The sequence below is a fragment of the Hyla sarda genome, chromosome 13 (genome assembly GCF_029499605.1).
Source record: "Hyla sarda isolate aHylSar1 chromosome 13, aHylSar1.hap1, whole genome shotgun sequence".
NCBI classification, from domain to species: domain Eukaryota; kingdom Metazoa; phylum Chordata; class Amphibia; order Anura; family Hylidae; genus Hyla; species Hyla sarda.
Genome location: NC_079201.1, coordinates 15384807 through 15499806, shown reverse-complemented (window position 1 = coordinate 15499806; position 115000 = coordinate 15384807). Strand labels below are relative to the sequence as shown.

At 43.9% G+C, this 115000-nt stretch overlaps 1 protein-coding gene across 3 annotated transcripts; it reads right to left on the bottom strand.

Moving 5' to 3' along the window:
- Positions 1-15554: 15554 nt before the first annotated feature.
- On the bottom strand, positions 15555-105400 carry TGM2 (transglutaminase 2). Of its 3 annotated transcripts, XR_008849510.1 has the most exons (14): positions 105277-105400; positions 67760-67939; positions 57320-57562; positions 55549-55667; positions 46140-46268; positions 45347-45524; positions 45123-45258; positions 43882-43985; positions 40612-40851; positions 38053-38337; positions 20819-20979; positions 18025-18161; positions 15969-16282; positions 15555-15858 (listed from the first exon to the last, which is right to left on the bottom strand). XR_008849510.1 is itself a non-coding variant. In XM_056549839.1 (13 exons), the coding sequence occupies exons 1-13, from the start codon at positions 105302-105304 to the stop codon at positions 16126-16128; spliced, it is 2097 nt and encodes a 698-aa protein (XP_056405814.1). In that variant the 5' UTR covers positions 105305-105400; the 3' UTR covers positions 15930-16125. The 3 variants fall into 3 exon arrangements, 2 of the variants coding, with proteins under 2 accessions (XP_056405814.1, XP_056405815.1); XM_056549839.1 differs by lacking the exon at positions 15555-15858 and having other exon boundaries at positions 15930-16282; XM_056549840.1 differs by lacking the exons at positions 15555-15858; positions 105277-105400 and adding an exon at positions 96863-96991 and having other exon boundaries at positions 15930-16282.
- Positions 105401-115000: the final 9600 nt, after the last annotated feature.

The window sequence follows — 115000 nt, the reverse complement described above, 5'->3', positions numbered from 1 at the left end:
TAAAAAAAAAAAAAAACTTTACATTTGAATATTGGTGATACAGTACTAAGCTTTAACCACAACCTAAATGTTTTCGTAAAGATTTTCCCTTTCATATGTTATGTATAGTATTTAGAGTGCAAACCACATAAAAAAAAACTTAAGCCCCTATAGTATATTCCCAGGATTTGAACCAGGGTCTCCAGCATCTGAGTTCGGGTACCTGTCTCTTTACCCCCTGAGCTAGCACTTGGTCTGAGAAGGAAGTGGAGATGTCTCATGTCATTGAAAAGATGGAAGAGAATAGGATGCGATGACTCTTCAGTAACTTGACTGATGACTCTGAGAAGTATAACCCAAAGCTTCTAGTTCTGCCTGTAGGTCAATGCAATGTTGTAAACATAATGGCCGACATTTATCCTTGTAGGTGTAAGTGAAGCATTTATCATTGTAGGTGTAAGTGAAGCATTTATCATTGTAGGTGTAAGTGAAGAATTTATCATTGTAGGTGTAAGTGAAGCATTTATCATTGTAGGTGTAAGTGAAGCATTTATTATTGTAGGTGTAAGTGAAGCGTTTATTATTGTAGGTGTAAGTGAAGCATTTATCATTGTAAGTGAAGCATTTTTCTACACCTTTTTTGTGTGCTGGTAATGTGTAGGAATGCCAAATTTCTTAAATGGTCACAGAGCATTTGATAAATTTTGTGCAGGTCACATTTTCTGAAATTTCTTTCTTCACGTACACCAAAAAGCTAAGTCTCGGCTGGTGTAGTTTTTGAGACTTTTTAGTGGCTTTGTGCCTTTTTTGCACCTTTTCACAAAAAGGCACAGTTCATAAAACCCTTCCATGTTGTGTATTTCCAAAATCAGCGGATTGCAACTCAAAATCAGCAGAAATGTCTAAACCAAAAGGCACAAATAAACCCTGCTTGTGCCTTTTTTGTGCCTTTTCCAGACACAGAAAACAGTCCAAAGACAATGATAAATGTTGACCTATATGTGGGTGACCAGGGTTCTAATCCTATTCTCTTCTTTATTTTGACCACAACCTTGCAAATCGGTATCTTTTACCTCAATAATGACATTAAGAAACCTTTACTTACTTACTTTACTTACCTTCCTTCCTTCCTTCCTTCCTTCCTTCCTTCCTTCCTTCCATCCATCCATCCATCCATCCATCCATCCATCCATCCATCCATCCATCCATCCATCCATCCATCCATCCATCCATCCATCCATCCATCCATCCATCCATCCATCCATCCATCCATCCATCCATCCATCCATCCATCCATCCATCCATCCATCCGCACAAGCTCTGGCTGAGGGGATAAAGTGCCAGGGAGAACAGTATAATAGATGCTGGTAGACCCTGGTTCACATACTAGTGCTGGCTCTTAGGTGATAATCTAAGTGCTATATATAAATATAAACCAGCTGTCTAGTGGGCAAAATCCACCATTTTTGTTATGAGATTCAAGTGATAAAGTGACCTTAGAGGATACCTCAGCGTTATTATACAGACCATATACCATAGTGATCTTCAGGGCTTGAATATATGGCTCTTGAGGATCGAATCTAAATGTCATGTTCACCAAAATGTGTATCTCTGCAGAAGGTGGCGGAAAACTGTACTGCCTGACATATTGGAGACCCAGGTTCAACTCTCCCAAGGTCACTTAACCACTTGAATCTCAGCTGTAGGAAAGGATTCAAACTAACTTAAAATGCTGTAAATATATTACTAAGATTAATAATGACCTGATTTTTACAAAGCATTGCCTTACTAGGGAAGTGTCATTATCGAGATGAAAGAGAGTGATTCACAAGGTCGAAAATATGATCCACCCCCGACCACTTTATTTGTCTACTCTTAGGACATTTATATCTACTTTTGTATTTTGAGAAGTATCACATGGTGTCCAGTTCTGGCTGTAGGTCAGTGGTATGAGTCCCTGTATGTTTACATGGGTGACCAGGGTTCTAATCCCACTCTCCCATTTGTTCCTAGTAATCCATTTATTTAGACCTTGTTTCCATCTCGATAATGACACTGAGAAACCTTCACATGTATCTCAGAGCAAGAGTTGGCTCAGAGGGTAAAGAGCCAGGAGAACCAGAGGACACAGTTGAGAGGCTGGAGTCCCTGGTTCAAGTCCTGGCTATATGCTATAGAAGATCAAGGTCCTTCTTGTGTTCAGGGCCATACTATACATAAATTAATGATTTGCCTAAGTGTTCACACTTAGACAAAATTTTGAAAACCTCTCACCCCCTAGTCCACATGCTTACTAAATATCCACTAATTTACTATAGCTGCACTACATGTACCCTTAGAAGGCTTCCATCCTCAGCTCAGAGAATTTCCTTTTGCTCTGAGAGGACTTGAACCTTGGTCTCCACCATGAGAGACACAGCAGCTATCCCTCTAAGCCACCATACTGCTCAGTAACACTCCAAACATTTTGGTAAACATGACATTTAGCTTACAGTCTCACGAGCCATACATTCCAGTCCTGAAGAAGAATACATTATATAGACAGCTAAAGGGCGGCATGATAGCTCAGTGGGTATGTGCTCTGCCTCTCATGCAGGAGACCAGAGTTCAATTCTCCTAGTGCTTGTGCTCTGGCTATAGGAAGGCCTATGGCCATTTGAATCTCTGCATACATCATATGTTGAAGATTCTTTATACAGTACTAATTTAAAAACAAGCTGATTGTTTTCTTAAAGCAATGCATTCTCTTATGTATAGAACATAACAGAGTCCAGCCCAGGATTTGAACCAGGGTCTCCAGCATCTAAGCTGGGTCTACCCAGCGCTTTACCCCCTCAGCCATCACTTGCTCAGACAAGTAAGTGAGCGTTTCTTAATGTCATCATCAACATGTGATGACTCAAATAAAATGACTGATGACACTGAGAAGTATCATCCAAGGCTTCCAGTTCTGCCTGTAGGCAATGCAATGATTGAATACCTTAGATGTGGGAGTCCAGGGTTCTAATCCTGCTCTCCTTTAGTTATTTATTTTGACCACAACCTTGGAAATCATTCTCTTCTACCTTTGATAATGACAGTAAGAAACAGATGCTTCATCACTCAGAGCAGGAGCTGGCTGAGGGGGTAAAGTGCCAGGGATAACTGGATAATAGATGCTGGTAGACCCTGGTTCACATCCCAGTGCTGGCTCTGTGGAATAGGAGTGCGATGTCCCTATTATGTGGGACTCCAATTACTATACATAAACCAGCTGTCTAGTGGGGGCAGCTGGTTATAACAAAATATACAATTTTTCACTCCCTTTGAATTTTCAGCTGTAGGGCTTATTCTACAGCTGAGATTCAAGTGATAAGGTGACCTTAGAGGATTTGAACCTGGGTCTCCAGCATTAGAGGCAGAGCAGATATCCCCTGAACTATCATGCTGCCCATTAATAGAACAGACAATTTGGTAAACAAGACATTTAGAATTATCCTCATGGACCACACTTCCCAGACCTGAGGATGACCTATAATGTTGGCGAAGAGGTGGATCAACTCAGCCCATGATGTTTTATGTTCCAACATTTAAGACTTTACAAAAACATCTTTTTGATATTTATGTAGCATCAGGCAACCAGGGCTGAGAGACACATGAGGAAATGTCTTTCCTAAAATCGATTGATAGTGTAAGCAATTTTAGAAAAGGGATTAACCTGGAACTCTAATCTTTGGAGATTTGAACCCAGGTCTCAGGCATGATAGGCAGAGAAAACATCCTTTGAGCTATCATGCTGCCTGTTACCAGGTCTGTACATTTTGGCAAACATGACATGAACAGTTTCCCTAGAACATTTATGTTTACAAAAATGTAGAGATGTTACTAGGGACTCCAGGATTTGATCCAGAGGCTCCAACATATCAGCCAGGCTTCCTGGCTCTTTACCCCTGAGCCAAATCCTGCTCTAACAAACATAAAGGCTTCTAATGTTCTTATCCAGACAGAGAACAGATTGTTATTTAAATAAATTCTTCACAAAGCAGGATTTAAATCCTTGAAACATACAGTAATATATACAGAGTTAGGTGACCTTATAGTTTATCTATAGGCAGAATGCAAGTGTTATAAGACTCGAACTCAGGTCTCCAGCATGAACAACAAAACAGCCAACCACTGAGCTATCATGCTGCCTATTAATTGCCCCTCTAGGGAAGTCACATTCAGGGCTGGCACATGTTTCCTGAAGATCTAATCTAAATGTCATGTTCACCAAAATGTATAGTGTGTAAATGTGCAGCATTTCATGATGATCAGCCTCAGCTGTAGTGGGTGGGAAAAAACAGAACACACCTTTAGAACTGTAGTGGAGGGGGGGCCCCTGTATTGTGAAACTTCCAAAACTTCCATTAGTGGTGGGTTTCAGTGGCGCTTACCAGGAGTAGACACATCAAGTAGGTAAGAGAAGGATTTATTTAAAATGCAACGCATTTCACCGCGCTTGCGCGGCTTCATCAGGCGTGGTGGCCTGATGAAGCCGCGCAAGCGCAGTGAAATGTGTTGCATTTCACATAAATCCTTCTCTTACCTACTTGATGTGTCTACTCCTGGTCAGTGCCGCTGAAATCCACCACTAATGGAAGTTTTCCTTTTGGTACCGTTCACCTGGCTGGAAAGGCTGCAGACTGGGCCCCGCACTCATTCACGTTGACCATTGTTTTGTGTGAGTTCACACAGCCGCCTTCGGTATGGGTTAATCCAACATTCATTCTCTGGACCCCATACCGGTGGTTTTACACTATGGAGTGCCCTTTCTTTACTGTATTGTGAAAGGCTTTAAAGGGGTTATCCACCATAAGGTGATGTTAGTGCTTACCTGACAATAATGGACATACTTCGGAAGGATCAGTGCTTGTCTTGGGACAAAATGGCTGGGTTGCGAGTCCACCACAACGCTGCTGCTTTCTTTTCGAGAACTGGATATTTTCTGTTGGAGCCCCCCCCCCCCCTCCAACTACAAGTCCCAGGATCCCTTGTTTGTAAGTGTGAGGTCATTTTTCTCCCTCTCACACATCAGCCACCCCACCCACTGCAGTTAAGCTGCAGCCCTGTGGAAAATGATCTCCCACGCAGTGGTCTCTCCACCAATTGAAGCACTGTCATGCTCCCTTTCAACACGCACTTGAACCTAAGATGACACTCATTTTGTATACTGCTAAAAATGAACATTGAGGCAAAGATCACATAAGAATTGTGAGACCACCATCACACACAGGTACAGACTCTATATTATGAACTACACTAACTTTACATCCCCTGTAGCACAGTCAAATAAATAAAAAATACCCCTTTAATAAAAATTATTTATTAATTATTATTATTATTATTATTATTAAAAATAATTTCAGCTGTCATGGAAACCGATCGTACCCCCACATATATGTTCCGGGGGTGCTGATTGAGATTGTCTTCTAAGTGCCGTGAACGCTATTGATCATAGCACTTAAGGGGATCTGTCACTGCCTGTGAGTGCATGTCTGGTTCTAACACATAGCAGCTTTCCTCCAGGAACAGCACCACACCTGTCCTCAGGTTGTTTGTGGTATTGCAGCTCACTTCTATTGAAGTGTGTGGAGCTGAGTTGTAATACCACACACAACCTGAGGACAGGTGTGGTGCTGTTCTTGGGAAGAAAGCTACTGTGTTTTTTTCGAAATCCTGCCATGCCCCTTTTATCCAAAATTTAGCGGAGATGATTTACGATTATTTATAACCTCTCTGTGACATCCCATCCTAGAGAGTTTGTTCTCAGACATTCGCCTTTCATTAGATGTCACTTGGGCCGGTGCCTGGAAAATCTTTTGTTTTTTTCAATACCCATAATGCACAGAACAGCTGAGAAACAGGATAAGGCCGAGGACAGATTATAAAAAAAAAAACTAAAAGGAACTGGATCTTCATCCGCTTCCATTGATGTGAACAGGGGCGAACGGGGACGTGTGTCCAGCTGATAAGATGACGCACAAGAACTATGTGAGAAGCATTAGGGCGCGTCAAGTACAAAAATAGAAAAGTGGTGTCTGTTGTGTCCTTCTTCCTCACCAAAACATTCTCCAGTTTTTTTGAATACATTATAATTCCCATACTCTGAATGGGCAAACACACAGACAGCTCCAGATCACCCCATAGGGCCTGTCCACATAAAGAAAAGACATTAAAACGTGGCAAGTAAGGGTGTACTTCACCTGACACGCGTCACTTCCTTGTCCTGCAATGTCTTGCTTGAAAAATCTTGGGAGTTTCCACAAGTAATTGCAGGACAGGAAGTGACGCGTTTCCAGTGACGTAAACCCTTACTCGTACTATGGATATGTCACCTGAAATGCATCACTTCCTGTCCTGCAGTGCCTTTCAGGTTAAGTACGCCCTTACTCGTATGACCAGCACTTCACCTGAAATGCATCACTTCCCGTCCTGCAATGTCTTGTCAAAACACCAAAGATTTTTTATGCAAGGCATTGCAGGGCAGGAAGTGTCACGTTTCAGGTGAAGTAAACCCTTAGTCGTCACTTCCTGTCCAGTAATGTCTTGGCTAAATTCCAAAGATTTTCATGCAAGACATTGCAGGACAGGGAGTGACACGTTTAGTTGAAGTAGACCCTTACTCGTACAACCAGTACTTCACCTGAAACGCATCGCCTCCTGTCCTGCAATGTCTTGTCAAAACTGAAAAAAAAAATTGTTTTATGCAAGATATTGCAGGACAAGAAGGGATGACTTTAAGGTAAAGTACACCCTTACTCATATGATGGGTATTTAATATAAAAAGGCATCCTTTCTTGTCCAACAATGTTTTGTCAAAACTCCTAAGCTTTTTTCATGCAAGACATTGCAGGACATGAAGTGACGCATTTCAGGTGAAGTACAGTCACTTCCTCTCCTGCAATGTCTTGGCAAAACTGCTAAGTTTTTTTCATGCAAGACATTGCAGGACAGCTAACGCGTTTCCAGTGAAGTAAACCCTTACTCGTACCATGGGTACTTTACCTGAAATGCGTCACTTCCTGTCCTGCAATGTCTTGTTGAAATGCGATGAAATTAGATTTTTCATGCAAGACATTGCAAGACAGGAAGTGACACATTTCAGGTGAAGTACACCCTTACTCGTATGATGAGTGCTTCACCTAAAGCGCGTCCTTTCCTGTCCTACAATGTTTTGTCGAAACTCCAAAGATTTCATTCAAGACATTGCAGGAGAGATAATAACGAGTTTCCAGTTAAGTACACCCTTATGTGTATTACTGGTACTTTCCCTGAAACGCGTCACTTCCCATCCTGCAATGTATTGTCAAAACGGCAAAGATTCTTAATTCAAAACATTGCAGGACAGGAAGTGTCGCTTTTCAGGTAAAGTACACCCTTACTCGTACAACGGTTAGTTACTTTAAAACGCATCCTTTCCTGCCCTGCAATGTTTTGTTGAAACTCCAAAGTTTTTTCATGCAAAACATTGCAGGGCAGGAAGTGACACATTTCAGGCGAAGTACTTGTACGACAGATTCTGGGCCTGAAATGCGTCACTTCCCACCCTGCAATGTCTTGTCGAAACGCCAAAGATTTTTCATGCAAAACATTGCAGATCAGGAAGTGATACGTTTCAGGTAACATACACCCTTACTCGTACTAAAACGCGTCCTTTCCTGTCCTGTAATGTTTTGCCAAAACTCCATAGATTTTTCATGTAAGACAATGCAGGACAGGAAGTGACATGTTCCAGGTGAAGTACACCCTTACTTGTACAACAGGCTCTTTGCCTGAAATGCGTCACTTCTTGTCCTCCAATGGCTTGTTGACAGCATTACACCCAATGAAGAAAGAAGACATTCCAGAAAAAATTACCTGAAACGTGTCATTTCCTGTCCTGCAATGTTTTGCCGATTTTTCATGGAAGACATTACAGGACAGGAAGTGACACGTTTCAGGTGACGTATAGCAACTTACCGCGCTGGAATTTCTTCTTTCTTCAAATTGCTCTTATATAGTATTTCACCGTAACCGGCCGAAAGACCTTGACCTGTTTGACTGGTTACCCTGCTGGTCACTCATCATAAAAAATGCTTCCTAGGGGGCATCCTGCTTTTTGCTTTTCTTAGGAAAATCCCCCACAAGAATCTCGGTTCCTGGGCCAAAAATAACTCAGCTGTGTCCGTTCATAAATATATATATATATATATATATATATATATATATATATATATATTTTATATTAACTTATTTATTTATTTATTTATTTATTTACTTTAAATAAAAAATAAAACAGAGAAAACTTAAAAATTAAGTAAATAAATAAATTAGTTAATTATATATATATATATATTTAGTTTTTATTACGGTAACTTATTTATTTATTTACTTTATTTTTATGTTTTTTTGTTTTCTTTTATTTACTTATTTATTTATTTATTTTTATTTATTTCTTTTTGTTTCTTAATTTTTTATGTTTGTTTGTGTGTTTTGTTCATTTAGTTTATGCTTTTATTTATTTATTTATTTATTTTGTAAAGCAAAACCAGATGTGGATCTGAAACACTCAAAAATAAATACTAAAACAAAGTAAATCATTTTTCGGTGCCTTCCATACCATTTAACAGGGATATCCAGGATTGGGGAAAAAAAACATTGCTTTTCTATAGAGCGGTGTTTCCCAACCAGGGTGCCTCCAGCAGTTGCAAAACTACAACTCCCAGCATGGCCGGACAGCCGTTGGCTGTCCGGGCATGCTGGGAGTTGTAGTTTTGCAACAGCTGGAGGCACCCTGGTCGGTAATCACTGCTCTACAGAAAAAGCAATGTATCCACTACACGCAGATGTGCCTGGAAAATTCCGAGTTCATTGTTTACGCCGAACAAACCTCTTAAGATGAATTACCGCCCTAATAAAATTGTTTGCATTTTTAACCACACTGCGGGCGCCTAGATTATAACTCAGCCTGTCATTTGAAGCGTCACGGCTCGCGTTGCTTGTGAGTTTCCCCAAATTATCCCCATTTCTCATAAGGCAGACTCGAACCACTTTTTTATTTTTTTATTTATTTATTTATTTTTTAAAGCAGCGAAATTACACTTTTGAGCACCGACGTGCTTCTCGTAATCATCCGCGTTCATCAGGGAGGAATAATTAATCATATTCACTGTAAGATATGGAAATGGGAAGCGTAAGCGCACAGGGCACCTACAGAACCAATTTTTAGGCTTCTATTTAAGATGCTGCAGAATTTAGATACCAGGGGGAGTTGGTTTTTCAACAGCGGATTTTAGCAGGGCATGTTTCATTTTGCTTTACGTTTTTTCCGGTTGGTGAAACACGTCGGAGGTGTGGTGGGTAACCGGGTTAGGGACTCCTGTATACTAATTTTACCCAAGTTATGTTAAAAAATTTTTTTTATGGCACTGGGCACTTTCCTATACTTGGGAATAAGTTTAGTAACTATTTCTACATTAGGGTAGGGTCCCTGGAGTGTGCCTCCTGCTGTGTCCGTGAGTCCTGCTTTGAGCAGGCACACAGTGACCCTCAGCTTGCGCACGCATGCGCAGTGCACTCACAGACACTGCGCTAGCTCCCTCTGCTCCCTGAGCTAGGCCGAGAGCGGCTGCGTTGTGTGTGAGTCTAAATGGACTGTGCAAAGCAGACAGAACCTTTAACCCCTGACTAAATAATAGGTGTAAAGTATATCTCATTTTAGAAAATATCGAACTTGCTAAGAATGTAAAGTCTGTGCCAAAAAAATCATCCAAATATGTTATTACAGGTTCACCCAACGCCATCATTTCTCTTTTTGGGTGGGACTAACCTTTAGTTGACTGGATCCATTGTCTCACTGACTCATCTCTATCCTGTTTTCACAGGAAAAGTCTCGTCCTTATTATTTATAAACTTTGTAGAATATACAGAACATTGTGAATTAAATATGTACAGAGTAAATGGGGTTTGTGCCCAAAAAATAATACCTTGCCTCTAATAACCCTTCAGCCACCGTTTAAAACTAAGTATTGGTTGGAATTTATTTTAGATTTTTCCTATGCTTACAGTAATTTGTCGCAATTGGTTTATAAAAATACTAAATTATGATCTCAAATAGAGGAGATGTGCTAAATAATAGTGATGTCCAAACTGCACCCCTCCAGATGTGGCAACATCTGGAGGGGGGGGGGGGAGCAGTTTGGAGACCATTGTGACTATTGCAGAATTTTGGGGGATATCCAAATTAGAATTAGAAAAGCAAAACTGCTTTCTCCAAAAAAAACAGCGCCACTTTAGTCCTCAGGTTGTGTGTGGTATTGCTTAGTTCCATTGAAGTGAACAGAGCAGAGTTTTGATGGGGGTCTAAAACTATGTATGGGGTCAGTATAGAGGCCTACAACTATATATGGGGGCCTACAAGTATATATGGGGCAGAATGGTAGCCTATAACTATATATGGGACAGTATTGGGGCCCACAACTATATATGAGGGCAGTATGGGGGCCTACAAGTATATATGGGGTAGTATGGGGGCCTACAAGTATATATGGGGTAGTATGGGGGCCTACAAGTATATATGGGGTAGTATGGGGGCCTACAAGTATATATGGGGTAGTATGGGGGCCTACAAGTATATAAGGGGCAGAATGGTGGCCTCCAACTATATATGGGACAGTCTTGGGGCCTACATCTATATATGGGGGCAGTATGGGAGCCTACAACTATATATGGGGCAGTATGGGAGCCTACAACTATATATGGGGCAGTATGGGGGCCTACAAGTATATATGGGACAGTATTGGGGCCTAAAACTATATATGGGGCAGTATGGGGGCCTACAAGTATATATGGGGCAGTAAAAGGGCCAACAACTACACTGCTCAAAAAACTAAAGTGAACCCTGCGATAACACATCCTAGATCTGAATGATTGAACCAATCGTATAAAATACTTTCGTCTTTACATAGTTGAATGTTCTGACAACAAAATCACACAAAAATTATCAATGGAAATCCAATGTATGAACCCATGGAGGTCTGGATATGGAGTCACACTCAAAATCACAGTGGAAAACCCCACTACAGGCTGATCCAACTTTATGTAATGTCCTTAATACAAGTCACAATGAGGCTCAGTAGTGTGTGTGGCCTCCACGTGCCCGTATGACCTCCCTACAACACCTGGACATGCTCCTGATGAGGTGGAGGATGGTCTCCTGAGGGATGTCCTCCCAGACCTGGACTAAAGCATCTACCAACTCCTGGACAGTCTGTGGTGGATGGAGCGGGACGTCCCAGATGTGCTCAATCGGATTCAGGGGAACGGGCGGCCAGTCCATAGCATCAATGTCTTCCTCTTGTAGGAACTGCTGACACACTCCAGCCACATGAGGTCTAGCATTGTCTTGTATTAGGAGGGACCTAGGGCCAACCGCACCATCATATGGTCTCACAAGGGCTCTGAGGATCTCATCTCGGTACCTAATGGCAGTCAGGCTACCTCTGGCAAGCACATGAAGGGCTGTGCGGCCCCCAAAGAAATGCCACCCCACACCATAACTGACCCACTGCCAAACCGGTCATGCTGGAGGATGTTGCAGGCAGCAGAAGGTTCTCCACGGCGTCCCCAGACTCTGTCACGTCTGTCACATGTGCTCAGTGTGAACCTGCTTTCAGCTGTGAAGAGTACAGGGCACCAGTGGCAAATATACCAATCTTGGTGTTCTCTGGCAAATGCCAAACGTCCTGCACGGTGTTGGGCTGTAAACACAACCCCCACCTGTGGACATCGGGCCCTCATACCACCCTCATGGAGTCTGTTTCTGACCGTTTGAGTGGACACATGCACATTTGTGGCCTGCTGGAGGTCATTTTGCAGGGCTCTGGCAGTGCTCCTCCTTGCACAAAGGTGGAGGTAGCGGTCCTGCTGCTGGTTTGTTGCCCTCCTACAGCCTCCTCCACGTCTCCTGATGTACTGGCCTGTCTCCTGGTAGCGCCTCCATGCTCTGGACACTACGCTGACAGACACGGCAAACCTTCTTGCCACAGCTCACATTGATGTGCCATCCTGGATGAGCTGCACTACCTGAGCCACTTGTGTGGGTTGTATACTCCGCCTCATGCTACCACTAGAGTGAAAGCACCGCCAGCATTCAAAAGTGACCAAAACATCAGCCAGGAAACATAGGAACTGAGAAGTGGTCTGTGGTCACCCCCTGCAGAACCACTCCTTTATTGGGGGTGTCTTGCTAGTTGCCTATAATTTCCACCTGTTGTCTGTTCCATGTGAAATTGATTGTCAATCAGTGTTCTTCCTGAGTGGACAGTGGGATTTCACACAAGTGTCAGTGACTTGGAGTTACATTGTGTTGTTCCCTTTTATTTTTTTTGAGCAGTGTATATATGGGGGCAGTATAGGGGCCCACAACTATTTAAGTGGGCAGTTTGGGGGCCTACATCTATATATGGGGGCAGAACAGGGGCCTACAACTATAAATGAGGGCAGTTTGGGGACTACAACTATTTAAGGGGGCAGTATAGCGCCCTACAACTATAAATGAGGGCAGTTTGGGGGCCTATATCTATATATAGGGGCAGTATAGCGCCCTACAACTATAAATGAGGGCAGTTTGGGGGCCTACATCTATATATGGGGGCAGTATAGCGCCCTACAACTATAAATGAGGGCAGTTTGGGGGCCTACATTTATATATGGGGGCAGTATAGCGCCCTACAACTATAAATGAGGGCAGTTTGGGGGCCTACATCTATATATGGGGGCAGTATAGCGCCCTACAACTATAAATGAGGGCAGTTTGGGGCCTACAACTATTTAAGGGGGCCGTATAGCGCCCTACAACTATAAATGAGGGCAGTTTGGGGGCCTACATCTATATATGGGGGCAGTATAGCGCCCTACAACTATAAATGAGGGCAGTTTGGGGGCCTACATCTATATATGGGGCAGTATAGCGCCCTACAACTATAAATGAGGGCAGTTTGGGGGCCTACATCTATATATGGGGGCAGAACAGGGGCCTACAACTATAAATGAGGGCAGTTTGGGGGCCTACATCTATATATGGGGGCAGAACAGGGGCCTACAATTATAAATGAGGGCAGTTTGGGGGCCTACATCTATATATGGGGGCAGAACAGGGGCCTACAACTATAAATGAGGGCAGTTTGGGGCCTACAACTATTTAAGGGGGCAGTATAGCGCCCTACAACTATAAATGAGGGCAGTTTGGGGGCCTACATCTATAGATGGGGGCAGAACAGGGGCCTACAACTATAAATGAGGGCAGTTTGGGGACTACAACTATTTAAGGGGGCAGTATAGCGCCCTACAACTATAAATGAGGGCAGTTTGGGGGCCTACATCTATATATAGGGGCAGTATAGCGCCCTACAACTATAAATGAGGGCAGTTTGGGGGCCTACATCTATATATGGGGGCAGAACAGGGGCCTACAATTATAAATGAGGGCAGTTTGGGGGCCTACATCTATATATGGGGGTAGAACAGGGGCCTACAACTATAAATGAGGGCAGTTTGGGGGCCTTCATCTATATATGGGGGCAGAACAGGGGCCTACAACTATAAATGAGGGCAGTTTGGGGCCTACAACTATTTAAGGGGGCAGTATAGCGCCCTACAACTATAAATGAGGGCAGTTTGGGGGCCTACATCTATATATAGGGGCAGTATAGCGCCCTACAACTATAAATGAGGGCAGTTTGGGGGCCTACATCTATATATGGGGGCAGAACAGGGGCCTACAACTATAAATGAGGGCAGTTTGGGGCCTACATCTATATATGGGGGCAGAACAGGGGCCTACTACTATAAATGAGGGCAGTTTGGGGCCTACAACTATTTAAGGGGGCAGTATAGCGCCCTACAACTATAAATGAGGGCAGTTTGGGGGCCTACATCTATATATGGGGGCAGAACAGGGGCCTACAACTATAAATGAGGGCAGTTTGGGGCCTACAACTATTTAAGGGGGCAGTATAGCGCCCTACAACTATAAATGAGGGCAGTTTGGGGGCCTACATCTATAGATGGGGGCAGAACAGGGGCCTACAACTATAAATGAGGGCAGTTTGGGGACTACAACTATTTAAGGGGGCAGTATAGCGCCCTACAACTATAAATGAGGGCAGTTTGGGGGCCTACATCTATAGATGGGGGCAGAACAGGGGCCTACAACTATAAATGAGGGCAGTTTGGGGACTACAACTATTTAAGGGGGCAGTATAGCGCCCTACAACTATAAATGAGGGCAGTTTGGGGGCCTACATCTATATATGGGGGCAGAACAGGGGCCTACAACTATAAATGAGGGCAGTTTGGGGCCTACATCTATATATGGGGCAGAACAGGGGCCTACAACTATAAATGAGGGCAGTTTGTGGCCTACATCTATATATGGGGGCAGAACAGGGGCCTACAACTATAAATGAGGGCAGTTTGGGGCCTACAACTATTTAAGGGGGCCGTATAGCGCCCTACAACTATAAATGAGGGCAGTTTGGGGGCCTACAGACTACCCCTTCATTGCAAAAGCAGCTGCACACCATCCATCATCTCTCGCGGTTCCATCAGACGTGACATTACTGATGAGCGTGGAAATGTTGGTGAAGATTTGGGGATTTATTCTGGAGACACATGAAGGTACGGCTACGTTTTTACCGCACGCTCGTGTTTTACGGGAGCCAAGCCTTCTGGTAGAAAGCAATCCAAGTGGGCCGCACTCCAGACCTGGCTCCTGTTCTACCACACGTCTTCCAAAGGAACGCAATTCGTGAAGTAAATAAAGAGATACCCCAGCTAGAAGAGTAACGGAAAGGTCGGGATCAGTCCAAACAAGACATGGCGCAGACTCGCGTTACATTTCTGTATAAATGGGCTTTTTTTAATGTTTGGATACATCGTGTTATTTACAGCATCGTAGTAACAAATCCATACGTAGCATAGCCCTCCGTCCTGTATAAGTCAGAATAGTCATCCAGCTGGTAAGCAAGTTACATAGAGGGGCAGGACATTGCATTGCCTTAAAGGGGTACTCCGGTGAAAAACTTTTTTTTTTTTTTTTTTGTTTTTAAATCAACTGGTGCCAGAAAGTTAAACAGATTTGTAAATTACTTCTATAAAAAAAATCTTAATCCTTCCTGTACTTATTAGCTGCTGAATACTACAGCGGAAATTCTTTTCTTTTTGAAACACAGAGCTCTGTGCTGACATCACGACCACAGTGCTCTCTGCTGACATCTCTGTCCATTTTAGGAACTGTCCAGAGTGAAAGGAAATCCCCATAGAAAACATATGCTGTTCTGGACAGTTCCTAAAATGGACAGAGATGTCAGCAGAGAGCACTGTGCTCGTGATGTCAGCAGAGAGCTCTGTGTTCCAAAAAGAAAAGAATTTCTGCTGTAGTATTCAACAGCTAATAAGCACAGGAAGGATTAAGATTTTTTAATAGAAGTAATTTACAAATCTGTTTAACTTTCTGGCACCAGCTGATTTGTATTTGATTTTTCCACGGGAGTACCCCTTTAAAATACTTAAAAATCCTGGTTATGGGGGAGGGGGGCAAATACTTTATAATACACAGTGCTTGGAGTGCTTACTTGTAAATATGGCTTCTCACATTATAGGACTGGTATGTAACATTTGCTGAAGGTGACTATGAGGTGGTCCTCAAACTGTGGACCTGCAGATGTTGCTAAACTACAACTTCCAGCACGCACGGACAGCCGTTGGCTGTTTTGCAACATCTGGAGGTCCACAGTATGAAGACCACTTCCTTAGGGCTTAGGCTTTGTCCACACTACCGTTGGGATCCCCTATTGCAGTGGTCTCCAACCTGCGGACCTCCAGATGTTGCAAAACTACAACTCCCAGCATGCCCGGACAGCCGTTGGCTGTCCGGGCATGCTGGGAGTTGTAGTTTTGCAACATCTGGAGGTCCGCAGGTTGGAGACCACTGCCCTATCGGGAATCCCACCAGATTTGACAGGAAGAAAAAAAACAAAGCGATATTCTTCCAATCAAAACGCAGTTTTCCATGCCGGACCCCCATTATGGGTCAGTAGGTGTCCGCTGGGCACAGATGGTGGCCGTCGGTCAATGGGCCGTGGTTCACTTTGGGAGGGGAGCTATGATGATGTTCTTGTAACCTTTCACCCCCGTCAGGTGGTCGCTCTCGAAGTCAACCACGAGTTTGCGCAGTCCCGATAGCTGAGGCACGAGGTCCACTCGGACTTTGGCATCTTGCCCCGGTTCTATGGGGCTTTCTCTGTAACCGGATAAACACGGAATTGTTACCAGACATAGTAACGTTTCATAGACATTAAAAAGCAGTGACTAGGATTAGGCTATGTTCACACACTGCGGCCCAGATTTAGGAAGAGAACGTTTATACAAGGTTTTGCGCACCCGTTGGGATGACAACGTAAACTGTTAGAGGACCCCATTGATTTATATGGCGGAATTGAGTCACTTTATCAAAACCTGTGCGAAGGAAACATAGCCCTGTTGCCCATAGGAACCAATCAGATTGCTTCTTTCACTATTGAAAAGGCCTGTGAAAAATGAAAGAAGCCATCTGATTGGTTGCTATGGGCAACTGGTCAACTTTTCCTCTGGACAGGTTTTGATAAATCTACCCCCTTAGTGACTTAGATTGGGCCTTACGTGCTATTTGACTCTGCCTAAAACAGTGCATAGGTACCAAACATAGCCCCATACGTGACTATGTTCGGCCATAGAAATAAATGGGGTCCGCTGCTCCCGGTAACAGCATATCCCGTTTTCGGCAGGATTCGGCTAATGGGTGCGCTAATGTAGTGCGAACCTTCCCTAAGATGGTCTGGTTTTCAAAATCACTCTATAATGGGGTCTTAGAGGGAGATTCGTCAAAACCTGTATAGTGTTCGTGGACCCCATTGATTTATATGGCCGAATTGAGAGGGGAGATTTATCAAAACCTGTCCAGAGGAAAAGTAGCTGAGTTGCCCATAGCAACCAATCAGATCGCTGCTTTCATTTTTGAAAAGGCCTCTGAAAAATGAAAGAAGCGATCTGACTGGTTGCTATGGGCAACTGGTTAACTTTGCCTCAGCACAGGCCTTGGTAACCCCCCTATAGTCTCTCATCTCACTAGATTTATTATCTGGCTGAACGTGCGCCAAAGTTCACCAACGGGAAAACAGACCAAGTTAAGAGATGGCTAGAAAAGTGCATACACCTTGGGGGGAGATTTATCAAAACCCGTGTAGAGGAAAAGTTGGGTCAGATCGCTGCTTTCATTTTTAATAAGGCCTCTGAAGAATGAAAGGAGCCATCTGATTGGTTGCTATGGGTGACTGCGCCATTCTTTGTCTACACGGGTTTTAATAAATCTCCCCCCTATGAGGGCAGAACCTTAAAGAGTTGTGTAAATAGGTGCAAAATTAAAGGGGTACTCCAGCCCTAAGACATCTTATCCGCTATCCAAAGGATAGGGGATAAGATGTCTGACCGCGGGGGTCCCGCCGCTGGGTACCCCCGCAATCTTGTGTTCAGCACCCACCTCGGGTTGCTGCACACCGCTCTGCCAGCTCAGAATCTGGGGCTGGGGCATCGTGACGTCATGACTCCGCCCCCGCTATGCAAGTCTATGGGGGCACGGGGGGTGGCATGACGGCCATCACACTACATCCCATAGACTTGAATAGCGGGGGCGGGCCGTAACGTCACGTCACACGGGGGCGGAGTCGTGACGTACGATACACCGGCCCCGTGGTCGTCAGATTATGAGCTGGCAGCGCGGCGTGCAGCTCCCCGAGGTGGGTGCTGAATGCAAGATTCTGGGGGTCCCCAGCGGCGGGACCCCCGCGGTCAGACATCTTATCCCCTATCCATTTTTTTTTTTTTTGTTTCTTGTGTTTTTACTATTTTAAGTATGGTCCCCATGCTTAAAATACTACAAACACTACAAGAAACTCTGTTTTTACTGAAGCCGCTCTTTACCCCATCCGACCGGATTTGGCCACTTACAGTTCCTTGACCACAGGTTGGTCGGTCAGGCCGGCTCCCTCCAGGGTGAAGCTACATCCCGACAGCGGCTCCGATAGAGGATTCTTCACGGAGATCTCTGCCACCAGCTTTTTCTGTTGCTTGGGTTCTCCCAGTACCTGCCAAAAACAAGGGAAGCGCCTATTAATAGAAGTACTCCAACCAGGGCTGGTGCAAGCATTTTTGCCACCCTAGGCAAAAGCTAATTTTTCCTGCCCCCTTAACTCCGCCCATTGGCACGGCCTTTGACACACCCCACATTACTACTGGGGTGACACACTGTAACAAACCTCCTCCTCATGTTGCTGGCTGAGCGAGTGGTTCGGATGCTGGTTATCTAACTTTCTTGTGACAGGTAGAGCGGTGCCCCCCACAAAGGGGGCGCTCTAGGCAGCTGCCTATTTTGCCTATAGGCAGAGCCGACTCCAACTTTACCCAGATAATGCAAAGTATGAATTAAAGTAGTTGTATGATGTTAGAAAAACAGCACTGCTGTCCATAAGGCTTGAAAGTTTGTGAACCCTCTAGAATTTTCGGCATTTCTGCGTAAATTTAGCCCAAAAAGACTTTAGATTTTCACACAATACCTATAGGTAAAAAAGAAAAGTTGAACAACTCTTCCATGGCCAGGTAGGAGCAGATGACTAAACCTTTGTCCAGCGGCAATTCTAGTTATAAACGGAAGGTTTCGCAACGGAGTCAACCAAGATGAGCATGTGTATCCTTGGCGCACAGCTCTACATAGAACATTTAAACCAGTGGTCTGAAACTGTGGCCCTCCAGATGTTGCAAAACTTCAACTCCCAGCATGCCCGGACAGCCGTTGGCTGTCCGGGCATGCTGGGAGTTGAAGTTTTGCAACATCTGGAGGGCCACAGTTTCAGACCACTGGTATAAACTGAAGGCTTTTGCTGTATACAGTGAGGTTGCTGATGGACTGTTTAAAGTAGTACATATATATGTATATATATCTATATCTATATGTATATCTATCTATATATCTATCTATATCTCTTTCTATCTATATCTCTATCTATCTATCGGCTCCAAAGCCACCACACTTCCTGGATATGTTCCCTGTAAACCACCCAACCACCCTGCCTGATATATATGGCTCCTGTTGTCTTTTCTGCCTGTGTCATATACTTTGCCATCCTTCCATCCCCTTGCCTGCATCTCCCAGCAATCATTGCAGCTTTGCTCTTCTGTCCAGCTCACTCTCTGGGAGCAGCCCCCACCCTCCTTCTCGGAGTATTAGAGAGAGGTTCAGTGTCTGATTGGCTAAGGCTGCACACACCTCCCAGTTCTCAGCACTAAAGAGAGTATGACTCATCAGTGCAGTGCATACACCTCTGTGTCTCTCAGGAGGGTGGGGGCTGCTTTCAGAGAGGGATTTGGACAGAGACAGCGTGGATGGCTGGATGATGTCATTCCCTCACTTCATATATGTAAGAGACAACCAAAGAGGAGAAACTGCTCTATATATCTAATAGACAATTAAATATGTTGATGAGAGGGAAAGGATGGGCTATGGGTTTGGTTCCCCGGAGTACCCCTATAAGTAAGGGTCAGATATAAGACACTCGACATAAAGGAATGATGTAAGGCTCAGAAAACTAGAGGGATCTGTCAGGTTCAATCAACAGAACATCTGAACCTCCTCACAGTTCAGTCCCGGAGGAGCATTAGCGCAGCTTCCTACACCATAATATACACAGAAATACGTTCACTATAAGAACAGCCTGAACTTATCCTCCTGGGGATCCGATTACCCAGAACTCCCCACCCTGAGAAAAGTAAAAAAAAACAAATGTAACCTTTTGACACCAATTTTTGAGATACTTCTTGGAGGATTCTGTACGTCAAAGTGATGACGTGAGGGCAACAGCCGAGCTCCACTGCTACGAAAATTAGGGGGGGGGGGGGGGGGCTGCCCGTCACATCTGCGCTAAGGGATAGAATGGAGGAAAAATATGATTCCAACCATTTAACCTTTAAAGGGGTACTCCGCTACTCAGTGTTTGGAGCAAACTTTTCTGAACGCTGGAGTCGGCGCCGGGAGCTTGTGATGTAATAGCCCCGCCCACTCAATGCAAGTCTAGTCTTGAATATCTTTGGAACTTGTTTGGGGCTGCTTATCCACCTTCTGGACTATCCTGCGTTGACACCTTATACCAATTTTTCTTTTCCGTCCACACCCAGGGAGATTAGCTACAGTGCCATGGGTTGCAAACTTCTTGATTATGTTGCGCACTGTGGATTGCTCAGTGTGGCACACACAGACACACAATGCAAAGACTAAGTGAACTTCTCTCCTTTTTATCTGCTTCAGAAGTGATTTTTATATTGCCCACACCTGTTACTTGCCCCAGGTGAGTTTAAAGGAGCATCACATGCTGGAAACAATCTTATTTATTTACAATTTTGAAAGGGTGCCAATAATTTTGTCCAGCCCATTTTTGGAGTTTGGTGACATTATGTCCAATTTGCTTTTTTTCCTCTCTTTTTTGGTTTAGTTCCAATACACACAAAGGGAATAACCATGTGTATAGCAAAACATGTATTACTGCAATCCTTTCCTGTGAGAAATACTTCATTTTCTTCAAAAATTTTAGGGGTGCCAACATTTACGGCCATGACTGTATATATATATATTTGACACCAAGCGTGAACGCCAGTTTTATTGGCACAAAAATCTGGTGCATTTGGCATCGTAAATCTGCTGCAATGTATAAACCGGCAATCGCACGTACACTGTTATTTCAGCCCGACTCACCCGCACTTTGATGTCGGGGTTCTTCACATTAATGTCTCTTATAGCAAGGAGAACGTCCTTCGTAGAATTGTCAGTGAGAAGAGCCACCACTTTGATCATGTTGTCCTGGGTCAGGGTGCTGCCATACTTCTCGTAGAGAACCCTCAGAGGGACAGACTTCTCTGCAGAAACAGCAAAGGAACAGGATTATAGCAACAGTCAGTGATACAATGTAACTATTAGGAATACACATGATTAAACTCCATTATGTATGAACTTCTGCACTGTTCCACGTCATCCAGAACATTGCTTAGGTCTTAAAGGGGTACTCCGCCCCTAGACATCTTATCCCCTATCCAAAGGATAGGGGATAAGATGTCAGATCGCCGGGTTTCCCGCTGCTGGGGACCCCCGGAGATCGCCGCTGTGGCACCCCGCTGTCATTACTGCACAGAGCGAGTTTGCTCTGTGCGTAATGACAGGCGATACAGGGGACGGAGCAGCGTGACATCATGGCTCCGCCCCTCGTGACATCATGGTCCGCCCCCTTAATGCAAGTCTATGGCAGGGGCGTGACGACCGCCATGCCCCCTCCCATAGACTCGTATTGAGAGGGTGGGCCGTGACATCACAAGGGGCGGAGCCGTGACGTAATGATGCTCCGGCCCCTGTATTGCCCGCCATTACGTGCAGAGCGAACTCGCCCTGGGCAGTAATGATAGCGGGGTGCCACAGCGGCGATTCCGAGGGTCCCCAGCAGCGGGACCCCGGCGATCTGACATCTTATCCCCTATCCTTTGGATAGGGGATAAGATGTCTAGGGGCGAAGTACCCCTTTAAAGGGGTACTCGGCAGCTTGGAGCGGAGTGGCAGGGTCTTGAAGTTACAACCACGCCCATCATGACATCACACCACGCCCCCTCAATGCAAGTCTATGGGAGGGGGCGCGGCAGCCACCACGCCCCCTCCCATAAACTTGCATTGAGGGGGCGTGGCGTGACGTCACCCGCACCCAGCTTCTAAACGAACGTCAGGTGCTGCACAGAGATTGCGGGTCCCAGCGGCTGGACCGCCGCGATCAGACATCTTATCCCCTATCCTTTGGATAGGGGATAAGATGTCTTGGGGGCAGAGTACCCCTTTAAAGAAGTACCTTTCATCAAACCATATTTTCTAAACTAACTCAGATTATATTCCCTAACTACTCCTAACACCCCTCCTGCCTTTAAAAACATTTTCAGAGCTTTAAAAAGCTGTGTATCATATCTTTTCCCCTTGCTCACATTGTACGAGCTCCTGGCAGGAGAAAATGGGCGTTCCCCAGCAGGCATGACATCACTGAAGCCCGGCCCATGCCCAGCACGCACTTCCTGAGTTTGGTCTCCTGCCAGGCGGGGAGGAGACCAAACTAATTGTTTGACTTGCGCAGGGAACAGAACAGAGCCACCGAGTGGCCGTTTTTTCAAACGCATTAAAAACATATAAAAGGTTGAGAATTTTAACAGCAAATAAATAGCAAAGTGTCTTCTAATTACATAAGGAACAATATATTAAAAGTTTAGTTCGACGTCAGGTACTCTTTGAAAGATCAGAAGCTCGGGCCTCTCCAAGCATCACGTAACCCAATGGATCTCTCGCTGTTCACATCAATGCTCTATCCAGAATTTTCTTTCTTCTTTTGTTCCAGACAAAACACAGTAAAGACCCATTTCAGCGTAAATGCCAAAAATGAGATCATAACTAGAAAAGATCCAAGTTAAAGGGTTATTCCAGGAAAAAACTTTTTTTTTTTTACATATGAACTGGCTCCAGAAAGTTAAACAGATTTGTAAATTACTTCTATTAAAAAATATTAATCCTTTCAGTACTTATGAGCTGCTGAAGTTGAGTTGTTCTTTTCTGTCTGAGTGCTCTCTGATGACACCTGTCTCGGGAACTGTCCAGAGTAGAAGCAAATCCCCATAGCAAACCTCTTCTACTCTGTGCAGTTCCCGAGACAAGCAGAGGTGTCAGCAGAGAGAACTTTGGTCAGACAGAAAAGAACAACTCAACTTCAGCAGCTGATAATTATTGGAAGGATTAAGATTTTTTAATAAAAGTAATTTACAAATCTGTTTAACTTTCTGGAGCCAGTTGATATTAAAAAAAATAAATGTTTTTTCCTGGAATACCCCTTTAACCGCGAGTCTGAAAACAATAGAAAATAAACCCCCCTCCCCTGAATGATGTTGGCGGATAATCATACATGAGATAATAGGGTTCACTCTTCTGTGGATTTACAATCAATAGGGACGCAGCCTTGCGAAACATTTCCAGGCGGAATGTCAGATAATACAAGTACACGACCTATTTATTAATATCGCGGCGGATGTAATGCGACAATGAGGAATGAGGAGAGTCAAAAAGCACAATGGAAAAGTCAACACGAAGGACGAGAAGGTAAAGGATTAACAGAGATCTGGTATAAAGCAGTGATGGGCGGTGATTCCTGGTGAATTAGGCATCAGGCTTCTACTGAGGAGTCATTCATATATATGGGAAAATAGCTATATACACCTAATATCAAAAGAAGAATAATGAAAGCTGACTAGAAGTGGTCGGCTCGGTCAACATTTGGTAGAACCTGTCTTGATCCTGATGAAGCTAATTTTGCCGCCCCTTGACCCTGATCTTTGACACATCTCACCTAACTACTGGGGTGACACACTGTAACAAACCTACTCCTCATGTAATCTCCTTACTACTGGGGTGACACACTGTAACAAACCTCCTCCTCATGTAATCTCCTTACTACTGGGCTGACACACTGTAACAAACCTCCTCCTCATGTACACCTTAATACTGGGGTGACACACTGTAACAAACCTCCTCCTCATGTAATCTCCTTACTACTGGGGTGACACACTGTAACAAACCTCCTCCTCATGTAATCACCTTACTACTGGGGTGACCCACTGTAACAAACCCCCTCCTCATGTAATCTCCTTACTACTGGGGTGACACACTGTAACAAACCTCCTCCTCATCTAATCACCTTACTACTGGGCTGACACACTGTAACAAACCTCCTCCTCATGTAATCACCTTACTACTGGGGTGACACACTGTAACAAACCTCCTCCTCATGTAATCTCCTTACTACTGGGGTGACACACTTTAACCAACCTCCTCCTCATGTAATCACCTTACTACTGGGGTGACCCACTGTAACAAACCCCCTCCTCATGTAATCTCCTTACTACTGGGGTGACACACTGTAACAAACCTCCTCCTCATCTAATCACCTTACTACTGGGGTGACACACTGTAACAGACCTCCTCCTCATGTAATCACCTTACTACTGCGGTGACACACTGTAACAAACCTCCTCCTCCTCATGTAATCTCCTTACTACTGGGGTGACACACTGTAACAAACCTCCTCCTCATGTAATCTCCTTACTACTGGGGTGACACACTGTAACAAACCTCCTCCTCATGTAATCTCCTTACTACTGGGGTGACACACTGTAACAAACCTCCTCCTCATGTAATCTCCTTACTACTGGGGTGACACACTGTAACAGACCTCCTCCTCATGTAATCTTCTTACTACTGGGGTGACACACTGTAACAAACCTCCTCCTCATTTAATCTCCTTACTACTGGGGAGACACACTGTAACAAACCTCCTCCTCCTCATGTAATCTCCTTACTACTGGGGTGACACACTGTAACAAACCTCCTCCTCATGTAATCTCCTTACTACTGGGGTGACACACTGTAACAAACCTCCTCCTCATGTAATCTCCTTACTACTGGGGTGACACTGTAACAAAGCTCCTCCTCATGTAATCTTCTTACTACTGGGGTGACACACTGTAACAAACCTCCTCCTCATTTAATCTCCTTACTACTGGGGAGACACACTGTAACAAACCTCCTCCTCATGTAATCTCCTTACTACTGGGGTGACACACTGTAACAAACCTCCTCCTCATGTAATCTCCTTACTGTTTGGGTGACACACTGTAACAAACCTCCTCCTCATGTAATCTCCTTACTACTGGGGTGATACACTGTAACAAACCTCCTCCTCATGTAGTCTCCTTACTACTGGGGTGACACACTGTAACAAACCTCCTCCTCATGTAATCTCCTTACTACTGGGGTGACACACTGTAACAAACCTCCTCCTCATCTAATCTCCTTACTACTGGGGTGACACGCTGTTACAAACATACAAATGCTGTAAGAATCCGCACACAAGCCCCATCGACTGTCAGTAGTGCCATCATTGACCTCTATAACCCGAGTGGTGGCGGAGGGGCGGAGACAGAGTTGTGATGTCATGAGGCAGAGGATCATGCCTGTCTGACTCTGAGGTGCATGTTGCCGATGAAAGCAGTACTCCTCCGTTATCCGTAACTTGGCGTCGGAGTCATTATTGACTAGCCCAGAATCCAGCAGTATATCGGGTGGTATCGAGGATAAACCACGCCCTGGCGTCACGAATACAATGTTAGTGCCATCTGCCCCTAGGGTAACAACATCTGCCCTCATCACACCCCATTACCACATGTTGATACCCTCAGGTAGTTGTATGCTTATATACAGGGGTCAACTCCTGGGAACAAAAGTGAGGGAACTCACCCAAGATTTCCACTCAAGAGCTGGTCCTGCTAATGGGAATGGTGATCCTGTTGTGCAAAAGGTGCAGGAACTCAGTTCCCACCCGTTCCTGCAGGACTTGAGCCCTGCTTATATACCCAAGACCCAAAACTTTAACTTGGACAGCACAACCAGGGTGCCTCCTGCTGTTGGAAAACTACAACTCCCAGCAACTCCCACAGCAGCCAACAGTCATCCTCCATACAGAAGAGGAAAAAACCCCTGTTGAGGAAACCTCTAGCGCAGTGTTATCCAACCAGAGTGCCTCCAGCTGTTGCAAAACTACAACTCGGACAGCACAACCAGAGTGCCTCCTGCTGTTGCAAAACTACAACTCCCAGCATGCCCGGACAGCCAACAGTCATCCTCCATGCAGAAGAGGAAAAAACCACTGTGGAGGAAACCTCTAGGGCACCGTTATCCAACCAGGGTGCCTCCAGCTGTTGCAAAACTACAATTTCCCTCATCCTCCATACAGAAGAGGAAAAAACCTCTGTGGAGGAAACCTCTAGGGCACTGTTATCCAACCAGGGTGCCTCCAGCTGTTGCAAAACTACAACTCCCAGCATGCCCGCACAGCCTTCGGCTGTCCGGGCATGCTGGGAGTTGTAGTTTTGCAACAGCTGGAGGCACACCGGAATACTATCCCATAGTATATCCTGAAATTCATTCTCTAATAACCAACTACTTTGCATATGTTTGCGGCGTTGGGAGTCCTGGGGCCCAAAATACATTTACAATATGTGCGATCTGCATTGATTTTCAATTACAGTTAAATGGGAAAATCCAAGGTGGAATGATATATAGAAATAGCAATAGACTGTATAGAGACGCCCAGGGGCACATTCCTATGAAGTCTCCTCAGTCCGTTAGCTTTTTGGCACAGATCTCCCGGGTTGCGCGCCAAAACTGGGACCGGATCCAGAAAAAGATTTTTACAGTATACATATAGTCTATTTAGGATGGCGGCATACTGTACTGTACTGTACTTAGAACAACATCACTACGAGGTGTGACAGCTCCGAGTGTCAAGTGATGGAAAAGAATTGAATGGAAGAATCAGGGCCAAAAAAGATGACAAATTGTATTAGGAATAGAGGACAACAATTCATGGGGAGGTCGTTGTGGTTTGATAAATTGGGGCCCAAACCAAGTCTTCCTACAGTGCCCCCCAGTCTCATATCTTGCACGGATGAGGTTGGGATAGGAAGACGGGATAGAAGAAAGGGCTACGAGGACAGGATATAAGGGTTGAGATATGAGGATGGGATAGGAGGACGGGATATGAGGACGGGATAGGAGGACGGGATAGGAGGACGGGATAGGAGGACGGGATAGGAGGACGGGATATGAGGACGGGATATGAGGACGGGATATGAGGACGGGATATGAGGACGGGATATGAGGACAGGATATGAGGACGGGATAGGAGGACGGGATAGGAGGACGGGATAGGAGGACGGGATAGGAGGACGGGATAGGACGACGGGATAGGAGGACGGGATAGGAGGACGGGATAGAGAGACAGAAAATGAGGACGGGATTAGAGGATGAAATAAAAAAACGAGATATGAGGATGGGATATGAAGACGGGATAGGAAGACAGGATATGAGGACTGGATATGAGGTCAGGATATGAGGATGTGATATGAGGTTGGGTTTTGAGGAAGGGATATAAAGGTTTGGAACATGAGGGCGGGACATGAGGTGGGGAAAGGAAGATGGGATATGAGGACGGGATAAGAGATTGGGATATGAGGTCAGGATATGAGGAAGAGATATGAGTTCGGGATATGAAGACAAGATATAAGTACAAGATATAAGGGTTGAGATATGAGGCAAGTTTAAGAGGACGAGATATGAGGACGGGATAGGAAGACAGGATATGAGGATGGGATAAGAGGACAAGATAAGAGGATGGGATAAGAGGATGGGATATGAGGATGGGATAAGAGGACGAGATATGAGGATGGGATATGAAGACGGGATAGGAAGACAGGATATGAGGTCAGGATATGATGTCGGGATATGAGGATGGGATATGAGGACAAGATAAGAGGATGGGATAAGAGGACGGGATATGAGGATGGGATAAGAGGACGAGATATGAGGATGGGATATGAAGACGGGATAGGAAGACAGGATATGAGGTCAGGATATGATGTCGGGATATGAGGATGGGATATGAGGACAAGATATGAGGATGGGATAAGAGGACAAGATAAGAGGATGGGATAAGAGGACGGGATATGAGGACGGGATATGAGGACGAGATATGAGGATGGGATATGAGGACGAGATATGAGGATGGGATATGAAGACGGGATAGGAAGACAGGATATGAGGTCAGGATATGATGTCGGGATATGAGTATGGGATAAGATAAGAGGATGGGATAAGAGGATGGGATAAGAGGATGGGATAAGAGGACGGGATATTAGGTCGGGTATTGAGAACGGGAAAGGAAGATTGGGATATGAGGACGGGATAGGAGATTGGGATATGAGGTCAGGATATGAGAACGGGATATAAGGAAGAGATATGAGGTCAGGATATGAAGACAAGATTGAGGACAAGATATAAGGGTTGTGATATGAGGCAGGGATAAGAGGACGGGATATGAAGACAAGATATGAGTATGGGATATGAGGTCGGGATATGATGAAGGGATAGGAGGACGGGTTTTGAGGACAGGATATAAGGGTTGGGACACACGGAGGGGATATGAGGTCGGGATAGAAAGACCAGAGATTAGGTCAGGATATGAGGACGGGATATGAGGATGGGATATGAGGACATGAGCATCGTTGTTGCTTTTCCTCTCCCACAAGGTTAAGGTAGGAAAAACTGGGCAATGCTGGGTCCTCTGCTAGTTTATTATACCTTCTATTATTATATTATTATACACTCACTCCCCAGTAGCAGCCTCTTTGTTTGCAGTAGAAAGTTTAGATGTATATCTGACAATCTTTCTAGAAAATTATCCACCAAAACATTCCTTTTGTCTCTGTTGTGTTGTGTTATAGGAACATTCTGGTGCGGAACATTTGCGGCAAAAACCAAACGGTGATTAGTCGCGGTACCGCTAATAAGTCACAATGTTCAAACACAGCCTTACTTTAAAGGGGTACTCCACTGCTCAGTGTTCGGAAGTAGATGTTCCGAACACTGTTTTCGCACCTCGTGACATCAAGACCACCCCTCCTCAATGCAAGTCAATGGGAGGGGGCGTGACGTCAGTCACGCCTCCTTCCATAGACTTGCATTGAGGGGGCATGGTCGTGATGTCACAAGGGGCATGGCCGACCCCCGCAGCACAAAAACAGCATTCGGAACATTTATTCCGAACGCTGGCCAATGGAGTACCCCTTTAAGAATTAGGCAATATTAACAAATCACTGCATGCTGGGAGTTGTAGTTTTGCAACAGCTGGAGGACCGCAGGTTGGATACCACACCCGTAGCACCTTCTGCAGGGTGTATAAGTTTGAAATGTCTGCCCTCCAAAACTTTATTTTTGTCCTTGGCATAGAAGTGCATTTTACAGCGTTGCCGGTTGGTGGTTTTACTGAAATAAGTCTTGGAAATTGTAGAAGGCGCACTGGGAATGGAAAGACCCTCTAAGAATTATAATGTCAGGAATAATGAGTCCAGATTTACAAGCATAGAAACAATTACTGTGACCGTCCGGCTGCAGGGCCTATAATCTCATATTCAGTATGATAGCTGATCAGCCCTGACATTTATTTCTTTATGACAATCTTGGTAGTGACGAGAAACTCTGCTGTGACTTAAGTGGAAGCCATAGTGATGGAAGTTCATGTGTCTTCAGGCCATTGTTTCCCCACATGGATATAGGGGGTTAAGTAGACTGGAGCTATTCAAGCTCCCCCTACAACCATGGAAATGCCAGATTAATGATGTGTTGGACAACTGGGTCACAAAATCTTCAAAGGTCTTTAATGTCCACCATCATTTTGGGTTATTTAAGTTGCTTCATTGGAATAGAACACTCATCTAAAGATCAGGACTGTTGGTGGCCTTCAGGACTGGGTTGGGGTCTCTATACCACTCATATAAAGATCTGGACTGTTGGTGGCCTTGAGGACTGGGTTGGGGACCTCTGCTCTATACCCCTCATATAAAGATCTGGACTGTTGGTGGTCTTGAGGACTGGGTTGGGGACCTCTGCTCTATACCACTCATATAAAGATCTGGACTGTTGGTGGTTTTGAGGACTGGGTTGGGGACCTCTGCTCTATACCACTTATATAAAGATCTGGACTGTTGGTGGTCTTGAGGACTGGGTTGTGGACCTCTGTTCTATACCACTCATATAAAGATCTGGACTGTTGGTGACCTTGAGGACTGGGTTGGGGACCTCTGCTCTATACCACTCATATAAAGATCTGGACTGTTGGTGGTCTTGAGGACTGGGTTGGGGACCTCTGTTCTATACCACTCATATAAAGATCTGGACTGTTGGTGGTCTTGAGGACTGGGTTGGGGACCTCTGCTCTATACCCCTCATATAAAGATCTGGACTGTTGGTGGTCTTGAGGACTGGGTTGGGGACCTCTGCTCTATACCCCTCATATAAAGATCTGGACTGTTGGTACCCTTGAGGACTGGGTTGGGGACCTCTGCTCTATACCACTCATATAAAGATCTGGACTGTTGGTGGCCTTGAGGACTGGGTTGGGGACCTCTGCTCTATACCCCTCATATAAAGATCTGGACTGTTGGTATCCTTGAGGACTGGGTTGGGGACCTCTGCTCTATACCACTCATATAAAGATCTGGACTGTTGGTGGTCTTGAGGACTGGGTTGGGGATCTCTGCTATATACCACTCATATAAAGATCTGGACTGTTGGTGGTCTTGAGGACTGGGTTGGGAACCTCTGCTCTATACCCCTCATATAAAGATCTGGACTGTTGGTATCCTTGAGGACTGGGTTGGGGACCTCTGCTCTATACCACTCATATAAAGATCTGGACTGTTGGTGGCCTTGAGGACTGGGTTGAGGACCTCTGCTCTATACCACTCATATAAAGATCTGGACTGTTGGTGGTCTTGAGGACTGGGTTAGGGACCTCTGCTCTATACCACTCATATAAAGATCTGGACTGTTGTTGGTCTTGAGGACTGGGTTGGGGACCTCTGCTCTATACTACTCATATAAATATCTGGACTGTTGGTGGTCTTGAGGACTGGGTTGAGGACCTCTGCTCTATACCACTCATGTAAAGATCTGGACTGTTGGTGGCCTTGAGGACTGGGTTGGGGACCTCTGCTCTATACCACTCATATAAAGATCTGGACTGTTGGTTGCCTTGAGGACTGGGTTGAGGACCTCTGCTCTATACCACTCATATAAAGATCTGGACTGTTGGTGACCTTGAGGACTGGGTAGGGGACCTCTGCTCTATACCACTCATATAAAGATCTGGACTGTTGGTGGTCTTGAGGACTGGGTTGAGGACCTCTGCTCTATACCACTCATATAAAGATCTGGACTGTTGGTGACCTTGAGGACTGGGTTGAGGACCTCTGCTCTATACCACTCATATAAAGATCTGGACTGTTGGTGGTCTTGAGGACTGGGTTGGGGACCTCTGCTTTATACCACTCATATAAAGATCTGGACTGTTGGTGGCCTTGAGGACTGGGTTGGGGACCTCTGCTCTATACCACTCATAGAAAGATCTGGACTGTTGGTGTCCTTGAGGACTGGGTAGGGGACCTCTGCTCTATACCACTCATATAAAGATCTGGACTGTTGGTGGCCTTGAGGACTGGGTAGGGGACATCTGTGTTTACCAACCAGGGTGCCTCCAGCTGTAGGAAAACTACAACTCCCAGCTTGTCCAGAAAGCCAATGAGGTGCTAACATTTAATTACAGGTCACTGAGCCTATGAGGCAGTGGTCTCTAAATGGTGAAACTCCAGTTGTGCAAAATTACAACTCCCAACATGCACAGCCAGCCAACAGGATGACATTACAAGTCCCTGAGCCTATATAGCAGTTGTCTCCAAACAGTTGACCTCCAGCTGTTGCAAAACTACAACTCCCAGCATGCCCGGACAGCCAACGGCTGTCCGGGCATGCTGGGAGTTGTAGTTTTGTAACAGCTGGAGGTCCATCGTTTGGAGACCTAGGCTATATAGTGATCCAGGGAGGAAGGTCAGTTTGCATGCTCCACAACCAATAACATTGTGCTATGTCTAAAATATACACAGTCACTATACAGAGAACGCAGCCCTTCGCCAGTCCGTGCGGACCCTCTATAGGACCCCCATCGATTGCTCCATTACAATCCATCGGTCACTTCTCCTTCCCAGCCTCCCGGTATCACTCTATATAATTCAGCACAACCGCAGTAAAAGCTTATTATCGATTTATCGACGCCGCAACGCAGGAGAAATACAATGTCCCCGCAGCACTTACACTTACACCACATGAAACGCCAATATGTGACATTAATATATTTTAGAGGCTCTGCCGAGCCATAGGGCTGTAAAAAACTATTTATAACCGGGACTATAACCGGCTTAGCTCTTATTTTGGATTACTTCTGGGGGGAAAAAGATATTTAAAAGTACAGATTTTTTTTAATGTATTATTATTATTATTTTATTATGTTATTATCATCATATTATTATTATTATTATATAACTATTATTATATCATTATTATTTTTTATTATATTATCATTATAATATTATATAACTATTATAATTTTATTATATTATTATCATATTATTATTATTATATAACTATTATATCATTATTATAATTTTTTTTATTATATTATCATCATCATATTATTATACAACTATTATTATTACAAAGTCCAAGTGTCAGGCACAGCTCACTCGTACGCCCTTCCTGCGTCTCGGACGAGACTGAACAACAACTCATGTAACGATATGAAAAATAAAGAGATGTCCAGCGCAGGTTCCAAGCAATGCGAAATTATTTATTCAGCAGTAACACAACATGATGACAGGTAGGTGACGCGTTTCAGCCACAATCTGCGGCCTTAGTCATGACTAAGGCCGCAGATTGTGGCTGAAACGCGTCACCTACCTGTCATCATGTTGTGTTACTGCTGAATAAATAATTTCGCATTGCTTGGAACCTGCGCTGGACATCTCTTTATTTTTCATAACTATTATTATTATATCATTATTATTATTTTATTATATTATTGTATCATTATTATATCATTATTATTATCATTATTATATCATTATTATTATTATTTTATTATCATCATCATCATATTATTATTATATAACTATTATTATATCATTATCATTATTTTATTATCATCATCATCATATTATTATTATTATTATATAACTATTAAAATATCATTATTATTATTTTTTATTATATTATCATTATAATATTATTATTATATAACTATAATTTTTTTATTATACTATCATCATCAATTATACGTATAACTATTATTACTATATCATTATTATTCTTTTATTATATTATTATATCAGTATTACCGTATATACTCGAGTATAAGCCGACCCGAGTATAAGCCGAGACCCCTAATTTCAACCCAAAATCCCAGGAAAAGTTATTGACTCGAGTATAAGCCTAGGGTGGGAAATACCTCATCCCCCCCTGTCATCATCCAGACCCGTCATTAACATCCTCATCATCATCCCCTTGTCATCATCCCACACATCCCCCCTTCATCATCCCCTTATCATCCCACACATCCCCCCTTCATCATCCCCTTGTCATCATCCCACACATCCCCCCTTCATCATCCCCTTGTCATCATCCCACACATCCCCCCTTCATCATCCCCTTATCATCCCACACATCCCCCCTTCATCATCCCCTTGTCATCATCCCACACATCCCCCCTTCATCATCCCCTTATCATCCCGCACATCCCCCCTTCATCATCCCCTTATCATCCCACACATCCCCCCTTCATCATCCCCTTGTCATCATCCCACACATCCCCCCTTCATCATCCCCTTATCATCCCGCACATCCCCCCTTCATCATCCCCTTATCATCCCACACATCCCCCCTTCATCATCCCCTTATCATCCCACACCCCCCCCTTCATCATCCCCACCCCCCTTCATCATCCCCACACCCCCCCTTCATCATCCTCTTCTCATCATTTGCCCTCAGTGGTCTTCAACCTGCGGACCTCCAGAGGTTTCAAAACTACAACTCCCAGCAAGCCCGGGCAGCCATCGGCTGTCCGGGCTTGCTGGGAGTTGTAGTTTTGAAAGCTCCGGAGGTCCGCAGGTTGAAGACCACTGCGGCCTTCAACATCATCCAGCCCCCTCTCACCCCCTTTAGTTCTGAGTACTCACCTCCGCTCGGCGCTGGTCCGGTCCAGCAGGGCTGTCCGGAGAGGAGGTGGTCCGGTGGGGAGGTGGTCCGGGCTGCTATCTTCACCGGGGGCGCCTCTTCTCCGCGCTTCCGGCCCGGAATAGAGGCGTTGCCTTGACAATGACGCAGGAGTACGTTGGCAATGAACGCACCTCTGCGTCGTTGTCACGGCAACGTGACTATTCTGAGGCCGGGCCCGAAGCGCTTAGAAGAGGCCTCCCCGGTGAAGATAGCAGCCCGGAACCAGTATCCCACCGGACCACCTCCTCACCGGACAGTCCTGCAGGACCGGACCAGCGCCGAGCGGAGGTGAGTACTGTACAGAACTAAAGGGGGTGAGAGGGGGCTGGATGATGTTGAAGGCCGCAGTGGTCTTCAACCTGCGGACCTCCGGAGGTTTCAAAACTACAACTCCCAGCAAGCCCGGACAGCCGATGGCTGCCCTGGCTTGCTGGGAGTTGTAGTTTTGAAACCTCTGGAGGTCCGCAGGTTGAAGACCACTGCGGGTGGGGGAGTTCACTCGAGTATAAGCCGAGGGGGGTGTTTTCAGCACGAAAAATCGTGCTGAAAAACTCGGCCTATACTCGAGTATATACGGTATATAATTATTATTATTTTTATTATTATCATCATCATCATATTATTATTATTATCTATTATTATTATATCATTATTATAATTTTTTATTATTATCATCATCATAATATTATTATTATATAACTATTATTATTTTATTATATTATTATTATCATATTATTATATAACTATTATAATTATATAATTATTATTTTTTTATTATATTATCATCATCATATTATTATTAAATAACTATTATTATATCATTATTATTTTATTATATTATTATATCATCATTATTATTATTATTATTTTATTACCATATTACTATTATATAACTATTATATTATTATTTTATTATATTATTATCATCATATTATTATTAACTGTTATTATTAAATTATTATTATTTAACTATTATTATTAAAACATTATTATTATTCTTTTTTTTTTTTTTTTTTAACTATTTCCATCTTATTCCAGATCTGCACAAACCTTCATGGCTTAGATGACCATAGATATTCATGGCCGAGCTTTTCCAGCTTGGATACTGGGATGTGTTAAAATGTCAAAGTTGCCTGAAGGCTTAAAGGGGTATTCCAGGAAAAAACTTTTTTTATATATATTAACTGGCTCCAGAAAGTTAAACAGATTTGTAAATTTCTTCTATAAATTTTTTTTAATCCTTTCAGTACTTATGAGCTTCTGAAGTTAAGGTTGTTCTTTTCTGTCTAAGTGCTCTCTGATGACACGTGTCTCGGGAACCGCCCAGTTTAGAAGAGGTTTGCTATGGGGATTTGCTTCTAAACTGGGCGTTTCCCGAGACAGGTGTCATCAGAGAGGATTTAGACAGAAAAGAACAACCTTAACTTCAGAAGCTCATAAGTACTGAAAGGATTAAGATTTTTTAATAGAAGTAATTTACAAATCTGTTTAACTTTCTGGAGCCAGTTGATATATGTAAAAACTTTTTTCCTGGAATACCTCTTTAACAGCTTGAATCATCTTGTCCCCATAGATGGCGACTATCTAACCATCTTGTATTGAGACAAATAAAAACTTTTAGATTTGGTTACTACATTCTGGCTGTATTTGGGACAGAAAGCAGGATTTTGTTTGGAGAGCAAACTGGAAAATGGCAGCATTTGTTTACTAGGGGCCCCCAAGGAGGGCCCCCTAATACCAAAAGCAATCTGACAGTGTTGAGAAGTATTTCCAAGCCAAAGTGTCTCCAGCTGTGGCAAAAGTACAACGGCCAGCATGCACGGACAACCAAAGGGCTGTCTGTCTCCTCCAGAGGATCTGCACTGTCCAAAAGAGGTAAACGAAGGCTTCCATCTCATCTCAGCAGTCTCCTGGACTGTTGGTGGGCCTTGAGGACTGGGTTAGGGACCTCTGTTGTATGGTGTTCCTCATAGATACCACAAGTGTTCCAAGGAAGAACAACTAGTGAACTCCTAGCAAGGACACGGGTGTCCAGGACTCATAGATGCGCCAAGACGTATGGGATAAATCTTGGTGCCTGGTGGGCCTTGAGGACTGGGTTGGGGACTTCTGTGATACAGGACTTCCAGAGAGAGGGACATTCTTGGCAACCATTCTCTAGTCTGGCCAATATGGGAGGATCCTGGACATGGGAACCCCCGGTATTAGGGAAGAGCGAGTTATGAGAGTATATAAGATGCCGAATAGATATCATTTTAGTCCTCGTATAGAGAACATTTCTTTTCTGAAATTCTGACCATATTAGGTGAACAGAAGGAGTCTGTGAACACTGTGCAGACCTCATCTGACCAACACCCCTGGTGTAAAGACGATGGATAAATAATTTCGGTTGGCTTTTCCCACACACAAAAAATGTCCTGAAGAAGCGGGGGTTATAATACCAAAAAGAGAAGAAACAGAGAGACAAGAAGGGAAATGAATCATTCATCTAAATTCCTCAATAACGCGGCCATAGAAGGGAAGAAGGCTGAACTCCTACTACAGGGGCATCTATCAGCTTCAGCCTGAACTCTAACAACGAACAACTAATTCAGGATTTCAGGAAAGGTTTGGTCTACAAAGAGGTAGGAAAGATATATGTGATCCCTGGAGGAACATGTTTTCCCTTGCACACCTCACCTCCTGAGCAGACGCCCATTGATGTTCCTAAACACTTTCCACTTTATTCCCTCCCTTAGGAGAAACACCTCATTTTCTACAATGTTATCACCACCGACCACAGAAGAAACACCCTGGATCAACAAAGATCCACCACCCGATTAGGAACGAAAAATGGGGTAAAGAACACTTACAAAATATACTGGATTGCATTCATATTTGAAGATTTTGTAAGGTTGCTCATGGGGAATACTGCTACACGGACCTCCCTACAATCAGCACTAATCTGTAGAGAAGTCAGCAAGTCTTCAATTTATTCTGCAGCACCTCCAGAGGACAAATGAAGAATTACATATTAACTAAATCAGTAGGCTTTGTAATGTATAGATGTGCTGCTCGTATCGAAACTAATATATGAGGAACCACAACGCTTCTTTCCTCCCATATTAGTAGTTATTTATAATGTTATTTTTTAAGGGGAACGGTTATCATTTTCATGCTGCCTGAACCACAAGTCATCAGGGAGGTCTCTGGTGGCTTCTACCTGCCCCGACAGTCTAGATTGATAGAAGTCTCCCTATACCCAAACAGGGTGAAATATATCAATCAAGGCTGCACCAATTGAGTCTGTCAACTACAGGCAATGCTTTTTATTACAAGGGTCCAACAAAAATAGGTTGATCATGGGGAATACTGCTACACGGACCTCCCTACAATCAGCACTAATCTGTAGAGAAGTCAGCAAGTCTTCAATTTATTCTGCAGCACCTCCAGAGGACAAATGAAGAATTACACATTATCTGATGAAGTCAGTAGGCTTTGTAATGTATAGATGTGCTGCTCGTATCAAAACTCTACTGTGGCTAATATATGAGGAACCACAACGCTTTTTCCCTCCCATATTAATAGTTACAGTATTTATAATGTTATTTTTTTTTAAGGCAAACAGTTATCACTTTCATGCTGCCTGAACCACAAGTCATCAGGGAGGTCTCTGGTGGCTTCTGCCTGCCCCAACAGTCTAGATTGATAGAAGTCTCCCTATACCCAAACAGGGTGGGATATATCAATCAAGGCTGGAGGAAAGTAGGGAGAAGCTGCCGGGGACCTCCTGATGACTCAAAAAAAAAAACTACTAATTTGTGAAGGAAGGCAGAAATCATTGAGGTTCCTCACGTATTAGCCACAGTAGTGTTTGGGTACGAGCATCACATCTATGCATTACACACCCCCTGATTTCAATAGATAATATGTAATTCTTCATTTGTCCTCTGGAGGTGCTGCAGAATAAATTGGACACTTGATGATGAATTTCTCCACAGACTAGTGTCTGTTTGAGGCTTCAGGTATGTTCACAGGACCACCAGTGACTGTATTTGGAGCTCCTGTCGGAAGTTCCATTCAGGATTTTTGTGCCAAACTTTCAAAATCACAGAATCTATGATGGAATGTGATGGACAAAACAGAAATAGGATAGGAGTGTGAACACGACCTAAAATATACTAAGTCTAACAATAAAGTGACATAAACGGGTGTAATACCTGCATTTGCCTCCAATTTGAGGTCGACTAGATCCTTCATCCCACATTCTGGCCCCACCTCACCCATATAGCTGGTAGGACGGGCACAGAACATAAGTCTACATATCTTGTCCTCCTCAGTGTTGTTGCTGATCACTGCAAACACATCAAAATCGCTCCCCTTGTCCATCTTTTCGGACACTTTAATCTTCATGTCAATGGCGTGTGGGGCTTCCTCCCTCTGCGATCGGGGGACTATAACCTGCTGATTTGCCTTTTCAAAGACCCGTCTTTCGTCTTCGGAACCTGAGGACCAGAGATAATAAGAAGGGAAAATCAACCAACAATTCAGCAGAAAATATGTTTGTTTTTTGTGGGGTCGGTATGAGATCAGGATTATTTTTTCTCCACAGTGCTACAGGGTGTGTCAGATATTGTGACTCAGTCCAATTCAGTAGGGCTGACCTGCTATAGCAGACGTGTCCTATGAACAAGAGGTGGTGCTGTTTCTAGAAAAAATATGAGGTTACTATTGAAAATAATCAGAATATTCCTATGTAAAATTAAAAGACAATTTATCATTGTATTCACATGTCTTTTTTCGTGTACGTTTTGGCGCAACTTTTTTGCTTCCACACGGCCTAAATGGACACTATTCACTTACAAAACTTTAGACATTGTGGACATTGGTGGATGGAGCGAGACATGATGTCCCAGATGTGCTCAATCGGATTCAGGTCTGGGGAACGGGCGGCCAATCCATAGCATCAATGCCTTCCTCTTGCAGGAACTGCTGACACACTCCAGCCACACGAGGTCTAGCATTGTCTTGTATTAGGAGGAACCCAGGGCCAACCGTACCAGCATATGGTCTCACAAGGGGTCTGAGGATCTCATCTCGGTACCTAATGGCAGTCAGGCTACCTCTGGCAAGCACATGGAGGGCTGTGCGGCCCCCCCAAAGAAATGCCACCCCACACGATTACTGACCCACCGCCAAACCGGTCATACTGGAGGATGTTGCAGGCAGCAGAATGTTCTCCACAGCGTCTCCAGACTCTGTCACGTCTCTCAAATGTGCTCATTGTGAACCTGCTTTCATCTGTGAAGAGCACAGGGCGCCAGTGACGAATTTGCCAATCTTGGAGTTCTCTTGCAAATGCCAAACGTCCAGCACGGTGTTGGGCTGTAAGCACAACCCCCACCTGTGGACATCGGGCCCTCATACCACCCTCATGAAGTCTGTTTCTGACCATTTGAGTAGACACATGCACATTTGTGGCCTGCTGGAGGTCATTTTGCAGGGCTCTGGCAGTGCTCCTCCTGCTCCTCCTTGCACAAAGGCGGAGGTAGCGGTCCTGCTGCTAGGATGTTGCCCTCCTACGACCTCCTCCACGTCTCATGATGTACTGGCCTGTCTCCTGGTAGCGCCTCCATGCTCTGGACACTACGCTGACAGACACAGCAAACCTTCTTGCCACAGCTCGCGTTGATGTGCCATCCTGGATGAGCTGCACTACCTGAGCCACTTGTGTGGGTTGTAGACTCTGTCTCATGCTACCACTAGAGTGAAAGCACCGCCAGCATTCAAAAGTGACCAAAACATCAGCCAGGAAGCATATGAACTGAGAAGTTGTCTGTAGTCACCACCTGCAGAACCACTCCTTTATTGGGGGTGTCTTGCTAATTGCCTATAATTTCCACCTGTTGTCTGTTCCATCTGAAATTGATTGTCAATCAGTGTTCTTCCTGAGTGGACAGTGGGATTTCACACTAGTGTCAGTGACTTGGAGTTACATTGTGTTGTTTAAGTCTTCCCTTTATGTTTTTGAGCAGTGTACAATAGTACAATAGTATAATAGTAGACATGTCATTCAGCTCTGCTACATATTTTATATAACTGAACTAATGCGCACATCTGAAAAAGAACAATGCTGCATTGGAAAAACTCAATTCTCAGATGCGACCGGCAATACAAATAATTGTTTTCCACACATCATTAAGACTAAATGAGGTTTTGTCGCCAACATTCATCTCACAGGATATTAAAAAAAAAAACTAAATCTGATGGGCTGAAGGCATGTACGCTGAAGAATAAATAATACTTGACAGCGTGGATGCAGAATACCTGTTGGCACTTGGAAGCGGAGACAAATTACTTTGTGAAGTGTTTTTCATAGAATAAGGAGGAACTGGCAAAGAATATATAGTTGATGTCTGGCAGGGACTGAAGTAGCTGTGAACAAAAGTAGGCCAAGTAGCTCTCCACCCGTGGGAGCTAGCATCAATTCAAGTCATATTCAATGTAATTTCTCATAGGTGGCAGCAGAGAGCAAGCTTTTATACTTCTGGTGTGGAGAACTACTTTGCATACTTTTTTCCCAAGGTGCATTGCATGGCTTATTTAAAGGGGTATTCCAGTAAAAAAAAAGAAAATAATTTCCTCTGTAGTATTCAGCAGCTAATAAGTACTGGAAGAATTAAGATTTTTTTTTTGATACTATATAGCCTATGGATAGTATAAAAGTATAAAGAATTACCATATCCTCACTTTGGTCTTCCCCGCTTTTTCTCACTTACCCTCAGGGTATTTGTAGTTCTGCGTAATGTCTTCCCGGGTGTCTGTTCCCACCGCTTTCGTGCTGATTTTCTGCCCGACCAGCGCGTTGTTTTTGGTCTGCCTGACGGTCCCGTCCCTCTGCTCTACAAAGTAGATGACATCTGCATTGACCTCGGCGAATACGAATGGGACGTCGTAGCTGATGGCAAGGTCACCTTCCTTCACAGCCAGGACAGGAGCGGGACCACAGCAGTAGGCACCTGCGAGAGAACAGAAGGTCGGGTCTAAGCTGCAGCAACTAGTATGGTTACACCCCAAAATGAGAACATTCTAGAGAGTCATCTCGTTCAACATTACTTTTCTTGAATTAGGCTACTCGGAGCCAAAATAACCACTGGAGCCAACGTAACAAAGACAGAAGATGTGACCTAGTGTTAAAGGGGTAGCCCAAGAAAAAACTTATATATTTATATATATATATATATATATATATATATATATATATATATATATATATAAATATATATCAACTGGCTCCAGAAAGTTAAAACAGATTTGTAAATTACTTCTATAAAAAAAAATATTAATCCTTCCAATAATTATCAGCTGCTGAAGTTGAGTTGTTCTATTCTGTCTGACAACAGTGCTCTCTGCTGACATCTCTGCTTGTCTCGGGAACTGCACAGAGTAGAAGAGGTTTGCTATGGGGATTTGCTTCTAAACTGGGCAGTTCCCGAGACAGGTGTCATCAGAGAGCACTTAGACAGAAAAGAACAACTCAACTTCAGCAGCTCGTAAGTACTGAAAGGATTAAGATTTTTTTAATAGAAGTAATTTACAAATCTGTTTAACTTTCCGGAGCCAGTTGATATATAAAAAAAAGTTTTTGTTGCCTGGATAACCCCTTTATTCCTATCCCTGCCCCTTTGGTATTGGGTCATGAGAACCTGCTCAGGACTCTTCTCCCCAAAGAATTGACTCAACTGAGAGGGGAAAATATGTGCTGGGTTCCTCTCTGATCTCTGCTTTGAGTAAACCTCTCTGTTTGCTTTGTTAAATGGGCACTGTCATTAACTTTTTTTTTTTTTTATAGGTTGTAGTACTTATGTACTACAACATATCTCTAATATACATCAGTAATTTTTTTTGTGTTTAAAATATTGTATTTTCTATTTGAAATCCGGCCACTAGGGGTCTCCCTCCTAGTTGCCCGCTGTAGCCTGCTGTGACATCACTGCTGAATTCGGACCAATCCCACCCAGGCAATCGGTCCGTATTCAGTCAGCCTGCGCTCACTCCCTGCCTGTCAATCAGACAGCTGCTGTGAATGACGGGGCTGCGCGCCTTGGCTCACTGGCCTCACGCGCAGCCCATCCCTGCCCCCGGCAGGGAAATCTTGCACGGCAGGTCGGCAATGCTCCTATACTCCTCCTCCCTGGGTTGCACATGAACTGCTGAACAGGGAGGAGGAGACCCCGGAGCAGCCTGCCGAGCTATTGGCCGCTCATCTATGCGTGCTCCCGACAGGAGCGTAGCATAGAAGAGGTGAGGGCGGAAGTCGGCATCCAGCAGGCATCAGTGACGTGGCGCCTGCTGGGGAAGTCGGCTCCCTGCCCAGCAAAAGTGAGCATCATAAGAGTAGCTGTTTAGAAGGTAGAACATTTTTTTTTAAGTCAGGGAGGGGGTTAGGAATAGATTAGCAATAGGTAGGGACAGAAAAAAAATTATATACATGGCGGGAGACACCCTTTAATCATTTCATGAAGGACTTTGGCTTATAAACAGTGGCGTGTCCAGAGGTCCTATTTTAAGGGGGTCTCGTGGGATCTTGTAATTACTTTCATGCTGCCGGAACCATTGGGATGGTCACCAGTATATTCTCAGCCTTGTTTCATAGATCTCCCTGTTTGGGTGTGAGGAGAGATCTATCAAGCATGTCCAATGGGGCAAGCAGAAGCCACTGGGGACCGCCCCGATGACTTATGGTCCAGGCAGCAGAAAAGTGATGACAGGTTCCCCTCTTTCAGCACCATATTAGTCACTTGATCCTTTTGGGCTGCGACCATTTATGGATGATGCTCACTCTCCATAGACACCAACATTTTTGCAAACAAAGCCCATTAATTTATAAATAGTTGAATGTTCAAAACCCTTTTAAAGGGGTACTCCGCTGCTCAGCGTATGGAACAAACTGTTCCAAACGCTGGAGCTGGCGCAGGGAGCTTGTGACATCATAGCCCTGCCCCCTCATGATGCTTACCAGACACAAGTCAGTGCATACACTTCAGTAATACAGGTAAAGAGTACAGAACATGTAATACCTCCCTGTACTGTAGGGGGCGCTACCAGACACCAGTCAGTGCATGTACTTCAGTAATACAGGTAAAGAGTAGTACAGAACATGTAATACCTCCCTGTACTGTAGGGGGCGCTACCAGACACCAGTCAGTGCATGTACTTCAGTAATACAGGTAAAGAGTAGTACAGAACATGTAATACCTCCCTGTTCTGTAGGGGGCGCTACCAGACACCAGTCAGTGCATGTACTTCAGTAATACAGGTAAAGAGTAGTACAGAACATGTAATACCTCCCTGTACTGTAGGGGGCGCTACCAGACACCAGTCAGTGCATGTACTTCAGTAATACAGGTAAAGAGTAGTACAGAACATGTAATACCTCCCGTACTGTAGGGGGCGCTACCAGACACCAGTCAGTGCATGCACTTCAGTAATACAGGTAAAGAGTACAGAACATGTAATACCTCCCTGTACTGTAGAGGGCGCTACCAGACACCAGTCAGTGCATACACTTCAGTAATACAGGTAAAGAGTACAGAACATGTAATACCTCCCTGTACTGTAGGGGGCACTACCAGACACCAGTCAGTGCATACACTTCAGTAATACAGGTAAAGAGTAGTACAGAACATGTAATACCTCCCTGTACTGTAGGGGGCGCTACCAGACACCAGTCAGTGCATACACTTCAGTAATACAGGGGTTTTACCAGTGAAATGTCCATTCTGATAGGTCAGATCTTCCGGCCATTGACACGTTTCACAGATCTGGACTGTCTGTACATTGTATGGTGAGTCTGGTTTAGGTTACAATGGTCCAGAAAAGGCCAAAACTATTGTAACCCGAGGCCATTGTAAGTTGAGGGATCACTGTATGTAAAAACATACAATACACTCACCTAAAATATCTATTTTAAGAAAGGAAGAAACAAAAAGGACTACATTGCTAAGAACAAAGAAGACGGAAAGAAAGACGAGAGATCGAGTGCCCACCATCACTTTTCTCTTGAGGAGTTGGATCCACGACCTGCCAACCATCGTATCCTTCGGGAAGATCAAGACGGTTCATCCAGGCTTCGACCCAACAGTGGAAGTTCCTTCATAAAAAAGTAACAAAAAAGCTCTTGTCAGGGGAGCAAATCTTTTGTTGTCATCTGCAAAACCATTAGATTAAAGGGGTGCCCCGGCATTGGTTGGAACATAAAATTTTTAAAATGTTGCAGTATATTTAAAGGGGTACTCTGGTGGAAAAAAAATATTATCAAATCAACTGTTGCCAGAAAGTTAAACAGATTTGTAAATTACTTCTATATAAAAATCTTAATCCTTCCAGTACTCATCAGCTGCTGTATGCTCCAGAGGAAGTTGTTTTCTTTTTAAAGTTCTTTTCTGTCTGACCACAGTGCTCTCTGCTGACACCTCTGTCCATGTCAGGACCTGTCCAAGTAGGAGAGGTTTGCTATGGGGATTTGCTTGTACTCTGGACAGTTCCTGACATGGACAGAGGTGGCAGCAGAGAGCACTGTGGTCAGACTGGAAAGAACTACACAACTTCCTGTGGAGCATACAGCAGCTGATAAGTCCTGGAAGGATTAAAGGGGTACTCCAGTGGAAAACGTTTTTTTTTCTTTGTGGTCACTAAGGCCAAGCACAATTAGCCAGTCGTCCATGTCTACACATTGGCCCGGGCATTAAAGGGGTACTCTGGTTGAAATCTTTTTTTTTTTTTTTTAATCAACTGGTGCCAGAAAGTTAAACAGATTTGTAAATCACTTCTATTAAAAAATCTTAATCCTCCCAGTATTTTTTAGGGTCGGTGTACTACAGACGAAATGCTTTTCTTTTTGGATTTCTCTTCTGTCACGACCACAGTGCTCTCTGCTGACCTCTGCTGTCCATTTTAGGAACTGTCCAGAGCAGGAGAAAATCCCCATAGCAACCATTTGCTGCTCTTGACAGTTGCAGAGGTCAGCAGAGAGCACTGTGGTCGTGACAGAAGAGAAATCGAAAAAGAAAAGCATTTTCTTTGTAGTATACAGCCCCTAAAAAGTACTGGAAGGATTAAGATTTTTTATTTATTTTTTTAATATAAGTAATTTACAAATCTGTTTAACTTTCTAATATCAGTCGATTAAAAATTTTTTTCACACCAGAGTGCCCCTTTAAATATATCGCAACGTTTTTTATAATGTTATGTTCCAACCATTGCCATCATTCTCCCACCATTGTTTTACCAGATCATGTCTTTATGCTTCTTCTGATTCTTCCCTTGGTCATCCAGGTACAGCTCGATCGCCAAGTTGCTGTTGGTATCATGTGCGGAATTGTAGTTGGTGATGACCCGAGCGGGGATGCCCAGACACCTCAGAACTGAAATACAACACGACTTTAGTCGACGGACACCAAAGGACTTTTCTGAAGGACTTTTCTGTCATCTTCTCTTTTGCGTTCCTCTCACCTGAACAGGCAACGGCGGCATAAACCCAACACTGTCCGTACTTCACTGCTTGACAACCAAACTTTCTCCAGCGTCGTAGGATGTCCACGCTGCCGATCCAGGACATGGGGCTTACACCGTCGCCATAGCAGTTGTCCCAGCGCCCATATAGAACACCGCTGTCACCATTACAGTTCACCTGCAGGACCATGGGCATAGCTTTAGGTATAGTGTGAAATTATTCCCCAACCAGTGTGCCTCCAGCTGTTGCAAAACTACAACTCCCAGCATGCCCGGACAGCCTCTGGCTGTCCGGACATGCTGGGAGTCGTAGTTTTGCAACAGCTGGAGGCACACTGATTGGGAAACACTGCCCTATACCATAAAAAGGGGCAGCACACTGAAATCCTATTAGCCATCAAATTGCTGTCTTGTCTACATATCAGTAACATAAAAACTTCTTTTAGTTGTTAAAGGGGCATACGTCATGTTTAAAATGCATTTTAATTTTCCGGTGTCATATTATAGAGCAGGAGGAGCTGAGCAAATTGATATACAGTTTTATGGGGAAAATATTTAATCCAAGCAGAATTTTTTACCATGTAATCCTCTGCTCCGTCTTGGAAAAGTAGTCAAGTGGGCGGTCCTAGCGGAGATTTACATGGATAAAGGACGAGTTCTACTTATTTTCCCAGATAACAATATACATCAATCCGCTCAGCTCCTCCTGCTCTATAACATGGTGCCAGATGATTGGACAGCATTTACCATGTGACAGCTTCCCTTTAAGGATTTTTTTTTTTTTTAAACTCACCATTGCACTGACAACACGGCTTATGTACACGGGATCGTTCCGCTGGGTGCAGTCAGTGGTGGAATCCTCCAAGAACTTGGGGTTTTTGTCTAACACCTCAAGAGAAGCTTCCAGTATATCATCTTCAAACTATACAAGATAAAAGTTATAAGCATTATCAACAATTAAAGGGGTATTCCAGGAATAATCGAAAAATGGCAAAAAATTGGGATGGGCTATCCGTTCATTATATTGTTATATGTATTACGTTAAAGGGGTATTCCAGGAAAAAAAATTTTTTTTATATATCAACTGGCTCCAGAAAGTTAAACAGATTTATAAATTACTTCTATTAAAAAATCTTAATCCTTTCAGTACTTATGAGCTTCTGAAGTTAAGGTTGTTCTTTTCTGTCTAAGTGCTCTCTGATGACACGTGTCTCGGGAAACGCCCAGTTTAGAAGATGTTTGCTATGGGGGTTTGCTTCTAAACTGGGCGGTTCCTGAGACAGGTGTCATCAGAGAGCACTTAGAGAGAAAAGAACAACCTTAACTTCAGAAGCTCATAAGTACTGAAAGGATTAAGATTTTTTTAATAGAAATAATTTACAAATCTGTTTAACTTTCTGGAGCCAGTTGATATATAAAAAAAAAGTTTTTTCCTGTATAACCCCTTTAAAGTAATACATATAACAATATAATGAAGGGATAGCCCATCCCAATTTTTTACCATTTTTCTATTATAATTTACTATAATAATTTATTAAATGGGTACTCCAGTGGAAAACATTTTTTTTTTTTAAATCAACTGGTTCCAGAAAGTTAAACAGATGTGTAAGTTACTTCTATTAAAAAATCTTAACCCTTCCAGTACTTATCAGCTGCTGTTATGATCCACAGGAAGTTCTTTTCTTTTCGAATTTCCTTTCTGCCTGACCACAGTGCTCTCTGCTGACACCTCTGTCTATTTTAGGAACTATCCAGAGCACAAAAGGCTTTCTATGGGGAGTTTCTCCTACTCTGGACAATTCCTAAAATGGACAGAGGTGTCAGCAGAGAGCACTGTGGTCAGGCAGAAAGGAAATTCAAAAAGAAAAGAACTTCCTGTGGATCATAACAGCAGCTGATAAGTACTGGAAGGGTTAAGATTTTTTAATAGAAGTAATTTACAAATCTGTTTAACTTTCTGGCACCAGTTGATTTAAAGGGGTACTCCGGCGCTAAGACATCTTATCCCCTATCCGAAGGATAGGGGATAAGATGCTTGATCGCGGGGGTCCCACCGCTGGGGACCCCCGTGATCTTCCACGCCGCACCACGTTATAATCAGCCCCTGGAGCGTGCTCGCTCCGGGTCTGATTACTGGCGATCACGGGGACGGAGCCTAGTGACGTCCCGGCTCTGCCCCCGTGTGACGTCACGCTCCGCCCCCACAATGTAAGCCTATGGGAGGGGGCGTGACAGCTGTTTGTCTTCCCCTTATTTTTTTTCCTTCACTTATTTGATGGAAGGGATTGTCATCATTGTTGGGGCCACCCTGTTAAAGGGGTACTCCGGTGGAAAACTTTTTTTTTTTTTTTTTAAATCAACTGGTGCCAGAAAGTTAAACAGATTTGTAAATTACTTCTATTAAAAAATCTTATTCCTTCCAGTACTTATCAGCTGCTGAATACTACAGAGGAAATTCTTTTCTTTTTGGAACACAGAGCTCTCTGCTGACATCATGACCACAGTGCTCTCTGCTGACACCTCTGCCCATTTTAGGAACTATCCAGAGCAGCATAAGTTTGCTATGGGGATTTTCTCCTACTCTGGACAGTTCTTAAAATGGACAGCAGGGGTCAGCAGAGAGCACTGTGCTTGTGATGTCAGCAGAGAGCTCTGTGTTCCAATAAGAAAAGAATTTCCTCTGTAGTATTCAGCAGCGAATAAGTACTGGAAGGATAAGGATTTTTTAATAGAAGTCATTTACAAATCTGTAAAATTTTCTGGCATCAGTTGATTTAAAAAAAAAAGTTTTCTACTGGAGTACCCCTTTAAGTTGATGGGAACTTCAAAATGGCAGGGTAAGATAACTAAAAGGGGTCCGAGCTAGGAATAGGGTGGGCACCCCATCCCTTGTTTAACCTGGGTGGGCACCCCATCTCTTGTTTAACCTTGCATCGAGGGTGGGCACCCATCCCTTGTTTAACCTTGCATCGATTCATGTTCACACTGTACAAGTTCTGATCTGCAATACCAGAAACAACCCTTGAGCATGAGGGGCACTGTTTTTGAAAGTAAACAGCCATTGTTTTATAATCTCATAAGCCTTTTTCATGCTGAAAATACTCACCATGTACACAACACCGAGTGGGATTGTTCTATAAACCACATCCTTGTTTATATGCCTTGCTTCAAACAATAAACCCTGTAGCTTCGACAGTGCTCAAAAATCTACATCCCTCCTAGCATTTTTGTAAGAAATTTTAGAATATCAACACTTCAGTGTGAATGGAGCCCACAAAGGTAAATGCTTACAAATGTTTTCATCTTATCCTCTGTAATATTTCTCATACACCCTTAAATGTTAAAGGGGTATTCCAGTGAAAAACAATTTTTTTTCATATAAACTGGCTACAGAAAGTTAAACAGATTTGTAAATTATTTCTATAAAAAAAATCTTAATCCTTCCAGTACTTATAAGCTGCTGAAGTTGAGTTGTTCTTTTCTGTCTGCTCTCTGCTGACACCTCTGTCTGTTTCAGGAACTGTTCAGAGTAGGAACAAATCCCCATAACAAACCTCTCCTGCTCTGGACAGTTCCTAAGACAGACAGAGGTGTCAGCAGAGAACACCGTAACACCGTTGTCAGACAGAAAAGAACAACTCAACTTCAGCAGCTGATAAGTACTGGAAGAATAATAAAAAAAAATAGAAGTAATTTACAAATATGTTTAATTTTCTAGATGAGTTGATATGAAAAAAAAAAGTTTTTTGTTTTTTTTACTGGAATACCCCTTTAAGTACATGTTTCATTTCAGAGAAGTAGCCCCATGTGACTCCTATCTGTCCACTAAGACCTTTTATGGAATAGAATAAAAGTCTTGTCTCAACATGGCAAGAGACCAACATTTGGTGTCGGCGATGCACTCCTGAAAAAAACATATGTATATGGAGGAGGGCAGAAATGGAATGTGGCAGTATGTGTAGCGGAGATAAGAAGAATAGGGAGGGGGGAGACAGCTGAGGCAACAAGAGATATGTCAGAGACGGAACAGAGCTCAATGTCTACACAGAGCATCTGCTTAATGTCATTGTGCATGAATTGCCATACTACACGCCCATGTACTGAGGGCACGTCACATGACCATGTGTCCTAAAAGTACACTGGGTGACATTAGGGGAACTTCTTATTCATTACTTACATTCTACGACATGAAAAATGTTGTTTATTCATTGCCTTTGGAGTTCCGAAACATGAAAATACAATGCTTAAAAAAAAAATATAATTATAGTAACAAATAGCACACACTGGACCATGATGAAATCTATAATGAATAATAAAATTATAGATTTATTCAAATAAAAAAACCTGGAACGGGTTTCCAAGACGCACTGGTCACTTCTTCAGGTACGTACCCGAGGAAGGAGAAGAACAATACCCAGCACTCACCGATGTTGCTTAATCATGAAGATTTATTGATGCATATCAGAGGTCGGGGTACAGGACGCGTTTCGGCATTTCTGCCTTCCTCAGCTGTCTGCCTAGGCAGACAGCTGAGGAAGGCAGATGTGCCGAAACGCGTCCTGTACCCCTACCTCTGATATGGACCAATACATCTTCATGATGGTGAGTGCTGGGTAATGTTCTTCTCATATGCTGTATAACTCCACCACAACACACGGAAGTGCCGACTCATCCACTACTATGTACCTGAGAAAGGAATCGGTGCGGCTCGGAAACGCGTAGTGCATTTTTTTATTTGAATGAATCTATAATTCTATGAGTCATTGTATCCTGGCAGTGCCCATTATTCCCATGATCTGAGGTGAAGGAGTTCTTATTGATGCTATTGAGCTTTGAGTACTTGGGAAGAGCAGCAGCTGTGAAAGGTACCATACACTCGATACCCTCATGTGTGTGGTGCAAGTTGCCTGAACATTGCGATTCTTGGGAGGTATTCACACAAGGGAGCGCCTCTTGTATGTTTGTTTGTGTGGTGTCCCGGTACCGTATTGCATACCGTACCTTGGTGGAGGTCCCAAGGTCAGAGTTCCTAGGAACGGTGGGGTCCCTCTTTTCTTGTTTGTCCCTTGTCACCCCTCGGTTGGCTAGTATTCATGTGGGTATCGGTGTAAATATGTATATTTAAATGCCTACCTGTTAGTGTTGCAGGACCTTAGGTCATGTGACTCGGTGTTCAGAACTCTATGGTTTGTTGAAGGACCTTCGGTGGTTCTTGTGTCAGGTGTTCACCCACAATGCCATGTAACAGTGAGTGACAGCTGTTATGGACCAATCCAAAACCGCCCATATAAGGGAGCTGCCGCCATTAATCATTCTCTTGAGTTGCTGACACTGGATGAGGTAGGACCTCCGCAACTTCCAAAGACGATTACTAGTCCTATGCCTTGCGGCCTCGGCCTATGCTAAAGACTTTGAGTTCTTACAATTCCTCTCTAACTCCGCAAGATCACTGGACCTAAACCTACCCCTAAATCCAGCGGATCTATGCTACAAAATCCTCCTAAACTAAAGAGAACTTACCCGGTCCCAACCACTGTCAATCGCTGCTCAGCTGTATATAGACTCTGTTATCTGGACTGTTACCAGTTACTGCTGCATGTTACAGAAAATCTTCAGTAAAGTTTCAACAAGTTTTCAGCTAAGCACTGGTTGTGGACAATCCGTTATTCTGCACTCACCTATCGCTCTTGGGAAGGGTGGCGATAGGCCCAGCATTACCTCAGCATTTAACCCTCACCCTGGCGTCACGAGTGACAAGGGTTGATAAACCCCTGATACCTGCTCAGCAACACCCCAGCTACCCTACACCCCCCCGAGGCTTAACACATTTGTTTTCAGGTGTGTATGGCCTCCCAGGTCCCTCATGACCACATCTGAGCATCATACGGATTATATGGCAGATGAAGTCCTGGGGATCTGCGTAAACTTTGATCCGGGCATCAATGAGCTCCTGGTCAGTCTGGGGTGCTACTTTGCATCATCGGATGCACTAAAACATACCGCCCCCGAGGTTCTCAACTGGATTTAGGTATGAGGAACATGCCTTTGTCAACCAGGAACTGCCTAAATACTGAATCCACATGTGGCCAGGCAATGTTTGCAGCAGTAAGAACCAATGGCCAGCTGCACCAGTGTAAGTTCTAACAGTGGCCTTAAGGATTTCCACCTGGTACCCAACAGCAATAGGGGATCATTAAAGGGGTACTCCGGTGGAAAACAATTTTTTTTATCAACTGGTGTCAGAAAGTTAAACAGATTTGTAAATTACTTTTATATAAAAATCTTAATCCTTCCAGGACTTATCAGCTGCTGTATGCTCCACAGGAACTTGAGTTGTTATTTTCTGTTTACCATGGTGCTCTCTGCTGACACCTCTGTCCATGAGGAACTGTCCAGAGCAGGAGTAAATCCCCATAGCAAACCTCTCCTACTCTGGACAGTTCCTGACATGGACAGAGGTGTCAGCAGAGAGCACTGTGGACAAGACAGAAAAGAACGACACACCTTCCTCTGGAGCATACAGCAGCTGATAAGTACTGGAAGGATTAAAACATTTTTAATAGAAGTAATTTACAAATCTGTTTCACTTTCTGACACCAGTTGATTGAAAGTTGTTTTCCACCAGAGTACCCCTTTAAGGGTGGTATATTGGTGAAGGTTTGAGTGACCTTCCTAGGATATTTCTCCCCAGCCCAGCCCAAAGCCGCCATGCTGGATGATGTTACAGGCAGTTTAATGTTCACCATGGCGTCCCCGGACATTGGTGTGAACCTACTCTCATCTGTGAAGGCAACAGGGCACCAATGGAAGACATATAGATTTTGGTGCTCGGCTGAGAACACAGAAGACGTTGGATGCCAAGAAGACGTTGGACCCTTTTGCTACCCTCATGGAGTCTGTAGACCCCTGGACAGGAGCGTAGCTGTAGAGGTAGCAGTCGCACTGGGGTCCTGGTGCCTAAGGGGGCCCCAAAGCACATCTCCCCATATCTCTCCATAAGAGAGCAGTATTATAATTGGTATATTGCGCCCTGTTGCAGATTTTGCATCAGGGCCCAGACGCTTCAAGCTAAACCTCTGCCCCTTGAGGTCATTGAGAAGGGCTCTGGCAGTGTTCCTGCTGTTCCTCCTCGCAGTAGCAGATACTTGCTGTTGGGTTGATGCCCTTCTATGTCGCTGTCCAGCTTGCCTCGTGAAACAGACTGTGTCCTGTTATCTGCTCCATGTTCTGAGATTGTGCTGGGAGACACAGCAAACCTTACAACAGCACATAAGGAAGGACCATCCTGAAGGATCTGGACTATCTGTGCAACCTGAAGGGGCTGCAGGTACTGCCCTGTTGCTATCAGTAGTGACAAGGACACCTGCAAATCTAGAAGGAAGGATAAGGAACGGGTAACTTTCTGCAGTCTTCCTGCATAACCATTCCCTTTCCGGAGTTTGTCTTGAGGTAGGTGACCTTAAAGGGGTACTCCGCCACTAGACATCTTATCCCCTATCCAAAGGATAAAGGAGACGATGTCTGATCGCGGGGGTCCCGCGATATCAGCTGCAGCACCCCAGACATTCGGTACATGGAGCGAACTTCCCTCCATGCCGGATGACTGATGATGCGGGGCGGAGGCTCATGACGTCACGCTCACGCCCCCCTCAATGCAAGTCTATGGGAGGGGGCGTGACGGCCATCACGCCCCCTCCCACAGACTTGCATTGAGGGGGCGTGGCCGTGACATCACGAGCGGAGTACGGCCGCGACGTCACGAGCCTCTGGCGCTGCACCTGACACTTTAAACGAACGAGGGTGCGGCAGGGAGATCAGAAATCTTATGCCCTATCCTTTGTATAGGGGATAAGATGTCTAGGGGCAGAGTTCCCCTTTAACTCACAATCCCTTATGCCTCCTATGCTATAATCCTGAAGTTTAAAGGGGTACTCCGGTGGAAAACTTTTTTTTTTGTCTTAAATGAACTGGTGCCAGAAAGTTAAAACAGATTTGTAAATTACTTCTATTAAAAAATCTTAATCCTTTCAGTACTTTTTAGCAGCTGTATGCTACAGAGGAAATTCTTTTCTTTTTGAATTTCTTTTTATGTCTTGTCCACAGTGCTCTCTGCTGACACCTCTGTCCGTGTCAGGAACTGTCCAGAGCAGCATAGGTTTGCTATGGGGATTTTCTCTTCATCTGGACAGTTCCAGATACGGGCATCAGGTGTCAGCAGAGAGCACTGTGGACAAGACTAAAAAAGAAATTCAAAAAGAAAAGAATTTCCTTCGTAGCATACAGCTGCTAAAAAGTACTGAAAGGATTAAGATTTTTTAGTAGAAGTAATTTACAAATCTGTTTAACTTTCTGGCACCAATTGATTTAAAAAAAAAAAAAAGATGTTTTCTACCGGAGTACCCCTTTAACTTGGTATTATACTGTGATGCTTAATTTCCGTAACTTTATTTCAGCCATGTATAATTGTCTTGGATATCCTCATGGAAAAACTGAGCCATAACTGTGGAGACATTCTGTACATTACATTGGATAGGAGGCCTCGAGAATATACTCCAAATAAACTCCACGGATTCCAGTGCATTTACCAGACAATGGAAAGAACAAAGGAACCTTCAGACGTGCAGCCATTAAGGCTAAGGCCCTTGAGACACCATTAGAAATTTTATATTTTTAGTTCCAGGATGTGAACTTATTATATTTGCTGCTAAACTCAAATTTTAAAGTACGTTCTACAGCTGGAGTCAATAAGTGGAGAAAATCTGAAGGGGGGTGATGTACGGGCATAACTGTATGGGGTGCAGAGGGCACATTAGCGCCTACCATCAATTCTGTCTACTCCATATGAGAAGAACACTATAAATGAAGAATGATAGTTAAAGGGGTACTCCGCCCCTAGACATCTTATCTACTATCCAAAGGATAGGGGATAAGATGTCTGATCGCGAGGGTCCTGCTGCTGGGGACCCCCCGTGATCTCCCTGCTACACCCAGGTGCAGCGTCGGAGAGCCGGAGGCTTGTGACCTCACGGCCGTTCCCCACTCTTGACCTCACGGCCATGCCTCCTCAATGCAAGTCTATGGGAGGGGGCGTGACGTCCGTCACGCCCCCTCCCATAGACTTGCATTAAAGGGGCATGGCTGTGACATCATGAGCGGGGCGTGACCGTGACGTCATGAGCCTCCGCCCTGCATCGCCGGTAATCCAGCACGGAGCAAAGTTCGCTCTGTGCATCGGATGGCTGGGGTGCCGCAGGCAGAGTACCCCTTTAAAGGAGTAGTTCAGTGGTGAACAACTTATCCCCTATCCTAAGGATAGGGGATAAGTTGCAGATCGCGCGCGGGGGGGGGGGGGGGTGTACGACCGCTGGGGCCCCCTGCGATCTCCTGTACGGAGCCCCGACAGCCCACGGGAAGGGGGCGTGTCGATCTCCGCACGAAGCGGCGGCTGACACGCCCCCTCAATACAACTCTATGGCAGAGCGGGAGCGCTGCCTTCGGCAATCTTCGGCTCTGCCATAGAGATGTATTGAGGGGGCGTTTCGGCCGCCGCTTCGTGCGGTGGTCGACACCCGCTATCTGGCCAGAGAGCCGGGGCCCCGTACAGGAGATCACAGGGGGTTCCAGCGATCCCACCCCCCGCGATCTCAAACTTATCCCCTATACTTAGGATAGGGGATAAGTTTTTCACCACTGGACTACCCCTTTAAGGGGCCCTGTTACAGACTTTACATTAGGGCCTTCTTCCTAAGGATTGCGGTGGACCCTTGCCGATGAAATCGAGGTGATTTATCCCACCTTTATACCCTTTTTAAAGGGTTTCAATGCATCTAAAAGTTAAAAGTCAAGCAACATGGTAAATAGCCTCAATAATCCATAAAGTTTTGTGTTTAAAACTCCTTGGTAACAGACTACAAACATGCCCTGCGTAGTCTGATCCTGCAGTCACACTCCCTTCTATCTGTCACCTATCTCTTACATACATTAGGAAAGCACAGCAGAAAGCACAGGACACAGGAAATATGACTACAGACAGACTACACAAGAATTGTTTGTAGTCTGTTACCATGGAGACACATCAGCCTATATTGCTGGTTTAGATGCAAAATGATGTGATTATCAACAAAATAAACTCCATTTTTGGGGCAATAGAAAAGAAGTGATTTTGAAGGGGGACATAAATGGACAAAATAAATAACAATTACCTGTCCAAAGTTCCAAGGCACAGAGGTTATATTGCTTACGACTCCCTGGAAGATGATCCCGTACTGCGTTGCAACGTACTCTGTCCGCTCGGCGTCATTCTCCATGTACACAGAGTCCTCTGAGGATATAAGAGGGTTACACTCAGTATGTGGTTTGTGTATTGGGACGCTCGTCAGAGCCTAATTATATTACCAGAATTAAGATACACAAAGGAAATAAAACTAGATGTGTGGAGCGTAGATAGCACCCAATCCTGTTCTCTGCCCCAACAGGCCGTGAAGGACACATCAAGACTTTTCTGTTAGGATTTAGGATTATGTAGGAGACGTACATGTTATTTTAAGAGTCAGCTCTGCAGACAAAGTGTGAAAACAATGGAGAATGGCACGTAGGTTTTATCTTCCGACTCCTGTGACTCTGGATTATTGGGAGAATGTAACTAACCCCAGTGTGTGGTTGGTTTATCTTTAAAGGGGTACTCCGCCCCTAGACATCTTATTCCCTATCCGAACGATAAGGGATAAGATGTCTGATAGTGGAGATCCCGCGATCTCCCTGCTGCACCCGGTGTTTGTTTAGAGCGTTGGGTGCAGCGCTAGAGGCCCGTGATGTCATGGCCAAGTCCCGCTCCTGAAGTCGCGGCCACGCCCCCTCAATGCAAGTCTATGGGAGGGGGCCTGACGGACATGAGCCTCCACCTTGCATCGCCAGTCAACCGGCATGGAGAGAAGTTTGCTCGGTGCACCGGATGTCTGGGGTGCCGCAGCCGTGATCGCAGGGGTCCCCAGTGGCAGGACCCCCGCAGTCAGACATCTTATCCCCTATCCGAAGCATAGGAGATAAGATGTCCGATCGCAGGGGTCTCACTATCTCCCTGCTGCATCTAGTGTTCGTTTAGAGCGTCGGGTGCAGCGCCAGAGCCCCGTGATATCACGGCCACGTCCCCTCAATGCAAGTCTATGGAAGTCTATGACGGATGAGCCTCCACCTCGCATCGCCAGTCATCAGGCGATGGAGCGAAGTTGCTCCGTGCACCGGATGTCTGGGGTGCTGCAGCCGAGATTGCGGGGGTCTCCAGTGGTGGGACCCCCACAGTCAGACATCTTATCCCCTATCCTTTGGATAGGGGATAAGATGTCTAGGGGCGGAGTACCCCTTTAATATCAGAAATGTGAGATGGCCTCAGGTTATTGGATCCTTTGTTGACAGGGCTCTATCTTCCCTACCTTCAAGAGTACAGCCTTGGCCATCTGTGCCTGTTGTGACCCCAGCCCTAGACAGGTACCATAGCAGCATATGGGAGTCAAGAAGCAAGAGTGGATGAGAAGACTTGTAGGCTTGGCCTTAAAGGAACCATGTTAAAGGGGTACTCCGCTGGAAAATTTTTTTTATTAAATCAACTGCTGCCAGAAAGTTAAACAGATTTGTAAATTACTTCTATTTAAAAAAAAAAGAAAACTTAATCCTTCTAGTTCTTATCAGCTGCTGTGTACTCCACAGGAAGTTGTGTAGGTTGAAGATTTTTTAATAGAAGTAATTTACAAATCTGTTTAACTTTCAGTTGATTAAAAAAAAAAAAATGCTTTCCACTGGAGTACCCCTTTAAGGGGCTTTAACCTCAGCCACTGAGGTCTACTGAGAACTGTGGCCCTTAACCTTCACGTAGGTGCCTCCAGCGTCCCATTTTTTTCCACCTGGCTCTGGTGTTCCATAGGTGATCATTGGAAGCCATTGGTCACCAAGGTGTTCATCATGTTCTCATTCACCTACCTGGACACCATGGGTTAAAGAGCAGGAAGAAGTCCCCAAGGTTGCAGCTGTTTTCCTCTGTTCCTGTGGAAGTCTCCAGGGAGAGGGCATACTTTCCAATACGGGCATCGGGAGGAGAGATGACAGACAGGACAAGGTTTTCACCATCGACGTTGCTTATGGCTGCGCTCCATTCACCTTCCTGCAGGGAGTCCGTCACTTTGATTTTAGCTTCTGTGCCGAAGTCTTCAGAGGGACATGGACCTAAAAGAGGACAAGGCTTTTTATATGAAGGAATATAGGACTACCTAAACACTAAATGACCCAGTAGGCCAGTGTTTCCCAACCAGTAAGCCTCCAGTTATTGCAAAACTACAATTCCCAGCATGGCCGGACAGCCTTTGGCTGTCCGGCCATGTTGGGAGTTGTAGTTTTGCCACAACTGGAGACACCCAAGTTGGGAAACACTGCAATATATTGAGGAAAGGCTTATGCACAAGATGGAGCCTTGTAGACAAAGTCTATGTGCTGTTCATGTAAAGGGCCGTCACAGCCGGCGCTGCCAATAAGCAAAATAGGCAGCCGCCTGGAGCGCCCTCTTCCTGCTGCAGTAAAATTAGCCAGCATCTGAAGCACCTACCCATCAAGCAAAACCCTGCCACGCTACCCCTACCCCACCCGTACTATAATAATCTTTATTTTCCAGCCTGCTGGAGGAGCGCATCGCCACCTCTGAGGCAGACCGGGGTGATCACTAAAGGTCAAGTCCGACCAACATCCCTACATCGCGCACGCCTCCATACATCGGAAGGAGCCAATGGGTGGGGTCAAAGGGTGTCAAAATTACCTTTCGCCTAGGGTGACAAAAATCCTTGCACCAGGCCTGCTCCTAGTGGAGGATCCTTTAGTATCATGGTTACTAGAACCTAGTAGAAGGTCACTGTTCCATAAGACCACCTCTTTGAGAAGAACAGCCCCTTTATACAGATCTGATTTTGTGGGATTTTCAGTCAACCATACATTTTGCATGGTGGCCATTTTTTTTGAGAAGATTGCCCCCATAAAAGACCACTTTTTTATGATGTCTTCTCAAAGAGGTTTCAAAGCAACGTATGGACCAACCACTTTGTGCCCATCCAATTGTACAAGATAATCAAAAAGTTTATTTACTACATATATAAACACGGAGTAAACTATGTTGGAAATGTTAGCAAGAAGGGCTTCCACTTTGAGGGCTATATTGACTAGGAACCATTTTAGCCTAAAGGTGTTCATATGCCTCAGACTTTAGTCGGCCGAACCCGTCAACTAAAGTTTATGAAGGCCTACCTACACTCCCTTGATGGCCTCCCCAAAGAAGAAACATGAATATTTGACTGGGCCTTTCAAAACACAAGAACGTTTGTGTTCATATTTCTTCTTTAGGCACAGTAGTGGTAAGCCGTCAAGAGAGTGTAGGTAGACTGTCGTATACTTTAGACAGCCGTCTAAAGTTGGCTGGGTTCGGATGACTTTAGTCCGAGTTGTATGAACTCCTTTAGGCCAGGCTAAAAGGGCTCCTAGGAAACATAGGATTACATCCATGACCTGGTACTACCATCTGTACTTTGGTAGCCAGACTACTTGAAGGATTACCGGTACATCAGTTGTAAATCCCCTAATGTGGTAGATGCCTTGACTTGCCCATTTCTCAAGGTATATGTGGGACAAACCATGTAAGAATTGTTTAAGAGGATACATAAACATTCTGTTGGCTGGCCAAGATTCCTTCATGGGGGAAATTCTCTCTTTGTTGCAATTTACTAATTTTATGAAGGTAAGATGGATGGGATTAGGGTTTCTGATTTGGAGAGGGTTCGTACCAACATTAGGGGTGGTGATGTGTAGAATTCTCAAAGGAGATCTGAACCCAGATGGATATGCCAACTCAAGACTCTGGTACCAGGGGGTATAAATGAGGAGCTTTGATTTACAGGTTGTTTGAGGTAATTTGTGATCCTGAGGAAGACGGTTGCAATACTTTCAAAACCTGTAGTCCATTTTTATTTTATTGTATAAGTTATTTATTGTTTAACTGGCTTTTTGTCCAACGATCCATCTTTCCATCCGGACATCTCCGGGATCGTCATATTCAAAGCATCATCTCTATTCACACGGACTCTGGGTCTGCACATAGTCCACACACTCATACACTCAATTTTTTACAATTTCTTTTATATATTTGAATAAATTTGATTTTGTTTTTGTTTTTAGTGCTTCCTCTCATGTTTTTCAGGCCTCGGGGACCCTTTCCAAGCAGTGGTGAATGTTAAGCAATTCGGAATACCATGATCCGAGACATTGCTTGTTGATCATACAACACGTTTTGCCGATTTCCAGCACCTCTGGTACTTGAGATCCTAGTGAACCAATAAGAAAGTTCATGGGTTGCGGACACCAACTGAATTGCTTTATGGAGCTGTGGGAATAAACTCATAATCTGATATTTGCCTGATCCATTGGATTCCTATGAACAATATATCTTGTGTTAGGATGTAAGGATTACATAGCATCGGACTTTGTCACCACAATGTTATGTGCAAAAAACATCATCCAGAGGCAAAAAACAATGGACTTTATGTATGGAATGGTCATTTAGCTATACATTTCACAGACATAAAATGCTTGACCTTTTACATAGGACTGAGGTTATGATCTTTCTTGACCTTGATAAAAGGAAAATGAAAATGTACTGTTTCCTGCCTATGGCTTACTATAGGATTTATGCCTTAGAGGGGGTTAAGTGCTTTTATCTTATAGTATGTAAATAGCATTTGTGTTAATCTTGTGTTGCTTTGTTTGTTTTATCAAGGACTACTGCAGTCTTAGACACTTATCCCCTATCTGCAGGGACCCCCGCAATTTCCCGTACTTGGACCCGGCAATGCTGCGGCTCTGTGCAGCTAGTGCGTGCGTCGTCGACCTCACTGAGGTCGAAATACATGCCCACTCCATACAGCTCTATCAGAGAGACAGGGATGCATGAACGCAGCATCTCCTCCTTTCTTATAGGGATAAATGTAAGGGGCGTGTTGGCCATGTCGTCACGCTGCGGCCAACATGCCTCCTGCACAGGGAGAGCCGCGGTAGAGCTGGGGCCCTGTACAGGAGATTGTGGGGGTCTCCCACGATCAGAAACCAAAGCTAATTTCTTCCAAAAAAGCGCCACCCCTGTCCTCAGGTTGTGTGATGTATGACAAATTGTCTCCTTTCACTTAAAGGGAACCAATCAGCATATTTTAGCATATACAAAGCTTGACAACGCGTTATAGGAGTACTGCTCCTATATGCCGAAGATATTAAGTTATAAAGTCCCCCCTGGCCGCCGGGCAAATAGTCCCCTGGGCGGGGACTTCTACTTACCAGCACCCATTGCTCCGCATTGCTCCGGCCATGGCCCTGCCCCGATGGCTTGAATGACAGTTCACGTCATCGCTCTGCTCCCTAAGCAGATGGAGCAGAGCAGTGACGTGAGCCGAAGCCGTCGGGGTGGGGCCACGGCCGGAGCAATGCGGAGCAATGGGTGCTGGTAAGTAGAAGTCCCCGCCCAGGGTACTACTTGCCGGGCGGCCGGGGGGGCGGGGACTTTATAACTTAATATCTTCACATCTTCACTATGCTTGGGGGCACAAACGTCCCCCGGGGATGGGGAGGATAATTATTTTAGCATATATGATGCGTTGTCAATCTTTATATATATACTTAAATGCAACAAAAGAGATACAGATGCCGGCACTGGTTAATGCTATTTGTGGTGCTTGATGTAGACAAAGGGGCTTGACTAGTGCAGCGATAAGTCAGCAACTCCTGCAGTGATAAACTTCGCCTGGTGCACGATCTCTCTGTACGGGACCCCGGCTCGCTGGCCAGATAGCGGGTGTTGACCACTGCACGAAGCGGCGGCCGACATGCCCCCTCAATACAACTCTATGGCAGAGCCGGAGTTTGCCGAAGGCAGCACTCTGGCTCTGCCCTAGAGTTGTATTGAGGGGGTGTGAAAGCCATGGGCTGTTGGGGCCCCGTACAGGAGATCGCGGAGGGGCCCCAGCGGTCGGATCGCCGCGATCTGAAACTTATCCCCTATCCTTAGGATAGGGGATAACGTTTTTCACCACTGGACAACTCCTTTAACCCATGTAAGAACATAGCAGCAAAATGAAATGTAGAAAGATCTACAAACACACTTTTGTTTTGTTTTGGTCACCCCTCAGTGCTGCCGTCTCAGTCTATGAGATAATCTGAAGCAACAAATAAGGCATTTGAAGATCTTTTTGAATTTTAAAAGTATTAAATATTTTATACAGATTATGAAGATTTAATCTTCTGGAATTAACTTAAAAAATTCTAGAACTACACACATAGCACCTCCATGTTGGTACATTTGCTTTCTCTATGAACAGTCACATTCAAATAACACGGCCCAAGGGAATTCAGGTCCCTGAGGCTTCCCTGTCAACAAACTGCCGGCTGTCAGATGCCGAGCGATGGGAGATTAAGGTCATATGAATGAACGTCTCATACACAGCTATAGAGTATAAAGGAAACGCTGTAGTCTTCAACTTCATTGTTTGACTCAGAGGACCGGACAATGTGTCATTTTCAATTTCCTGATTTACTTTCCTGACTTTCCTAATTGTTTTAAAACAGAAGTCGACAGACCAGTCCTCCAGGCCCCTCACCAACAGTCCAGATCTATATATGAGTGGTATAGAGCAGAGGTCCCCAACCCAGTCCTCATGGCCACCAACAGTCCAGATCTTTATATGAGTGGTATAGATCAGAGGTCCCCAACCCAGTCCTCAAGACCACCAACAGTCCAGATCTTTATATGAATGGTATAGAGCAGAGGTCCCCAACCCAGTCCTCAAGACCACCAACAGTCCAGATCTTTATATAAGTGTTATAGAGCAGAGGTCCCCAACCCAGTCCTCAAGACCACCAACAGTCCAGATCTTTATATGAGTGGTATAGAGCAGAGGTCCTCAACCCAGTCCTCAAGACCACGAACAGTCCAGATCTTTATATGAGTGGTATAGAGCAGAGGTCCCCAACCCAGTCCTCAAGACCACCAACAGTCCAGATCTTTATATGAGTGGTATAGAGCAGAGGTCCTCAACCCAGTCCTCAAGACCAACAACAGTCCAGATCTTTATATGGGTGGTATAGAGCAGAGGTCCCCAACCCAGTCCTCAAGGCCACCAACAGTCCAGATCTTTATATGAGTGGTATAGAGCAGAGGTCCCCAACCCAGTCCTCAAGGTCACCAACAGTCCAGATCTTTATATGAGTGGTATAGAGCAGAGGTCCCCAACCCAGTCCTCAAGACCAACAACAGTCCAGATCTTTATATGAGTGGTATAGAGCAGAGGTCCTCAACCCAGTCCTCCAGGCCCCTCACCAACAGTTCAGATCTTTATATGAGTGGTATAGAGCAGAGGTCTCCAACCCAGTCCTCAAGGCCACCAACAGTCCAGATCTTTATATGAGTGGTATAGAGCAGAGGTCCCCAACCCAGTCCTTAAGGTCACCAACAGTCCAGATCTTTATATAAGTGGTATAGAGCAGAGGCCCCCAACCCAGTCCTCAAGACCACCAACAGTTCGGATCTTTATATAAGTGGTATAGAACAGAGGTCCTCAACCCAGTCCTCAAGACCACCGACAGTCCAGATCTTTATATAAGTGGTATAGACGCCGCACACTGAGTCCACACAAGGGACATCAGGGACTGGGAGTTATCGTCTCCTCTGAAGCCTCCACATTAGGGAGGTGATACCAGGTTTCCTTATCACCATATTCATCATGTATCTTGGGCTGCCTGACGCTCTAAGCATCCTATATTAGGTGCTCTGTTGGAAGTGTTTCTAATCTATTCACAATCCACCTTGATTCGTCCTGACGCTTTGCATTATCTGGTCAGGGGTATCTCTGGCCCAACATTTTGTATCATTGTATTTGGTGTGTCACACCAGTCATCAGTTTTTAGTCTATTACCATCATACATGGGTCCTAACATATTCATTAACACAGGGTGTGGCAAACAGTGATCCCTGGGGTGTTATATCTGTAATACGACGTTGGGCTATTTCATGCATACCTAATTACATTTGGAGTACTTGCTTTGGACAAGGGACGTATTCTTCATCTACTCATAGTACAATTAAGGATCCACATTTCTTCCATTGTGGCCAGTTTGGAATGATTTATCTACTTCTCATACATCTATTTATCATTACTCAGTATCAATGTGCGGCTATTATGCTTTTGTATCACGTGTGCTTTACTTGTTTATTTATCACTTTTTATTTATAGTGTTTTTTTGATTATTATCTGTTGTGATATGTTGACTGCTCCCCTGAGCCCTGATGAACCCCTAACTATAAGTAAGGGTGAAACGCGTAGGTCATTAGGAGTAAGAATATATACATATTAAGTCATTGCATTGTTTATTCTTAATGTTTATGTGACTTATATTATCCCTACTCCCTGTCCACACTTATTGTAGTGAGGGCAAGGGGTTAGACTAGGTAGGGTTGGTCAGGTCAGGTTTTTCACCTGTACCCCAAACCCCCTCCCTTGGTTTTGTGTTCATTATTCAGTGCTATATCTGACACCTTTCTGAGCACTGTATCGTGAGGCATTGTTTTTCTTATTATCTTTAATAATAAAATTATAAATTTTTAGCTTAATGCGTTTTTCTGTGGCCTCATTGGTAGATTTCAGTAGAGTTATTATTCTGGAAAATTGTCTCCAAGGGCATGTATATTATTGGCTGAAGGACCATATATCTCCTTTTTCTGGTCTTCGTATAAGTGGTATAGAGCAGAGGTCCCCATCCCAGTCCTCAAGACCCCCAACAGTCCAGATCTTTATATGAGTGGTATAGAGCAGAGGTCCTCAACCCAGTCCTCAAGGTCACCATCAGTCCAGATCTTTATATAAGTGGTATAGAGCAGAGGTCCCCAACCCAGTCCCCAAGGTCACCATCAGTCCAGATCTTTATATGAGTGGTATAGAGCAGAGGTCCCCAACCCAGTCCTCAAGACCACCAACAGTCCAGATTATTATATGAGTGGTATAGATCAGAAGTCCCCAACCCAGTCTTCAAAGTCACCAACAGTCCAGATCTTTATATGAGTGGTATAGAGCAGAGGTCCCCAATCCAGTCCTCAAGGTCACCATCAGTCCAGATCTTTATATGAGTGTTATAGAGCAGAGGTCCCCAACCCAGTCCTCAAGGCAAACAACAGTCCAGATCTTTATATGAGTGGTATAGAGCAGAGGTCCCCAACCCAGTCCTCAAGGCCACCAACAGTCCAGATCTTTATATAAGTGGTATAGAGCAGAAGTCCCCAACCCAGTCTTCAAGGCCAACAACAGTCCAGATATTTATATGAATGTTATAGAGCAGAGGTTTCCAACCCAGTCCTCAATACCACCAACAGTCCAGATCTTTATCTGAGTGGTATAGAGCAGAGGTCCCAAACCCAGTCCACAAGGCCACCAACAGTCCAGATCTTTATATGAGTGGTATAGAGCAGAGGTCCCCAACCCAGTCCTCAAGACCATCAACAGTCCAGATCTTTATATGAGTGGTATAGAGCAGAGGTCCCCAACCCAGTCCTCAAGACCACCAACAGTCCAAATCTTTCTATGAGTGGTATAGAGCAGAGGTCCCCAACCCAGTCCTCAAGACCACCAACAGTCCAGATCTTTATATGAGTTGTATAGAGCAGAGGTCCCCAACCCAGTCCTCAAGACCACCAACAGTCCAGATCTTTATATGAGTGGTATAGAGCAGAGGTCCCCAACCCAGTCCTCAAGACCACCAACAGTCCAGATCTTTATATGAGTGGTATAGAGCAGAGGTCCTCAACCCAGTCCTCAAGACCACCAACAGTCCAGATCTTTATATGAGTGGTATAGAGCAGAGGTCCCCAACCCAGTCCTCAAGACCACCAACAGTCCAGATCTTTATATGAGTGGTATAGAGCAGAGGTCCTCAACCCAGTCCTCAAGACCACCAACAGTCCAGATCTTTATATGAGTGGTATAGAGCAGAGGTCCTCAACCCAGTCCTCAAGACCACTAACAGTCCAGATCTTTATATGAGTGGTATAGAGCAGAGGTCCCCAACCCAGTCCTCAAGACCACCAACAATCCAGATCTTTATATGAGTGGTATAGAGCAGAGGTCCCCAACCCAGTCCTCAAGACCACCAACAGTCCAGATCTTTATATGAGTGGTATAGAGCAGAGATCCCCAACCCAGTCCTCAAGACCACCAACAGTCCAGATCTTTATATGAGTGGTATAGAGCAGAGGTCCACTACCCAGTCCTTAAGGCCCAACAACAGTCCTGTTCTATTCCATCGGAGTAACTGAATAAAAAAAATAAAATAAAAGAATGTTGGCGGGCCTACAGGACTGGGTTGGGGACCATTGTATTAGGGGACTGGAAACTAAAGTATGCAATGGAAACAGCAAGGTCATAAACCGCTCCCTCTCGTCATCTTATGATCACATTTGTTGGGATGTATGTACATAGCTACATTAGTTAAAACAGGAACCATGACGGGACGACTCCCAAGTGACCTTAATTCCACCTCTACAGACAAAGTGCAAAATGCATAAATCCTGTGAAATAACGAACTCTGTCCTTTCACAATCTAGTGATGTTCTACGTCCTCCGTTTCACTTCCATCTTTTTGGGCTGAATATTATAATTTGAGTTAAAATGGCTTTTTTTTTTTCTGCTGAACAAACATGAACTCATTCCAGCAAAGGTTACGGCAGATGGTAAATAGGTGGGTAGGAACAGATGTATAAAGCATCCAGGAATTCAGGTTCTTCATGCTCCCCGAACTTCAGGCACAGGCTCAGTCATGCAACATGTCAGAGAAGTCCTAGAAATCATAGTCTTAAAGGGGTACTCCACTGGAAAACATTTTTTTTTTAATCAACTAATGCCAGAAAGTTAAAAAGATTTGTAAATTACTCCTATTAAAAAAATCTTAATCCTTCCAGTACTTATCAGATGCTGTAGGATCCACATGAAATTCTTTTCTTTTTGAATTTCCACAGTGCTCTCTGCTCACACCTCTGTCCATTTTAGGAACTGTCCAGAGTAGGAGCAAATCCCCATAGAAAACCAATCCTGCTCTGGACAGTTCCTGACATGGACAGAGGTGTCAGCAGAGAGAAAGGAAATTCAAAAAGAAAAGAACTTCCTGTGGATCATAACAGCAGCTGATAAGTACTGGAAGGATTAAGATTTTTTTTAATAGAAGAAATAACAAATCTGTTTAACTTTCTGGCACTAGTTGATTTAAAAAAAAAAAAAGTTTTCCAGTGGAGTACTCCTTTAACAACAAAGACAATTAACAAGGCCTATGCAAAATGAAAGAAGCGATTTGATTGGTTGCTATGGGCAACTCAGCAACTTTCCCTCTGGACAGGTTTTGATAAATCTCCCCCGTTGGGGGAGATTTATCAAAACCTGTCCAGATGAAAAGTTGCTGAGTTGCCCATAGCAACCAATCAGATCGCTTCTTTCATTTTGCATAGAGATTTATCAGAACCTGTCCAGATGAAAAGTTGCTGAGTTGCCCATAGCAACCAATCAGATCGCTTCTTTCATTTTGCATAGAGATTTATCAGAACCTGTCCAGATGAAATGTTGCTGAGTTGCCCATAGCAACCAATCAGATCGCTTCTTTCATTTTGCATAGAGATTTATCAGAACCTGTCCAGATGAAAAGTTGCTGAGTTGCCCATAGCAACCAATCAGATCGCTTCTTTCATTTTGCATAGAGATTTATCAGGACCTGTCCAGATGAAAAGTTGCTGAGTTGCCCATAGCAACCAATCAGATCGCTTCTTTCATTTTGCATAGAGATTTATCAGAACCTGTCCAGATGAAATGTTGCTGAGTTGCCCATAGCAACCAATCAGATCGCTTCTTTCATTTTGCATAGAGATTTATCAGAACCTGTCCAGATGAAAAGTTGCTGAGTTGCCCATAGCAACCAATCAGATCGCTTCTTTCATTTTGCATAGAGATTTATCAGAACCTGTCCAGATGAAAAGTTGCTGAGTTGCCCATAGCAACCAATCAGATCGCTTCTTTCATTTTGCATAGAGATTTATCAGAACCTGTCCAGATGAAAAGTTGCTGAGTTGCCCATAGCAGCCAATCAGATCGCTTCTTTCATTTTGCATAGAGATTTATCAGAACCTGTCCAGATGAAAAGTTGCTGAGTTGCCCATAGCAACCAATCAGATTGCTTCTTTCATTATTGAGAGGCCCTTTAAAAATGAAAGTAGCGATCTGATTGGTTGCTATGGGCAACTGGGCAACTTTTCTTCTGGAGATATTTTAATAAATCTCCCCCAATGTATCTAAGCCAGGGATACACAGCTACCTGTTTGAGCAAAAAGAGTCAGCTGGTCCACTCCTTCTTCATAACCTCTCGGAGAAAACTGCAGCTTGATCTCAAAAGCCTGGCCCCTCCGGACAATGAGTCTGGTACATCCGGCATCCGCGGTGTGATGGCTCCGATTGTTGGTGCCGCAGTCTAAGTCACAGTTCTCGAGCGTCAGAGCTGCAAGAGAAGATACGGGACGATTTAAGCTTTACAGACAAACAACAACAGAGACCTGAATGGTCAGCAGCGTATGGGTGCTCCCCCTCCGTACTAAGGGCTCAAGTCCTGCAGGAACGCATGGGAACTGAGTTCCTGCCCTTTTTCCACAGCAGGAACACCGTTCCCATTGGCAGGAGTCCTGCAGGACCAACCCTTATGTGGAAGAGTTCCCAAACTTTTTTTTTTTTTTTTTTTTTTTTTTTTTTTTACAGGACTTGACCCCTGTCCTTACCCATATACTGTATGTATAATAGAAGAAGACACAGTGCCCCCATAACAATATCAGACCAGAGAACTGCCATGTACAATGTATATGATATCCAATTATCCCATTTATAATCTATCCAAGCATGGATATAACCCTATTGTATATATGTTTTTTTTAACTATAGTATATATATATATATATATATATATATATATATATATATAAACAGACAATTTCATAAAGGTTATGATAGCTATACAACAGATACATGGGGAACAGTCAGTATAGTGAGTAAGTATACTAGCTGTCACTGTAGGTGAGTAAAGCTAAAAAGAGTCCCAACAAAGAAAAGGGAAAAAAAATTATACCCAAAGCATCATCCCAAAGATAGAAATGTAGACACACAAAGTGGAAAAAGAAAGGAGGTTTGAGACCTGTATAACCAGCAAGTAAGCATAGAACACAATAGAGACCACTCCACAGAACCCCATTAATGTATATGTAATAGAAGAAGACATAGTGTCCCTCTAATAGTACCTGGTAGTGCCCCGAAGTACAGCTAAATACAATGCATGATTAATAAAAGACACCAGGCAGTGCCCCGGAGTACAGCCATATTTAATGTATATATATATAATAGAAGAAGACACAGTGCCCCAATAACAATACCAGGCAGTGTCACAGAGTACAGCCATATATAATGTGTATGTAACAGAAGACAGTGCCTTCATAACAATACAAGGCAGTGCCACCGAGTACAGTCATATATAATGTATATATGATAGAAGAAGGCATGGTTCCCCCATAACAATACCAGGCAGTGCCCTGGAGTACAGCCATATATTCCGGTAATGTGTATATATATAATAGAAGAAGGCATAGTTTCCCCATAACAATACCAGGCAGTGCCACAGAGTACATCCATATATAATGTATATGTAATAGCAGTCACAGTGCCCTCATAACAATACCAGGCAGTGCCACAAAGAACAGCCATATATAATGTATATGTAATAGAAGAAGGCATAGTTCCCCCATAACAATACTAGGCAATGCCACAGAGTACAGCCATATATAATGCATACATAATAGAAGAAGACACAGTGCCCACATAACAATACCAGACTGTGCCCTAGAGTACAGCCCAATACAATGTATATATAATAGAAGAAGACACAATGGCCACATAATAATACCAGACTGTGCCCTAGAGTACAGCCCAATACAATGTATATATAATAGAAGAAGACACAGTGCCCACATAATAATACCAGACTGTGCCCTGTAGTACAGCCCAATACAATGTATATATAATAGAAGAAGACACAATGCCCACATAATAATACCAGACTGTGCCCTAGAGTACAGCCCAATACAATGTATATATAATAGAAGAAGACACAATGCCCACATAATAATACCAGACTGTGCCCTAGAGTACAGCCCAATACAATGTATATAAAATAGAAGAAGACACAGTGCCCCATAACAATACCAGACTGTGCCCTAAAGTACAGCCTTATACAATGTATATATAATAGAAGAAGACACAATGCCCACATAATAATACCAGACTGTGCCCTAGAGTACAGCCCAATACAATGTATATATAATAGAAGAAGACACAATGCCCACATAATAATACCAGACTGTGCCCTAGAGTACAGCCCAATACAATGTATATATAATAGAAGAAGACACAATGCCCACATAATAATACCAGACTGTGCCCTGGAGTACAGCCCAATACAATGTATATATAATAGAAGAAGACACAGTGCCCACATAATAATACCAGACTGTGCCCTGGAGTACAGCCCAATACAATGTATATATAATAGAAGAAGACACAGTGCCCACATATTAATACCAGACTGTGCCCTGAAGTACAGCCCAATACAATGTATATATAATAGAAGAAGACACAATGCCCACATAATAATACCAGACTGTGCCCTAGAGTACAGCCCAATACAATGTATATATAATAGAAGAAGACACAGTGCCCACATAATAATACCAGACTGTGTCCTAGAGTACAACCCAATACAATGTATATGTAATAGAAGACACAATGCCCACATAATAATACCAGACTGTGCCCTAGAGTACAGCCCAATACAATGTATATATAATAGAAGAAGACACAATGCCCACATAATAATACCAGACTGTGCCCTAGAGTACAGCCCAATACAATGTATATAATAGAAGAAGACACAATGCCCACATAATAATACCAGACTGTGCCCTAGAGTACAGCCCAATACAATGTATATAATAGAAGAAGACACAATGCCCACATAATAATACCAGACTGTGCCCTAGAGTACAGCCCAATACAATGTATATATAATAGAAGAAGACACAATGCCCACATAATAATACCAGACTGTGCCCTAGAGTACAGCCCAATACAATGTATATAATAGAAGAAGACACAATGCCCACATAATAATACCAGACTGTGCCCTAGAGTACAGCCCAATACAATGTATATATAATAGAAGAAGACACAATGCCCACATAATAATACCAGACTGTGCCCTAGAGTACAGCCCAATACAATGTATATATAATAGAAGAAGACACAGTGCCCACATAATAATACCAGACTGTGCCCTAGAGTACAGCCCAATACAATCTATATATAATAGAAGAAGACACAGTGCCCACATAATAATACCAGACTGTGCCCTAGAGTACAGCCCAATACAATGTATATATAATAGAAGAAGACACAATGCCCACATAATAATACCAGACTGTGCCCTAGAGTACAGCCCAATACAATCTATATATAATAGAAGAAGACACAGTGCCCACATAATAATACCAGACTGTGCCCTAGAGTACAGCCCAATACAATGTATATATAATAGAAGAAGACACAATGCCCACATAATAATACCAGACTGTGCCCTGGAGTACAGCCCAATACAATGTATATATAATAGAAGACACAGTGCCCACATAATAATACCAGACTGTGCCCTAGAGTACAGCCCAATACAATGTATAGTATTAATAAAGTGTGAGTCTGCTTTCTGCATTACGACAGCTCATTGACTGCCAACTGTTTGTGAAGAAACAATTCTGGGGAGAAAAAAAATCTCTTCTTGAAAACCACATTTGTGGTTCTGCTGGTGAAGCCACAAGCAGTTCAGAAAAGAAGGATGGCCACAAGAATGTCCGAGCTGGTTTAGTCGACTATTAGCTTTCACAGTTATCACCATAGCATGAATGTGACTTTATACAGATGCCCCTTATGTGCAGTAAGAACACCCAGCCATAGCATGAATGTGACTTTATACAGATTCCCATATGTGCAGTAAGAACACCCCACCATAGCATGAATGAGACTTTACACAGATTCCCATATGTGCTGTAAGAACATCCCGCCATAGCATGAATGTGACTTTATACCGATTCCCATATTTGCAGTAAGAACATCCCACCATAGCATGAATGTGACTTTATACAGAATCTCATGTGCAGTAAGAACATCCCACAATAGCATGAATGTGACTTTATACAGATTCCCATACGTGCAATAAGAACATCCCACCATAGCATGAATGTGACTTTATACAGATTCCCATATGTGCTGTAAGAACATCCCCCCATAGCATGAATGTGACTTTATACAAATTCTCATATGTGCATTATAAACATACCACCATGTCATAAATGTGACTTTATACAGATTTCCGTATGTGCAGCAACAACATCCCACCATAGCATGAATGTGACTTTACACAGATTCCCATATGTGCAGTAAGAACATCCCACCATAGCATGAATGGGACTTCATATTGATTCCCATATGTGCAATAAGAACATCCCACCATAGCATGAATGTGACTTTATACAGATTTTCATATGTGCAGTAAGAACCTCCCACCATAGCATGAATGGGACTTCATACAGATTCCCATATGTGCAGTAAGAACATCCCACCATAGCATAAATGTGACTTTATACAGATTCCCATATGTGCAGTAAGAATATCCCACCATAGCATAAATGGGACTTTATACAGATTCCCCATGTGCAATAAGAACATCCCGCCATAGCATGAATGTGACTTTATACAGATTCCCATATGTGCAGCAAGAACATCCCACCATAGCATAAATGTGACTTCATACAGATTCCCATATGTGCAATAAGAACATCCCACCATAGCATGAATGTGACTTTATACAGATTCCCATATGTGCAGCAAGAACATCCCACCATAGCATAAATGTGACTTTATACAGATTCCCCATGTGCAATTGTGCAATAAGAACATCCCACCATAGCATGAATGAGACTTTATACAGATTCCCATATGTGCTGTAAGAACATCCCACCAAAGCATGAATGTGACTTTATACAGATTCCCATATGTGCTGTAAGAACATCCCACCATAGCATGAATGTGACTTTATACAGATTCCCCATGTGCAATAAGAACATCCCACCATAGCATGAATGTGACTTTATACAGATTCCCATGTGTGCAGTAAGAACATCCCGCCATAGCATGAATGTGACTTTATACAGATTCCCCATGTGCAATAAGAACATCCCACCATAGCATGAATGTGACTTTATACAGATTTCCATATGTGCTGTAAGAACATCCCACCATAGCATGAATGTGACTTTGTACAGAATCTCATGTGTGCAGTAAGAACATCCCGCCATAGCATGAATGTGACTTTATACAGATTCCCATATGTGCTGTAAGAACATCCCACCATAGCATAAATGTGACTTTATACAGATTCCCCATGTGCAATAAGAACATCCCACCATAGCATGAATGTGACTTTATACAGATTCCCATGTGTGCAGTAAGAACATCCCACCATAGCATGAATGTGACTTTATACAGATTCCCATATGTGCTGTAAGAACATCCCACCATAGCATGAATGTGACTTTATACAGATTCCCCATGTGCAATAAGAACATCCCACCATAGCATGAATGTGACTTTATACAGATTCCCATGTGTGCAGTAAGAACATCCCGCCATAGCATGAATGGGACTTCACACAGATTCCCATGTGTGCAGTAAGAACATCCCGCCATAGCATGAATGTAACTTAATACAGTTTCCCATATGTGCAGTAAGAATACCGATGCCAAATTCATTACCCTCTTCAAATATTCTAATCCCCCTTCTTTACACACAGGTGGTGGGTGTGAGGAGGGAGAGCAGCTAGAGTCAAATGCTCAATTTCACCGCTGTACACACCCATATTCCATACAGACTTGAACATGGAATATGGGATTAGTGAGAGTTACTGTATTCCAGTTTTCCAATATGTCATTGGCAGGAAGGACAGAGTTAGTACTATACCAGTGTTTCCCAACCAGTGTGCCTCCAGCTGTTTCAAAACTACAACTCCCAGCGTGCCCGGACAGCCTTTGGCTGTCCGGGCATGCTGGGAGTTGTAGTTTTGCAACAGCTGGAGGCACACTGGTTGAGAAACACTATACTATACAGACATAACCACTTGGTAAAGCAGTTACATACAAATATTGAAGTTGTTTTATAGTCGCCATCTCCGTCTTTGCAGCACATAGTGTTCCCAATTGAACTGCTCCGTACAGCTGCAGCACTTTGGTATAATTATAAGTATTTATGGGGTAATTTTGCAGTAATTATGTCTAGTATTTGCATGTTCAGCTAATTCAGACATCACAACACTGTACGCGTACAGGAGCCGGAGATCTAACAGCCCCCGTGTTTTTTTTCTTATTTTGTGCTATTTCAGTACATCGTCATAATTTGCTGTCGATACATTGTCATGTGGATTATTGCCATGGTTTTGACACTTAAAGGGAACCCCTCACATTTAAAACACATTCTGTAGACATCATGCTAGAGCAGATGATAAATACAATACAGTACAATTTGCAGGTATCATGTTATAGAGCAGGAGGAGCTGAGCAGATGATATATACAATACAGTACAATCTGCAGGTATCATGTTATAGAGCAGGAGGAGCTGAGCAGATGATATATACAATACAGTACAATCTGCAGGTATCATGTTATAGAGCAGGAGGAGCTGAGCAGATGATATATACAATACAGTACAATCTGCAGGTATCATGTTATAGAGCAGGAGGAGCTGAGCAGATGATATATATAATACAGTACAATCTGCAGGTATCATGTTATAGAGCAGGAGGATCTGAGCAGATGATATATACAATACAGTACAATCTGCAGGTATCATGTTATAGAGCAGGAGGATCTGAGCAGATGATATATACAATACAGTACAATCTGCAGGTATCATGTAATAGAGCAGGATGAGCTGAGCAGATTATATATACAATACAGTATAATCTGCAGGTATCATGTTATAGAGCAGGAGGAGCTGAGCAGATGATATACACAATACAGTACAATCTGCAGGTAACATGTTATAGAGCAGGAGGAGCTGAGCAGATGATATATACAATACAGTACAATCTGCAGGTATCATGTTATAGAGCAGGAGGAGCTGAGCAGATGATATATACAATACAGTACAATCTGCAGGTATCATGTTATAGAGCAGGAGGAGCTGAGCAGATGATATATATAATACAGTACAATCTGCAGGTATCATGTTATAGAGCAGGAGGATCTGAGCAGATGATATATACAATACAGTACAATCTGCAGGTATCATGTTATAGAGCAGGAGGAGCTGAGCAGATGATATATACAATACAGTACAATCTGCAGGTATCATGTAATAGAGCAGGATGAGCTGAGCAGATTATATATACAATACAGTATAATCTGCAGGTATCATGTTATAGAGCAGGAGGAGCTGAGCAGATGATATACACAATACAGTACAATCTGCAGGTAACATGTTATAGAACAGGAGGAGCTGAGCAGATAATATATACAATACAGTATAATCTGCAGGTAATATGTTATAGAGCAGGAGGAGCTAAGCAGGCGATATATACAATACAGTACAATCTGCAGGTATCATGTTATAGAGCAGGGGGAGCTGAGCAGATGATATATACAATATAGTACAATCTGCAGGTATCATGTTATAGAGCAGGAGGAGCTGAGCAGATGATATATAGAATACAGTATAATCTGCAGGTATCATGTTATAGAGCAGGAGGAGCTGAGCAGATGATATATACAATACAGTATAATCTGCAGGTATCATGTTATAGAGCAGGAGGAGCTGAGCAGATGATATATACAATACAGTACAATCTGCAGGTAACATGTTATAGAGCAGGAGGAGCTGAGCAGATGATATATACAATACAGTACAATCTGCAGGTAACATGTTATAGAGCAGGAGGAGCTGAGCAGATGATATATACAATACAGTACAATCTGCAGGTATCATGTTATAGAGCAGGAGGAGCTGAGCAGATGATATATACAATACAGCACAATCTGCAGGGATCATGTTTTGGAGCAGGAGGAGCTGAACGGATGATTTATACAATACAGTATAATCTGCAGGTAACATGTTATAGAGCAGGAGGAGCTGAGCAGATGATATATACAATACAGTACAATCTGCAGGTAACATGTTATAGAGCAGGAGGAGCTGAGCAGATGATATATACAATACAGTACAATCTGCAGGTAACATGTTTATAGAGCAGAAGGAGCTGAGCAGATGATATATATAATACAGTACAATCTGCAGGTATCAGGTTATAGAGCAGGAGGAGCTGAGCAGATGATATATACAATACAGTACAATCTGCAGGTATCATGTTATAGAGCAGGAGGAGCTGAGCAGATGATATATACAATACAGTACAATCTGCAGGTATCATGTTATAGAGCAGGAGGAGCTGAGCAGATGATATATACAATACAGTACAATCTGCAGGTATCATGTTATAGAGCATGAGGAGCTGAGCAGATGATATATACAATACAGTACAATCTGCAGGTATCAGGTTATAGAGCAGGAGGAGCTGAGCAGATGATATATCCTAGGAATCCCAATCTTATACTGCATCTCCCCCCCAGCGGTATGTGTTGGATTTCAGCACCTCTTTGTTCCTGCAGAAGATCATCGGAGGCTTGCTGAAGCTGGTGTATATTAGGGGCTATTGTTTTGTGTTGTAGTTTTATTAGATAGATTTTTTCGGTCTAAGACATCATTTGTCATTTGTTCCTGATATTGTCCTAGTCGCAGCGAGTTATTCAGTGACTTAGTGAAGCGGCGCCTTTCTCAAGTAATATTTTACGCAGTGTAAACATTTGTAGTTCTGGAATGTTTGACAACATCTATCACCCGCAGACAAACATAATTCAGATAATCACACAGGAAGCCGGGAAAGTCATGGCCACCAACTATAATGTACAGCTATGATGGAGTAGGCCTTGTGCGGTGACTGATGAACTGACACAAATACGGGGGGCGTCACAGGCAGCATGATTGGGGGGGAGGCCATGGCTGCTTGGTATTACAAGTCGTGTGTAGCGATATGCATGTGGAATGTGTGTTTTATAGATATGTATGAGTATTGTGTATATATGTGTTGGTAATGTGTTTGTTTGTACGTGGTATTGTAGCTTTGTAGATGAAATACCCCCCCCCCCTTACCTGTCTGTCTATCTCATATCTATCTATCTATCTATCTCATATCTATCTATCTATCTATCTCATATCTATCTATCTATCTATCTCATATCTATCTATCTATCTCATATCTATCTATCTATCTCATATCTATCTCATATCTATCTCATATCTATCTATCTATCTCATATCTATCTATCTCATATCTATATCTATCTCATATCTATCTAATATCTATCTCTCTAATATCTATCTATCTCTCATATCTATCTCATATCTATCTATCTCATATCTATCTATCTATCTCATATCTATCTATCTATCTCATATCTATCTATCTATCTCATATCTATCTATCTCATATCTATATCTATCTCATATCTATCTAATATCTATCTCTCTAATATCTATCTATCTCTCATATCTATCTCATATCTATCTCATATCTATCTCATATCTATCTATCTCATATCTATCTATCTATCTATCTATCTATCTATCTATCTATCTCTCATATCAACATTCATGTTGGCCTTGCACCCCATCCACCTCTATCAGGTGTATATAAGGTGTCTTGGATGTTCCAGACCCTGCCATGCTTACTGAACTGTTCCCACAGAGGCATATTCACAGTGTAGGGTCCGTCCCAGGAGGCCACCTTATCGCGGTGGGACGGTCCAAGCTATTTGACCACCGGCGGAGACAAATTTGCGAGCTAAGTGCCTCACTATTTCATAGTTTCACATTTGCATCTATTACACCATAGCTGTATAGCTCTCCATGTTTTATCTGCATGTTCATGTTGCACCTATATCCTTGTGCTGGCAGTGTGCTGCTGCATTCTTCTGTTGCTGTATATGTATCTATCTATCTATCTATCTATCTATGGTATCTCATATCTATCTCTCTCATATCTTTCTATCTCATATCTATCTCATATCTATCTCATATCTATCTATCTATCTCATATCTATTTCTATTTCATATCTGTCTCTCATATCTATATCCTCTATGATATCTATCTCATATATATCCATCCATCCATCTCATATCTATATCTTCTATGATATCTATCTATACACATACACAGTATATATATATATATATATATATATATATATATATATATATATTATGGTTATATTTTAATGGAGGGGGCTTGAGAACCCCCACAGCACAGTTCAGACAATGCATTATTCATCCTTTCTCCAATAGATTTACTTTTGAGGAACGTTCAACAATTTTCATTTCCACATTACCATAAAAATAATCTCCATCTACAAATAAATATGCACCAAATAATAAGATGGTAATAATAATACATATCAAAACAACCGGGAGCAATGTATTCAGTGTGAAGCCGCAATAAGAGCAACTGTTCAGGAACCATGGGGGATGGAGTAGGAGCTGTGTAAGGACCATGGGGGATGGAGTAGGAGCTGTGTAAGGACCATGGGGGATGGAGTAGGAGCTGTGTAAGGACCATGGGGGATGGAGTAGGAGCTGTGTAAGGACCATGGAGGATGGAGTAGGAGCTGTGTAAGGACCATGGGGGATGGAGTAGGAGCTGTGTAAGGACCATGGGGGATGGAGTAGGAGCTGTGTAAGGACCATGGAGGATGGAGTAGGAGCTGTGTAAGGACCATGGGGAATGGAGTAGGAGCTGTGTAAGGACCATGGGGGATGGAGTAGGAGCTGTGTAAGGACCATGGAGGATGGAGTAGGAGCTGTGTAAGGACCATGGGGGATGGAGTAGGAGCTGTGTAAGGACCATGGAGGATGGAGTAGGAGCTGTGTAAGGACCATGGAGGATGGAGTAGGAGCTGTGTAAGGACCATGGGGGATGGAGTAGGAGCTGTGTAAGGACCATGGGGGATGGAGTAGGAGCTGTGTAAGGACCATGGAGGATGGAGTAGGAGCTGTGTAAGGACCATGGGGGATGGAGTAGGAGCTGTGTAAGGACCATGGGGGATGGAGTAGGAGCTGTGTAAGGACCATGGGGGATGGAGTAGGAGCTGTGTAAGGACCATGGGGGATGGAGTAGGAGCTGTGTAAGGACCATGGGGGATGGAGTAGGAGCTGTGTAAGGACCATGGAGGATGGAGTAGGAGCTGTGTAAGGACCATGGGGGATGGAGTAGGAGCTGTGTAAGGACCATGGGGGATGGAGTAGGAGCTGTGTAAGGACCATGGAGGATGGAGTAGGAGCTGTGTAAGGACCATGGGGAATGGAGTAGGAGCTGTGTAAGGACCATGGGGGATGGAGTAGGAGCTGTGTAAGGACCATGGAGGATGGAGTAGGAGCTGTGTAAGGACCATGGGGGATGGAGTAGGAGCTGTGTAAGGACCATGGAGGATGGAGTAGGAGCTGTGTAAGGACCATGGAGGATGGAGTAGGAGCTGTGTAAGGACCATGGGGGATGGAGTAGGAGCTGTGTAAGGACCATGGGGGATGGAGTAGGAGCTGTGTAAGGACCATGGAGGATGGAGTAGGAGCTGTGTAAGGACCATGGGGGATGGAGTAGGAGCTGTGTAAGGACCATGGGGGATGGAGTAGGAGCTGTGTAAGGACCATGGGGGATGGAGTAGGAGCTGTGTAAGGACCATGGAGGATGGAGTAGGAGCTGTGTAAGGACCATGGGGGATGGAGTAGGAGCTGTGTAAGGACCATGGGGGATGGAGTAGGAGCTGTGTAAGGACCATGGAGGATGGAGTAGGAGCTGTGTAAGGACCATGGGGGATGGAGTAGAAGCTGTGTAAGGACCATGGGGGATGGAGTAGGAGCTGTGTAAGGACCATGGAGGATGGAGTAGGAGCTGTGTAAGGACCATGGGGGATGGAGTAGGAGCTGTGTAAGGACCATGGGGGATGGAGTAGGAGCTGTGTAAGGACCATGGGGGATGGAGTAGGAGCTGTGTAAGGACCATGGAGGATGAAGTAGGAGCTGTGTAAGGACCATGGGGGATGGAGTAGGAGCTGTGTAAGGACCATGGGGGATGGAGTAGGAGCTGTGTAAGGACCGTGGGGGATGGAGTAGGAGCTGTGTAAGGGCCATGGGGAATGGAGTAGAAGCTGTGTAAGGACCATGGGGGATGAAGTAGGAGCTGTGTAAGGACCATGGGGGATGGAGTAAGAGCTGTGTAAGGACCATGGGGGATGGAGTAGGAGCTGTGTAAGGACCATGGGGGATGGAGTAGGAGCTGTGTAAGGACCATGGGGAATGGAGTAGGAGCTGTGTAAAGACCATAGGGGATGGAGTAGGAGCTGTGTAAGGACCATGGGGGATGGAGTAGGAGCTGTGTAAGGACCATGGGGGATGGAGTAGGAGCTGTGTAAAGACCATAGGGGATGGAGTAGGAGCTGTGTAAGGACCATGGGGGATGGAGTAGGAGCTGTGTAAGGACCATGGGGGATGGAGTAGGAGCTGTGTAAGGACCATGGGGGATGGAGTAGGAGCTGTGTAAGGACCATAGGGGATGGAGTAGGAGGTGTGTAAGGAGAGCGGAATGGAAGTGTTTTCTCTACAGCATTTCCTACCCTGGCATTGTACATTTACCACATCCTTATCTATAGCTGACCATAGAGAGACTGCTCATAGGAAACAAGCAATGATGTGTCACTGTCCTGGTCACAGGATTAGTGGTCTCCACACTGTGGACCTACGGCTGTTGCAAAACTACAATTCCCAGCATGCCCGGACAGCCAACGGCTGTCCGGGCATGCTTAGAGTTGCAGTTGTGCAACAGCTGGAGGCACACAGTTTGGAGACTACTGTTGTAGATCCTGTCTTTATCTCTATTGCTCTATTTATAGTACCTATGTCTGTCTATTGTATCTATAGTTTCTATTCATCTATTTATAAATATTATCTATCTCATATCTATATATTGTATCTATTGTATCTGTCGTATTCATCTATTGTATCTATATATAGTATCTATCCATTTATTTATCTATCATATGTATGTATCTCTATCTATCTCATATCTATCTATGCTTAAAAAATGACGGCGTGATGCCGTTGAAACGTTGTTGTTTCCATACGGGTGAATAAAGCCTGTTTGTGCTCGGCTTACACTCGTGCTCGTGACACAAAACGTTACACACACCTGAATGGGAAACATTAAACCTTACCAAAAGTGTTTGGACTGTGCCCATAATCGCGTCCGAGGTCAGGCCTTAAGTGGGCAAAACACATAGCCCGGTAGGGTAAATAGCAAAATGCATGAACGTCATAAATAATACCACACCCTAAGTACACTGACCAGCACAACACCCTAATTCAGACCCTACCCTAGAGACAGAGTAGAATCGACCAACTAGTTATCAATGGAGGTGGTACCTGGTACTGAGGAGCAATGGCCACTATGCCTACTCTGAAGAACGATCCGGGACAGAATCAAGACAAGGCTGGCATAATAGCTAAACATACTCACCTGTGCCATTATGGCAAGGGAAACGGATGGATGCCGGTAAGGCCTAACACCAAGCTATCCAAGTCCCTGGGATTAGAGGCCAAAAACACAAACTGTTAGCCAACTGACACACAAGTAACTGGACCACATGAAAGACCTTGTCCATGATCTCCATGTTACCTGTAACCAGTACTAGGCTCAAGAAACTTACCTGAAGACTACCCGAACTGCACCGACAGCCATACCCTAAACTACAAACCAACTGATCTCAGGAGTAATGTCTCACTGCTGGTGACTGGTCCTTGCGTAACCATAGTACCTGTAGACGGGCCTGGTCTTTGAATAAACATTGTGCGTATCTTGTACATCTACTACACTCGAATAACCCCTTTCCTTGACACAAACCCCCCTTGAACTGCAGAGCTTCTGACTCAAAACTGGTCTCAGGGGTGACGTCCCGTCGCTTGTGACCGATACCTTCCTTGCCATCATGCCTGTAAACGAGACACTTGCGTAACCCTCGTACCTGTAGGTCTTTTTCGAGAACCACCATGCCTGAAGATGTGCCATGTCTTTCGTAACCATCGTACCTGTAGACATGACAGGACTTGCATAACCATAATTTTTTTTGGCAACCACCTATATGTCATGAAACTATTTATTCGAAAGCATGTCCGTAACAATATCTATGCAGTGCATCCCACTGCAGGCGTAGTGTCACGATGCCGGCTGGCAGGTAGTGGATCCTCTGTGCCAGAGAGGGATTGGCGTGGACCGTGCTAGAGGATCGGTTCTAAGTCACTACTGGTTTTCACCAGAGCCCGCCGCAAAGCGGGATGGTCTTGCTGCGGCGGTAGTGACCAGGTCGTATCCCCTAGCAACGGCTCAACCTCTCTGGCTGCTGAAGATAGGCGCGGTACAAGGGAGTAGACAGAAGCAAGGTCGGACGTAGCAGAAGGTCGGGGCAGGCAGCAAGGATCGTAGTCAGGGGCAACGGCAGAAGGTCTGGAATCACAGGCAAGGAACACACAAGGAACGCTTTCTCTGGCACTAGGGCAACAAGATCCGGCGAGGGAGTGAAGGGGAAGTGAGGTGATATAGGGAAGTGCACAGGTGTAAACACTAATTGGAACCACTGCACCAATCAGCGGTGCAGTGGCCCTTTAAATCGCAAAGACCCGGCGCGCGCGCGCCCTAGGGAGCGGGGCCGCGCGCGCCGGGACAGAACTGACGGGGAGCGAGTAAGGTACGGGAGCCGGGGTGCGCATCGCGAGCGGGCGCTACCCGCATCGCGAATCGCATCCCGGCCGGAGGTGGTAACGCAGCGCCCCGGGTCCGTGGAACCGACCGGGGCGCTGCAGTGAGGGAAGTGTAGCGAGCGCTCCGGGGAGGAGCGGGGACCCGGAGCGCTCGGCGTAACAGTACCCCCCCCCTTGGGTCTCCCCCTCTTCTTGGGGCCTGAGAACCTGAGGATCAGACTTTTGTCCAGGATATTGTCCTCAGGTTCCCAGGACCTCTCTTCTGGACCACAACCCTCCCAATCCACTAAAAAAAAAGTTCTTCCCCTGACCTTTTTAGAGGCCAAAATCTCTTTGACAGAGAAGATGTCCGAGGAGCCGGAAACAGGAGTGGGAGGAACAGATTTAGGAGAAAAACGGTTGAGGATGAGAGGTTTAAGAAGAGAGACGTGAAAGGCATTAGGGATACGAAGAGAAGGAGGAAGAAGAAGTTTGTAAGAGACAGGATTAATTTGACACAAAACTTTAAAAGGACCAAGATAGCGTGGTCCCAACTTATAGCTCGGGACACGGAAACGGACATATTTAGCGGAGAGCCATACCTTGTCTCCAGGGGAAAAAATGGGAGGAGCTCTTCTTTTCTTATCTGCGAATCTCTTCATGCGAGAAGAAGCCTGTAAGAGAGAATTTTGGGTCTCTTTCCATATGGTGGAAAGATCACGAGAAATTTCATCCACAGCGGGCAGACCAGAGGGCAAGGGGGTAGGGAGGGGGGGAAGAGGGTGACGGCCGTACACCACGAAAAACGGAGATTTGGAGGAAGATTCAGAGATTCTGAAATTATACGAGAATTCGGCCCAAGGTAGAAGATCTGCCCAGTCATCCTGGCGGGAGGAAACAAAATGTCGTAAATAGTCACCCAAGATCTGGTTAATTCTCTCTACTTGTCCATTGGATTGAGGATGGTATGCAGAAGAAAAATTTAATTTAATCTTGAGTTGTTTACAGAGAGCCCTCCAGAATTTAGACACAAATTGGACGCCTCTATCCGAGACGATCTGTGTAGGCAACCCGTGAAGACGAAAAATGTGTACAAAAAATTGTTTAGCCAACTGAGGCGCTGAAGGAAGGCCAGGAAGAGGGATGAAATGTGCCATTTTGGAGAATCGATCAACGACCACCCAAATAACAGTGTTGCCATGGGATGGGGGTAAGTCAGTAATAAAATCCATACCAATCAGAGACCAAGGTTGTTCGGGGACAGGTAGAGGATGAAGAAAACCAGCGGGCTTCTGGCGAGGAGTCTTATCCCGGGCACAGATAGTGCAGGCTCGCACAAAGTCCACCACATCAGTCTCTAGAGTCGGCCACCAATAGAAGCGAGAGATGAGTTGCACAGATTTCTTGATGCCCGCATGACCTGCGAGATGGGAGGAGTGACCCCATTTGAGGATCCCAAGGCGTTGGCGTGGAGAAACAAAGGTCTTTCCTGGAGGAGTTTGCCTGATGGAGGCTGGAGAAGTGGAAATCAGGCAGTCAGGAGGAATGATGTGTTGAGGAGAGAGTTCAATTTCAGAGGCATCTGAGGAACGAGAGAGAGCATCGGCCCTAATGTTTTTATCAGCAGGCCGAAAGTGAATTTCAAAATTAAATCGGGCAAAGAACAGAGACCACCTGGCCTGACGAGGATTCAGCCGTTGGGCAGACTGGAGGTAGGAGAGGTTCTTGTGATCGGTGTAAATAATAACTGGAAATCTTGATCCCTCCAGCAGATGCCTCCATTCCTCAAGTGCTAATTTAATGGCTAGAAGCTCTCGATCCCCGATGGAGTAGTTCCTCTCCGCCGGAGAGAAGGTCCTGGAAAAAAAACCACAAGTAACAGCATGCCCGGAAGAGTTTTTTTGTAGAAGGACAGCTCCAGCTCCCACTGAGGAGGCATCAACCTCCAATAGGAAGGGTTTAGATGGGTCAGGTCTGGAGAGCACGGGAGCCGAAGAAAAGGCAGACTTGAGTCGTTTAAAGGCGTCTTCCGCTTGAGGAGGCCAGGACTTGGGATCGGCATTTTTTTTTGTTAAAGCCACAATAGGAGCCACAATGGTAGAAAAATGTGGAATAAATTGCCTGTAATAATTGGCGAACCCCAAAAAACGTTGGATGGCACGGAGTCCGGAGGGGCGTGGCCAATCTAAGACGGCAGAGAGTTTATCTGGGTCCATTTGTAGTCCCTGGCCAGAGACCAAGTATCCTAGAAAAGGAAGAGATTGGCATTCAAACAGACATTTCTCTATTTTGGCATAGAGTTGATTATCACGAAGTCTCTGAAGAACCATACGGACATGCTGGCGGTGTTCTTCTAGATTGGCAGAAAAAATCAGGATATCGTCCAGATATACAACAACACAGGAGTATAGTAGATCACGAAAAATTTCATTAACAAAGTCTTGGAAGACGGCAGGGGCGTTGCATAGACCAAAGGGCATGACCAGATACTCAAAGTGTCCATCTCTGGTGTTAAATGCCGTTTTCCATTCATCCCCCTCTCTGATGCGGATGAGATTATAAGCACCTCTTAAGTCCAGTTTGGTAAAAATATGGGCACCTTGGAGACGATCAAAGAGTTCAGAGATGAGGGGTAGGGGGTAGCGGTTCTTAACCGTGATTTTATTAAGACCGCGGTAGTCAATGCAAGGACGTAGAGAGCCATCTTTTTTGGACACAAAGAAAAATCCGGCTCCGGCAGGAGAGGAGGATTTACGGATAAAGCCCTTTTTTAAATTTTCTTGGACGTATTCAGACATGGCAAGAGTCTCTGGGACGGACAGAGGATAGATTCTGCCCCGGGGTGGAGTAGTGCCCGGGAGGAGGTCAATGGGACAATCATAAGGCCTGTGAGGAGGTAGAGTCTCAGCTTGTTTTTTGCAAAAAACGTCCGCAAAGTCCATATAGGCCTTAGGGAGACCGGTTACATGAGGAAGCACAGGGACACGGCAAGGTTTACTGGGAACCGGTTTTAAGCAGTCCTTGGAACAAGAGGGCCCCCAACTCTTGATCTCCCCAGTGGACCAATCCAGGATTGGGGAATGGAGTTGAAGCCAGGGAAGTCCAAGAAGGATTTCAGAAGTGCAATTGGGGAGGACCAACAGTTCAATCCTCTCGTGATGAGATCCGATGCACATTAGAAGGGGCTCCGTGCGAAAACGTATAGTACAGTCCAATCTTTCATTGTTTACACAATTGATGTAGAGGGGTCTGGCGAGACTGGTCACCGGGATGTTGAACTTGTTGACGAGAGAGGCTAAGATGAAATTTCCTGCAGATCCAGAGTCCAAGAAGGCCACAGCAGAGAAGGAGAAGGCAGAGGCAGACATCCGCACAGGCACAGTAAGACGTGGAGAAGCAGAGTAGACATCAAGGACTGTCTCACCTTTGTGCGGAGTCAGCGGACGTCTTTCCAGGCGGGGAGGACGGATAGGACAATCCTTCAGGAAGTGTTCGGTACTAGCACAGTACAGGCAGAGATTCTCCATGCGGCGTCGTGTCCTCTCTTGGGGTGTCAGGCGAGACCGGTCGACCTGCATAGCCTCCACGGCGGGAGGCACAGGAACAGATTGCAGGGGACCAGAGGAGAGAGGAGCCGGGGAGAAGAAACGCCTCGTGCGAACAGAGTCCATATCCTGGCGGAGCTCCTGACGCCGTTCGGAAAAACGCATGTCAATGCGAGTGGCAAGATGGATGAGTTCATGTAGGTTAGCAGGGATTTCTCGTGCGGCCAGAACATCTTTAATGTTGCTGGATAGGCCTTTTTTAAAGGTCGCGCAGAGTGCCTCATTATTCCAGGATAATTCTGAAGCAAGGGTACGGAACTGTACGGCATACTCGCCAACGGAAGAATTACCCTGGACCAGGTTCAACAGGGCAGTCTCAGCAGAAGAGGCTCGGGCAGGTTCCTCAAAGACACTTCGAATTTCCGAGAAGAAGGAGTGTACAGAGGCAGTGACGGGGTCATTGCGGTCCCAGAGCGGTGTGGCCCAAGCCAGGGCTTTTCCAGACAGCAGGCTGACTACGAAAGCCACCTTAGACCTTTCAGTGGGGAACTGGTCCGACATCATCTCCAAGTGTAATGAACATTGGGAAAGAAAGCCACGGCAAAACTTAGAGTCCCCATCAAATTTATCCGGCAAGGATAGTCGTATTCCAGAAGCGGCCACTCGCTGCGGAGGAGGTACAGGAGCTGGCGGAGGAGATGATTGCTGGAGCTGTGGTAGTAACTGTTGTAGCATAACAGTCAGTTGAGACAGCTGTTGGCCTTGTTGCGCAATCTGTTGTGACTGCTGGGCGACCACCGTGGTGAGGTCAGCGACAACTGGCAGAGGAACTTCAGCGGGATCCATGGCCGGATCTACTGTCACGATGCCGGCTGGCAGGTAGTGGATCCTCTGTGCCAGAGAGGGATTGGCGTGGACCGTGCTAGAGGATCGGTTCTAAGTCACTACTGGTTTTCACCAGAGCCCGCCGCAAAGCGGGATGGTCTTGCTGCGGCGGTAGTGACCAGGTCGTATCCCCTAGCAACGGCTCAACCTCTCTGGCTGCTGAAGATAGGCGCGGTACAAGGGAGTAGACAGAAGCAAGGTCGGACGTAGCAGAAGGTCGGGGCAGGCAGCAAGGATCGTAGTCAGGGGCAACGGCAGAAGGTCTGGAATCACAGGCAAGGAACACACAAGGAACGCTTTCTCTGGCACTAGGGCAACAAGATCCGGCGAGGGAGTGAAGGGGAAGTGAGGTGATATAGGGAAGTGCACAGGTGTAAACACTAATTGGAACCACTGCACCAATCAGCGGTGCAGTGGCCCTTTAAATCGCAAAGACCCGGCGCGCGCGCGCCCTAGGGAGCGGGGCCGCGCGCGCCGGGACAGAACTGACGGGGAGCGAGTAAGGTACGGGAGCCGGGGTGCGCATCGCGAGCGGGCGCTACCCGCATCGCGAATCGCATCCCGGCCGGAGGTGGTAACGCAGCGCCCCGGGTCCGTGGAACCGACCGGGGCGCTGCAGTGAGGGAAGTGTAGCGAGCGCTCCGGGGAGGAGCGGGGACCCGGAGCGCTCGGCGTAACACGTAGCAGGTATGAAGGGAATTCGACCCCCTGTGTGCCATGATGCTGTTGCTCTGAAGGCATGTCAGTAACAACTACTGCGCAGTGCATCCCCTGCAGACGTGGCGGGTACAAAGGGTATGTATCTGCCTATGAGTCATGATGTTGTTGCTCTGAAGATGTGTCAGTAACAACAACTATGCAGTGTATCCTGCTGCAGACGTGGCATGTATGATGGGCATGCAACCGCCTACGTGTCATGATGTCACTCTGAAGACGTGTCAGTAACAACAACTACACAGTGCTTCCCCCTGCAGACATGGCAGGTATGAAGGGTATGTAACCGCCTATTCATCGTGATGTTGTTGCTCTGAAGATGGGTCAGTAACAACTATGCAGTGCATCCCGCTGAAGACGTGGCAGGTATGATGAGTATGCAACCGCCTACGTGTCATGATGTTGTCGCTCTGAAGACGTGTCAGTAACAACAACTACGCAGTACTTCCCCCTGCAGACGTGGCAGGTTTGAAGGGTATACCACCACCCAAGTATCGTAATGTTGTTGCTCTGAAGACATGTCAGTAACAACAACTATGCAATGAATCCCCCTGCAGTCATGGCAGGTATGAAGGGTATACAACCACCTAAATGTCTTAATACTGTTGCTCTGAAGACGTGTCAGTAAGAAAAACTGCGCTGTGTATCCCCCTGCAGATGTAGCAGGTATGGATGGTGTACAACCACCTATGTGTCAGGATATTGTCATTCTGAAAACTTGTCAGTAACATCAAGTACAGAGTGCAAACCCCTGCAGATGTGGCAGGTATGATGGGAAAACAACCGCAATACTATGAGTGTATAAAACAGTACAGGCACATGCGTAGCACAAATGCAAAGAGTGCACGAGCAGCATGAATGCTATGAATGTATGAACAACAAAAGCATGTATGAACAGTGTGAATACCATGATCGTATAAACAGTATGACTATCATAAACGTGAATAGTATCATTGCCATGAGTGAATGACCAGTATAAATGCTAAGAGTATATGAACAGTATGGATGCCATGAGCGTGTGAACAGTATAGATGCCATGAGTGTATGACAGTATGAGTGCCCTGAGTGTGTGGTCAGTATAATTGCCATGAACATAATGACAGTATAAATGCCACGAGCATATGGACAGTGAAAATCCCTAAATGTATGAACAGTATGAATACTATGAGAATATGAAACCGCATAGTATTATGAGCGTATGAATCGTGTTAATATCATAAGTGCATGAACAGTATAAAATGCCATGAGCGTATAAACAGTATCAATGCCACGAGCATATGATTACAAATGCCATGAGCGTGTGAACAGCATGAATACTGTGGGCTAATGAACAGTATAAATGCCATGAGCGTATAAAAAGAATAAATGCCATGAGTGTATGAAAAGTATAAACCCCCACAAGCGTGCGAACAGTATAGAAGCCGAGAGCGAACGAATAGTATAAATACTATGAGAGTATGAACAGTATAAATATTACTAATGTATGAATAGTATTAATACCATGAGCGTATGAATAGTATAAATGCCATAAATGTGTGAACAGTATAAATACTAAGAGCATATGGACAGTATAAATGCTATAAGCGTATAAACCATATACCTGCCCTGAGTGTATGAATATAAGTGCCATGAGCATGTGAAAAGTATAAAAAATGCCACAAGCGTGTGAACAGTATAAAGCCATGAGCGTATGAACAGTATAAACACTATAAGTGTATAACAGTACAGTAAAGGTTGTGCTGCTCCTACCATTTGTTCCTATCTATCTATCTATCTGTCTCTCTCTCATATCTATCTATCTCCTATGTATCTATCTATCTATCTATCTATCTCCTATATCTCCTATCAGAGGTCAAAAGTTTTCTGTAAGTCTTCACAAGGTTTTCACACACTGTTGCTGGTATTTTGGCCCATTCCTCCATGCAGATCTCCTCTAGAGCAGTGAAGTTTTGGGGCTGTCGCTGGGCAACATGGACTTTCAACTTCATCCAAAGGTTTTCTATGGGGTTGAGATCTGGAGATTGGCTAGGACACTCCAGGACCTTGAAATGCTTCTTACGGAGCCACTCCTTCATTGCCCGGGCGGTGTGTTTGGGATCATTGTCATGCTGAAAGACCCAGCCATGTTTTATCTTCAATACCCTTGCAGATGGAAGGAGGTTTTCACTCAAAATCTCACAATACATGGCCCCATTCATTCTTTACTGTACACGGATCAGTCATCCTGGTCCTTAAGCAGAAAAACAGCCCCAATGCATGATGTTTCCACCCCCCATGCTTCACAGTAGGTATGGTGTTCTTTGGATGCAATTCAGCATTCTTTCTCCTCCAAACACAACGAGTTGAGTTTTTGATCTGACATGTTTCCAATACTCTTCTGGATCATTCAAATGCTCTCTAGCAAACTTCAGACGGGCCCGGACATGTACTGGCTTAAGCAGGGGGACACATCTGGCACTGCATGATTTGAGCCCCTGGCGGCGTAGTGTTACTGATGGTTGTCTTTGTTACTTTGGTCCCAGCTCTCTGCAGATCATTCACTAGGTCCTCCGTGTGGTTCTGGGATTTTTGCTCACCATTCTTGTGATCATTCTGACACTACAGGGTGAAATCTTGCATGGAGCCCCAGATCGAGGGAGATTATCAGTGGTCTTGTATGTCTTCCTTTTTCTAATTATTGCTTGTCCAAGCTGCTTGCCTATTGCAGATTCAGTCTTCCCAGCCTGGTGCAGGTCTACAATTTTGTTTCTGGTGTCCTTTGACAGCTCTTTGGTCTTGGCCATAGTGGAGTTTGGAGTGTGACTGTTTGAGGTTGTGGACAGGTCTCTTTTATACTGATAAGTTCAAACAGGAGCCATTAATACACGTAACGAGTGGAGGACAGAGGAGACTCTTGAAGAATTTACATGTCTGTGAGAGCCAGAAATCTTTAAGTGACCAAATACTTATTTTCACCATAATTTGCAAATAAATTAGTTAAAAATCAGACAATGTGATTTTATGGATTTTTTTTCTCATTATGTCTCTCATAGTTGAGGTATACCTAGGATGAATTACAGGCCTCTCATCTTTTTGAGTGGGAGAGTACTAGATACTGATCCAAATAGATCTATCTATCTCACATCTCTCTATCTATCGCATATCTATCGATCTCATATCTAATATCTATCTATCTATCTCACATCTCTCTATCTATCGCATATCTATCGATCTCATATCTAATATCTATCTATCTATCTCATATCTATCTATCTCATATCTATCTATCTCACATCTCTCTATCTATCACATATCTATCGATCTCATATCTAATATCTATCTATCTCATATCTATCTCTCTCATCTCATATCTATCTATCCATCTATCTATCTATCTATCTATCTCTCATATCTATCTATCTCATATTTATCTCATATCTATCTCTTTTATCTATCTATCTATATCATATCTATCTCATATCTATCTATCTATCTATCTCTCATATCTATCTATCTCATATCTATCTATCTATCTCATATCTATCTATCTATCTATCTCATATCTATCCATCTCTCCATCTATCTAGCAGACAACAACAAGAAGGTAGCAGCACTCCTATTAAAGAAGATGTAGCTGGGTGCACATCAGAGCGGAGGTCCTAAGTTACAGGGCTCCAGGTCAGGATACAAAAAAGATCACTACAGCACTAGAAAATGGTGAATAAAGTGAGTAGCATTTATTCCATCAAGAAACACATGGCAACGTTTCAGCTGCTATAAGGCAGCCATTCTTGGCTTGGGAATGGCTGTTTTGTAGCAGCTGAAACGTTGCCATGTGTTTCTTGATGGAATAAATGCTACTCACTTTATTCACCATTTTCTAGTGCTGTAGTGATCTTTTTTTGTATCTATCTATCTTATCTATCTCATATCTATCTATTCATCTATCTACTGTATCTATTGCTCTATCTATCCGAGCTGCCCGGGCATGCTGGGAGTTGTAATTTTGCAGCAGCTGGAGGTGCACAGTTTGGAGACCACTGCTGTAGATCCTGCCTCCTTACATAGCTCTAGGACCTTTGGTGATGTTCTTGGCCTTTGTCCTATCTAGTGTCACATTCTTCTGTGGTGTTAAGTCACTTGAAAGCTTCTCCTCTATGGCCACCAATAATACTGCGCCTGCTGAAAGGAATTTTAATGCAAAGATTTCCTGATGTTTATTTTAAAGGGAACATCAAAGACCCTCTTTCTGCACACATGTTGTTTCCCCCCCTCTCTGGGGGTCTATAACTGCTCTCCCCACCCCCCATCTCTCTGATTCTTATTATGGAAAAGGTAATAAAGCCATTTAAATCTTTCCAGAAGTTTAGGCACATACCATATTTTTCGCCGTATAAGACGCACTTTTTCTTCCCCAGTTGGTGCGTCTTATACGGCGAATACACACCTATCGGGTCGGTCCCTGCGGCCATCAGCGGCCAGGACCCCCGGCTAATACAGGATATCACCGATCGCGGCGATCAAAGCTGACCGCTGCGTCTGAAGCGAAAGTCGGGCTGTTCGGGACCGCCACGGTGAAATTGCGGCGTCCTGAACAGCTTACAGGACACCGGGAGGGACCTTACCTGCCTCCTCGGTGTCTGCTCGCCGGACGTGGAGTCACAGACAATTTGAGCCGGTGGGCCCGCCTCAAGTGTGCAATTCAGAGACTATAGAAGGGGAATCCTGATGGGACATATCTCCAGACCGAAGTTACGTACTTTAGTCAGTGACCCCCTCATTGGTCTCACCCAAACTATAACCCAGTGTATTGTGTTTAGTGTGGGTGAACAGGATGGCCATTGTCTTTTAAAGGGAATCTGTCACCAGTGTCACCAGCACTAACCTGACAGTACAGAGAGGTAGGGCAGGTGACACTGATGACAACCATACTTACCTGGTCCTGTTCCGTGCTCTGGTTCTTCCACCATATCTTCCATTTCGGGTTTTCTGCTGGGTCCCGCTGCTAACAAACAGCAGCGGTGATGTCATGAAGCTCCGCCCATGCTCCAAGTCGGCCCCCGGAACGGAGAATACAGCAGAAGATTGCGGAAAAACCAGACCATGGAACAGGACCAGGTAAGTATGGTTGTCATCAGTGTAACCAGCACTTACCTGTTGGTACGGACAAACAGTGCAGGTTACACTGATGACAACCATACTTACCTGGTCCTGTTCCATGGTCTGGTTTTTCCGCAATCTTCTGCTGTATTCTCCGTTCCGGGGGCCGACTTGGACAGACTGATGACAGATTCCCTTTAAGCCCTCAACAAGTAAGGGTTAACCACCATATAATAAAAAGGTGTGCGAAGTTTTAAAAACCTGATGCTGAGGGAGTAATGGATGTCCTTGAGAAGACTCGTAGACCATGCAATACTCCACTGGGGGGCGAAACAACATGCAAAGAAACTCTGCTCCAGAAGGAAAAGGGGACTTCTGTCCGGAATTTGAATTTCCACCATGGAAATTCTGCAGTGTGCACAGTGCAGCAGAGTCCCATAAAAAACAATAGGAGGCTGCTGCACTGGGATTTTCAGGCCTAATTTTCTGCTGGATTCTGCTTAATAAATTGTGCCGTGTGAATGGGGCCTGACCGGTGACTCCAGAGAGCATGCTCTTACAAGTCTGAATAGACCTGATACTCGTACTGGCCTACTTATATATGTGTATGTTTGGTTTATGTTAATATGTAACAGAAAGCAGAAAAAAGGCAAATAAAACGTCATTTCCACTTCAACCCCCCCCCCCCCCCCCCCCCAAGACGGATTGTTAAATGATCCCAATAAATACAAAACTCTACCAGCTGTTACACATCCCCCGCACTGTCAACATATGAACGATATAAACAGTATAAGTGCAGCCCCGCCAATACTTTATGTCTGCAGAGACCCTCAATAATATCTATCTACCTACCTGGCTATCTTATCCATTGTATCTGTCTATTGTATCTATTTATCTATCTATCTCATATCTATCTATCTCATATCTATCTATCTATCTCATATCTATCTATCTCATATCTATCTATCTATCTATCTATGGTATCTATCTATCTTATCTATGGTATCTATCTATCTATCTATCTATCTTATATCTATATATCTAACTTCCTACCGACTTGGCTATCTCATCTATCTATTGTATCTATGATATCTATCTTTCTTTCTTATCTATGGTATCTGTCTATCTACCTACCTACCTACCTACCTGTCTATCTTATCTATGGTATCTGTCTATTGTATCTATCTATCTCATATCTGTCTACCTACCTACCTACCTACCTACCTATCTGGCTATCTTATCTATCTATTGTAGCTATGGTATCTATCTATCTATCTATCTATGTATCTCATATCTGTCTGTCTACCTACCTACCTACCTGTCTATCTTATCTATGGTATCTGTCCATCGTATCTATCTATCTCATATCTATCTATCTATCTCATATATATCTGTCTAACTACCTACCTTTCTATGTTATCTATGGTATGTGTCTATCGTATCTATCATATCTACCTTATCTATCATATCTTTCTATCTATCTATAATATCCATCTATCTATCTCTCTCTCTATCATATCTGTCTATAGTATCTATCTATCTATCTCATATCTATCTGTCTATCTACCTACCTACCTGTCTATGTTATCTATGGTATCTGTCTGTCGTATCTATCATATCTACCTTATCTATCTATCTGTCCATCTATAATATCTGTCTATCTATAATATCCATCCATCAATCATATCTGTCTATAGTATCTATGGTATCCATCTAGCTATCATAATTATTAACATGTAATTAAACATGTGCACCTAGGGCTGTGGAATTTAAGGTTGAAGATTTCATTGGAGATTTTCTGCTGCTGACTTTATGCTTTACCCAATGATCAAAAGAAGAATAAAGTCAATATTAAAACTCTACATGTGAATGTACAAAGAAAATAAATAAATAAATACATTTTAATAATGTATCAATTCTGTCCTCTACTATTTAGTAAATATAAATATAATAAAATATTGCAGTAAAACAAAGTTATATCTATGACCAAGTTATAACAATTAATTACCACTGCCTGTAATATACACCAGTGTTTCCCAACCAGGGTGCCTCCAGCTGTTGCAAAGCTAAAACTCCCTGCATGCTTGGAGTTGTAGTTTTGCAACAGCTGGAGGCACCCTGGTTGGGAAACCCTTGCGAAAGAGATAGATACAATCGATGGATAGAACGGATAGATACAATAGATCAGTGGTCTTCAACCTGCAGACCTCCAGATGTTTCAAAACTACAATTCCCAGCATGCCCGGACAGCCGATGGCTGTCCGGGCATGCTGGGAGTTGTAGTTTTGCAACATCTGGAGGTCCACAGGTTGAAGACCACTGCAATAGGTGGATAGAATAGATAGATACAATAAATGGATAGAATAGATAGATAGATACAATAGATGAATAGAACAGATAGATACAATACAATAGAAGGATAGAACAGATTGCGAAAGAGATAGATACAATCGATGGATAGAACGGATAGATACAATAGATCAGTGGTCTTCAACCTGCAGACCTCCAGATGTTTCAAAACTACAATTCCCAGCATGCCCGGACAGCCGATGGCTGTCCGGGCATGCTGGGAGTTGTAGTTTTGCAACATCTGGAGGTCCACAGGTTGAAGACCACTGCAATAGGTGGATAGAATAGATAGATACAATAAATGGATAGAATAGATAGATAGATACAATAGATGGATAGAATAGATAGATACAATAGATGGATAGAATAGATACATTAGATGGATAGAATAGATACATTAGATGGATAGAATAGATACAATAGATGGATAGAATAGATACAATAGATGGATAGAATAGATACAATAGATGGATAGAATAGATACAATAGATGGATAGAATAGATACAATAGATGGATAGAATAGATACAATAGATGGATAGAATAGATACAATAGATGGATAGAATAGATACAATAGATGGATAGAATAGATGCAATAGATGGATAGAATAGATACAATAGATGAAAAGAATTGATAGATACAAGATGGATAGAATAGATGGATAGAATAGATAGATACAATAGATGGATATAACAGATAGATACAATAGATGGATAGAATAGATACATTAGATGGATAGAATAGATACATTAGATGGATAGAATAGATACATTAGATGGATAGAATAGATAGATACAATAGGTAGATAGAATAGATAGATGCAATAGATGGATAGAATAGATGGATAGAATAGATGGATAGAACAGATACATTAGATGGATAGAATAGATACATTAGATGGATAGAATAGATACAATAGATGGATAGAATAGATAGATACAATAGGTAGATAGAGTAGATACATTAGATGGATAGAATAGATACAATAGATGGATAGAATAGATACAATAGATGGATAGAATAGATACAATAGATGGATAGAATAGATACAACAGATGAAAAGAATTGATAGATACAAGATGGATAGAATAGATGGATAGAATAGATAGATACAATAGATGGATAGAACAGATAGATACAATAGATGGATAGAATAGATACATTAGATGGATAGAATAGATACATTCGATGGATAGAATAGATGGATAGAATAGATAGATAGAACAGATACATTAGATGGATAGAATAGATACAATAGATGGATAGAATAGATACAATAGATGGATAGAATAGATACAATAGATGGATAGAATAGATAGATACAATAGGTAGATAGTTAGAGTAGATTCTGTCCACTACTTTTAGTAAACATAAATAAATAACTAAATAAACTAAACATTGCAGTAAAACAAAGTTATATCTATGTCCGGCCAAACTTATCAGCCAACCGATTGCCGACAATAACTACCACTACCGTGTTTCCCAAGGCATGCTGGGAGTTGTAGTGTTGCAACAGCTGGAGGCACCCTGGTTGGGAAACACCGAAGCGCTGAGCACTAGACGATTCCTACACTAACCTACTGCTCCAGAGTCAGTGGTTTCCAAACCGTGGTCTCCAAACTGTGGACCTCCAGCTGTTGCGAAACTACAACTCCCAACTTGGCTGTGCCGGCATGCTGGGAGTTGTACTTTTATTTTATTTTTTCAACCCTGCACTGGGTGACACAGCAGCACGTTGCAATAAGACATGTCGCTGCCAAATGTAGAATTTCCTTCCGAAGAAGCGACTCAGCTCTGCTATAACGTGGGCTAAATAAAGTCGTGATCACATGCACTCAGCGTCTATGTATATATATATATATATGTGTACAGTACCTTCTGCCATGGTCCTACGCTGACTCCCCCCTTCCAGTACTAAGAGTACATCCTAACTATAGCAAAGAGCTTTTATACACAGTCTCCTGTACACACCCCATGGGCTGGGACTGGCAGGAGAACTTTACTCAGAGCTTAGGCTGAGGGTGACACTTTGCAGGAGGTGGGGGTGTGGGGTGATGGTGTTTAACCCATTGCGGTGCCTAAGAATACGTATCAGGCGTACAAGGCAGGACGTTGAATTAAAAAAATAAAAATAAAAGTATAACAATGTTTAACTTTGAAGGCCACAGCCTGGCATGCACCATCTAAGCGGGCACGGATAGAAGGAACAAATGTAATTTCTTGGCACCTATACAATGAAGCTTTGTAATAGGTCTGGGAGGAACGATATAGGACGAGCGCTGTCCGGTCCTATATATAGAATTTCCGTATTGTAGGCGATCACCGAACCTATTCAATAAGATGACGTAGTACGTCGTTTGCAAGTACAAAGTATTAAAGGGGTACTCCGCCCCTAGGCATCTTATCCCCTAGCCAAAGGATAGGGGATAAGATGTCAGTTTGCTGCGGTCCCGCTGCTGGGGAGCCCTGGGATCGCCGCTGCGGCACCCCGCCATCATTACTGCACAGAGCAAGTTCGCTCTGTGCGTAATGACGGGCGATACGAGGGACGGAGCAGCGTGGGGTCATGGCTCCGCCCCTCGTGACATCACAGCCCGTCCCCTTAATGCAAGTCTATGGGAGGGGGCGTGATGACCACCACGCCCCCTCCCATAGACTTGTATTGACGGGGGCCGGCCATGATGTCATGAGGGGCGGAGCTGTGACGTCACGAGGGGCGGAGCCGTGACGTAACGATGCTCCGGCCCCTGTACTGCCCGTCATTACGTGCAGAGCGAACTCGCTCTGTGCAGTAATGATGGCGGGGTGCCGCAGCGGGGATCCCAGGGCTCCCCAGCAGCGGGACCGCCGCGATCTGACATCTTATCCCCTATCCTTTGGATAGGGGATAAGATGTCTAGGGGCGGAGTACCCCTTTAACCCTTTTATGGCATAAAGTTTTATTTATTTATTTTTTATTTGTAATATATATATAAATTTATTTTATTTTTTCAACATTTTTTTTTATTAAAGGGGTACTCCAGTGGAAATTTTTTTTTTTTTTTTTTTTAAATCAACTGGTGCCAGAAAGTTAAACAGATTTGTAAATTAAAAAATCTTAATCCTTCCAGTACTTATTAGCTGCTGAATACTACAGAGGAAATTTTCTTCTTTTAGGAACCCAGAGCTCTCTGCTGACATCACGAGCACAGTGCTCTCTGCTGACATCTCTGTCCATTTTAGGAACTGTCCAGAACAGCATATGTTTGCTATAGGGATTTTTCTCCTACTCTGGACAGTTCTTAAAATGGACAGAGATGTCAGCAGAGAGCACTGTGGTCATGATGTCAGCCGAGAGCTCTGTGTTTCAAACGGAAAAGAATTTCCTCTGTAGTATTCTGCAGCTAATAAGTACTGGAAGGATTAAGATTTATTAATAGAAGTAATTTACAAATCTGTTTTCTGGCACCAGTTGATTAAAAAAAAAAAAAAATAAATTCCCACCAGAGTACCCCTTTAACCCTTTTACGGCATAAAGGTTTTTTTTCTATTTTTATTTGTATTTTATGTTATTTTTGTTTTTTTGTTCAACTGTTTTTATTTAATTAAAGAATTTTTCTTTAAAACAGATATTTGACAGTAAAGAAAATATAAGTACGTACAATAATAAACAAAGGTCGTTACATATATTTTATGTTATTTTTATGTTTGTTTTTTAACTTTTTTTAAAATTTTGCATGAGAAAATTAGGTAAAAATGCATTTGTCGCTTTGTGTTATTGTGTATCATCCGATCCCATCAATGTGAGGTACAAGGTATGTGTAGCAAGATGTTACAATATAACTATTTTTTTTAGGGGTTTAATATACAGTATGTATGCCTAAGGCAGTGCTTTCTCAATGAGGGTGCCTCCAGCTGTTGCAAAACTACAACTCCCAGCATGCCCAAACAGCCGAAGGCTGTCTGGGCATGCTGTGAGTTGTAGTTTTGCAATAGCTTGGAGGTTCACAGTTTGCAGACCACTGCACTAGGGACAGGCAGGGTGATCAGGGGAGTCGTATAACTCTGCAGCTAATTATTGCCTGCTGGGAATTGTAGTTTTGCAACAGCTGAAAGCAATTTGGTTGGGAAACTCTAGCCTAAGGCCCGGTTCAAACAGCATTTTTTTCTGGCGTAATTGTATGTTGAAAACTTTTGTAGCGTATTTTTACAGTCCTTATTTGGCTAGCGCATATTTCACTTGCGTCCATATTTTTCCCTCCTGTTATTTTTCACCTAGGACTTAAAATTTTAGGCGCGTTTTGGTAAAAAATTATGCCTAAACCTGTTCCCCTGGTCAATTAGTCACCCCCTTATCATTATAAAAATATATGGGAGTGACTTATTTATTCTAACAAATATTATTATAAAATTTATATGGGAGTGGCTTATTATCATAAATATCATTTTAAAAAGATATTTGGGGGGGTCATTTATTAAAATAAATATCATTATAAAATTATATAGGAGAGGCTTAGTTATTATAATAAATATCATTTTAAAGGGTGGCTTATTTATTATTCTAAATTATATGGGAGTGGCTTATTTATTATTATAAATTATACTATAAAATTATATGGGAGTGGCTTATTTATTATTATAAATTATACTATAAAATTATATGGGAGTGGCTTATTTATTATTATAAATTATACTATAAAATTATAAAATTATATGGGAGTGGCTTATTTATTATTATAAATTATACTATAATATTATAAAATTAGATGGGAGTGGCTTATTTAATATTATAAATTATATTATAAAATTATATGGGAGTGGCTTATTTATTATTATAAATTATACTATAAAATTATATGGGAGTGGCTTATTTATTATTATAAATTATACTATAAAATTATATGGGAGTGGCTTATTTATTATTATAAATTATACTATAAAATTATAAAATTATATGGGAGTGGCTTATTTATTATTATAAATTATACTATAATATTATAAAATTAGATGGGAGTGGCTTATTTAATATTATAAATTATATTATAAAATTAGATGGGAGTGGCTTATTTATTATTATAAATTATATTATAAAATTATATAGGGGTGGCTTATTATAATAAATATGATTATACAATTATAAGGGGGTGGCTTATTTATTATAATAAATATTATAAAATTATATGGGAGTGGCTTATTTAATATTATAAAATTATATGGGAGTGGCTTATTTATTATAATAAATATTATTATTATATGGGAATGGCTTATTTATTATAAATCATATAAAATTGTATGGGAGTGGCTTATTTATTATAATAAATATGATTATACAATTATAAGGGGGTGGCTTATTTATTATAATAAATATTATTAAATTAGATGGGAGTGGCTTATTTAGTATTATAAATTATATTATAAAATTAGATGGGAGTGGCTTATTTATTATAAATTATATTATAAAATTATATGGGAGTGGCTTATTTATTATAATAAATATTGTTATAAAATTATATGGGAGTAGCTTATTTATTACAATAAATTATATTATAAAATTAGATGGGGGTGGCTTATTATAATAAATATGATTATACAATTATAAAAGGGGGTGACTTATTTATTTTAATAAATATTATAAAATTAGATGGGAGTGGCTTATTTCATATTATAAAATTATATGGGGGTGGCTTATTTATTATACTAAATATGATTATAGGGGATACGATGGATAAGGGGATAAGATGCCTGATCGCGGGAGTCCCGCCACTGGGGACCCCCGTGATCTTGCACGCAGCACCCCGTTTGTAATCAGTCCCCGGAGCGTGTTCGCTCCGGGTCTGATTACCGACGACCACAAGGCCGACAGCTATCACGCCCCCTCCCGTAGACTTGCATTGAGGGGCGGAGCGTGACGTCACACAGGGGCGGAGGCGTGACGTCACACGCCGCCGGCCTTGTGATCGTCGGTAATCAGACCCAGAGCGAACGCGCTCCGGGGACTGATTACAAACGGGGTGCCGCGTGCAAGATCCCGGGGGTCCCCCGCGATCAGGCATCTTATCCCCTATCCTTTGGATAGGGGATAAGATGTGTAAGCACCGGAGAACCCCTTTAAAGACTGTGAGGGACATTTATCAATGTTTGCTTATGTATTCCTTTTTTTTTAAGTAATTTTTTCTTTACTTTTTTTTTGCTTATGTGTGACTTATTTATCAACTGCTTTCAGCCTGTTGATAATTTTCTTTCACGTAAGCAATTTTTTCTTTTTTAGTTTGGTAGTAGCTTTTTCTGCTCCATGTTTGAGCGGGAGTAAATTTAGTCAATTCTTAACCTTGTTGCGACTTTTTTTTTTGCACAGTTGCGACTGTCGCAGTTAATAAATACCTGACTACCCGTAGTCCATTTTAAAATTCTTACTACGTAGTTTAGTTTTGGAAAACTTGCTTTTCTCGCTTTCCAGTCAAAATGTTGCATGAAAAATCGCGTAGTCGCAGGTGCGACATTTTTAGTAAAACAGCCTTAGCCAATCATAGCTCATTTCACACTGATCTGCTCTGGGCTGTGTGGAGCAGAGTGAGGGAGGAAGTTCTCCTCTGTTTGGCTTCAGATGACGTCATGCCTGCTGGGGAACGCCCCTTCCCAGTCTGTGAATCTGACTGAGATTGAGCAGAGAAAACAGAGCAATGTCAAGGTAGAAAACTAACAAATAATAAAAATAAAGGCAGGGGGTGGTTTACCATGATGGGGGCAGTGAGTTTAGAGGATTATAACATTCAACAAGATCATGACAGGTACTCTTTAAACATCTAGGACAACAGAGAAGACCTAGAAAGTGAGACAGGTGATACCATTGACACCATGGAGAGAGCACATGGTCCTCAGACCAGAGGTGTCAAAGGCAAAATAAGGTGACCTCAAAAACAGGTCCCATCCCAGCATTGGATAATGGCGAGAAAAATTACCTTGTGTTCGGGTGCTCGGAGACTCCAAAGTTATTCAACCCAGAAGCATAGAGATGTAAAGATCAATATGCTTTGTTAAGTACAGTAATGGCGCGTTTCGCGGTGAGCAACCCTTCCTCAAGTTGGCTGAGGAAGGGTTGCTAACCCCGAAAAGCGTCATTGCTGTACTGAATAGAGTGTATTCATCTTTACATCTCTATGCTTCCTGCCAATACACAAGTATATTCACTAATATTGCACTTTTTCTTACGATTTGCTTTTCAGGCCCCTTTTTCAGTTTATTTTTCTTTTTTTTTTAATAAAGTGGAGAGTTAGTAGGGTTATTTATTTATTTTTTGCAAATTCTGGTGCATGACACATGCAACACAAAAACCCTACAAAATCTACTCAGAAAAGTAGATTATGGGGTTAGGGTACGTTCACACGGGTGGATTTATTTGCGGGTTTCCCGCTGCGTATTTGAAAGGGGGAGGGTTCTTCTCTGCTGTCCGCAGCAGATTTTCCCGGTGGAAAATCCTCCACAATACCTACTGACTTCAATGGGGCTTGCGACGGATTTTCTGCAGCGTAAATTGTGCCGTGGAAAATCTGCTGCGGACAGCTGAGAAGAACCCTCCCCCTTTCAAATAAGCAGCGGGAACCGGCAAATAAATCCGCCCATGTCAACTTATCCCAATGTGCCTTCTTCCAGGATCCTCAGGGACAGGAAACCTCTGAGGTGGGAGAGGAGGGTGCTTTCTTTTATTCTCCAGGTTTTCTTTCCCTAGGGTCGCAGTCTTCATTGGTGCTTTCATGGCGATGGGGAAAAATTTAAATCACGAAATGTTCCAAATGGCAAAAAAAAGTTTGAAATTTTTATTTTTTTTATGTAAAACACAATTTTTTTTAGGGCTAAAAAGTATTCTCCAAATACTCTGTGCTCATATCCTAAGGGCCGTATGCGCAGAGTCGGCACCGTGCACGGTGAATGGAGGTCATACAACCCCACAGAGCGCAGCAGCTCTGTACAAGCTCCGTCGGACGCCATATGCACGTCCCCTAGCAGCAACGCTTCCCTATGCCATAAGAAATTAAATCAGCATTGCTAAATACAAAATGCTGGGGGAAGGCGACATATGTATTGTAATTTAATGTGCAGTAAAATTCAATTAATTAAAAAATTATGGGCTGTCATAATGGCTGGCTTATGAGGTTAACACGAATTATGAAATAATGCGTTACAGAAAGAGTTGCTCTGGGCTTGTATACAAGCAGCTCCATTACGTGTAACAGTTATCCGCCATCTGTGGGGGGATCCAATGGATCTTAAAGGGGTACTCTGCCTCTAGACATCTTATCCCCTATCCAAAGAATAGGGGATAAGATGTCTGATTGCTGGGGACCCCTGCGATCTCGGCTGCGGCACCCCAGACATCCGGTGCAAGGAGTGAACTTCACTCCGTGCCGGATGACTGGTGATGCGGGGCGGAGGCTCGTGACGTCACAGTCACGCCCCGCTCGTGATGTCACGGCCACGCCCCCTCAATGCAAGCCTATGGGAGGGGGCGTGGCTGGCATCACGCCCCCTCCCATAGACTTGTATTGAGGGGGCGTGGCCGTGACATCACGAGTGGTGCGCAGCTGTGATGTCACGAGCCTCCGGCGCTGCAGTCGACGCTCTAAACGAACGCTGGGTGCAGCAGGGAGTGCAGGTGACACTGGTGACAGATTTCCTTTAAGTAATCAACCCTGTTAACAAAGAGAATCTGCAAATTTTTGGTCAAATTGCAACTTTATCTATCACTGACTATTACATATGTCTGCGACTTTAGGCTTAAAGGGGTACGCCGCCGAAAAAAAAGAGGTCTGATCGAGAGGGGTCAAGCCACGCCCCCTTCATTCATGTTCATGGGAGGGGGCGTGACGGCTAGTATGTAGCCGTCACATCTCCTGCCATAGACTGGAGGGGGCGTGGCGGATAGGGGATAAGATGGTTTTCGGCGGAGTACCCCTTTAATTTGCGACTTTAGGGTACGGTCCCATGTATCCCTTACCCAGCGTATTTCACGCTGTGCAAAACGTGCTGTGATGAGGGAAATACGCTCTGTATTCTACGATCAGCCCTGTGTGTTCAGTCTGGTTTGGGGACGGGGCCGCGTGCTGCCAGCAGTCACAGAGCAGGAAATTTGTCACTACAACAAGCTTTAAGAAATAAAAAGAAAAAAAAACAAGAACTGGTGTTTCATACGTAAGTCCGAGGCCTCGCTTACATGACGAAAATTTTCAGGGCAGAATTCTGCAAAAAATATTCCGCTTGAAAATTTCACCACAGCATGCAGCAAAGTCCCATTGCGTCCGCAGAAACAACAAACCTGTTTATTATTTCCGCAGGTTCCGCTCAATAACGCACAGCACAGCACATTTCCGAGCGGTCCTAGCGACGGTGGAACATGCAAATGTGTGGAATGCCCACCCGTGTTTTTTGGGTGGACATTTTGCATGTGAACATGGCCTTAAAGGGGTACTCCGCCCCTAGGCATCTTATCCCTTATCCCCTGTCTGATCTCTGTGTAGCACCCGGCATTCATTTAGCAGCCACCACGCCCCCTCCCATAGACTTGCATTGAGGGGGAGTGACGTGACGTCATGAACCCTGCCGCCCGCACCCAGCGTTCGGAAGAAAATGTTACGAACGCTGGGGCAGTGGAGTACCCCTTTAAAGGCAAACACCAGCAATAATTAATATCCCCTACTCCACAGGACAGGGGAGAAGTAGCTGATCTCTGGGACGGGACCCCAGCTCTCTCAGGGACGGGACCCCAGCTCTCTCAGGGACGGGACCCCAGCTCTCTCAGGGACGGGACCCCAGCTCTCTCAGGGACGGGACCCCAGCTCTCTCAGGGACGGGACCCCAGCTCTCTCAGGGACGGGACCCCAGCTCTCTCAGGCACCGGACCCCAGCTCTCTCAGGCACCGGACCCCAGCTCTCTCAGGCACCGGACCCCTGCTCTCTCAGGCACCGGACCCCTGCTCTCTCAGGCACCGGACCCCAGCTCTCTCAGGCACCGGACCCCAGCTCTCTCAGGCACCGGACCCCAACTCTCTCAGTGAGGACCCATTCGTTTCTATGGGAGCGGCGATGATGCCGGAGTGCTGTACTGGGGTCTTTTCGGCGCTCCTATTGAAATGAATAGGGCACCGGGTCCCCTTACGGAGATCCCTGGGGGTCCCAGCATATGGACTCTCCCCTCCCCTGTGATCAGCTACTGATCCCCTATCCTCTGTGTAGGGGATAAGTATTTTTTTGCTAGAGTTCTCCTTTAAAAAAAATGTGAATTTTAGATCAAAATAAAAGAAAACCAAGACGCTCACCTCTCTGGTGTCTGCTCATTCCAGTCATGAAACCTGAAATTTGGGTCCAAATTCAAAACACCTGTGGTGGGAGGGGTGTGGGGCCTAAAAACATAGGGCCGGGTTCACATGCTGGGTTATTTCTATGTTGTTTTCTGTATTTTATATCTTGGTTACATGGCTTTATACACCCCACATTTTGTATATATATATATATATATATATATATATATATATATATATATATATATATATATATATATATATAGAGGAGATTTATCAAAACCTGTGTAGAGGTAGAGAGTTGCAGTTGCCCATAGCAACCAATCAGATTCCTTCTTTCATTATTCCCAGGCCTCTTTTAAAATGAAAGAAGGAATCTGGTTGCTATGGGCAACTGCAACTCTCTACCTCTACACAGGTTTTGATAAATCTCCCCCAGTATATATATATATATATATATATATATATATATATATATGTGTGTGTGTGAGTGTATGTAGAGGCGATTTAGGAAAACCTGTAAATAGGAAGAGAGTTGCAGTTTCCCATAGCAACCAATCAGATTCCTTCTTTCATTATTCCCAGGCCTCTTTAAAAATGAAAGAGGGAATCTGATTGGTTGCTATGGGCAACTGCAACTCTCTACCTCTACACAGGTTTTGATAAATCTCCCCCTATGAATGCCACTGTATAGCTCAGGGTTTCCCAACCAGGGTGCCTCCAGCTGTTGCAAAACTACAACTCCCAGCGTGCCCGGACAGCCGTTGGCTGTCCGGGCACGCTGGGAGTTGTAGTATTGCAACAGCTGGAGGCACCCTGTTTGGGAAACACTGAACTATATAGTGGCTTAGTCAGCCAGCCATTGTCTGTAATGCAAAAAAAACGTATACTTTTTCACTTTTTCGGTATAAGAAAGCGCTTTATTGGACTTTAATAGTTCACAGGCTCAGAGAAATGTTGGGTTTGACTTTTGACCCGAAATACTCTTTTCATGATGTTTTCTCATCCTTTGTTTTGTAATGTGGTTATAAATAAACGATTCTTTAAAAGAAAAAAACAAAAAGAAAAAAACAAAAAACATGACTGGGGAGATATATAAACAATGTCCGCACATTTTCCGCCATGTGATCCGGGCCTAACAAGAAAAAAAAACAAAACAAAAGGAAACAAAAAAAGGGGACAAGGGCTGGTCCTAGCTGTGGATTTCCCACTGGCAGTTTGAAGCTGATATGGCAGCACATCCACAGCGTCAAATACGCTGCGGATGCGCTGTGTGTGACCCTACCCTTAAAAAAAAAAAAATTTCTCCCTGATCCCCTCATTGACACGAATAAATAAGATATGCTCCCTGTAGTTAGGTAGGGAATACCCCCTGTTAGGTAGAAGCCCCCAGAAGTTAGGTAGGGAACCCCCCTGTTAGATAGAAGCCCCAAATTAGGTAGAGAACCTACCGGAGGTAGCGGCTGGACCCCTTGTGATCAGACATCTCATCCCCTAAGCTTAGGATGGGAAATAAGATGTCTAGGGGCGAAGTACCTTTTTAAGCATCATTCCTCGCCAAGAAAGGTCACGTCTGAACAGGACTCTAGATTTGTGGTCTTCAAGCCACGGAGTAAAACATGGTAGATGTGGACTTTGGTGATGGAGGAATCTCAAATGAATCTCCGGCTTTAGTGTGATATGGGGTGTGATCCCAAGGGCAGATGGCATTAACCCCTTGTATTCGTGACGCCAGGGCGTGGTTAATCCTCAATACCACCCAAAGGTATACCGCTGGATCCTGGGCTAGGCACGCGGGCAATAATGACTCCGACGCCAAGTTATGGATAATGGTAGCTTTACTGAGGTTAGAGAGGTGGAAAAGTCTATACAGTTCAGCCAGGGACCAAGGAGGAGACCAGTGACTCAGAGACCTTAAGGGCTTGCTGGGACTTGTAGTAGAGCAGGTCAATTTAATGCAGGCCACACTGACTTGACAAATGATGACTGTGACAGACTTGTGACTGACAATACTGAGACTGTGGTTACTTGCAGGTTTGTAGCTTGTGGCTGCAGACTGGACTTGAGGTCTCCTATGACTCTGGACACTCTCTTAGGCACGACTTGACTGGATGTCTGCAGGAAGCAAGAGAGAGAGAGAGAGCGCAGAGGCTCCACCGAGGGCTTTTATGGGGGAGGCTCTGGGGGGATCCCATTGGTCACCCTTAAGTCACCTGGTCACTGATACCACCTGGGTAACAATCACATGACAACTCACATGGTAAACAGTCATAGGGTACGTTCACATGTGCGCAGATTTGATGCGCAGGATTTTCTGCTGCAGATTTCAATGTTAAAGGGGTACTCCGGTGGAAAATATTTTTTTTTTTCAAACAACTGGTGCCGGAAAGTTAAACAGATTTGTCAATTACTTCTATTAAAAAATCTTTACCCTTCCAGTACTTTTAAGCAGCTGTATGCTACAGAGGAAATTCTTTTCTTTTTGAATTTCTTTTTTGTCTTGTCCACAGTGCTCTATGCTGACACCTCTGTCTGTGTCAGGAACTGTCCAGAGCAGCATAGGTTTGCAATGGGGATTTTCTCCTGCTCCGGACAGTTCCTGATACGGCATCAGGTGTCAGCAGAGAGCACTGTGGACAAGACAAAAAAAGAAATTCAAAAAGAAAAGAGTTTCCTCTGTAGCATATAGCAGCTAATAAGTACTGGAAGGGTAAAGATTTTTTTAATCGAAGTAATTTAAAAATCTGTGTAACTTTCTGGCACCAGTTGATTGATAAAAAAAAAATGTTTTCCACCGGAGTACCCCTTTAAATGACTGAGCACCGCTTCTAATCGGCAGTTACAAATCCTGCGCATCAAATCTGCGTAAGATCCTGTATGTGTGAATGTACCCTTAAAGTGACAACGCTTTCTCCACACATTACACAGTATAATACATAATAAACATATTTACATGGGAGACAGATGCAAGGGGGGAGGCCAGGGGACACTGAAGGGGGGCTGCCTGACAGGACAGTAATGGTATGGGGTAACACCTCCCGTACTGGGCCACCACATTAGCAATCAAGATTATTTCTCATATTATCCAAGAAATTGCTCTAGATCAGTGGTCTCCAAACTGCGGACCTCCAGATGTTGCAAAACTACAACTCCCACCATGCCCGGACAGCCGTTGGCTGTCCGGGCATGGTGGGAGTTGTAGTTTTGCAACATCTGGAGGTCCTCAGTTTGGAGACCACTGCCCCAGATCCTAAAAGGTTAAAACCCGTCTGGAAAACTTGTTTACGTTGGATGGTAGTCACGGATCGGGCTACAAGATATGACATTATCCGCCATTCTAGGTTATTGACACACACACCGCCCGTAAGACGTGCGTGTTTATTCCAGTAGGACTGGAGCTGAGTCAGAACCCCACCTCCGTCTATGGACGACTAAACAATCGGCCAGTCATTTCGTTTCTACAAGGTCCCCTGTGTCAACGGCTGGTGCCCCCACCCCATAACACCTACAGTCTCCACCAGATCTGATCCCAGGTGGTGTCCATGTTTGCCTGAGGGGACAATAATTAAACGTATAGGCGTGCGCTGCCTATTGCATTAGGATGTGCACCCTAAAGCACAAACTCACGCCGTGCGAGTGCGTATATATATACATACACACACACACACACACACACAAATACACTCAGGTTTGCAGCATAGTTCCCCCACATTAGGTGCATTATAGTTCCCCCACATTAGGTGCTGTATAGTTCCCCCACATTAGGTGGAGTATAGTTCCCCCACATTAGGTGCAATATAGTCCCCGCACATTAGGTTGGCAATATAGTTCCCCCACATTAGGTTGGCAGTATTGTTCCCCCACATTAGGTTGGCAGTATAGTTCCCCCACATTAGGTTGGCAGTATAGTTCCCCCACATTAGGTGCAGTACAGTTCCCCCACATTAGGTGCAGTATAGTTCCCCCACATTAGGTGCAGTACAATTCCCCCACATTAGGAGCAGTATAGTTCCCCCACATTAGGTGCAGTACAGTTCCCCGTCATTAGGTGCAGTACAGTTCCCCACATTAGGTGCAGTATAGTTCCCCCACATTAGGGGCAGTACAGTTCCCCCACATTAGATGCAGTACAGTTCCCCCACATTAGGTGCAGCACAGTTCCCCCACATTAGGTTCAGTACAGTTCCCCCACATTAGGGGCAGTACAGTTCCCCCACATTAGGTGCAGTATAGTTCCCCCACATTAGGTGCAGCACAGTTCCCCCACATTAGGTTCAGTACAATTCCCCCACATTAGGTGCAGTTCAGTTCCCCCACATTAGGTGCAGTATAGTTCCCCCACATTAGGTGCAGTGCAGTTTACCCACATTAGGTGCAGTACAGTTCCCCCACATTAGGTGCAGTACAGTTCCCCCACATTAGGTGGAGTACAGTTCCCCCACATTAGGTGCAGTATAGTCCCCCCACAGACATACAGCCTTCAGTGTATGGCTGGAGGCTGTCTGCCTGTTTACTGCCCCACTTCAGTGTTCCGTCCACCGCTCCTCCGGTCTGGGGTAACGATCTACTGCTATGGCCTATAGGCAATAGCAGTAGGTCCCGGGACCGGAGGAGCGGTGGTCGGAACCCTGAAGATGACGTGCACACGCCTATGATTAAACATTTGCCTTGGGTCACTTGTTATTTTATTTTTTGGCCGTCATAAAAACTCTTTGACACGGGGAAAATGAAAAATGGAACAAGCAGAAAAAAGAGAACAAAAAAGTAAAAATCGGAGGGTAATGGAGAAGACCGGAGATGGGTTTGTGCTGCACAGTGAGAATTTATCTCAGTCATTAATCTCCCGCATCCCAGATACAGTACAATGAAAACCGCTTGACATTCAGATAACTCTTCTCTTCCTGCTAATTGAATCCGGTGCATGGAATGATAAGAGGTGTTATGCCGAGAGATAAGAGGGAGAGAGAGAGAAAAAAATAGATAGGTGGGAGAATTTTTCGTATTACAGAGGTAGACCTGTCGGTAATAGATGCTAAGATTTTATTTCCCCCCCGCGGTGATAGTTATCCAGCATGTTTTTTGGCAGCACTGCATCCTACTTAAATCTAAATTTGATCCTTGGTGCCGTTTGATGCCCAAACTTGTATAACCATTGGCCGCTACATCTGGGCATAGTTTTCAGGTCCTGATGAAGAGGGGTTTATCCTTTCGAAACGCCATAGAAATCCATTAGGATTATTTTCTATTGTCTGGTATCGGATTTTATCCCCGTTGCCTCATGAAGTGGGGGTTAATCCTTTCGAAATGCGTAGAAATCTATTTTTATTATTTTTTATTGTCCGGTATTAGATTTTATCCCCGTTGCCTGATGAAAAGGGGTTAAACCTTTTGGAACACGTAAAAATCGATTCGGATTATTTTCTATTGTCTGGGATCAGATTTTGTTCCTCTTGCCAGATGAAGAGGGGTTAATCCTTTCAAAATGTGTAAAAATTCATTCTGATTATTTTCTACTGTCCAGTATTAGATTTTATCATCGTTGCCTGTTGAAGAGAGGTTAATTCTTTCAAAACACTTGTAAATACAATCTGATTATTTTCCATTGTCCGGTATTGGATTTTCTCCTCGCTGCCTGATGAAGAGGGGTTAATACTTTCGAAATGTGTAAAAATCCATTAGGATTATTTGCTAATGTCCGGTATCAGATTTTATCCCCGTTGCCTGATGAAGAGAGGTTAATCCTTACAAAATGTGTAAAAATCCATTATGATTATTTGCTATTGTCCGGTATCAGATTTTATCCTTGTAGCCTGATGAAGAGAGGCTAATCCTTTTGAAATGTGTAAAAATCTATTATGATTATTTGCTATTGTCCACTATCAGATTTTATCCTCGTTGCCTGATGTAGGGGGTTAGTCCTTTCAAAATGCGTAAAAAATCTATTTGTATTATTTTCTATTGTCCAGTATTGGATTTTATCCCCGTTGTCTGATGAAGAGAGGTTAATCCTTTCGAAACATGTAAAAATCCATTCTGATTACTTGCTATTGTCTGGTATCAGATTTTATTCCCGTTGCCTAATTAAAAGGGGTTAATCCTTTCAAAATGCGTTAAAATCTGTTCTGATCATTATATTTTTTTTGTTCAGTATCATTATTTTTTTATCACCGTTGCTGCCGAATTTTTGGATTACAGAGGCGGACGTGTCAGTAATAGATGCTAAGATTTTTTTTTTACTCCGTTTTGATTGTTTGGTGTCCCTGTCCCGTGAGTCCATGACTCTTATAATACATAACAATATCCTGCTGGCTTCAGAAGCAGATACCTGACATTGTGCTGATCTGTAGTCTATGATCTAAAAGTCACCAGATCCCTCTCTACCAGGAACTCTCCCAGTGTTACCCCCACCCGCCCCACCGCCCCCCAGGACATATGATGCTGCAGGTTATTACTCCCCCTAGGACATATGATGCTGCAGGTTATTACTCCCCCCAGGACATATGATTCTGCAGGTTATTACTCCCCCTAGGACATATGATGCTGCAGGTTATTACTCCCCCTAGGACATATGATGCTGCAGGTTATTACTCCCCTAAGACATATGATTCTGCAGGTTATTACTCCCCCTAGGACATATGATTCTGCAGGTTATTACTCCCCCTATGACATATTATTCTGCAGGTTATTACTCCCCCTAGGACATATGATTCTGCAGGTTATTACTCCCCCTAGGACATATCATTCTGCAGGTTATTACTCCCCCTAGGACATATAATGCTGCAGGTTATTACTCCCCCTAGGACATATGATTCTGCAGGTTATTACTCCCCCTAGGACATATCATTCTGCAGGTTATTACTCCCCTAGGACATATGATTCTGCAGGTTATTACTCCCCCTAGGACATATCATTCTGCAGGTTATTACTCCCCCTAGGACATATGATTCTGCAGGTTATTACTCTCCCTAGGACATATGATTCTGCAGGTTATTACTCCCCCTAGGACATATGATTCTGCAGGTTATTACTCCCCCTAGGACATATGATTCTGCTGGTTATTACTCCCCCTAGGACATATGATGCTGCAGGTTATTACTCCCCCTAGGACATATCATTCTGCAGGTTATTACTCCCCCCTAGGACATATGATTCTACAGGTTATTACTCCCCCTAGGACATATGATTCTGCAGGTTATTACTCCCCCTAGGACATATGATTCTGCAGGTTATTACTCCCCCTAGGACATATGATGCTGCAGGTTATTACTCCCCCTAGGACATATGATGCTGCAGGTTATTACTCCCCCTAGGACATATGATTCTGCAGGTTATTACTCCCCCTAGGACATATGATGCTGCAGGTTATTACTCCCCCTAGGACATATGATTCTGCAGGTTATTACTCCCCCTAGGACATATGATGCTGCAGATTATTACTCCCACCAGGACATGATCAGGACAGATGTTCGTCCTCTGGAAGTAAACATTGGAGATCTTGAAAATGATAAGAAAATAATGCTCAAAGTATATGAGACAGTTATTATTCTTATTAATAATAATAATAATTAAAAATAAGAATTCAGAACTTTCTATAATCAGTGAATAATCTTTACTAGTAAAACCTGAATCCTCCTGAATGTAGATGTTATTATATTCAATTAAATATGTCAATAACTTTACTTGAAGGATTGTTAGAAAACCGCGTCATATATTATCATAACCTACGTATGATGTCATCGCTGGATCCTGTTACTTTGGATAATTACATAATCAGTCCTAGTCCCAAAATACCAGTCACCCGTAATGGTGTCCTGTAAGTTACTCCATATGTCTCTTGATTTTGTCCTGGATTGTGTTACATTACACCTGTGTTTCCCAACCAGGGTGCCTCCAGCTGTTGCAAAACTACAACTCCCAGCATGCCCGGACAGCCAAAGGCTGTCCGGGCATGCTGGGAGTTGTAGTTTTGCAACAGCTGGAGTCACACTGGTTGGGAAAATTGCCTTACACCATCTTGACAACGAATGAACATCCACATAAGTCACTGTTTGAGGCCCACCTACATGGTCTGGAATCACTTAGGACCCCCTTTCCCTAATATACACTCACCGGCCACTTTATTAGGTACACCCGTCCAATCGCTTGTTAACACAAATAGCTAAGCAGCCAATCACATGGCAGCTACGCAATGCATTTAGGCATGCAGATGCGGTCAAGACAACTTGCATCAAAATGGGGAAGAAAGAGGATTTTAAGTGACTGTGAACGTGACATGGTTGTTGGTGCCAGATGGGCCGGTCTGAGTATTTCAGAAACGGCTGATCTACTGGGATTTTCACACACAACCATATCTGGGGTTTACAGAGAACGGTCTGAAAAAGAGAAAATATCCAGTGTGGATGAAAAGGCCTTGTTTGTGTCAGAGGAGAATGGGCAGACTGGTTCGGGATGAGAGAAAGGCTACAGTAACTGAAATAACCACTGGTTGCAACCAAGGTCTGCAGAATACGATCTCTGAACGCATAAAATGTCCAACCTTGAAGCAGATGGGCTACAGCAGCAGAAGACCACACTGGGGGGGGGGGGCACTCCTGTCAGCAAAGAGCAGGAAACTGAGGCCAAAATTCACACAAGACACTAAAACTGGACAATGGAAGATGGACAAACATTGTCCGGTCTGTGGAGTCTCCATTCCAGAAGAATTTTTGTGTAAACACCATAAAGCCGGGATCCATCCTGCCTTGTATCAGCAGGTCAGGCTGGTGGGGGTGTAATGGTGGGGGGGACATTTTCTGGGCACTTTGGGCCCCTCAGTACCAATTGATCCTGGTATAAACACCACAGCTACCTGAGTATTGTTACTGACCATGTCCGTCCCTTTATGACCACAGTGGACCCATCTTCTGATGATACTTCCAGCAGGATAATGCCCCATGTCACATGACATCATCTCATACAGGACAATGAGGTCACATGACATCATCTCATACAGGACAATGAGGTCACATGACATCATCTCATACAGGACAATGAGGTCACATGACATCATCTCATACAGGACAATGAGGTCACATGACATCATCTCATACAGGACAATGAGGTCACATGACATCATCTCATACAGGACAATGAGGTCACATGACATCATCTCATACAGGACAATGAGGTCACATGACATCATCTCATACAGGACAATGAGGTCACATGACATCATCTCATACAGGACAATGAGGTCACATGACATCATCTCATACAGGACAATGAGGTCACATGACATCATCTCATACAGGACAATGAGGTCACATGACATCATCTCATACAGGACAATGAGGTCACATGACATCATCTCATACAGGACAATGAGGTTACATGACATCATCTCATACAGGACATTGAGGTCACATGACATCATCTCATACAGGACAATGAGGTCACATGACATCATCTCATACAGGACAATGAGGTCACATGACATAATCTCATACAGGACAATGAGGTCACATGACATCATCTCATACAGGACAATGAGGTTACATGACATCATCTCATACAGGACATTGAGGTCACATGACATCATCTCATACAGGACAATGAGGTCACATGACATCATCTCATACAGGACAATGAGGTCACATGACATAATCTCATACAGGACATTGAGGTCACATGACATCATCTCATACAGCACAATGAGGTCACATGACATCATCTCATACAGGACCATGAGGTCACGTGACATCAT

Excerpts from the sequence above, each read along its gene's own strand:
- TGM2 (XM_056549839.1), bottom strand. The coding sequence starts at position 105,304 with ATGACTGGAATGAGCAGACACCAGAGAG. Across the intron at positions 55,668-57,319 it reads CTTTAACCCATGGTGTCCAG|AGGACTCTGTGTACATGGAG; the intron begins GTAGGTGAATGA and ends TTATATCCTCAG. Across the intron at positions 16,283-18,024 it reads CAACCTGTGGTCAAGGAACT|AGAAAGCCCCATAGAACCGG; the intron begins GTAAGTGGCCAA and ends ATCCGGTTACAG.